The sequence below is a fragment of the Centroberyx affinis genome, unplaced genomic scaffold (assembly GCF_046629955.1).
Source record: "Centroberyx affinis isolate AG114_WGS23_722 - 3 ecotype Tasmania unplaced genomic scaffold, CSIRO-AGI_Caff_v1 ptg001694l_1, whole genome shotgun sequence".
Classification (NCBI taxonomy): domain Eukaryota; kingdom Metazoa; phylum Chordata; class Actinopteri; order Beryciformes; family Berycidae; genus Centroberyx; species Centroberyx affinis.
The window spans coordinates 1-113,548 of NW_027280110.1; the positions used below are offsets into that span (position 1 = coordinate 1).

Sequence of the window (113,548 nt, forward strand, 5' to 3'; positions counted from 1 at the left end):
CCAACTTCAGTCGTCACTGTTGCAAGAAGAACTGACATTATCTGAAAATAGGAGAGAAAACTAGCTCAAGGTTGTTTTTTTTTTAATGTTTTCTTTCCTTTTACGTTTGGAATAAAAGGTCTCAGCCTTGTGGCCTTGGTCAAGCGGTCCAGTTCTGAGGTTCTGGACAGAATGGGGAAAAAACACAGAACAACAAAAAGCCCTGCTGACGCTACCAGTTTGAATGTAAGATCACTGTGGTCAGTAAGTTGGTTAGTAATAGAGAGGGCCAGGCAAACAGCAGCATCAACAGCTTAGTGGTTAGACACACCATCCTGTAACTGGAAGCTCACAGGTTCGACCCTCACACCATTAGTTTTCAGTCATTTTTTTCCCTGCTTGCATTTTTTCAGTATTGTTTTTTTTCCTCAAGGTTTAAAATTACTAAAAAGCACAACTCAGAGCTGGAAGCTGTTGAGCAGATTTTGTGTGGGCTGATCAAGCAAAATTTACCCTTGGTTTTTTTTGCATCACTAACCTACTCTCTTTCAGAGTTTTATTCAATCTGTAGTATGTTTCACTGCAGCGCCTTGGAGAAGGCTTTTGACACAGAGTTTTGGTTCATGGCCAGTTAGTCAGCCAGTCAATTCATCACTGTCAGTCATTTCTGGTGATTAGCCTTTCAAAAATCTAACCACTACCTGCCCCCCTGCTCCTAAACACTTTTAAGAGACAAGGTGTGTCTGGCTGATGGGGGAATTTAGCCACTGAACTGCTGTTACATAATGATATGTCCCAGAATGTTAAGTGGGCCTAAATGACGATGGCTAGTTTGACATAAACACCTGACTGCGAATAAAGAAAAAGGATCAAACCAGACAAATGAGTAAGGTGAATGAAGACATTGAGATGCTAATCAGGGAAAGACAGAATTATCTACTCAAATTCTCACTTTCTCATTACTAAGCCTGTGGGCACTTAAAATGGAGATTGGGTTTTAAACGAGAGGGCACTTAGGAAATGGATAGGCCCCCCCAAAAGACAAAAAAGCACTGTTTTTCCCCCTTCAAAATAAACATTTTAGTATTCAAGTGGTACAATTTGAGCACTGAAAACAAGCCCCTGGGAGTGAAAGTCCCTTGGCAAAAGAAGACTGTTGAAAGTAAAAAATTCTCTTCTCAGCTTGTGTGTGTGCGTGTGTGTGTGTGTGTGTGTGTGTGTGTGTGTGCGTGTGTGTGTGTGCATGTGCGTGTGTGCGTGTGTGTGGCTGCGCTGTTTACTTCCAGCAGTACCACTGGAGATGAACCCTCTAGCCTAATGTTCCAGCAGGGAGCGTAAGCTTTGTGATCTAGCACTTATCCTTAGCTCCCCAAGGTGGTATCCACTGATTTGTAGACATTAATATTCTGTCTGACCACTCATAATATGCACCCACAGTAAATACATCAGCTGCATATCTCTAAAAACACCCCATCATCACTGGAAAATCATCAAACTGCTGAAATTCTGTTTCTTTTTATTGTGGGGGTCAGAGGGAATAGAGAAAACAAAACACTGGAGTGCAAACAGATTATTTTCAGCAGGTGAATTGAATAAAGCATGGCTTGTCATTGGGTAATTCCAGTTTCACTATTCACTAAACAGAGGCAAATATCAGAGGATTTCTGTAAATCTGAATTACCTTGAATTAATTAGATTGTCCAATGGAAATTAATTAAACTGTCCAGTAGAGGCAAATTTATTGCAATCTTTTGACAACAGAAACACTCCGAGAAAAAAAAGACAAGGAAAAAGCCTCATTTGTGTGGGACGGCCTAAATATTACAACCTAAATAAGCTTCAATATAAGACAAATTTTCAAACACAATCAGGTTTAGAAAATCAGGAGAAACTCCTAGTTCAGCATTATATTTGCTCAGCAGCATTATTGATGAGTCAGATCACAGACCAATTTTTTCAAAGCTAGCTAGTGTTTCTCGTTCAACAAACTACTTTGGCAGCTTCCAAAATTAAACGGGCTGCTCCACTTGCCATTGTGTGTGTGTGTGTATGTGTGTGTGTGTGTGTGTGTGTGTGTGTGTGTGTGTATGTGTCTGTGTTCACGCCACATGACCCTTGCTGACATATCATATGGTTCCCCTGCCATCCAACTAGGCTGTCACCATCTCCTCTTAATAACTCCACGGTCTAACTTATATAGGCTATTGCTCAATAGCTTATCACTGTGTCACAGGAGCACAGACGGCTGTACGTTAAGCTATTCCCCACTGCTTAACATTGTGTTCTAGAAATTTGTAACTCTAAAACCTTTGTAGATTATAAATCCTGGCATTCGTAGCATAGCAGAGTTCCAGAAGCACAGTTCTTGCTAAACTTGGTACAGGCGTAGTAGTAGGACACACCTAGATTAACATATTTGCCGCAGTTAGAACCAACAGACCTGCGCAAAATCAGGCTTTCCTTACTAAGGGACTACAGACCTAACTAACTAACTAACTAGACAGACAGACAGACAATTTTGGTGTGTCCAAGATGGTGTTAGATGGTTTCACTAAGAAACACAGGCTTTAGATTCAACCCCATCAATGGCCAAATCAAATCAAGCCTACCAGCCGAGACTTGCTGGTAGGCCAAGCCAAGCCAAACAGTGGCCAAAGACAAAGAGGTGTGACCTTATACAGATGGAACAGTCTGTGCTCACTTTTCACGTTTGCTATACTGGTGTTGCAGTGTTGCTCCACCTCCAGGAGATCCGGTTCAGAAAGTCTTGGAGTTCTAATGCTGGAAGATGCAGAGTTGCCGATGTCTGCGATGGTTACATCTACATCGTCATCTGATCTACAGGATGTGTTCTGCTTGGTTTGCAAGCAGAAACCACAAGAAAATGTGTGCTGAATCAAAACTTTTCGACTTGAAAAAGGGTTAGGGTTGCTGATTTTTGTCATTTTTTTCCTGCTCTGTCCAGGCATCCTGACATTGCAAAACCTTCTTGAAACACTGAATCAAAACAAACACACCCATTGGTATTGTCCTAGCAACAACAAGCCTAGGCCAAGCCTTGCTCCAACCCTGACAGCAATATACCTGACTCCCATTCTGCTGAGCATGAAAAAACAAGCCAAAATCCAGCTTAGCGCAGCTCATCTTTCGATCAATGCCAGCCTCTTTCAGAGTTTCAATTTCTCAACCAAAATGCGGCAAAACTGTGGCCAAATACACCATTACTCAGCGATGTCGTTTCCCGCCTCCCTTTCTCCATCTTCTCTTCTCTGCATCTCCCCTTCTGACTATCTCATTGTGCGTCTCTCTCTCCATTTCTCTCTCTCTACCTCTCACTATGTCTTTATCTTTCTTTCTGTAGCTTATTTGAGTCATCCCAGCTGAACGCACCACTCCACTGCTTTTAAACAATACTCTTTTGGGGCTGTTACCTGGCTTACCTCTGAGCAGTCTGCCGTGTGAGAGACAGAGAGACTGTGTGTGTGTGTGTGTGTGTGTGTGTGTGTGTGTGTGTGTGTGCGTCTGCGTATGTGTGAGATAATCCCCTCCATGAGGGTCTGTTCCCCTGTGTAAAGGCTGGAGGTGTCAGTTCCACAGTTACATCATCATGACCCCTCTCTCTCTCTCTCTCTCTCTCTCGCTCTCTCTCATCCCTCACTCTCTCCCCCTCCTATCCTTTCTTTCTCCCAATCTTTGTCTTTCTCCCTCTCTTCCCTTCGTTCTTTGCCAACTCTCTCCCTCCTTCTGGCTTGCTATCTCTCCCTCTACCTCTCTCCAACCCCCCACTTTCTCGTCCTCTCTCTTATGTAAGACACATGGATCAGTGCACAGATATTTTTTTCTTATTCAGAGATCTTTCTGTTTGCTCTTTCTTCTTTCTCTCTCTCTCTCTCTTTCTCCTTGTAATGTTATATTCTCTCTCCTCTGACTGCCCAGCCACAGAAAAAGGAATCAAAGGGAGGCAGAAGGACAGAGGAAGAAAAGGAGAGTTGCATGAAAGGAATTTGTAATGCAGCTCATTGTTGTACTGTGCTCGATTTCAATTCAATTACCTTTCTTCTACAAAGCAAAGCTCTTGTAGGAGAGGTGAGGGAAGTGGAAGATGGATACTATATTGGGGAAAACAAGCACAGATCCTGTACAGACCCACAGCACGTGTGTTCAGTTCAATTCAATTCACTGCACTGAAGCATTACGACACGATATCGGTTAAATAATTCCACTAACGTCACTTAAATACCAAAGGTAATAACGTTACCTAACGTTAAAGTTTATAGGGCAACGGAAGACGTGGATGTATGTAAATTAACAGCAGAGAGTGGGGCTCAGTGTGGGAGCAATGCTCGGCTAGCGTGCCATGTTTACCGGTTAAATTACCTATTCCACGTTCATCGGTTAAATTACCTATTCCTGCAACGTCACATACCACAGGTAATAATACCACAGGTTACCTACTGTTAAGGTTTGCAGGACAGCAGAAGATGTGGATGTCTGTAAATTGACGGCGAAGAGTGTGGTTCAAAGTGGGATTCAATCTGGCATTATCAGTATGAGACTCAATGTGGCATTCAGCCCATCGGCGAGAGGCCATCTCTTAGTCAAAAATGCCCCCTAGAGGCCATCTCATGAAGCGACATCTCACTAAGCGTTACCTGACTGACTGACTGACTGACCTGAATTTGCCTTGTGATGCCCTCGGCTGCATCATGGGAAAAATCTGAATATTAAAATATTATGTGTGAATTACAAAGACTCAAGATCACAAGGCAAGCAAGATTGGAGACACGTTTCCAGCAATAGCACAGTTAAGTCAATTAAGAAAAAAACACTAATAGATACAGATGAAGTAATAACAAAATTAAGTAATGAAATGAAATCAACAGCTGAGAGAGTTATTGAAGAGAAAAATGGTTTCTCTCACTCCTGCCGAGACTTTCACAATGACTGTCTGCAGCCTTTCACTTCATCCTTTAAACGTTATGTTTCATAATGTTCTGCCCTGCTTTATTGGACAATGTACATCGGAAAGTGACAGGGAAGATAGGAGAAAGGGGATGTGCGACATTGACATTAAGTACTTTCAGAATAGTTCTTGTGGCTTCTATGGGTTGTATGTTTCTATGGGTTAATTCACTGGGTTCAGGCCATTGTAAAGTTAAATGTTACCTAAGCCACTCTTGGTACTGTCGATGTAATGGTGTGGCCATATCTCTCAGCAACAGCCTTACTTAGTCTGCCAGTCTTGTTCTGTATGTTCTATGTAGGTGTAGGTCAATGTATAGCAAAACACAGCAAACTGCTGCACTGGACCAATTAACATTACCCTTGAGACAAATGTTTGATAAAAGCTCATTAAACTGGCTTTTGATTAAGTAGTACTTACTGGTTTTGTATGATATTGATTTTCTTCACATTGAACAAACAACTCAAGGGGGCAAAGTCCGCACTCAAAAAGAAGATGTTACGTTTCTTCTTAAAAATATTCAATTTGAGGAAGCGCTTTCTCTCCAGTAATACAATGTAGAGCAATAGCCGGAGGCATTTAACAGCACAGACTACAGCTGAATTGCAAGTTAACTCACTTCCTAGTTCTGCCTGAGATCTTGTCAACCTTAATATTTCCCTCGGCCTGGCTGGAATCACTGTGGTTTTCAGTCTGGTAGATGTTTATGTTCCTAGGCAGGAGATCTAGTCATGAACCACTTCAATGCACCCAAGCCCTCCAAGATTTACAAACCAGTATTACTGGAGTCCAACAATTTAATTTGGCCCGCAAAAGGTTTGGCTACAAGTCCAGACTGAAAGAAGCCTTTCTGACCAGCTTGAAAACCATTGTGTGGTAAACAGTGTGGTAATTCTTGTAATCTCTTTTCATAGTCTGAGGGTTTATTAAACCAACTGCTCATAGTGCCAAGACTCAAAACAAAATGAATGAATTATAACTTTTAAACCCCAATCCAAGGTTCTTTTGAGCATATCAAGCATGGGTACATAAAAGTCTCAAAATTGGGAAGTTAGTCACATATTTTTGAGATTCTTCACTCATCTACAAATTCACAGATGGTAATAAGCTCTTTTAGAACAAATTGGCCAACTTTATGCCAGTCTTTTCAGATGCAAACAAATCTTCAAAAAGCTTCAGAGCATTTCAGAATCATATACTATCAGTACAAAACTCTTTCAATTAGCTTGGGAACCGAAAAGTAGCAGTTCCATGTTTCAACAGTCAGCAGCGGGACATTATTTCAATTTACACTGAGGTGAAGGATCGGGTCTTTCACTGGTAAACCTCTTATTACGGCCTATTACGGTCCATTTCCTCATTGGTGCGGAAGGAGTTTTAAGCTGCTTCAAATCAGGCGTGAGTTACCTAAGTATTGCTAACAGTTTAGTGGTGTGCTATAGTTTCAGCTTTTACGTTTAAAAAAAGGACTTACTTAAGCATTACGTCTAGTTAGATAAGGGGATGGAGACAATATGAAAAGAACAGGGGGGGTACATGACCTAACATAGCATGCCGTTTTATCCAAAGTGCCTTACAGTACCATGAGCGCATATGTTTTCTCTATGGATGGAGCCATAGGGAATTTAACCCCCTAACCCTGTCAGAGTTGGTGCCACACTCTGCTGTCTGAGCTCCACAAAAGAGGAAGACAAAAGGAGGCATCGGTTGTTTGTTAATGAGAGGAAAAAGACCAAAAAAGAGGAAGAGGAAGAGGATTTTGATGCACTTTGGAATGAAACTTCTCAGCTCTCAGGTCAGGAATGTTGTTAGTGAATTCATGTATTCATAACTGTATTTTTTTGTATTATGTAAGCAGCCTTCAAATAGTTTGTGTATTTTGTTTTGTTATTTAATGTATTGTTTTCTTTACTGATATTTTTTGTGTTGTTGTTTTGTACTTTCTTGGTTGGTGAGTGGTTTGTATTTGTGTCTTGTGTGTTGATATATCATCACTTTCCAGGCATTTATTTTACTCACAGTAGTTCTCTAGACTACGGTTATGTGGGGGAAAAAAACAAAGAATAACTACAGAGTCCCAATTGGGGTGGTCGGGGTGGGCAAAAAAAAATAAAACAAACTTCACTGATCCCTTAAGGGGAACCATTACAGCGGCAGAGAACAGAGGTGTAGGCTGGAGAAAGTCAGAAAGGTAAAGATTTACCTTAATAAAGGAAAAAAATAAAGACTGAGCATCGCTATGATGCCAATAAAATATTTTGTCATGATAGCTAAAACAAAATTCACACTATGATCACTATTCACATACTCCTGTGTAAGAGCATATGCATAAAATGTGCAAATATGCTATATTGATAAAGGAGAGGAGATGGAGGGGGGGGGGCTACCTGCTCATTGATGGAGCTGTAGTCGTTGGTGGTGGAGACGTCGTCGTCCTCCGAGTCAAACAGGCCTTCCTGGTTGTCCAACAGCTCTGCCAGCACCCTGCTCACAGACTCCTGGTCCCGGAGGTCCTCCCCTTCTGTTGATAGACTGGAGATGGAAGAGGAGGGGTGTTGGCTGTGCAGTTTCCCACAGGATGTTAACAAATTAAAGTGGCTGATGAAACTCACATCTGTGTGTGCCTGTGTGTGTCTTTGCATGTGTTCCTCCATGTGTGTGTCTGTGGGTGTGTGTGTGTGTGTGTGTGTGTCCGCGTGTACACAAATGCATTCGTGCAAGTGGACTCCTCCCTTATCAGTACGAAGGAAGAGGAGCATGATCATACTGATGGTTATCAATCAGTGGCTACATCACTCAGGGTGTGTTATGAACTGTGGTGTCACGTGAATCGTCTGCAAAACCAATTTCTCCCTGTGAGACAATTACATTTTCTACAGCTACTACTGCTGCACCTACCACTACCACACCAACTACAGATATTACTAAAAAAAAACACACAAACATGTGATGATGTGGGTCAGTTTGCACTAGATAATTTCCTTCTGAAAGTAGGTGTACAGACATATAATATAATACATATAATTCTAGTTTGGACAGTGGCAGGATAATTACATACTAGTCTTGTAGATCCCCCCCACCCTCTCTTCCTCTACTCTCAGAATGAAGGATCCCAAGAAGCAGGATGACTTGTCCAGATCCAGGAAAATAGTAAGTGAATATCCTTCAAGTGGATAAAAACATGTGCTTGATTACCCTTTTCTCACAATGTCTGTGCTTCTGTCAGACCCATTATTTTGCAAGATACTGTGATTGTGATCATTAGTCACAATTGTGCATCCCCAGGCAGGGTGTGCTGCATCTTACTGGAAGATGTCTGGTCCGAAGACGGCGGCCAACGCCCCGATGTTCCAGCTCTCCTGCTGAAGCGAAGCCACGCTGGCCAGGAAGCGGCACAGGAAGCGCAGCAGGCCGTAGTTCAGCTGGGGAAGCTGCTGCAGCAGGTACTTCATGTTCCTACACAGCTCCTCTTCGTTACTGTAATCTGGAGATATTTAGGAGTAGACTACAGGTTATGGGGAAGTATCATTATTACAATTATAAATCATCATCAACATAGGTACACTTGATACTTCATGTTCCGAAAAAAGCTCCTTTTTTTTTTTTTTTACTGTAATCTGAAAATATTTAAAATTAGACTATACTGTGATTACAGTTATTATCATTATCACAATACTCATCATCCTTAACACAGATAAATGTGATACAGCTCCTCTTCATTACTGTAATCTGGAGAAGAGTGTATTGGTTTTGGTTACAAATGATTACGATCATTGTAACCACCATTAGCATCGCTACACTTCATAAACTACATGTTATATTTGATGTTCCTACAAAGTTCCTCTTCATTACTGTATTTGGAGATATTTTGGAGTAGACTATGGGTTATTATTCGAGGTGAATACCATCACCATCATCTGTATATTCAATACAAGTACAAGTCCTGCATGTTCCTACATGGTTACACCTTGAATTTCTTATCCGGAGAAGCACGCAGACACAGATTAGATAATGTACGATCCTCTGGGAGAGGTGAAATGAGGTGAAACAGGAGACGGCAGGAAGGAGGAAAACGTGCTAGAGAGACAATGCTTTACGTAGCTTCGTACAGCCCCATTATAAACAAGAAGACATCAGTTTATACATGGGCTATGACTCCATGACACAGGGAGTCCCCACCAATTCCCCCCACTGCTAATCTGGATGGCAGCGGCAGGACCAACCACCATGATGACAAGGAGATTAGTCTATATTATCTGTGGGAGAAATAGAGGCGAGCGAGGACAGGGCGAAGAGGAGAAACAGAAACAGAGCAGTGGAGGAAGTGGGAGAATTCCCCTTTAAAACCACAGGGTTTCTACACACTGTCCATTAAAAAACGCTGTATCATTTCCACACCTTAATATGTTGACTGAACAGTTTTTTTTCCCATATTTACCAGATAGCTTTTTTTCATACTTTCATAACTTTTTATTTTGTGTAAGTCGCATGATCAAATCTATCTTCCATAATTTTCTATCCTTTGCATATAGTTCTGAATTTGAAAAAATGTTTTGAATATACTAATTTAGAAGAGGATGGTTCTGAATGACAAGGGAACAATACTGACACAACCTCTGTGTTTGAGAAGAAGTAAGCGAAAGAATAGGAAGAGAAGAAGAAGACAGAATGAAGAAATAGAAGAAGAGAATGATTGAGGCCATTCGGGTTCTTGTAAGGTACAGCTACCACGAAACAAGGATGAAAGAACAAAAAAAAAAAGATGACATCCTTCCCCCCAACATGGCCAAATTCCTGCATGACCTACCCTCCAGACAGAGCAAGAAAACTGAAAACATGAAAAGAAAAGAGAGAAAATGAAAAAAAAAAAAACGATAAATACAGAAAGGCATGAAGAAAGAGGAAAAGCGGACAAGTGCGTGTCACACACCTTGGTGCAGCTGAAGTATGTGTCCCTGTATCGCCGTGGGGATGACGGGTTCAGGGAGCTCCTGCAGGAAGAGACGAAGCAAACTGACGGCCGAGGCCAAGTCCGCTTCCTTCTCTAGCTCCACCTCCTCGCCGCTGTCGTAGCGCTGCCGCAGCCAATCCACCCGCTCTGCGTTGCCATTGACCAGGAAGAGCCCCTCCAGGTCCAGATGACCTGAGAGGATAAATAAAAAACAACACACATGCCAGCATGCACAGACACACACACACACACACACACACACACACACACACACACACACACACACACACACACACATACAGAACAGAGATCAATAACAGCCCAAAAAATGTTTGATATTTTCTGAACAGGGTAAGTTTATCAAGCTAGAATCCTCAGTTTCTACCACCGTTTTCAACAGACTGTTCAAGGTAGTCAAAAATTATAAAAGCAATGGCCAGAAACAAGTTAAGTGTGATTATGGGACCAATTTGTTTATTTGGAATGACTCTTAGTACACTGGGAGTGTTGATGATTCCCCTCTGTGAGACAATAGTCCTGTTTCAAGAGTTTCTTGCCTGCAATTTAACCTCGAAACCACTCCGCAAGTGTAACAGATCTGTCATGGAAGGGAATTGCTACCCTTTTAATTAACTTAACAAGCCACATTGGTCGCACATGACGGAAGGTAAAGCATCCCAGAAGCGGCACTGCATCGTCATGTTACGCCATGGCCCAGTTGTTTTGGGCTGGTGGTGGTATGTTGCTGAACTGTAGTCTAGGCACTAATGTCAATTAAATTGAAACTGGATGAAAAGGGGAAATGTTTGCCTTTGTTTTATTCGTATAATTTGTGTGCAACATTAAGACTTTTTTATCAATGGCTATTGCCAAACAGTACAATAGATAGTATCTTTAGATAAGTTAAGAGCAGTGTATTTAGCCTATCATCAGTATTTTTCCCTTAAATTAGTTAAGTAAGTGATTTTGAGCTAGTAAATACATTTATCAAAATGTAAATGACTATAGGTTTAAAACATGACACTAGTTATAATGCATTTACTTACTCATCAATGCGATTCTGACAGATTTTGATGCTTATGCATCCCTGGCGAAACACAAACTAAACAAAAATGTTTGCAGTGTGGTTTTTGGAGTATAACCAGTCATTAATGAATCAAACAAATGGAATTTGTTAAAATGTTCTTGCATTGAACTGAGAGCCTTCTCCCAAGCATGACTCACCAGGATGTAACCTTATCACAGTAGCCTGTTTAATGAGCCATCCGTACTGGTGCTGTGAGGTTGTCAGTTTTGACACATTCTGTGGTTTGGTCTTGTATTGCACAGGCCAAGGCTTGAAATTAATAGGAGCCAAAAGCTGGTAAATGTTGGCTATTGGGTAAGTGGTACGTCTGGTAGGTATATCAGTTCTATTTGCAAGTGGCAGGTATCCAACCTGTGTAATGTGTGCAGTGCAATCAGTCTTTTCTAGTAGAAAAACTGTTCAGCAATTTCAGTGGCTGGAGAAACTCAGAAGTCACATGCCATGCTGGACGACATGTCTGAAAGACTTCTATGTGTGTGTGCATGTGGACTCCTCCTTTATCAGTATGAAAGAGGAGAGGAGTATGACTGTACTGATAGTTATCATTCCCAACTGTGACGACAACACTCAGTGTGTGATGAAAAGGAGAAACCGATTGCATCGGTCAGCTGCAGTTGGGGCTGGGATCAGTTCAGCATGCCGTTACATCTTCAAAATGTTCACCTTTTTTACATAATGTCCTATCTGTTCATCTTGTGCAGTGTCACGGTAGTGTTATGAACTGTGGTGTCACATGAATATGCTGCAAAACTGATTTCTCCCTGTGGGAAAATCAAGTTTCCTTCAGCTACTGCTACACCTAGAATGACAACACCTACTACTGGTAATAAATTGAGCTGATATGAGCGACTTTGCTCTAATTTCCTATTGAAAGCAGGTGTATAGCCATATAATTCTACAATTTTGACAGTGGCAGTATAATTACATAATTAAACCCTTATAACCTCTCTTCCTCTACTCTCAGATTAAAGAATCCCAAGGATAAAGAAGCAGGATGACCAGTCCAGATCTGGGCAAAATAACAACTGAATAAAAAATATGTGCTTGATTACAGTTAGCACACAATTTCTGTTCTTCAAACCTGTCAAGCCTTCATGTAACCCTGACTGGCAGGAAGAGGTTCAAACACCAGAAACCATTTAGCTAGCTTTGTCCCAATTTTGTCTCAGCCTGCAAACGCCAATGGTTTACCTTCCTGCTCCTTCTGCCACAGCCCTGACATCTCAGACAGGTGCTCTTAACCCTCCAAACACAATCTACCATGGCAGTCTTGTCATTGTGAAAATCATATAAATAATTTCATCTGTTTGAGATGCCAGGCTGTGGCACTTCAAACCTAAGAAATCGAGGGCTTGGAGCCAAAGGGGTGTAAGTGCGATTTTGGGTGAATATGAGTATTATATATCAATTGAAAGGTCTCAGTGAGATCTTTTCAGTGCCAAAAGGACACAACTGAAATCATGACCCATAAGTTTTAATTAAACAAAAACTGAAAGCCGTTAGAGTAAAAGTAGGGTTTTGTTTGGTGCCAAAAGGGTGTAACTGCACTTACGCCCTTTTGACACCAAGCAAAACTCCACTTTTGACACTGAACAAGCATTGTGGGTAGAGGAGTCTAACAGCACTTAGGTCAACTCAAAATGCATGCTGACATAAGTAATGCTAGCATGGCAGCATGATCACATCATTTTTAGTATCCTATTCATATCCTAATAAATATTCTCGGTCAATATTAGATGAATGTAAATATGTTAATATTCCCATGAAATACTTAGGCCTATAGATTCAAAATGTTATTTTATAATGTTAGGAGTGTGAACTGGTCAAGATGAGCTCTGATAGTAAGACTGCTGGTAGCTGAAATTCTCCCTCAGTGTTATGAGGAGTTTTACAGGTCTTTGAATGTGTCCCAGGACACATCAATAAGTTTTGTGTCCTGGGACACATACAAAATTGTATTGTACTAGCAAACGAAAAAAAAAGTAGTAGTTTAGAATCAAAATTAGTTTCTTGTGTCTATAGAGGTGTATTAAAAAGGTTTATTAAAAGTTTTTAACAAAAAAAAATGTATCAATCAATTTGATATGTTCCATGTAGCCTACAATTTTAAAGGCCTTGGTTGCTGTGCATTACTTCAAGATAAAGATATTCATTCTGATCTTGTTTTATATTTCAGTGTTGACTGAAGTGTAATTGCTAGATTTGTATTAAAATGAATGTGTTTTACAATTGTTTACTTACATACGCCCATATTCTGCATGGCTGTATTGGGACAATGTTTGTGCCAAAAAGGCGTATTTCACTTTCATTTTGCCATTTTTAAAAAAAGTTAACAAATATAATTCAACTTAAACTGTATTGCAGTATTGTTTTTATAGTAATGTTCAATCAGATAACACAAAAAGTTAAAATATTGTGCTTAGTATGTGGTAACGGCAGCTGATCCAAGTTTGATCAAAATTTGTTTTGGCTCTCCTGTAAAATCTACTATAACACACTTACGCCCCTTTGGCTCCAAGCCCTCGAAATGCTTCTATCCTACTATTTAGGTAGGTTTTGCCTCATGTTTTCAATACCCTGCTCTTTCTGACAACCCTGGCATCGCACACAAATTAAATCGGAGAGATTAAGGTCTTTTCATTGGTTGACTAACTTCTGGACTGGGTGCACCATTCTAATTAATATGCCAGCAGAGGCCCAGGGGGATTAAGTGACTTATTACATAACCTCATATGGTCGGGCAGCCCCCAAGTCACACAAACTGCCAACTCGCCTCACTGGTCACTTGAGGTGCCTTGAGGTGAAGCTTCATTCCAACAAGAGAAAAAAAATCTCCACTGACTTGGCAGGTTTTACAAGAAAATGTCTTTCCCTTGTGCCCGCAAGTGCTAACTGCACAACAGATGCTTCAGAGATGAAATGAGAAATGTCAGCTCCTCTATTGTTTAACCTATCACTGTAGTCATGACAGAAACTAATGCCTCAATATTTGTTGATGTTTCATGACCCTAGAGCCCATGAAACCGATTCAACCCCCTTGTATTATTTAAAAAACGTATGGCTGTTAATCTGAAAGTAAGGCTGGTTTTCTGAATTCCCACTCCCCACTTAATTTTTGGGAGATGTGAGGTTTTAATATTTACACAACATTACAAAGGGACATCTCACACACATACCAGTGTACTATCGACGTCCAATGTTAGCTTCAGATAAACACTCAAAGAAAACCAGACTGCTAACTCACTTGGTAAATCTGAAAATTCATTATATACTGATCTTATAGTTACTTTCCATGAGTCAATTATTAATTAAATCCATTCAATTACTTGAATTGAAGAAAAGGAGTGGCTCTACTTTGTAACATGTTATATTGTCCCTGCATTAACCTGATGAAGACAACAGCAGTCACAATGCATTAGTTTTAATCTCGCCATGTCCTAAGAAAGGCTTTTTAGATTTTGCATTAAAAGCAGAGTGCTTTGGACCTTCCTCTTTAGTGGCCACTCCTTTTCTTCAGCTGAGGTTGATCTCACCTGATTTTTCCACCTGCAGACATTAATTCTATAAATAACACCCAGGCAGGGCTTCAGTTTCCCTACATTTTCCATTCAATTACTTTTCAGCATTTCCTTTAGCCGACCTGCGCAGTGGGCAGGGTTGGCACTTTTAGAGCAGTCTAACTGGTTTTACTGCGACAAACACTGCAAACAGATTCTAAAAATGGATCTTTACATATTGTGCAATTTTACAAAACATGTTGCACAGACCATGAATCATGTCAGACTTAAACCAGTGACAAATCAGAGTGAGTGAACCTATACGTGTATCTGTTTGTCTTGCCCCTGGTTCTACATAACACCACTAGCGTTTATCCATTTACCAGCCAAATACCGGTAAATTCTGGCTGCGGCTGCTAAGTTTATCTGCTCTACCAGTCACTCACAACCATCACTTGGAGTTTCTTTTACATTCTAAAGGTAAAATTTGGTTGGTAAAATACTGAAAGTGGCTGTGGTGTCTCCACTTTTTAAGCTGCTATCCACTCATCCTTCCTTCTGTGAGTAAGGAACTGCTTCAGAAGGCTGGACTGCCAACCCGCTCTTAAAAAGAAGATGATCAGCGCTCGCGCTCTGAGAGGCTTGAAGAGAAATGTTCCAGGCTGGCATGGGAAAGGCTCCGCGCCAGGGCTTTGGCAGGTTCCTCTCTGCGCAGTTCCGCTCTTCTGTTTTCAGAAGTTGAGCTGAAGTTGACAGAACTATTATGTAACGAAGGAGGAAGCGGACCGTGGAACCGTCTGGCGGTGCATTCAGAGTTCATCTTATCACGAAAACTGCATCTCCACTAACGACATATTTTGGTTTATCGTGGTGCGAGAGCAGTCACGGCAGGTCAACACCAGGGCGTGTTCGGGAGAGCAAAACGTTACACAATGCAGTCAGATATAATTGAGCACTTAGACATATATACTTAGAAATGATAAGTGGTCTACAAATAGTGGAATTTAAAATATAACTGTAAGGTGCAATGCCAGTTGGTTGTTTAAAAAAGCATGTAACGGATACTGGAAAAAAATGTGACTACTTATTTTGGCTGATACAGGATAAAATCCAGAATTTTAGGCTGGTATCAGCTATTTTTTTCTGTCTGCCTTTTTTTAATCTGCAGTCTGTTGAGAAATGTAACCATGACTCTCAATGTTTGGTCAAATAGATAAAATTCCATGAAGGTGCAACACCCTGTGGCCTAGGGGTGAAAGTCACACTTCTCCAACCTTAGAACCAAGGAATAAAAACAAACTTCTGTCAAAACCTAAAAGCCTTGAAGATGTGATTTACCTATTGTGACACAGGATCAAATCCTAAACCTGCCAATACGCTTTTTATCTACTATCTGTTATGAGACGTTTTTACACTACAGAACTCGTTCTTCAAGGTCTGCCTCACTCACTGAACATGACTGTCACATGCTCAGTTACGGAGCGTAGAACTAAAATGCTGAGTTGAATAGGAAAGCTGAGTCTATCCATTACAGTTTTCAGATTTGATTGCCCCTCTTTTTAAACAAACTGCTGATGCAACAAAAAAGATGACAGCTAGATAAATTGCCTAAAGGCAATGGATAACAATCTCCTATAGGTGCATGATCACATGTTCACGCATTTGAACCATAAAATAAGAACATTGATTTGAATAGCAGCTGACGGACTGCATGATTAATGCTGAATAAACCATACAGATACAGACATGGATGTAAACACAGTGTTACTATTATCACATATAACAAATTGATGGCAAATATGAGACAACCTGAGCACTAAAGACCTGGGGCAAATGCAAATATTTAAGCTAACATGGCGTAATAACAAGAAAACACAAAAGGCGTGAGATCTGCTTTGATCAAATATAAAAGGGAGGATTCTGCTGGCCTAAGGCGACACGTACAATTCCATGGGAAATCACAAGAGGAGATTTTAAATGAGATGAGATTTAGCCTTCAAGGATTTCATAGAGCAAAACCGTTCCACATCTATTTTGTACACAAAGGGCTTTGGGCACTTTTATATGTAATGCTCAGTCACTTGGACCATGTTCAAAGGACAGAAACCATTTAATAAAAGATGCTTAGTCAAAGCATGAATGTGAAAACAAGCCCTATTTTTGAGAGAGGATTCAAATCAAAACGGTGCTCTGTTTCGCATTTGGTGAATTACTGTAAAATCAGAACAGAAACAGAAAGCCATTCACACCGGCTATAACACACTGCACAAGTGGTCACTGTAACATTTCATTTGACAGCGATACATTTAGTCAAATTCCTGCACAAAACCTCTTTAGAATATTTTCTCAAATACTGTACCAGAGAAACACAAATGATCATGAATCAGCACAACAATATAAAGCGATATTATTGCCAAACATTTTGCAAAATGGTTGTATTGGCCTATTATCAGCATTGGTGAATATCCAGATATTTTGAATTTGTAAATTATGATAAATAAAAAAAAAAAAAAAGATGTTAAATTAAATTGAAAAGATATTTGTTGCACAAATATAATTAAAAATATCCACCTGCCACCAGCCAAATGCTGGAATGTATTGTCTGACTTAAATGATTGTTGGTAACAATCATTTAAGTCTTATTCTGTAAATCTAGTTGGCTGGTAAAATAGTGATGAATGTGGCTGGTGGATTTTGGGATGCACCAGCCACTGTGGTCAATGACCAACAAAAAAATTCAGAAAAGTTTCCTGCCTTAGAGCATACTAATACAAAATGTCTAATATGTTGTATGATATGTATGTATGATATCCGAAACACCTGTCTCAGTCAGGTGCGTGTGTGTGTGTGTGTGTGAGTGTAAGTGTGTGTGTCCATCACTCACCGTGCTCCTCGATGTAGTCGACGATGTGTTTGACCAGTGCAGGAACCTCGTGGCCGCTGAGAGTGTGTGTGTGTGTCACCTCCTCCAAGGGAACGCCAAACACCCGTGTGGTGGTGGCCGAGCTCCCACCCTCGTTGCCTGGCAACGGAGACACGCTCTTCCTCATGGCCACCTCCTCCTCACCACAACCCCGCTGAGACCTCACGTCTTCAGAATGAAAGAAAGAAAGAAGGGGAGTAAACGGAGAAAGAGAGAGACAGAAGGAAGGAAGGATAGAAGATAAAATGGTTAGGATGATTTACTCAGATTCAGGCAGTGAAAGAGGAAGAAAAACAAAGAATCACCTCCTTAGTATAGGAGGCAGGTCAACACAAAACACAATGAAGCGTCTCCAATCATACTCTCACTGCAAGCCAAAGAGTGGAGAAAACTTCATCCCAGAACAAGAGAGACACAGAGAGACACAAGGAGGCAGACAGAGTGATAGAGACACACTGGCAAAGAGAGAGAGAGAGAGAGAGAGAGAGAGAGAGACAGAGAGGGAGAGGGAGAGAGAGATATGATAAGAGCTGGTCTCTTCCTCTGTCGTCCACAAACAAACAAAACAACCCTCAAGCATATAGGAGTGGCAGGTCTAGCCATTGTTACATAGCATTTTAGCATTTGACCCTCCCCTTCGGAGGAAGAGGGGGAGTGGGAGGAGGAGGAAGGACAGAATAGACTGCTACTGGCCTGCAAGTGCACTTACAGCTGACTCTGACTCTGAAGAAGAAGAGGAGGAGGAGAAAGAGGAGAGTAACTGTATTGTGCAGCTGGGATTGGGAATAGTCTACTGGCTCATACAGATATGATGGTTATATCATGGCCAGGAAGCTACACAACCCAAGGTACTACCCAAGTTCAGCATCCCTTTAAACTATGAGTTGGGGTCAGAAATGGGTACCAGCACTGTTTGTGATAGGTCCCAATGACAAGACAATACCAGTGCGTAATCATTAAACTAGGGGGTTGGTGAATAAAATAAATTTTGCAAAATTTGGGTTACAAGCTAAAAGAAGTTTAAGCACCCCTGGCCTTTGGTCAGTCATAGGAGGAACTGGAGAGATTTTAGGTCCTGGTTAAGGGACTGACGACTGTGTAGCAGTGAAGCAGGCATCCTGTCTATGCTAAATGAAAAGGTGGCTAGACTAAAACAGCAGGGTTTTCCTCTGTATAATATTCTTAGTTGGTTAAACAAAGTGTTTTCTGTGACCATCTCTATTAAAAAATGCGACATTAGGATGAGACTCAATGATTTAAATGAAATAATCTTACTGTACTTTCTGCATCTTAAATCGACATCTTGACTATTTTTAACTATTGTGGATGCTCTAAATGAAATGAAAATGTTTCAGAATTGGTGATACGTCAATATAATATAAACAAAAATCACAATAATCAATTATATAAAATTACTTGTGCAGCACCATATGAAATATCAGTTTCAATACTTTCTTACCTGCTCCTAAAGATTTATACATGCTTTAAGTCGTCACTCAATCCTCTGCGGATACCACCTACGGCTGACTCTAAAAACCAATGAAAATCAATAGAGGCTAACTCTAGCAAGGAAGAGTTTTTTAAGCATCATTTCTGCTCAAAGTTTGACCTTTATGACGGTCGGTTGGTGAGAAATCTGAATGCAAACAGCGGCAGATGGCGTCTAGTCTACTCATAGGGGAGGAGGGACATCGCCAAATGATTATCAACAAATGTGACTTGGGTTTTCTCCAATCAGAACAAACTAGCACCCGTCCAATATATACTGGTGTGCCAATATGTTCAGTCGATAGCCTTTTAGAGATATACAGGTATTGGTATTTGTTCCACCAATAACATCACAAAACTTGAGATTTTGGCACCTCTAAAATTTTTAAGATTTTCACATTTTACTTTACGCTGGACCTTTCAAAGGAACCAACAACTCTAAATAAAATCCCAAAACAGATGGATGTTTTCAGATGTTTTCTGGTAACAAATGTATTCTAGCAAGAGCCGGTGATCACAAATGATCTTGGGTAACAACAAAAAAGAAAAAACATTGAAACAATGACATGAAACAATGAAAACAATGAAAAAATGAATCATTATTAGGAGTTCAATCTGATATCTTAAATTGACTTCCCCAACTGTCGGTATCGGACACTAGACGGTGATCAGAATGATCAACTGAGATGATAACTGAGGTGTCGACATCCCAGATTCTTTGTTAAAAAAAAGTTAGACTAGGATCAGAATAACAGATGGCTGCATCAGGAGTTAGTAGAGCTAATAAGCTACTGGCCATAATATCAACAGCCTTCAGAAATAACAACACACTTACCACATATTGCTCAAATATAGGCAAAAACCTCCTTCTTCCCCCAGCTTGTCTTCCTCCCTTGTCTCTCTCTCTCAAGCTCTTACACACACACACACACACACACACACACACACACACACACACCTAACTACTCCAGAAATGTCATGGTAAGCCTGTTATATGGTGGTCAGACAGGATTTTTACCTCTGCCAAAAATGAAGCTTTTCTAACTTGAAAAGGTCAAGTGTTTTTTTTTTTGTCTTCTCACACACATGAAAACCAGTTTAAAACCAGTTGTGTAGAGCAATTCTAGATGTCCAAATAGTCTGATGGTCAACTTGTTATATAACATGAATGTCAGGCATTCGTATATATATGTGTATGTGTGTGTATATGAACAGGATTTTCTTGTTCAGGAAGTTCAAAACAAGTGTGTCCATTTCTTCTCTCCTGGTCAACAGTGAACTGGTGTATGTGTATGTATGTGTGTGAGAGAATGAGAGAAAGAGAAAGAGAGAGAGAGAGAGAGAGAGAAGGAAGGAGAGAGATTGTGTGTCTACATGCATGTGTATGTTAACTTGTGTGTGTGTGTGTGCGTGTGTGTGTGTGTTAGTATCTATTAACCCACACGTAGCAATGAAAGCGTGTATGTTAAGCGTTAACCCAATGTGGAGAAGGAAAAGTGTGTGTATGTGTGTGTGTGTGTATCTATTAACCCACACATAACAGTGAACTTATTTGTGTATGTTAATATGTGTTAACCCACCATGTCGCAATATAAGTGTACTGTATGTGTGTGTTGGTGTTTGTTAACCTACCATGTGTACTAGTGAAAGTGTGTGCGTGTGTTAACCCACGTTGTAGCAGCAAAAGTGTGTGTGTGTGTGTGTGTGTGTGTTAGTATCTATTAACCCACACATAACAGTGAACTAATTTGTGTATGTTAATGTGTGTTAACCCACCATGTAGCAATATAAGTGTACTGTGTGTGACTGTGTTGGTGTTTAACCCACCATGTGTAGCAGTGAAAGTGTGTATGTGTATATGTGTGCGTGTGTGTGTTTACCCACCGTGTAGCAGTGAAAGTGTGTCCTATCCTCTCCTCCCCTGGCCAGTGAACCAGTGAACCATCTATGGCTGCTTCAGGTTGTGGCAGAAGATGAGCCGGTAGTTCCTCATTGACGGACCGCTAATCCCTCTTGCAGGATTCCTTTCTAGCTACACTGAGGGGAGAGGGAGAGACAGATGAGGAGAGAGGGAGTAAGAGGAGAGGCAGGGAGAAAGAACGGGAGAGAGAGAGAGTAAAGAGAGGGGGAAAAGAGAGAGGGGAAAAAATGAGGGGGGAGAGAGATGGGGAGAGAGAGGGGACAGTTAAAACAGAAGGGTTAAAGTAATAATCCACAGTTTTGCCAATTGTTACACAATATAAAAAAAAAATCAAACAAAATTCCACCTACAGTCAGTTCATGAAAGCATTTGCTGCTCTAAACCCCTGGTGTCTGATAGGTCTTTCCCCGAGAAAAATCCGTTGCCACACAGTAAGTGATGAGGTTTACGTTTCCGGCAGCAGCAACAATAGTTTGTTAGGAATAAACAGAGAAAGAACCGGGCTGTTAGCATGAGCAGCAATAGCCACCACGGCTGAACAACGAAAAGAGCGCCACCTACAGAAACCCAAACTTCATCAACAGAAAATCCACGGAAAAAGACGTCACAGTACTGGACACACTGTTTGATTGACAGGTGATCTCTGGAAAGTGCAGTGCATACACGCTACAGCAATGACCACTTAATACCAAAAATAATACCATAATAAAAAAATGCAAGGATCTCACAGATTAGCCTACCACTTTAATACCATATGGTTGCAATTCAGTTAAAAGTTATGGTGATGTTGCCAAATTGCCACTTTCTAATAATGGCTACAGACAGTTTTTACTACGGCAAAATCGGGTGAAACCAAATGCAGTGCAACAAATGAAAACAAAATGCAATACAAGGCATTAATCCAATGAATTCAGATAAAAGGAATATTAGTGTGTGGGTTTTCATCTTTGTGTATGTGTATTCTTCAAAGAACTGTTACAAAGGGAAGCTAAAGTCACTTTCATTCTGTAGCTGAGGCTCTCCTTTCCTCTCCTCTCGTTTTGTGTTTTTGCTAAGAACTAAAGAAGCATAGACGTAATTTTCTCCTCTCTTTTCCTTTCCTCTATTTCCCTTTCCCTCTTTATCTCTCTATTTCTCTGTCCCTCTCCCTCTTCTTTCCATCTTTTTGTGCCCTCTCCCTCTCCTCTCCCCTTCTCTGTTTATTCTGTTTATTTCCCTCTCTATATACCGTCTCCTCTCCTCGTCCCTAATCCCATCCTCCTCGCTCTCCTCTCCTCTTCTAGCTTGAGGCTTGAGACGTCAGGCTGTCCGGGAGTCTGCTGGAGGCGAGGACAGAACGCAATAATTAAACTGACACAGACTGGGCTAGAAAGCTCTGTGTGTGTGTGTGTGTGTGTGTGTGTGTGACACGCACACACACGCGACATGTCCCCGCATGCCCATGTGTGGGTGGATGTGTGCAAACTGTCACTTTGAATCTGTATGTGTGCTTGGTGTGTGTGTGTGTGTGTGTGTGTGTGTGTGTGTGTGTGTATGCTGCATGCTTGTTAGTAAGTGCTGCCATTTTAGTATTTGTGTGTGTGTGTGTGTGTTACATGTGCCTGCATCCCTGTGTGTTGCTCCATGTGTGTGTATGTGTGTGTGTATCTGCGTTCGTGATGAGGCTGTCAGAGTGCAAACGAGGCTCTTGTTCAAAGCAAGCCAGTCATCTGAGACAGAGACAGCCTAACTACCCAGTGTGTACGTCTGTGAATGTGTGTGTGTGTGTGTGTGTGTGCACAAGAGATATAGTGTGTGCATGTGCCTGTGTGTATGAAAGAGAGAAAGAGAGTGCTTTGAGGCTGTTAGTGCAGAGTTAGGTGGTCCAGATAGAAACATGTGCATGTGGTAAAATATTAAAAATGCAGCTCTACATTTCTTTTTTTTAATAGAGCGTGAGAGAGAGGGAGAAAGAAACCGAGAAACAAAGACACTGAAAAAGAGAGGGAAGAGAAAAAGAGATGGAGAAAGTGAGAGGGAGGCAAAGAGAGGGTGCAATAAGGGAAAGAGAAATATGGAGACAAATTGAGCTGATGGTAGAATGTCAACTGACCAATCCACTTATGAATGGGAGTCGTAACTTTGCAGTTGAAAGGCGCAATACGCAACTCTTTCAAAGAAGTGTATTGAAATATTTAGGCAGCAAGAGTCTGAGGTTCTTCAAAGGCAAAGCAAAACACACAACAACTGTAGTAAGCTGGATTCGAACCTACAACATTGACAGAACTAGGTAGGCTCGTTAGCCCAGAGACCCAGATTTGATGTATTCAGCATCACTATTCCCCTGCTACACTTCCTACAGACTGGGGCTCTGCTTCCTAAAGCCCCAAGCATGCTTTATAATTTATCATCTCCATGAAAATTAAACTTCGTCCACCATCGTTAAACCTCTTTCTGCCACCTCTCTCTCTCCCTCACTTCGCTTCTCTTTTTCTCTTTCAATGCTTCTTTCTGGAACAACTGCCTCTCTCCATTCCTCGCTCCTCTGCTACATTCTGTCCCTTTCTCTTTTCTCCGCTTTCTCTTCCTCCCTTTCTCTTCTACCCTCTTGCCTCTTTTCCTTCCTTCCTTCCTTCCTTCCTTTCGTTCGTCCTTCCGCTGCGCGTTATGCAAGCCATCCGACCTACTTAGTCGGTCTGCATCACCTCCACGTCAGGGAGAGCGGAGGAGGAAGAGTTCCCGCCACTGCTTTCTTAAAGATTGGAAAATATCGCGGGGAATTTCCAAAACACCCCGATCTATCTTTCCATCACTCTGTCTGTCTGTGTCTCTCTTTTTTAACTGTCCCTGTCTGTATTTTTTCCGGTCTGTTCTGTTCTGTCTGTGTCTCTCTCACTCTAAAACCTGCTTGCTACCTTCATCAGGAGTCTGCAGAAGGTGCTTATTAACTCCTAATCAAAGGCCGTCACTCTGTCTGACTGTCCTACTGACCACTAATTAAACCGCACTAACTACAAAGCTTACATGAGGTTGTCTGTAAGGGCCTGACTTTCTGCATTCCCTACCTTTTATTTTCACCCTTCTTGCATAATGCTCCTTGTTTCATTCGAAGCCATCTATCCTTGTAGAAAGAGCTATAACAGTGAAATCATCGAGACCCTGATAGTACACAAAGCTTCTTCAAAAAATTTTCAATAAGCTAATGTGGCCAGGTAACAAATACAATTCTAGCCAATAAGCGTTATAAGGGTTTTGGCTGCTATTGCTTGGCAATAAAATCTAGTTCCATGGAGAAAATGCTGTAACCTTGAAAAAAATCCCAGCCCACACAGCGTTTCAACCTTATTAGGTACAAGGAAAGGGCTAAAGGCCAAGTCAATTACAATTCAACCACTCCAAAATGTAGCCTTAAATGCAGTAAATTTGTCAATGATAGAACATTCAATTCAAGTCCTGAGACAAGTTTCTGGTGGGATTTGATCCGAGTCTTAACCACTACACCATACACACCAATATGTCCCTTCCATAGCTACACACCATCCCCATCACCATCTCTGTACAGTCCTACAGTCCTACAAAGCCAAAGAGCAGTAATTTCTTGAGCACAGAAGCTGAGAAAAATGACTTCAGCATTTAAGCCCTGCCTCAACTAAACAGAAGTGGCCTGCATATCATTTAATAGCCATTATAGGTATAACTTTTGTTGATATCCAATCTAAACCCTGACCTTTACAACATAGGCTACTAAAAGTAGTTAATGTTTGTCTTTGCATGGCAGCATTAATTCAAAAAGTTTGCATGTTTCAGTTGTCAGTGGCAGCCATGTTTCCTTGGTAACCCTGCTCAGTGGCTGATGTTAAGTAACAGGTTATTCGATGCCAACTGTTCTTTACAAATTAGACACTTCATCGTGGAGAATTGTCACACATTTACAGCCAACAGTTTTTATAAGCTCTTTAACACAACATATGCCATTTAGTTGACGCATTTATCCAAGACACCTTGTGATACCACGCACGCATACATTTGTTAGAATGGATAGGCCCAAAGGGAACTGAACCCCTGCAGTGTTCGCACTATACTCTACCCACTGAGCTACACAGAACAACAAGATAATCGTTCAATCTTTTTGTCTTTCTAGAGAGGCGGCAGCAACATGGCGTCACTCTCCAGTCACACCACCGCAAAATTTTCTTTGCCTTCTGTTCATTTCAATTGAACAGTAAGCGACCTGGCTTCGCATTCAGTTGTGAAGCTACAATAACATTTTTGCTTGGTTTGCTTGGTGTAGACGTCAAATTTGTTCAACTTCGACCTGTGAATCTGCCTGACTCACTGATGCTCAACCAATAGGAAAGGAGTCGGCGGGACTGACTCCTTCTGCCATCGCGGAGGAAGCTCTCATTTTAGCAGTGTCAGGTTATCACAGCATTTTATCAGCATGATAGCCAAAGCTTTCTTTTGGCATCGCAACAACTTCAGCATCACAACATGGCTATCTAGCAATGAACGAAAGTCAAGGCTACCTCTACTGGTGAATAGATTTTGCTTGGCCAATCCTGGTGTGACAAGGCCCTTAGTCTTCCACTGTATCCTTCTATTATTAAAACCAGCTCCACCTCCCACATATAGAGGGTGCTTTGCTTTTTTTTTTTTTTTACTTTCTCACCTCCCAACCTCATTTTCCTCATATGCCCTTTTAGGGACTATTGCAGTAATCGCTTTGAGTGAAGCCAGGCAAGCTCTGTGTATTATTTTTTACATGGCCTTTTTGGGATAGGATTAATTCTTTTTCTGTGAAACGATGGATGTTACATCCAAATCCACCTCAGTTGTTTTACTCACTGCCCAAGAGACCCAAGCAGATATTAAACCCAAGCTATCATCTGCTGATATTTGCCTAGTGTACCATTTGCTTGTATCGGCATATCAGTTTTCCCTGCTTATTGAACTCTTAAGCAGCCCAGCTAGGATTCTTCTTCTGGCCAACACCAGAAATAAAGGGAACATATCCAATATACTTTTGTATTTGTTGCTGGCTGAATGACTCAGACTGGATTCCAAAGTTTTTACTTTACTTGGGATTATTGAAAGGGGGTTTCAATAGTCTTATGTTTGCTCATACAGGTTGCTGAGTGCTCTTAGGGCATTCTTCAACGTCTATCCCATCCAAAACCAACTGAACTGGCATCGCTGCGACCTAAGCCTCTTTAAAAGCCAGGGAAAATCCCACTATTGGATCTGGAATTCTTGTATTGGGTTAGGGCCCTCAATGCTGAACCAAACCAAACAGACCTGAACTGCAGACCAGACAGACAGACAGTTCATTGTCCTCAGTGTGGGCATGCACAATTATGGCTAAAATGATATGACAATGATAAATGTGATTATTTTGCTAGATATTATAACAATTATTAGTCTTGATGATAACGATTTGGGAAGCTAAATTGCTTTACTGCACTTTTCGCATCTTATATCAATATCTTGACAGTTTTCAGCGGACATGATATCATTCAATATCACCAAATTCTACAATTACGAATTGGGAAAGCTGAAGTTGCAATACACAATTAATTATGCATTCCTACCTCAGAGAGGATAATATTTTCAGTATAACCCTTAAAACTTAAATACAGCTCTGTCACAACTGCTTGTGACAAGACATTATGAACAGAACTGAACAAGGCACTGCTGTGGAAATTGGACAGTTCTAATAAAGGGTCCTTATTAGAACTGTCCAATTTCCACAGCAGTGCCGATTGGAGCTTAACAGGACTATTAATGTATCTGCAACTAAACACCATCTGATAAACTACCTCTGTAGGTAGCAACATACAAAGACAGACATATTACATAAATGTTTTAATGCAAAAACATCAGTGACAATAAACAGTGCATAAGCCCTGTATGGGCTCTGTAGTGGAAGCCAGGCTATTGTAAAACCCATGGCTACAGCTTGGTCCTGTAGCGGGGAAAAGGGAATGACATAGCTGATGCAACCCAGACTGCTTCTTTTTTCAAAAGGTTATTTTTAATGGCATCTCTGTGTCACTAGAGTAGACAGTGACAGGAAACAAACGGGACACGCAATCAAGCCTCTGACACTCAAACCCACAATGCCATGGGGACACTGCAGGTTCCCCAGCTTGTACCCCCAACTTTTACTTTTACATAATGCCATTAATATATACTATTTGGTGGAAGCTTTTATCCAAAGCGCCTTAAACTATAAGTGCACACATTTTAGAATGGGCGGCCCTGGTGAGAGGAGAACCCCTAACCCTGACAGAGTTAGTGCCAAACAGACAGAAAGACAGGCCGGGACACTGAGACCGGAGGACTTGGGAACTCAATGTTCCCAAATTGTTGCCCTGTCTGGGATGAAAACTGACCCTAAAAGGCCTCTGTAGCGGCGGATTTGGTCAGTAATGGAACGGTCTAGAATGGGTCTGTGTTTCTTTCTGTCCGTCGGTGTGTCTTAATCCCACATATTATGCGTGACAACCTTCTGCTCTACAATGAGGGACATTGTTAGAGGGGAAATAGAGGAGGCTGAGGGGAGAGAAAGAGAGAAAGAGAGAGAGAGAGAGAGAGAGAGAGAGAGAGAGAGAGAGAGAGAGAGAGAGAGAGAGAGAGAGAGAGGAAGACAAATTGAGTGTGAGTGGGAGAGAGAGAAAACCAGAGAACCAGAGGGGGAAAGGGGCCAATAGAGAACTTGAGAACAAGAAAGCGAGAGATGGAGACGGGGAGGGACAACTCAAGAACAAGAGAGCAAAGAGAGACTTGGACTATGTTCACACTGCAGCTTAAAGTGTCCCAGTTCAGATTTTTCTCCCTCACGTGTGATACAGATCTGATGTTTTCTAATCAGTATCAACAGGAAAAAGCTGCATGGAGTCACATTTTTTCATTTTCAATCTGGACCACATGGACATGTGGTAAAATAAATTGAACGTATGTGACGTCTTTTGATATTGCGACTCTGCACACACCTGTCTATTTGACATTTCTGTCAGTTCATATTGATATCAGATATGGGCTACGTCCTAGGAGAGATATGAATGGTCATCCAAAAAGAATATCTGATATGAGCAGCAATTGAGAACTGAGCATGAAGACCTGCACTGTGAACTTACACTTTGAGAACTGAAGAGCGAGAGAGGAAGGAGATAAGAGAGAAATAAAAAACCTGAAGAACATGAGAGCAGAAAGGAAAAGAAGAGGAATGAAAAAAAAGAGAGAAAGATAAAAAAAAAAAAAAGACAACACGACTGAACAGTGTGGAAATAGACCCACTAGGCAATCTGTAACAGTCTTGTTTCACAGCCATGAGTTTTGAATAATAGGCCTACCGCAGTGGCAGGCAGCAGTATATTTTAATGAACCTATTACCACATTTCAGTTCAATTCTAAAACCTGCACAATAGTCTGTAAGGTAGCCTAGCAATTACAGAGACCATCCCTTAACAAAAAGGTTACAGGTTCGATACCTGCAACCACGTGTCCTGTGGAAGTGTATTTTAGGAAGACACTGAACCCTGCTACCTGCTGACTCACTTTAAGTCACTCTGGAACTTAATACCTAAAAATGTAGAAACAGTGGAAAAAATGGAAACCACAAAGCAGGAGGGGAAAACTGGACCATCCCTGATGTGTTAAATAATTGAAACAACCAACACAGAGGCGATCACAAATACCCAGTACATCAACAAATGGAACAGTACATTCATATTTAATAAAGACAATTTTACTTGCATCACGTATGAGAACAAAAACCCTGTCGTGATTAATCTGCGATCTGACAAAATAAATTGCCTCGGCTCTATCAAAACAAAGTGCATGACCAAAAAGATGTAAAATATTCACAAGAGGTTATGAATAAATTAGCAAATTTCCTCTTACTTGCATCATGTTATGAAATCCTTAGAGTTTAAAACTTCTCCATTAAACAAAAAAAAGAGATTTAGGCTGTCAAACTATGCACTCTGTCTTTCCTCACTGCCCGTTTGAACATGTGGGGGTTAAACAACAGCAGAGAAGGAAGCAGGAAGTGATGAGGAGAAAGGCAGGACAGCAGGAATAATCTTCAGAAATTTTAAATGGATGGGATTTGTGTGCGTCAAAGACATAAAAAAAACTCTGAGGGGGAAAAAAAAATTTGAAAAAAAGAAGAAGGAAAAGAAGGAATCCTTATTAAATGAATAGGAGTTGTGTGTTCAAAAGCAAAAATGACAAAAAAAACAACATTTCTTTGCGCACCTGCAGATGTCTAGGCTAGCGAGTCGAGCTTGTTTTAAGTGTCAGCTCTTGAACTCTTGGGAGTCAAATGAGCAGGGAAACACCTCTGAGCTACAGGCAGGACCTCGGTGAACTCTGCTCTCTGGCCTCAATCACCGCAAAAACCGCCAGAGAGGGAATGAATTCCTGGCATTTCTGCATGTTTGTGTATAGTGTGTGAGGCAATTGGATCCATTCTTCATACACAGATCCCATGACCCTGACGCATCGCCTTACTTCCTTGTACTTGCAAGCATGTGCATGACCTCTCACACCCAAATGCACACACAAAAAACAAAAGCGCTGGATTGTATGCACCTGCACACGAGCACGGAGACAAATGTGCGGGCACACACATACACAAACACACACACACACCTGTCTCTCATCCACATCAGAACAGCATGTGACTGAGATCCTTATCTGTTCTGTCACAAATGGAATGAAAAATTACGAGTTACAATATACAACCAGAGACCTTGAACCAGTGTCCAAAATTACATTTAGTCTCACCTAATTTAAAAAAATTACCTACCAAGAAAAATGTTTACCCACAAAATTAATTAATATACATTTTTCACAGAGATATGTAACCTTACCCATTTACAATGCATTTCTTGTACAGGATCAGGTATTGTGTGCATAGATTTCAAGTTTAAATTTAAAAATGGCTGATTCTCTTATAAAATGGATGTTTTTGTCTTATTTTTTTCTTTTTAGTGGCCTCACACCTGCTGTGTGTCGCCACATAGGAATAATGTTAAGTTTCAACTAACATTAGGCTACTTAACCATCCAGGAAGTTTTGATGCTGCCACTTTTCATGGAGCAGTGTAACAGGCAGCCAATCAACAGCCTGTTTGATACAGAGCCATTGTTTTACTTCGATTTGATTGGCTCATGGTCAGAGAGAGTGTACAGTGGTCAGCAAAAACAAATGCATGAAGCTGGCGATTCTCGCCGCTGTAGTTTTCAAACAATCAAAATTTAAAGCTGCCAAGTGAACTACAATGACCATAATTCATTGCAGCTATGACGCAGCACATTTGTGCATTTGTCCTTCAAGGCGTGGTATGTCTGTGTGCGACACAAATTGAATGGAGAGACAGTTTGAAACATAGCCTTAATAATAAGATGGAGGTATAACAGTCAGTTAATGTTGCAATGCAATTAGGTTATTCAAGACTGAGAGACTTTAGTGCCTGAAAAAATATGAGTTACTGGGCTTGCTAAATGAAACGTCAATAACAAGTCATCAATAGTAAACCGACAACACTGAATTCTATATTAAATGATAGCCAATTATCTTCTCAGATGGGGTTCCTGAGGACAAAGTCTCATTAAATGGGAATCTGTGTACTAAAGTGTAAAGTGTATCTATTTGGGTGTTCTTGACCAGTAGACAAATGTTTGGGAACCCCTGTTACAACACAGACACATTAACAAGTCTTGAGGTCAGGTGTTGTAAATCTTGACCTAAAACTTGTTTGTGCACATACCATGCTGTCTGTCACTAGCCACTCAGCCTTACTGACTGACTTGTGCCTGTAAGCCAGAGGTGAGGGTTGATGTTAACCCTGACTCTGAGGTCAACAATGTGTAGCAAAGAGGCAAAACATTGGGAGTTAAATGGTCTTTTAAATTCGGAGCCAATAAACACCCAAGATTCGGTGACAGCCTCTTCTTCGGTCTCATATCTGTCAACAGCAAATAGAAAGACGGTCTTTGCCTCAGTGTCCCAATACTTATCCTACCGACTAGGGCTGAACAATTAATCAAAATTTTATCGAAATTGCAATATGGCCTACTGCAATTTTCAAATCGCAGGAGGCGCAATATTTGTTAAAGGCAAAATGTGTGTCAAAATACCATTTTAAATTAGAGCTGCAACGATTAATCGATTAGTTGTCAACTATTAAATTAATCGCCAACTATTTTGATAATCGATTAATCGGTTTGAGTAATTTTTTAAGAAAAATAAGTCAAAATTCTCTGATTCCAGCTTCTTAAATGTGAATATTTTCTGGTTTCTTTCCTCCTCTATGACAGTAAACTGAATATCTTTGGGTTGTGGACAAAACAAGACATTTGAGGACGTCATCTTGGGCTTTGGGAAACACTGATCGACATTTTTCACCATTTTCTGACATTTTATAGACCAAACAACTAATCGATTAATCGAAAAATAATCGACAGATTAATCGACAATGAAAATAATCGTTAGTTGCAGCCCTATTTTAAATTAAATATTGTCGTGCTGCAGAGATGTCCTGCCCTACACATCATATTCTACAGACTTAAGAAAACATCTTTGTTTAATACAGATCCCTGCAAAAATCACACCATAATCATTTTAATACGTTTTTCAATGAAAATGAGAATAATGATGTAAAAATTATCATTCCCTCTAATATTGCAAATCATATCGCAATTGCAATATCAGTCAAAATAATCGCAATTAGATATTTTTTCAAAATCATTCAGCCCTTCTACCGACTCTATTTTACCCTATTTGTCCATCTCTCTACACAGTTCTTTGTATGTATACCTATTAATCAGTTTCTCTACCTAGGCTATTTATTTGAGTGCCTCTTTACCTATTTGACTATCGGCTTATTTGTCTATCTGGGTGCGAATTTGCCTGCCCGTTTGTCTGTATGTTTAGCCTACCTTTTTCATCCATTTTGACTTGTCTGTACACACTATCTATCAGGCTGTCTATTTGTCCGTCTGTCTGTCTTCACTGTCTGCACAATGACCTCGGTTACATCTGACCTCATTAGTGCCGTGTCATTTGCTGCTAATCAGTTGCCTTTGCTATCTCAAACAAACCCACTTCTAATGGGCCTAATGAACACAGTGTATGGCCACGGGAGACAGAGAGGGAAATACTGGGTCAGGGTTTGTTTAAAGTTGAGAAAGCGTGGCTCTGTGTCTTGCAAGCAGACATCAGTAGGTCACGGCAGGCTGGGAGAGGCAGAGAAATGGAGAGAGGGATAGGGAAGACATGGTATAGACATGGAGAAAGAAGAGCGTCTGAAAGGGAGCGGTAGAGGGAGAGGAAGAGATTAAAAGAGAGAAAGCAGTGGGGAGTGACATAAAGAGCAAGATGAGAGCAAGAAAGACAGAGACAGATAGAAAGAGAAGAGGCAGCAAAGTCAGTCTTGCCCTTGAATCAGTAGCAGTAGCAGCAGCAGCAGCACACTGCCCTAGCCTAGTTCGGCTGCTCCTCCCAGGCCGCCCTGTCAGTGATAAATTAATAAGCACACATCTTCGGGGGACTTGTGTTTTATGAGGCCTTGTTATCTCCCGCCCTAGCCGAGCGAGCGGGGCCTTCCCTTCGTTTATTCTGAAGATAGAGGAAAAATCCAATGAAAATAAGGATCCTTTTTAAGGAATTTCTTTCATATTGCACTGTGTTAAATGGAGAGAGACAGAAAAAAAGAGAGTGAGAAAGAGGGGATGACAAGACAAAGACTGTGACCTGGATGCAAATGATGAATGAGCATGATGAATAAAACTGCTTGAGGGGCTGAGCAGACTAAAGCTTGTGCCGTGTGCTGATGAACGTTGTGGGTTCCAATCCAACCTACGACCGCTATCACGTCCTTATTTCTCTCTTTCTTTAAATCGTTATTTATCCAGAGATGGCATTCACACAGTTCCACACATTCACACCTGCAAGCTGCATTTGGGGGTTAAATGCCACTAAGCACCTTCACTGAAGCAGCTGGGCTTAACAGTAGCTGTTGAAGGAGGGGATACTTGCCCTGAACTGGTGATTCTGATTATTGTCGCCTGCTCCCATCTTTCCTTCCAAGTACTCTCCACTATGCTGTCTAGTAAGGCAGATATGACATACAAATGCTCTTAGAAGCAATAATAAAATAAGAACCATTGTTTGCTGGCCTGAGGGCCTGTGACACTGCAAAAGGCTTCGACGCCTACAGTGGAAACACAAGTATAGCTAACAACTGTGGGAGTGGAAGCAAAGCAGCATTTGTTTTTCTGGCATTTGCATACAATTTGCCTGTCTTTCTTCTATCTGGGTGAACGGTCACGTAGGCTCCTCCATTGCTTGTGGCTTTTACACTAAAGAAATTCAACTTATAACATCCCTACTACCATCTCACAAAGAAATCCATGACTTAGGTGCTATAGCAACAAAGCAGGGTTTTCTCTGCCTATTGTACTCAATCCAACTTAATTTTGTTCTGAATACCCAAAGAAAATTTTTCAATCAAAACTTCTTGCATTATACCTCTGATCGGGTACCAGTTGTGCAATTTCTTTGCATATGGGTTCCACAATTTTACTTTTAATCCCTAAATGATGTTTGGTCTTGTGAGTAATCAAACCCATGTCTTTGCGTAAATACCACTTCATTAGAAGAGTTACCATCTAAAACTCGGCAAACCATCTAAGAAATGGGGAATTTGGAGAAGGGATTGAAATGCTTTCTGTGCAGCTGTGCTATCGTCATGTGTCCTTCTTAATAAAACATTTTGGAAGGTTTTTACTGGTATGATTTAGAATACTTTATTGAGCTGGAGCTTGTACAGACAATGCTCAACATTTCTCTAACCACTAGCTGCCCAAAATGGAGCAGCAAAACTGATATAGTCAAATTCATGCAGTGATGCTGTGATTCCACTGGAATTTTTGTGGGGACAGTTCCAGGTTTTAGAGCCAATGTTCATTTCTGGTACCTGATGTGGCTTATAAATGCCTGTTATTTGATATACTGTATATATGACATTATATCATTCTGTGAAGAGTTCCTTTCCAAAGCATTACATAACCATTTGGAAAAAAGGAAAAAAAAGGAAAAAAATATCATCATCTCCGTAAAATACAGAGGATCCAGTCTGTAAAATTGCATTCCAGCACAGGTGTGGCATGCACCGATTTATTCTATGCATGTGTAAACTAGTTTTTGTCATGAAAATAAATTGTCAGTAAATCAAAGTTCCAACGAAAATGTATGTTGTAATGCTACAATCTGTAATTGCATGTATTCAGATTAATCAGTTTAACATGTAATCGCACATTAGAACCGTGAGATCATTGCATACGAACATAGTTAACACCAACATAAATGCATCATGGATTAAGCTAAGTGTGATCCCAACCACAGCAGAGCTTGCCGGAGTCACTGGGCCCAGCCCTGTCTGGGACATTCAGCTTCATTGATTTAGTATTGACTATATCACCTCTCTCTCGCTCTGTCTGACACTAATGGAAATTTCCAGACCACTGCACACTAAAATACCAACCAATACGCTTTTGCCTTTGCTGCGTTAAATGAGATCTCTCTCCCTCTGTTGTTTGCTTTATATTCGGTACTCTCCTGACAGCTCTATGAAAGCAGTGGTGGTGCAATAAGGAAATGAGACTACAGTACAAGCAAATCAATGAGGAAATCCCACGCTCGTGGTTAAATATCATCCAATAAACAATCCTTGCTTTATTACACCAGGACTGAATGAGACTCATTTAACACCTGAGCAAGTTGCTTACATAGGGCAGTACATGTCTCGTAATTTTCATGTGTGTGTGTGTGTGTGTGTGTACACACAATAGATCAAAACACCAGCTGTGAGACAATACGCTGACAACTGAGTAGGCAGAAGAGCATGCAAACAGTGACAAAGCAAACTGACGGTGCAGTTCTAGGGTTTGGCTCACAGAGTATACAGGAAGTAACAGCTTAAAGTTTTTATTCGTTTTTTTATTCTTTATTTGTTCACATTAACTTACATTTTTGTTTATTTTGTAAAGCCCTCTGCAGCACTATTTTTGTAAGTGCTCTATGAATATGACAGATTATTATTATTATTAGGATAAGATAAGATAAGATGAGATGAGATGAGATAAGATAAGATAAGATAAGATAAGATAAGATAAGATAAGATAAGATAAGATAAGATAAGATAAGATAGCACTTTATAGATCCCCTTGGGGAAATTCAGGAATTATTATTGATGTAAGCCTTAAGGGCAAACAAAGGCAACTTTTTGAGGCCACAGAGATGGGCAGTATTGCATTCACCTAAAACAGGGACAGACAAATGGGCTAAAATCAATGCGGATTTGCTGCTCAATTGTTGCTCTCTCAAAGACTGCGTTTGTACTCAACAGTTCCCAAAATGCACAGCCATCAGTCCATTGTGCATTTGGATTGCTAATTTCCTCTTAAAAAAATACAATTAACCTGTGACACTACATCTGAAGTAAGGGCATTTTCAAGGTCTCAATCGCTAACCAACCGCTAAGTTTCAAGAGAAGGATGTCCAGGCACTTGCAGATAAAACAGTTATTTATTGAGGCCTGTGTTAGCTGCAACATGTAGGTCATTTGTCTCAACTAATGGATGTTTTACACGCAAGTCAAAGTGCCTTGGTATCCTTTTGAAATTCAGTTCTACCCATGATAGCCAAAGACCACAAATTAACTATAACTCCTAGAGAAGTGCTCTTTGATCTTGATTTATCCATGTTTATTATTATCATTATGTTTATCATTATTTGTTTGACCTGACCGAAACGGCTCCAGAGCAGTGTTGGCTACTTAAGATCACTGGGTCTACTGCCAGAAAATGGACTTTACTCTCCACACCAAGCCAAGCTAAGCAACGCCATTGCCAAAGCCAAGCCAAAAAGGGCAAACTGAGGTCAAGGTCAATCTAACGTGACTGAGATCTTCCTGAGAACAGACTTTTCTCTCGATATGCACCGATAGTGTCTGTAGTATCGGAATCTGTGCCGATCCAGCTCCAATACTCATATCGGCAAATTAAGCTGTTGTGTTCAGATACTGATACTTTAATGAACAGCCCTTTTGGCGCAATAAAATACTTTTTCAGCGAGATGAGAAATATCTGCATTGTGGAGATTCTTTGTGTCAAGCAGCCTGAGATGGTAACAGTCTGCCTTCAAAATAAAAGTGTAAAACATGTCACTCAGTTTTGGAGAAAAGAATGATTAAGTACAGTTTGGAAACAACAATTATATTTTACTATTTTATTTTTTAGTATAGTATTCATTGCTCATGCAAGGCCTATGTATGACCCTTTGCTTCCATTTAAAACAGAAACTTACCATGAATATTAAAAAAAAGCAGACTTTGCAATCTACATATTGCATTCTCTAATATTGCAATATCAACACAAATACAATATATCGTTCAGCCCTAGATTTAAAGCTCCATTTTTGCTGCTCCGTTTTTGCTTTGCTGTCTGTGCAGACAGCAAAGGAAAATCCACTTCAGCTAGGCTATATCTATGTTCCAAGTTGGGTGTGGGAAGAGATATTTTTCATGTATGTAGAAATACAGAGAGAGAAAGAAACAGTGAAAGAGGCAGAGAGGGAAGCACACAAACTGAAGAAGAGAGGGGAATAAGTTAATACAGCGAGAGAGAAAGTCAGAGTGTCAGAGAGACCAAGATGCAAAGGAGAGAGAGCCCTCAGGTCTCATATCAGTCTTAAAATATCCTCAAACGGAAGGATGCAGTCAGCAGGTGAAAGCAATGCAAAGATACACTAACAGGGGGTAGAAAATGGGGCCAAAGGTTACCGATGTAGGCTACAACTGTCTGTCTTCCTTTATCTTTATCTTTTAGCACAGTGCTATCCATCTCTGGTGGCTTGACACTTTCATCAGTTGCTGTGAGGTGAGGCTGTCCGCCTCCTTAACACTCTAAACTTAGCAGTGCAGGCCGCTCGGTCGGTTTAAATAACTGTGCAATAAGGCAGATGTTTTTTTTATTATGCACTTACGCACTTGAAGCACTTTATCTAGTGGGTCATTTGTTGTTGCTGCTAATTCCCCTGCATGTGCTAGTGTTTTACCCATGGTGTTCTTAGGTGTTGGAGTTTATTTTATTCTACCCATTTGTTTTATGCTTTTATGATTATTTTATGGCTTGGATGTTATCTATCTGGTTTATACTTTCTTTTTGAATGTATTATGTGTTTTATAAGTGACTGGTTCTATGTGTTTGTCTGTGTTTAGGCTAAGTGAGCTCACTAAGACAAATTCCAATCAACTCTGTTGATACAGCAATAAAGTATTGAATCTGAATCTGACAGCGCTGGGCTCTAAAACCTGCTGAGTACATGTTCTCTTCCAGATTACTTCAACCCAACCAGCTGCTTAGCAGGGGATTTCTCCATCTGTCCTGGATCCTCAACCTGTGGCCCAAGTTTCTACCTCCCTCTGTGTATGTGTGTGTGTGTGTGTGTGTGTGTGTTGTGCAGTGTAGTCCTCAGCCTAAGAGAATGTCAGTTTATACAACAACATACAACAGGTGTATAGAGAAACAATTGCTCCTTTCTGATGTCTAGCATAAAACCGAGACGTAAAAACAAGCCCTAACACACCCATTTATTATTATTGTAGATTAGGAATGGGAATGATTACTTTTAATGACTAGATGTAAATGTCTGGATGATATAGGCCTATTAGGCAACAATAGAAATATCAGTCAACTACACTAGATTTAACAAAAACAACTCTTCAAATCATATTTCTTGGATTTATTAAACCTGGGGAATTTTTTAAGACACTTGTTGCCCGGGCTGCACAGTGGTTACAGTTTCTTGGTATAGCCTACACAAAAAAAAGAAGTATCAATTCCAGCATCAACACTGAAACTAGTGGAAATTCCCTTCCCTTTTCAAGGCAGTTTTTGGTTTCAAATAAATAATCTGGATCTAGGGCTCTCATTTATAAAAGGTTCTTACACACATATGTTGTGCTTACAACCAAATCCAAACCAAAGTTGTGATTTATAAAACAACAAAAAAATCTTAGTGCCAAAATGAGCAGATTACACTGATTTTGTCCACATTTCTGTGATGTAGCAAACGTTGTAGTCCTAATGGTAATTTTCATCTGTTCTTAATTTCACTTTTAATAACATCACTTAAAGTGAACATATATCTGAATGTTGGATTAAGTCAAATAATACTTTTATAAATGAGGCACCAGGATCTTAAGAAAACCTTGTCCTCATGTACAGGCTAGATCTGATATTCTTATAGGAATATGAAAACACACATATACCAGAGGTTTTTTTCCAAGAACCCTTGGTTATTCCAGCCGCCTGAGGGCCCGTCTCCATTTACACAATCTTTGGGCCGGGTCAGTGCCACACTGTGTGAAACTGCAGATGCTCCTGTCCTATTATTCTGCCTTCAGCCCATTTTGGCTTAATGTACAGTGCAAGATTATGCTGAGTTTCCATAACTGCTTGTTAGATACTGAGATATATCCTTCTCTAGTCCACAGCACTGAATTACTGTCCATTTGCACTGCTTCATCACTTGCAATCATTGCGGTTTATGAATGTCAGCTTATTCTACCGGTCTTTGCAAATCACTCTGGATAACAGCAACAGCTAAACGGCTAATTATAAATTAGGCTATATCTTTAACCGATTATGCACAATAGTTGCCGTCCAAGTAAAGTTTTCTGACAATGGGGTTCCCTGAGGAAAAACAAGGCTATGAAACAATTTTTTCACCCCTGAGCTCCCATACAGGTGTGAGTACGAGCAAACTGGGGCTAAATCTGGTGAAAATCTGGCAGTGTGGATGCAGCTTTAGAGAGATTTGGACCACATTTGGTTTAGCTTGGCCCCTGTCCACATAGTCTAGAACAACCACACACTGACCTAGCAACAACAATCCCACACTGTAGGAGGCTGGGTGGTTATGACACTGCTGTGACTGCTGTGTGTGCGTTTGTGTGCGTGTTTTCCTTCCATATAAAAGCCATGGGTCGTCTTGTGGAGGTAGTCTTATCTCACATTGCAGGAAGCTGAAGAGTTTTGACACTGTTGGTATTCGTATGCGTGTGATCCTTCGCTAAGAAGGCTACAGATTTAGCTTAATTTCACTACGGGAGAATAGACACAAATTAAGAGAATGCCTCCAGTTTCTCACCGACCTTGTGATAGATTAATATTTTCACTAAGCGATCTCAACATTCAGTATCACACTTTTTAAGACGAGTGATACTAACTTGATATTTAAGTTCTATAACAGTGTTCTTTAACTAGGATTTGGGACCCAAAATGGGTGGCGGATCTGTATCCAGTGGATACCCAAATGACAGGAGTAGCATTTACATTTCATTAGTCTGAGTATATGTTAGCGAGACTAGTTTTCTTATTTGCACCCCAGGCTCTAGAAGTCTTAATAAGCCTTGTTTCATTGTGTAGGCTGTACCAGGACAATGATATTACACCAGTTCAAAGGTTATTGTTGCCCATTCAGCAACAGTTAAACTAACATCCATTTTTCCAACATCAGCACCACTGCAAAGATGACCTTTACCCCCTGTCTGTCTATATATTTGCTGTCTCTTACACAATAACCTAGCTTAATGCTGACTAGTTAACCTTTATTGAGCTGTACAACAGATTTTACATAAAGCCTTAAGATAAGAGCTTACATCATCTGTATTAAAACGGAATGAATTCAAACAGTTTTAGTTATTGCTGTTGCTATGGCATTGCATTTGGTACAGTGTAGATATATGGGAGTTTATAGACTAATGCTTATAGCACACCATATGGAGAGACCGATCTGTCCTATTTTAGGGCAATGGCCGGATCCGATTATGCAATATGCAAAGGATTTCAGAAAGCCCAGAAATGAAAGTCAGACCGGCTAAGAGAAGCAACACCACGTAACATCCTCATTCATACCGCAAATCGCAAGAATACATCCTCAGTAAAACACCGATGCTAAATCTGTATCCATAGTCAGTGTAAGTAGACGGAAATCTTGCCAGCAGGACAGGCAAAAACATTATTTATGGCAAATACTGAACAACAGCAAACTAGAACATTCCAGTACAGTTTGAAGTGACCGAGCAGAGGCAGCACCCTCCTTGCAACAGAAACGAAACTACCGGCTACAGTTCAAATGATTCTGAACTCCAGACCAGAGACTCGAAACACATGTTGCATTAGTCTGTATTGTGCACAATTACAAAAAAAAAAAAAAAAAACACGAAGGTGTTTTTTTTTCATACTTACATCCTTGTTGCAACAGCAAGGACATAAAGCATAACTATTGGCTACTAGAGATACATATGAACGTGTGCAAAACGGAAACAGAAGATATTCTTCTGTTTTTGCATCTAAACCCACAAATATTGATTTTTATTTTCTAGCTCTTATTTTTCTGTCTTCGAGTAGCCTGCTCTGCCTGCGGAGGAAGCACAGATGTGATGGAGCTGCCAGCCCTCGCTTGCTAGCTACCGTTACCGTTAGCCCCAAGTTGAGACGAAAACAATGAACACCGCTGAAACCTTTAACCGTTTCACACACACCGTGCATTCAAATATCAACTTATAAATGCAGGCACAATTTCTGCTAACGAATAAATAAAGTAATAATTGACCATAATGCATAAAACAAATAATACAGAACGTTAGCTGCCGTTAGCTTAGCCGGCTAACGTTAGCTGGTAAGATGAGTGAACCATCTAAGGGGGCTGTTAGCAAAGCAAGCTAATCAGCCGCTCCAAGGTAGCTTACCAGGTCAAAACAAACAGGAACGGAGAGCAAGATGCATCAATTTCTTGTTTTGTTTCTGTAGATGACGTCGGGAGAGACGGCAACTTCGATGAGATCAAAGCAGAAGCTGGCAAAATAACGTGAAGATCATCGCAAGATATTCGAAAATAATGTGGTTCCTGTTTCGCTCGGACTCGGATGCCGTTTGCAGGTCGTTGCTTAGCGAGTACGTCTCACACACCCACAAGAGATGGAGCTGCCAAATACTGACCCCGCCTCTCTCCCTCCGAGTACAGCGAGAGACCTGCCAGATACTGACCCCGCCTCTCTCTCTCTCAAAATAGAGACAGGGCACACAGCATGCTACAAACTCAGGAATAATTGATTTATTTCATTTATTTCTGATTCAAACGTTTTTCGTGTCTATATAGACAATAAAAATATCATGTGAATTAGTGTCTATTACCTAAGTTCTGTTGTTTGATTTCTTCAATTTGTACCGCTTCAACTCGTCTAGTCACTGTATTTTTTTTTACTTTTATATCTTAATTATGTAGCCTACTTCTAAGGTAAATGCAATGTATTCATTGCTTTCGATGTACTGAATTGGTTCTCTTCAATTTATGCCAATGAAGCTTATTTGAATTTAAATGAAGTGAATTGAATTGTCAGAGAGGTTGGTACTTGTTATACTCTATAATATATAATACTGTTAGTATTAGCATAATATCATTATCATTATTACTACTATTATTGTTATTATTATTATTGTTATTGTTATTGTTATTGTTATTGTTATTGTTATTGTTATTATATAACTCGGCCATACTTTGGTCACTTTTTATACTGGCCATATACAACTTCAATCATTTGTCCATTAAGATATAGATAGATATGTTGAGATTTGAAGAAAATACAGCCATTTGAACTTGAGTTGTGTTGTGACTCCAATAATGCCTTACTTTATTCTGTATTCAGTCCAGTAACTCAGACATAGATTGGTAACTTTATTTTCTAATTTGGCACATAGACGTCCTGATGACTCATAACCTGGACACAACGAATGGTACTGATTGGCCCACAGGGGCGCTATAATAAAGCCTCATCATCAATGTCCATCTAACACTTCACTTGTTTTTCTTGTCTTAGATAGATAGATAGATAGATAGATAGATAGATAGATAGATAGTGGATCATGTTGTATCCAAAGGTTTTTCAAGACACACTTGACATTCATTAACATATTGAGGTAGGCCTACTGTGAATGGGAAATTTTACCCACAGGCCTAAAAATAATGCACTTCATGAATCATAGTCCTTATATATGCATTAGTATATTGTTATACTGAAGTAGCTCAGCACCACAGTCATTACCAGGCCTCAGTGCCACCTGGCACCACAATATTGACAGTACAGTGATTTTGTGTATGTATTTGCAGTCATTCATTAATTTCAGTGGGAACATGAGTCAGTGACAATATGCCAGTGATGCTGTGAGCTATGAATCTTTTACTCCAGAGTGATGCTGCTGGATCATTCTCTGATGCTGCTGCATTTTGTTGATATTACCAATTTGCTTTGAAATTGGCCTGTCATACCAACTCCCTTTTGGGTATTTTTTTTCCCTATGTTACCTAAATTTTGTTCCATCTATTTTCCTTCTGTTTATTTATTTAAATTTAAATTTAAATCACATTTTGTACTCTCCATGAAGCACATTGCATTGCAATGAAATGCATGAAATGTGCCATATAAATAAAGTTTGATTTGATTTTGATTTATCATCTTTTGCATCACCTATTTCAAAGGGTGGGTATTTGAAGTAGCTGATACATCACGCACAGGATCAAGTGTGTCTGTGTGTCTGTGTGTGTGTGTGTGTGGGTGTATAAGCCCCATAATTTAAATATTTTCAGGAAAACTATCCCTCTATTCTTCTCTCTGTCTCCAAGCATTGTGTTATCTTCCAATTAAATGCCTAATAAAAAACAGTGGGTATATAGCGCCATCTCATGGACTGATTGCCTCACAGCACTCTGATTTGAAAGAAAGAAGAAAGGAGGGAAAAATAAATAGGTTTATCTATCTATCTATCTATCTATCTATCTATCTCTTTTTCTTGTTTGCCTTTGTACACACAGCACATCTGCAAAATGCATCGTTGTCCCCTTGTTTAAATAAAGTTAATCAAATTAGTTCATTTACACTGACAAAACCTGCAAAGCAGAGTTGTTCTAGACACTTTATTGCTGTGTTTATTGTTTTACACTCAATGGAATGTTTAACTGTGTGTTTGGTGGGCCGGTCCAAACACTCACCCTCCAAATATCTGTTACCAAACCAAGATTTAAATAGCAAAACAACTATAACTCAGTAATACAATATACATTACACTAGAAAGTCGTAAGATGAATTCATTCTCACTAACATATAGGCTATATTGGTCTATTTACAAAATGCTTATTTATATATTTATATATAAGATATAAAACAAGAGTAATGCACATTCTTCAAAAAGTAAAGAAAATGTGGTGTTTTGTATATATATATAGATATATTTGTGTGTGAATTCTGTTTGGTGGCAAAAAAAAAAAAAAAAAACACCCAACGGTCATTATTACAATGTGTATCCACAGCGTACAAAATAATAACTTTGACAATTATTTGACAATATTGTTCAGGTGATATACTGTATAGGAGAGCTAACATCATGAAACTGCTGTGTATCGTCAACCACATAGGAAATGAACTGATAGATATGGTGATCATCTTCGGTACAAATTAAATGCCTGCCATATATCTTTAATAATGAGCATTGTTTTGCATGTGAGTAAGATTCATAATGTTTGAATTTTCAGTCAAATTGTTCCTTTTCAATGCTAACAAATCTGCTTTCTCAGTCTTGTGCACCAAACCAAAACTCATCTCCATAACAACGTTATCAGACTGTCCGTGGCAACCATTTTAAGGATGCTATCATGGTTCAATATGTTGGTTCTTCAGGCAGTTCGTATGAGATATTGCTTCATTGCGTTACCTTTTCGCATGTATTTGAAGAGCTGAAGCTAAAATCTTTCAATCAATGAAAATATACTACAGGTTTTCCTTTGTTGATGCAAGCTGTAGACAATTTTACTTTGTGAATTTCATGTTTGGAAAAACCTCCAATCCACAGACTGTATGTAGGAATGGCACAAATGAAACTATTTTCTATCCTTCCTTTCTATCCTTCCTTCCTGAACTATCCCCTGCAGTTTAAAATGAGATAATATTTTATGTGGTGAGTTGTGAGCTTGTTTGAACAGTATAGTGTTTGTTTGACACATCTGGCTAGCACGTGTACAGCAAACACACACACACACACACACACACACACACACACACACACACACGCATGCACACGCACGCATGCACGCGCACACACACTCACACACAGTGGTAGATCTCCTCTATCTGATTGAAACAATAACAAGAACCATATAACCTCTGTATTATACACAACAAGATACTGACTGACTCTCTCCTACAAATACAGAGAATCAAATTCATCAGGAATTGTATCACTGCATTTCAGCCACTACCTCTTAAACACCGGTAATCAGATCTTAGATGTTGGCATTGTACAAATATCAAATATCATAACTGTCATAATGATTACAGAGTAGTGAAAACCTTAAAACTGAAAAATCCACACTTGTTTTTTTTTTTTTAAAGGAAAGTTTGCCCATTGCTTTTTTGCCCAAAATTACACATTTGCTTCTTTGCTTTGAAAGAAGCATAAAGACCATAGCAAACTGCAAATTCCCTTTAAATTTAAATTGAACAAACCTACAACTGTTTGAACACAGAGACCGTGGCGTCTCCTCCACTATTTGACAAGTAACTACAGTTGTAACGATTGGAGCGGTGAGTGACAGTAACTAGCTTGATGGTCATCTAAAAAAAAGCCCACCAGCTTATATGAACTATAGATATCTCTTAATGTGCTTGACAGATCTCAGGCAGAAGAGGAAGAAGTACTGTTTGATTGTAGATTACGTCTTGTACTTCACAGAAAACAGTCCTGGTGGTATTGTCGTTGTTTTTTTTTTGTCTCGCTTGATCCACATGTGCTGGGTAGCCGAGGTTTTAGGCTTCGTACACCCTGCGGAATAAAGAACAGGAGCGTTAATTCCTCTGTAATTTCAAACATTCATGCCATCTCTGGAAAAAAATAATTTATTTGGTGTAGTTTTGTGTTATACTTTTCTGTGAACAACCTATGCCTCCATTCCCTAGTCCCATCCTGGCTTTTTTAGTCTGGGGGTAAATAGAGAGCAAAGGTTTCTTGTATTTCATTTGGAGGCCTTGTGGCTATAAGTGGAGGGTCGTAGGTTTGATCACCTGTGACCTCAACTGTCCCTATGGAAGTGTACTTGAGCAAAACACTGAATCCCTACCACCTCCAGAGGGGTTTTGTGTGTGGCTGACCTCTGACCTCTCTGTGTCCAAAAGAGGGATTTACCCCACTGGAATCAATAAAGCATCACATAAAAAGCCACTTGATACAGCCGACAATTCAGAGTCAGTGATAACAGAGGTTGGTTCTGTTGTAACCGCAGCGCCCCAAATTTGTGGGGTGCTCTCATGTGCTTTCATGTTTGTTAATATTGTGTGTGATGTAATGCCCCCTGCTGGTCAGACTGGACACCAGCTACCACTGTTTAGAGTCAAATTATTTACCAACTAATTTGTCATGAACAGAGCTAGGGGTAACTCATTACTTTGCAATCTGTTACTTTGAAATGCATCAGAGAACTAGATTACTTTTGTGTAGTAACTTGTAAAGTGTTAGTTTTTCAATTCTTGTAATCCATTATTAGTTACTTTTTTCCAAAATAGAATACTGTTACTTTTATTTTTCTTTCATATTGTTTCATTTTTGCTAGTGCAAAAAAAAGTAGAAGAAAAAGTGAATATCCCACAGCATCATGAAGAAAACATGTTGCTAACTGAAAAATTGCAATCTAAGTCTGCTTGATAGTCAAGTGGGTAACAAAGTAACAATTACCTTTTAAATAAAGTTTTGTTTAGAAGAATGGAAGGATTTTAGAGGGAGAAAAATATACAGTAAAAAGCTGGGTCCTGGTGGCTTAATATGGAAAGAGGGGAAGTTGTGTGTGTGTGTGTGTGTGTGTGTGGGAGGGGGGGGAGGGGGGTAAAGGATATGGACAAAGACAATACATACAGAGAGTAAACAGGAATTATGAGCCTTTTAGCTCTGTGCATGATTGCATGTGTCTGGATCCATTATACACAAACTCATCATTCAATAATTATGATTTCTGCTATCTGTAGAATGGATAATAATGGTTCGCTTGTTTTGCACAGTGCATGCCAACTTGAATGCCCACCCCAGTCATGAATATTTATGAGAATACTTGTACACCAAGGAAACTCATTCACTCTTTCAGCCCTAGCAGACATAGCATGCGTCCCCACCAGGCGCCATAAAGTCAGAAATTTTGTCTCTCGCTGTCTTGGATACTTTCTTGTTTACGTGCATTTTCACTGACAGTCCCTGTCAAAACAGCCTGTTTCAATAAACGTTTAGAGTACAGTATAGAGTTTCATTACAAAAATGTTGTTATCTGAAATTCATCACACAATATTTTAAAAACATAAACAATTCTGTTCTCAAAAAACAAACTATTATGTAAGCAAATCTTACGATGACTCCTAACATCAATACTAACCCATAATGTGTTTAACTTTCATGCCAGCAGTCAATGTATGAGTGTGAGTCATGTGTTTTTTGAAATGGTGGATATCTCATTTTGGAACAAAACCCAAATCAAAATAAGCTATTTTCTGTTTTTTGCTGTGGGATTGTCTTACCTGTGCTTGTCCTTCCAGATGCGGAACCATTTGACGAGGTTCTTGGTGCTCTGAAGCTTGGGATGGAGACAGTACTCCTGCCCTTTGAACCGAGCCACATTCTCCATCGTCACACTGAGGGGGAGCAGAGACACAAAGAGAGATGTTACAAAATAACGATTCTAACATTATTAATAAAACATTTTAAAGGAATAGTTCACCCCCATTGAAATTCGTAGGACCACCAATCACACAACAACTTCACCCCTGTCGCTTGGCTACAAAACACTTGGATATGGATATGGATTATGGAAATTTAATGGGTACTTTCTGTTTTTTTGGAGCTGTAAATAGATGGTCTTGTTAATGTCAATAGTTTAGGAGAAGACTGACTTGGTAAGTCACTGTGTGTTTGGTGAGCCTACGAACTTCGATAATAACTGAATTTCCATTTTGGGGTGAAGTATTCCTTTGAAGCCAAACCATCTAAATGCCAATCTGAGTCATTTATAGAGTCTGGCCAAGCTGAGGCTGCCCTCCATAACATTGCCATGGTGAAATACTCTTACATTCAAAAGATCAGCTTGCACAGGATCGCCAGTCACTTAGCAGTGGCCATGGAGCAATATTGTGAAGCTGCCACTGAAAACTGCAACGTCCAAGCTCTTTGAATCAATGGGTTCTGCCTGTAACCATGTGAAGCAAGCCGCACCAACCCACCGCCGCTCAAGGCAACGGTGGAGACAGTCTGCCTGCATGTGGCATATTCAGGCCAAGCAAGAGAAATGTGGGAAAAACACCCGCCACGCCATGGGGCCTTGCCATCCAACGAAACACTCAATGGCTCGCCAAAACATGAATGTTAAATGAGTTGACTAGACAAGAAAAGACTTGACTCCCCAAAAAAGATGCATTCAGTGCCAGTTAGTAGGATTGGATGAAAGAGTTTTGCGTCCATTTTCCTGTCCATTCAGTTGTCAGCTTGTTTGGGTCTTGAGAGTTTAGCTGGACACTTCTGCATTCTTTGTGATGCAAGAATTGTGCCCTGAGTGTGTGTGTTTGAGAGAAAGAGAACATGAAAATGAGTGTGTATGTGTGTGTGTGTGTGTGTGTGTGTGTGTGTGTGTGTGTGTGTGTGTGTTTGTGTGTGTGCATGCCCGTGGCCTCATGTCTGCAAGAGTATAATAAACGCACTCTGAATGTTTACCCATAGATGCTCGGCAAGGGTGAAATTTAACCTAATTAGTGTGTTAATTTGAGCTTTAGTTTCTTCTCATTATCATTCACCTGGGTACTGATGCACAGCCACAGGCTGTAGCAGCTAATCTAGTTAGCGAGGCATTTCGTAAGGACAGCGAGAGAAAGAGAGAAAAAGAGATTGAGAGAGAGTAATGGAGAAAGAGGAGGAGACGAGAGAAAGGGGGTGAAAGAGAGAGAGAGAGAGAGAGAGAGAGAGAGAGAGAGAGAGAGAGAGTAAAGAAAGAAGTACACAAGAGCAGGAGAGAGAAAAGAAAAACAAAAGAAGGCAAGGAAGTGTAAGAGGAACATGAAGAGAATAGAAAGACAGAGAAGAAATACAAAGGTAGAGAGAAAACGATACAGAAAGTAAGTGGAAAATAGAAAGAATGAGAATCAGAAAGAGAAGGAAAGAGAAAAAATGAAGGGAACAGAGAGATAGGCTCCCAGTGTGTGTGTGTGTGTGTGTGTGTGTGTGTGTTTAGGAGTGGCCCCTCTGAATGCTAAACTGCGCGCCGTAAGCCAACCGGCCACAACAAAGGCCAGAGGGGGCTCTCTCTCATTTCTCTCCCGCTCTCTTTCTTTCTCTGCTTTCCGGAGCCTGCTGAGGCTCATTTTTCACTGGGAACCAGTGGCTGGTGGCCACCAGCTCATGCTAATAGACTTAGCCTTAAATAACGGCTGGTTAGCTCACACACACACACACACACACACACACACACACACATGCACACACACACACACACACACACACACACACACACACACACACACACACACACACACAGAAACAGCTCTTTGAGTTGATACAGACCAAATCACACTTGTTGAGACTTAACTTCACTTTGACACAGACTTTTCCCATCCTAAATATGCAAGAGTGCCATGCAGTGTGTCACTTCTGGCTACTTCTGGTTACTTTCAAAAAGTAATCTATTACTTTCACAATGTAATTGGTTACTTATTACCAAGCAGCTGCTTGAAATAATCTAACCTATGGGATGACACCTATGCAATAAAATAGTCTTTTTATTAGTCTCAACTGCATTTGGATCACTTATAATCAATTGGCTATACAGTTAAATTTTTTTAACTACATGAAAATATGATTGAAGTTCCCTTCAGGGGCAGATTATAGACACATTTTGAAATAATGGTAGACACTTTTTAAAGCGGAATAAATTGTAATAGAGTAATAAAAGTAAACCTATTTTTTCTATTGGAAATATGTTTACAGTATTGTAAACATGTTTTTTACTGCTAGTATTCTTACAGGCACACACTCCTGTACTCTTGGAACATTTAATCCATATTGTGCACACACACAGATTTTTTTTTCTCAATGGCTGTTGCAATGACCCAGATTTTGTTTTCTGTGTAATATTCTGATTGGCCAGCAGGTGGCAGCAGAGTTTGTTGTTTTTTATGAAAGGAAGGAGTTTCTGCCCTGAACACAGAAATGACTCCAGAGACGGTGACATAACATTAGCATCTGTTGGACAGTGTGTCCTTTGATGTAGGCTTGACGTGAAAATACAAATGAAATTCACACAGAAGTCACATCTCTTGTTTCTAGAGACCTGTTCACAAATTATGACTGAACTGTCCCACATCATAATCAAAATAATATGGTTTCTTTTTCTTTTCGGGTGGATGGGCTGATTCAGGTCTATTTGGATCTTTGTAGAAGGAGAAGCCTAGTTATCATCAGGGAAGTCTATGTTGCATTCCAAGACGGGTCAAATTGAACATAATAGCTGTCTGTCTGCTAGGGCCGTGATTTAATGGGTCAAAGGTCAAATGGCTGAGAGACTGGATGGAAGGATCAAATAGACAGTGTATGATTCCCACACCAAGATAAAACCTGATAGAGACAGTTGATGAGGCTGTAGGTTGGGGCGTTACAAACCCAAAACAGAGAAATCAGCTTTCGAGATGTCAGGTGTACAAGCAATGTTTTCAGGCTTTAATGTATGTAATGACTTAAAAATGATGCATCATATGTAATGCATGTACTGTATGTATCTGTTGTGTTCTATCCATACATATATAGATATATATGCAGTCTATGTGTGTGTTATTTGTGTTAATGATGTAATAATGTAGCAATAATGCTTTGATATATCAATAAAAGTCTGAAAAATGAGCTCAACTCTTATTAGATGGTCAAGTAGAAAGTCCTGGAAAGTTCTGGAAAGTCTGTTGGTTGCTCCGTGATTAAAAGCAACTGTCACAGTTGCGACATATTTCCCCCTAGGCTTCACTAGGTGCTTCGTTTCTCCCTACCTTCCTTCCAAATAGATCAATCCTACCCGCTGATTGCGAGGTATAATTAAATCATCACAACATCATCACATCGTAAATCATCTTAAGCGCTTAAGTTTCGACGACAGGATGTTTTGATAGCTCCTCTGTAGCTGCCAAATAGTTTTGTGGTGTTTTGGAGTGCGGTCACAGCACATTACAGTTGTATATCTGGGAGGTAAGCAGGTACAAACACTGCTGAGATTATGACCTGGTTGTGCACGCATACACACACACTCACACACTGTACACACACTGTACACACACTGTACACACAGGAACAAGGAAGAAGAAGAAGATGAAGAGAGAAGAGGAAGGAGAGAGAGAGAGAGAGAGAAAGAAGGAGGTGGACGAGAGAGAAGAAGTGGGAGGCAGGGAGAGAGAAAAAGGAGAGAAGAAGAAGAAAAAGAAGAGAGGAATAAACAGGACAGAACTGAATGCAGGCCAGTGAGAAAGGACAGAGTTACAGCGATACGAGGAAAGAAATTTAGAGATGAATGAAGAGAGAGAGGGACAGCGAGAGAGAGAAAGAGAGAGAGAGAGAGAGAGAGAGAGAGAGAGAGAGAGTTAAACTATTGACTCACAATATCATCTTCTCTTGGCAGAAGGGGTGTTTGGGTTTGATCTCCAGCTTCTGAACATCCTTGTATCGGATCTTCGGTCCTTTTCTGGTGCACCTGCACTTGTAGGCTGTTGACAAATTTACCACACGTGTTAGCCCGACTTTGAACTGACTCATTCTAGATTACTATAACAGTCACATACTGAGCTTGTAACACTGGGGTATTAAAAAGGCATGTCAACGTAATAGAAATCGATTATGTGGGAAATGTGTCACAGATTATTAAGGTTAGTCTCACAATCACTTCCAGCTAAGAAACCGACATGGACATTGTCTTGATGGAAAAGTTAATCTTGTGTGGTTTGACAGTAAATTGTCTCTCACTGGTGATTAACTCCCCAATATATTCTCAAATTACACACTGACAAGTTTATCACTGTCACAATTCAACACTGACAGCTCAGTGTCAAAGCTTCAAATAACTAGAGCGTCACACTCTTTACACACAGTGTTTCTACAGGTTAACTCCTTCATTCATGCACTCATCACCCTACAATACAGTACAGTTTTAAAGCATTCCCTAGGTATGAATTAATTGCTATTTTGTTGGTACCCTGCAGAAAACGTGTATTTCCAAAACCTTTCAGGAATGAGAAAAACTGGCTTTGTTTTCCCCTTAGCATCCATGTGTTTTTGCTATATTTTAAACAGCATTATCTCCTTCACATCAACAACTTGAGTTGATTTACTGTTGTATCTAATGCAGCTTGGATTATTTGTGAATTCAAATTTGGAAGTGAGAACCTGTAGCTTCCACTGTACTGGCACAAATCCACTTTTTATGCACTTGCTATTTTTTGCTGCAGCGCTACTCCTCCAAAAACAAATTGTTTAAAACATCTAAATACAGATCTAGGCAGTGGTTTAGTTGCACATACAGATACACATCTATCTATACGTGTATTATCTTCTCTGGGTCCAGTTTTCTTGCTGTTGTGATGTTTCACTGCTGAGGAAACGCAGAGGAAACCAGGTTTGGTGGTTTGGTGGTTTGGTGGGTGGGTGGTACATGTGTTTCTGATGGGAGGTGGTGACCTAGATAGTCCAAGGCTTCGTTCATCCATCACCTGCTATCTGTCCTCACCACCGCTCATTAAATCTGCCACCGGCCACACAGCGCTGGCCAGCACAGACACACTGGAGAACAAAGGCCAATAAAACCAGGGAGACGCCGAGGTTAAGCTATCCACGCATGATGTCAGGACTCTGTGTTGGGAGTTTGGGTGGGTGGGGGGTGAGGGTGACACCTACAGCACTTAACACAGTCTACTGGGAGGGACGGGTGCCCTTGCTAAAGTCGGTTCCTGTTTACTCATGTACATCCTATAACTTTTTATAGAACCAATACAGGAATGAACACATTGTAAAAGGGGATTTTGCATCATATCCATGCACAAGATCTTATGAATAGCCTTTGTGCAAAATATAATGTGCTGAATGTAATTGTTGAATCTGTGTTTACCAGAGGGAAAGAGGGGGAGGTTAAGTATCGGTTTTCTCTCTTTACACCCAAAACTATGATTCTATGTGAACCCACTTCAGCAAAATATGCTTCTCAAAGAGCTGACTAAGGCTCATCCCCCCTGGCCCATTCAAATATATATATATCTTTTCCTAATAAGATGACACCTGTAGAGATACTAGATTGTCTCCCACAGCACTGAATATAGGCTATTTAGCATAGATTTAAGAGAGATAGGGTGTTTCTTTCCCCTCTAAATGTTTTCCCCTTCAAATCTGTTGTTCACAAAGGAGGGGTGGCATTTTATTCCATCCTCTTTCACTCCTCTCCACACATCCCCCCCTCTCCAAATGGTCCCATGAATATTGGCTTTTAAATATTTGAGCTACATATGGTGCGGAAGACTAACAGCCAGAAGGGGTAAGAGGCGTTTAGGGGTAAAAATGGGGTTATACATATCTACAGATCTCATGATGAGATCTACTAAACTAAAACCTACTGAAAAGTGCATGAATAAAATATGGTTTTGACTGAATATTGAACTGATTGCTGAATGGAAGGTTTTAGTGGCCAAATTGACAGTAAAATGTGTGCAGCAGGTGGCAAATTGGTGATATCAACAGGAAGTCATCTTTTGTAACAGGTTACATAAAATAGAAATGCCATACAGCAAACAATAAACAAAGTTAATTTTTCATAACCTGTGCTGGAAGTTGAGGATCTTTGGCACCAGCCATATTCAACTCGATTCAAACTCTGGATAGGGAGAATAATTTTGCACTAGACTGGACTGAATGGCTGGTAAAATCTCCTTTCCATACCTTTACACACACACATTACCATCACCATAACTACAGAGCAAACACGGCAAACTTTCAAATCAAAAGTTAAAACAATAAACCAATGAAAAGCTGTTTAGTTTACCTTCTGCGCTCAGGACGTATAAGGCCACCACTAACAAAAGTAGCACTGCTGTGCACCGATGCATTTCTTCACAAGTAAAAAAACAACAACAACAATAAATAGATCTTTTTAAAACAAGCTCCTCAAAATTCGACCTCCCAAACGGATTCTCCGAGTATAAAAAACACCCTTTATAAAAAAATATTCTCAAAGTGCAAATAATATCCACTTGCAATGAATGTTAGATTAGAAAAATGAAGGATGAGGGAGCGCTGAAGGTTTTTCTGCCCTTTGGAGTCCTTTGGAGCGCTGGTTGTGCAACTCCGTCTGTGCGTCCTGAGCGCTTGGATGAGCCTCCAGTCACTTGTTTAGCTCTCTCTCTCTCTCTCTCTCTCTCTCTCCCTCTTTCTCTTTCTCTCTCTCCCTCTCTCTCTTGCTGTGGAGGGGCAGGCAGCAGCAGCTCTCTTAAAAAGCAGCCCGCTGTCCCCTTCTCATTAATATGCACGGCCAGACAGCGAATCAAACACTTGTGGCCTGCGAGAGAGAAGTGGAGAACATGGGAAGGGAGGGAGGGAGAGGAGAGGGATGGAAAAACACAAAACAGACAGACACGGGGAGAGAGAGAGAAGGGGGGGGGGGGGGGGGGATTTGTCCGATGGAAACTTAGATGAAGATGAGCATGCCCTAACGCAAAATCACTACCATTCCTATAGTATTCCTATGATATTCTTGTAGGGACTTATAGTGAGTCTATGGTATTCAGTAGTGAGTTATTATGCATGACAATTCAGACGAACAGTAATACCTAAAAAAGAAAGATGGATGAATAGGAAAAACTTGAAGTTCGTTATGGTCTTCCCTTCCATTCCTCTCTCCTTTTCTGAGATCATCTAAAGATATTATGAAATGTTTTTGTTGTTTTTTTTTGGGTTTTTTTTTACTGTCTGTTACCAAACGTGCTGCTGCAGCCTTGCCCAGGTCCCTCCCACCGTCTTGGATGTGCTGCCTTGTTGAACAGGCAGGACAGTGAAGGTGATGGTTCAATCAATTTTGTGATACAAGAAATGCATCATTGAACACAGTAGGCTACATTGAACAACAGTCATTTCTGTGCGGCAAGCCAATGAGTAAAGGCCAGAGTCTGTATCTGGATTGATGTCCTTTTTTCCGCCTCTGTGAAACATTTTGCAATAAATATGTCTGTTGGCAGCACTTAAAAAAATCCAGAACTTGTTCACCTCCAAGAAAACAGATGCAGGGCCACGAGAATTTGATAAAACTCCTGAAAACCCAGAGTCTGGAGTCAATTATTTCAACCAGAAGGTTGGTTTGAAGCACTGGGTCTCAACCTGGGGACTGGGGGGTGAAGTTGTTTATAAAATGTGATAATAATTTTTCTGGTGTTAAAATGCTAATTGCTTAACGGCAAATTAAGAGTTTCATTCCAAAATGTTACAAAATGACTGCTGACATGAAAGTAAGGCACTGAAGTTATCATAAGATCTCTGCTTATAATTTTTTCCGTTAGCCAAATCTTTCCAACATGGGTATATAATGTTTTGGGATGAAACCCTTCACCTATTTTAAAGCCTCCAGGCTAGTGGATTTAATTGTTTTCAACATTTAAACATTTTCTCATGACCCAAACCCTACTTTGGTAGGATATCATGCAGGGCCAGCCTACGAAAATATATGTTTTTGGCATTTCTGCTGCATTTAATCCGTTGGATCCCAATCCAAACATGGATCTAGACTTCTTCTAATGACAATCAGCAGCATTAACATAATCTTTTTGTGTCACTGTCCACCATTTTCTGTTTTGTATGTGCCTCATGTGTGCACCCATCATATTTTAAACAAAACAGGTGTATTAGGACAACATCTGTGTTTCAGTCCAATCAAATTCAATCCAATCCGATTAAATTCAGTTGAGTTCAGTTCAGTTTATTTCAGTTTTGATTCAGTTCAATTCTGTCATGTCATGTGGAAAGTCAGTGTCTCTAAATGTCATGGTTAATAAGGTTCTATTCTACTCTATTCTATTCTATTCTATTCTATTCTGCCGATGAATAAATGCAGCCATTGTGTCTGGGGACGCCATCAGGCTGAACCTTTGGCCTGTAAGAGATAGCCCTGAGAAGAGGGTCTGACCCCTCCCACCTGGGACGCACTGACCACAGGATTAAACAGCCTTCATCACCATCTTGCATCATCAGGGATTTGTGTGTGTGTGTGTGTGTGTGTGTGTGTGTGTGCTCTGTGTTTGCTTACTCTGCTCTCTTTCAGTGAGTGTAACTGTTTGTGCACTCTCTCTCATGCTGTGTGTATATGTGTGTGTGTGTGTGTATTTATGTTTGTGTGTGTGTTTGTGTTTGTGTTCACCTCCCTGCCCTGAACACTGAGGCAATCAGCTCTTGTCATCACTCAAACCAGCGGCCATGAAATGTCTGTCTGCACCATGGGCCTGTGTGTGTGTGTGTGTGTGTGTGTGTGTGTGTGTGTGTGTGTGTGTGTGTGCACGCAATTGCCTGCATGTCCATCTGTGCCTCTGTGCTTGTGTGTATCTGTGTGCTTGTGTGTGTGTGTGTGTGTACCTGTGTGAGTGAGACCACGTTCATATAATGCCTCCAGTGTGCAGATGTGTTTGGTTACAAGTGTGTGTGTGTGGGTGTCTGTGTGTGTGTGTGTGTGTGTGTGTGTGTGTGTGTGTGTGTGTGTGAGTGTGTGTAGCCTGAAAGGTGAACAAATCAACTGTGAAGCTACCTTAATGTCACCTTAGGGTAAGATATGTAACAGACTCTGTTGGATTCAGCAGCTGGTTTCAAACATCAAGAAAAGAAAACCCTCCCGCTCCCTTGATCCTGCGGTCATGAAACATTTTTTTACTTGTAGGAGATGATGCCAGCTATCATTTACACTGAACTATGACAGATTTGGATGTACATGACTCCTGCAGGACATCGATGTTGCGTAAATCCATCCAGAGTGATTCTTTCTGATCTCAGGATAAAAGACATCGATGATCTGTCGGCTACTCTCTGTTTCTTTACCAGTTTTGGTCTTCAGCTCAAATTACCGATAATCAGGTGGACATCTGTTGTCTCGATCCATTAGATTCACATGAGCTTCACTGATGACGAAAGAAAGAAGAAAATCAAGGCAGAAAATGAGAGTAAAAAAAAAATTTCAGCTGAAAGGAATCTGCATTAAAATGATGCCTTAATCAGTTAAAATTGATGTTGATTGATGTTTATTCAATAGCTCTAAAATAAAGATCCACTCTGTAAAAGCTTTACACACAATACCACAAAATACCAAAATTTGCTTTCATTTAGTAGTATAAATCATTTTCTAGGCGTCACATTGTGTTTCAAATAGTCAATATGTCATTTTGGACACCAAACACTTCATATTCTGACTCTTAGCAGAACAGATTGATTTTTTCCTTTACTTCTTCAAGTACAAAGACAGCTTGTTTTGTGAAGGGAGTCGTCAGCGAGTCAGACTCCTCGCAAATTCTCTCCTCTTGACTCAATTCCAGCCAATCTTACATTTACCAGTTACACAAACCTGGACTGCTTGCTAGATTGTAAACTCCATTTGTCTCTGTGACCTAACCTGCACTGTGTCTAATGGCTTTTAGTGGACTTGGCAACAGAGTAACTGCAGCCCTAATTCATAGGGAAAGTGTAAAGTTTACTCCAAAGTCAAACATGGTGGTGGGGCGAGGAGGGGGTGTTATTCTAGATTGGGATGATATGTGGTACATGTGTGGGAAGAGAGAGAGAAAGAGGGAGACAGGGAAACAGAGAGAGAGAGAGAGAGAGAGAGAGAGAGAGAGAGAGAGAGAATGTTGTGAGTGATGTGGGTTGGTGGCCAGACTGGGTGTCTGGATATTTAAATATGGGCTGCAGTCTGTAACCAAAACACGCAATAAAGCCTGTCCACTTCTCAAGTTGATTGTACTCATCAGGGCTTAAACTGCTTCGACCCAGTTGTTTCCTGAGAGGCAGAGAGGACCTTTACTTATTCAATCAAAGATTTTCTCTTTCGCTTTACTGAAGAGGATAAACATGTTGGGAGGGATTTTTCCATCGGTCTTTCGCTTGTTCCGCCATCTGCCGTCGGCAGAAACGCTGAAAGCTTTAGCTCCGTTTGCTCTTCCTGTTTTGTGCCGTAAAGCAATCCAGCAGATTTCCTATCAAATCCGATCAGGTGTCTCACAATGTAAAATGCAGTATAGAGGCTGCCGATCTTCACTGTGATGGTGATGGTCTTGTTTGTTTACGGTAATTATACTAAAGTCTCAAAACGCTACACATCATACCTTTGAATTGCAAATTGCACTGAACACGTCAGAAAGCCTATCGCTGGACGCTTCATAGTTTGAAGACTTTGTAACAAAATGAGACATTCACTGTCACTGAAAAAAGTGATGCTTACTTTTATAAAATGATTGTCAATGCCAGATATTACCGCTCTTTTTAAGGGACAGTAGGGTAACTTAAGTCCTTGTTTGAAAAAGTGAAAAACACTTTTACAAAAATAATCCTCTATATTTTGATTATTGAATGATGAACTTCACATAATGATTTGACTCCAAAAGAGGATATATAGTGTCTTGGAAATTAACGCTTCATATGCTCTAGTGCAGATTTGCAACATATTTAAAATTGATACTAATTAAAAAAAAAAAAAATAGTAATGTATATTTTTAAATAGCACTCTTCCAAACAGTCTGACAAAGTGCTTAACAAAGAAATGAAACAGTTATGAGTAAGCAAATAAGATAATTAAAAAATTATCAGGCATGAATTAAAAACAGAGTTTCAAAAGAATAAAGCAAGAAATAATGATTAAGAAAAAATAGGTGAAACCATAGTGTTTTAAGGAGTGACTAAGACTAATTTTCCATCTTAAGCTCCTCAGGTTGGATGTTACAATGCTATGGGTCCTGGATGGTAGCTCTGATACGGCAGCAGTGCTCCAAACAGAGCAGTTAGTTACCATCGTTTGTGTCCCGGCAACAAGTTCAGTTCACTTGTTGGACTTTCTCTCTGTTTTGTCCTTTAAGTTGGGATAACAACAGTTCTGAGAAAAGGACAGTTCCAATAAAAGATGGATTTCCTCAGTCTGGGGGCATCGTGACCTGGACTGGCTCTCACAGGCTCCGGGCCCACACCTGTCACCACTGTGTGTGTGCTGCGTATGCCGTGTGTGTGTGTGTGTGTGTGTGTGTGTGTGTGTGTACTTGTTTTGTTAATCTTGTGAGAATCAGTCTGAGTTTTAAACATTCGGATTGAGGGCATTTTTGCAAAGTGAGGTCATTTTGGCTGGTCCTCACTTCTTCAAGGGGCTACTTTAAGGTTCCAATTTAGTGTTAAGATTAGAATTAGGATTAATATTAGGATTAGGTTAGAGCAAAAACAAAAAGGGTTAAAGTTAGGGTTAGGGGTGAGGGAATGAATGTAGACGACTTGCTTCACAAAATAAAATATCTGTGTATGTGATGTAGCGAGTGAAACTGGGGATTTAGTTCCAAAATAAAAAAAAGTGACACCTGCTCTTACAAAATGATTGGCAGCACAACATTAAAACAAATGATGGTACTTTTTAGAGGACAGTAAGTAACTTGTAGTAATATGTCATTGGTGGACAAAATAATACACCTTTACGGACAGGTTACTCCACGTTTTAGAGATATTAAATGATGAACTTCAGGTAATGTTGGATATAATGTGTGATTGTGTGACTGTGTATGTGTGCGTGCATGTGCATGTGCGTGTGTGTGAATGTTTGTCTATCAAACATTCACACACACATTGGGACTGTTTTGGATGACATGGACAATTCAAATAAAGCTTGAAGAGAGTGTGAGATTTTAATTTTATGACATTAAAGCATGGAGTGTTTAGGGTGCATCAGTATATGAATGAAATAGAGTGTAGAAGAATTTGTACTTATTCATGTTTACAATTTGTTTTATTACTGTATGTAACAGTATACAAATAATAGCGTACCCATGAAGGTGTCCTTTTTCTGTGATTATGGGTACAGATGTGACTAGGTCTGAGGTGCAGCTGAGCTTACCCCAAGCATTAGCATTAGCATTATTGTCTAAAATAATTAAATTTGTGTTGGATTCACAGCACAAGTTTGCATGTCACAAACACTGTTCAGAGAAATGATTCTGTGAAATAATGCCTATAGTTTCAGGTTGATGTTGCTGCATTTTTGGAAATCCAAAGTTTCTTTCCAAATTGCGATATCTGCCATTTAAAAAGTCTGTTTCTTCCAGAATGACAGCTGGCATGAAACTAAAACTCAGTAGGGAATTTTTTTTGTAGTTCTTAGCTATCTTGAAATCTTTACCAACAAACTATTTCAAGATGAAAATTTCAGGTATCAGTTTGTTCTCAACATGGATTTGTTTTGAAATCAAACTCTTATGGGTTTGATTAAGTCATACACATATTGAATAGGTTTTAAATGTGTTTAAAGAGCCCTGGTTTCAAGGAACCTGCTCAGCCCATAAAAAACACCAATCTGTGACACACAGACAGAGAGACATAAAGGCATCTTGGGAATTTATATACAGACAGGTCAGCTGGCAAACAGACATGCAGACAGACAGGTAGGCAGGTGTTTAGGTGTTGGAAGGTAATTGCAGGTTATAATGATGGTGTTCAGGCAATGACTGGCAGAGTAACGAAGAGACAGACAGACAGCAGGGCATGTAGTGACACTGCATGCAGACACAAAGACAGGTGTGCAGATGCTGGAAGGTAATTGCTAGTAATAATGTGATGCTATAGGCAGTGGCTACGTTTACAGGCACACAGTAACCCAGCTATTGGCCATACTCTGGTTAAGACAGAAAGGCAGACAGACAGATGGGAAGGCAGTGCAGAGAAGGAGCATACAGACAGAGAGGCAGGCAGGTGCAAGAAGCTAATTTCTCCCAGGTGATTGAGGTGGGGTGGAGGGTGAGGCCGACTGCCCCGGGCGTAGCTGTAACCGCTGTCATGTTCACACCACCTTCCTTTCGTGAGTTTACAGCCATCACGCTAAACGGTGGTGGCAGGACGGCCTTGAGGTGAGAGGCGGACTGGAGGTGCAAAGGTCCGTGACTGCGCTCATTCCCTTCGCCAAAGGGCCCATCAGCAAAGGAACTAAATTTACAACAGATGCTACAGATGCTTTGCACAGGTTTAGAAGAGCTGTCTTCCTTGTGTCTATTTGCACCACACATCACAACATTTAATGGTTTGGGTAAGTTTAGTTAAATGTGCGGCAGGTAACATTTCCTATAGATCCCTGCCATGAATAAACCAGTTAACAGAATATTCCTGTCCACCTGCCAGCAAAAAAGTAGGAAAAAGATGTAGCAACCAGCTCAACTTTTTGACTGAGCAGTAGGTTTCTTCTAATACAGGAGAAAGAAATGATGATACAAACAGCAGTAGTAATAGTAAATACTACTTTCCACCATGTTTTTTGTACTAGCAATACCACTAGTGTGAGATAGAGGATACCAATTGTCTCGACCATGGTCTCATCTTTTTTACAGTACTTATACCAAGTGACAGTGATACATTGACCATACCATAATTAATGCTACTATAAATTCTTATTATAGTACAGGTTTGTGGTACAGGATTGTACTGAATCGGTTTGTGTATACAAGTGGCATATTTTCACCCGTGTCACCTGTACCACTGCAGTAGAAACTGTTACATTAACTGTTACATTACATTACTGTACTGATCCTTTTAAGGTGCAATCAATACATTTTTACTGACCCATAGCACAAAATGACCATAATATATCTGGGTTGTTGATCAATACCAGTGACTCAATGATGTGAAGAAGTGCTTCCGTCTTTAAAAACTCCCCACCCGTCCCCGTCTCCCTCACCTACTCACATTTTAATACTTCGTAACCAGTGTTTTTACAACAATATGTTAAGGTGTTCCAATGTTGAAAATCCTGTCACTATGTCAATTTGAAAATCCTGCAAGGGGAACTGGGATAATCACATAGCATTCATTTCAGTTATTGCTTGATATAGTATATACACTTTCAAACAGTTTGATTGTTTACCTTAGCCTGGCTACAATCAAATATGGGTGGGGTTTGTATTATTGGGACAATATGATTGACACTATTGTGCCAGATGAGATACAATTATCACACAAAACTAACAAAATCCACTTAAAATAGGATTTCTAGCCAGGCCATGCAGAGAAAAACACGGAAACAGCTTTCAGCGAATACTATCAGTCAGGTACCCAACAGTATTCATTCCCTATGCCAAAGTGTGAACAAGTCACCTAACCACAACTGATAAGAAAGGCTACAATTACACTGGCACAAAAGATCTTTTGAATGTTAACTCTTTGTGGCACTAAGGTGATCTTTTCATGGCTTTGTGAACAGGAGAAACCATGGAGTTCCCCTTGTTTAAACCAAACCACGGCTGATGAATACCACCATCTTATTATCTTATTGTTGATATTATTATTAAGTAAGATAAGTCACGGCTTTAGTTCCTGAAATTTGAAATGACTTAAGTTTAGTGAAATCTTATTGATTACTGTTGTGGAAAAAATGCATCTGAATGAGAGAACCATACACAGACTTCACATGCAAATTAAAACACTTTATTTTGTGATGATTCAGAGAGCGCTGCCTTCACATTGGGAAGAGGAGGAAGCCGCTGAAGGTGTTACGGCTCTTAGTAGTCTCATAGATTCCACCAGGTGAGATGAGACGCATGTAGACCACATCCCCTTTCTGCAGCTGTAAAACCATCCCGTTAGACACATGAACATATCCCAGCCCGTCATTAACATCGGAGGCATACATCAGCCTCCTGCTGTTGTGTTGCAACTCCACAGCCACCCAGTTGGAAGTACGGTGTTCAAAGGCAGTGAATCTAAAGTAGTAGACTCCACTGACTGGTGCTGTGAAGATTCCTGTGTGGAGAAACAAGGAGGTTACCAGTTTAATTGTGTTTCCAATCAACCATGAGATGACATAACTGTACACTCTGATGTGATGGGCAGTACCTGTAGTTGGGTTGTAGGCCTCGCCAGCATTAGAGAGGACAATACTGTAGACCAGTGTAGTGTCAGAATTGAAAGGCCCCAGATATCCTTCAGGCAAAGCAGCAGAGAAGGCCACCTTTGGTCTCACTCTGGCTTCCAAGGCAGATAGTTTGGCCGTTTGGGTGGACAGTTGAGCTTCTTGTGCCTCTACTTTGCTCTTCTGAAGCTGCAGTTCAGTTTTTGTGACTGTGAGCTCCTCCCCGAGAGCGACCACCTCCTTCTCGCTAGCCATCATTCTGCTCTCCAGTTCCTCCACCTGGGTTTCGCTGGCGCTCAGTCTTGCACCTGCGGCAGAGAGTTCGGTTGTTTGCACTGCGTTTACGAGCTCCAACTCTTGGACTTGCTTCTGGGTGATCTTCAACTCCGCTTTCTGTTCATCCATCTTCTCCTCCATGTTCCTCAGCTCCACTCTCTGCTCCGTCACGATGGCTCCCAGATTGTGCACCACGTCTCTCAGCGCCTTCAGCTCATCCCAGATGTCAGGAGGGGTGTTGACGGAGGTGGAGGTGGTCTGATATGTTGTCTCTGTGGCTTTATCCTCAGTCTGAACCTCTCTCGTCCTGCTCTCTCCACCGAGGCAGAACAGCAACAGCAGTAGAACTACAGCAGCCTTCATTCTGAAAGCAAACGTATTCAGAAATGATTTTGTCTATGAGGCTCGGAGCCCTTTTTGTAGACATCAGTATGAGAATGTAACATGTGTTGCAGGAGCACAACATCAAGGACTCTGATAAGGCTAACATTGTATGATGACCTCAGCATTATTTTATCTGAGGTTATTTTGCAGCCTGAACTCAGAATTTTTAAAAGTTATACATTTTATATGTAGGCCTATATGTTTTATTTAACTTTCAGTTAACTTAAAATGCAGGTCAAGTTGATTCCAAACAATAAAAATGTAAACAAACCTATGACTCAATACAGTTCAAATCCATGTCTTTCTGTCAACTTCTTTGATTATAAAGGAGTTGCATGTGCTATCTAAAAGTATCAAAACGCACGGTCGCCAGCTAAATCCACACAACCCATATTAGAAAACCGAGCCTCTAAACGAGCCGTTTGTACTTCTGTAACTTTGTGGCGTCACAAAGGTTCGCTCATTATCATTTTTTGTAAGAAATAATAGACTAACAAAGTGATTTTTATCAAAGCAGTTGAGTGGTTGTCATTATTTATTTACCGGAGAGTTTTCCCTACCTGTAGCTGCCGGCGCTGTGGTGTCTCATGTTTCACTCTTGAAACCAATCAGAACAGAGGGTCGTTAATATTAATGAGCCTTAAAGACACAGCAACAGAAACAGCGACAGAGTTTTTTTGGTACATGACACCGCACAAACAGCTTTTAATGGACCTCAAGACATAAAATAAAACACTAGAAAGTGTAGAATATGGGACCTTTAAATTAGAGAGTCACGGGAATATACACACACACTAATACACATGCATTGAAAATTGGATTGCATTGAGACTCTGCAGACACACTCCACAGCAAAAACATTATCAAAAACAAGATAAGCAGATGGTCATTTCCCAGTAAGACTGATAGTGACTGTTAACTGACTGCCTGAATAACTGAATAGTGAGGAGTGGGGGGTGGCGTGGAGTGGTGGTTGTGGAATGGTTGGCTATTTACAGGCTGGCCTAGTGGTTAGAAAGATAATTTGTGTGTTTATGTGCTATTGGATATATCGGAAAAACGACTTTCCTACTTGGAAATTTCACATGAATGCTCTCCAAAGTTGGATGATTAAGTCGGAAACTCAGAAGTCGGAAATATTTCCATAAATATTCCTAAATTATGACACAATGTATGGGGCCGATTGTAAAGTGGCGCACGCTGAAATTAACAGCAAGATTTCGCCACATTTAGCTCCAAACAACGTTTAAAAAAGTGGTGTGAATTTTTTAAAGTCACCTTTTACCAGATTTACAGCAATATTTGTGAACTTTGTCATATTTACACCTTGTTGTTAACAAGATTTGTTTGAATGAAGTTTGCTAAATTAGCTTGTTAAGCTGCGGGAAGTCCATGTTTGTTTATTGTATGTCTTCCGGCTTTGATTTTTCGACAAAATAGCACATGAATGCAACGCTGTTTAGCAGCTGACTTGGAAGTCCCGAATGTCCGACCTTCCCATCAGCACATGAATGTATCAGGTTAACCTGGTTCAAGTGCCATTATTTCAGGGTTTATTTAGGGCTATTTAAAGGAAAATTTCGTCCTCAGATGCTCTAACTGTCATATATCAACAATCTATGATGTTTAATGTATTCCAGGAGTTATTTTGTGATGAAGTGTTGTGATTTACCTTTTTGTTGTAACATCAGAACGCTTAACAGAGCATTCTTTATGCAAATCATGTATTTTTTGCTGCTTTGCCTTTTATAATGTTACACTGTTTCAATGACTTAACATAGCTAGACAGCATTAATCGAGAAATAATCAGAAAAAAATTAAACAAAAATGCCTTCAGCTCTTACCATCAACCCCAGTGATAGATGCAACCATTCTCCAAGCATCGTGTTTGAGACGTTTATTCCTGTGGTCTTTCAAATAAAAGTTTTGGAAAACTGGGAAGCTTTGACTGGCTGTAACAATCTCTTCCATTTTAGATTTTCCAGGAAGAACTACTGTTCACAAAACAAAATCGCATTCATAGAGAAACAAGGAAACACAGATATCTGATTGGCTGTTGTCAGCCGATGTCCATGAAAAGTTCAGCCGTGGACAACTTTTCCACTTTTTCACACATCGGCCGAGTTTCCCTGGCCTTATGCTGCGTTCAACATCAATCATGTTTCATCTTTTAATAAAAATCAATCAATCATCTTTTAATAAAAAAAGTAATACACTCTGTGAGCGTTTGACACTTCAAACAGACAATTAAGAGAGTAAGCTCCTACTGTCTTCCTAGGGCGTCTCAGCACTGAATGAAGCATTTCCCTACTTGCTTCTTTTAAGATGGGATGTTTTTAAAATTCCCTTTTTTTAATTTTGTTTTATTGGTTTTATATGTGCAAATAAATGAACTAAACTGAAGAAGCTATACAATGTATGGTCTTGCTTAACTCATTCAAAAATAATCTGAAAGTCAAAACTGATTCTAGATCAGTAATTATGCTCTGGCAGTCTTGATATAAACAGGATTATATTTCAAATATGCTCCTCATACCTCATACATCATAATCACTTTCAAAATAACTTATTTGAAATAATGCTCAAGTAGACTAAAACTTCAAAAAACAATCTTTCCTTATTCACGTCGAATGTTATATGCAGATTAAACGTGTGCAGTGACAGAATTACCTGCTGTGACCTGCAAAGAGCAGACAAGACAAACACACCATCCATTCACCAGAAGGAGAGCTAGCTTGTTTGGATTTGCGTGGCTTCTGAAACAGAAACTTTTCATAAACTTAACCTAGTCTCCAGTAAATAGTTTACTAGATAGAGAGAGACTAAATAGAGGGAGAGAGAGAGAGAGAGAGAGAGAGAGCACAAACAGAGGCAGGGGAGAGGCAGAGGGACAAATAGTGGTGGAGAGGGAGAGAGAGGTTTTGGTTGCTAATATGTGTGTGAGTGAGAATGTGACCAAGAGAAAAAAAAAGGAAAGAAATACTGCGTGACAAAGAGAGTGAATGTGTGTGTTTGTGTGTGTGTGTGTGTGTGTGTGTGTGTGTAAGAGCAGAGAGCCCTATTTGAAATCCCTTTCATTCAACTGCTCCCAGCATGTCAGTTGACACATAAACAGACGGGCCATTAGCGCATAGCAGAGAGACTCACTGTTGATCTGTTCTGCTATCTATCTCTCTAGAGCAGTATGTGCATACATATAACATGTCTGGTCTTGTAAAAAAACCCACACAGGGCTGAGGGACCTTACTATAGGGAACTACAGGATTTGGGGAGCATAGGGTCTAAATTTAGCAAAAATATCAGTGTGTTAAGAGATTATAGCGCAAAAGGGAACATGGGGCCAAGGGTACATAGGGGCTAAAACCGCTGAAAATTGGGCTGACTGAAAATACTTTATGGGGTGTTTGAATGGAAGGTCTAAAAGTGGTTTTAAAAAATTATGTACCAATAGGGCAAAGGCAAAAAAAAAATCATACTGCAGGAACAAGAACAAGTAGGAAACAAGAGGATTGCTTCTCTTGACAAGGTTTTTCATCATTGAGATTTTTCATCTCAATGATACTCAGTGTAGTTAAAGATACACAGGGTGTAAAATTGGTCAAAAAAGTAACGTGAACACAAGGATGAGCTCACACTAGACTGAAGGAATATAGGAATATAGGGCTGAGGTCTTAAGTCGGCAAATGTTGTGCAAAGATATCAAAGATGGAAGGAACCTATAGGGAGTAAAACTGGTTAAATAGACATGAGCAATAAGGCAGAGGGAAGGCAAGGCCACAGAAACTTAGGATGAAATATCGCCGGATGTTAAAAAGTGGTAAAATAAATAGTTGTGAGAATACAGAGCTGAGGCACAGGCACAGTGGGGAAACATCAGACTGAGAGAACAGACGCCTGGACACCTGCTTCAAATATAGCCACTGCCATTTTAATCCTTAGTTCCTTCTGTGATTTATATAGCTTTGGCAAAGTGTGAGAAAAACAGAAGAATAGAAATGTGAATAATAATAAAGTGAGAATTCTAAAATAATGACTGACTGAATGAATTAATCAAGCAATTAAATAATTAACTGATTACACAAATAAATCATGTTATGCATCTTTGAATGAACAACTCTGATCGCTAACTAACACTTATGTATAAAGTGTATAAAAGAGTGTATAGATGTGTGTTGTGGGGATGCAGGACTGTCATAACACTGCTGACAGGGACGCTAGGTCAACAGGAAACCAACCAAACCATGCACCGACTCGAACGGGAAATTCAGCGTGAAGGCAGCATGTGTGTGTGTTCAGTCCCAGGACATGTCCTATTTTGAGGTATTTTATGGCGCTGTGCTGGGCTTATGTTGACGTTATGTAATTTATACACCATATTAAGGCCGTTTCTAAAAACCGACTGCTAGACTCCACATTCCTCTCACATCTAGGTTATGTTGGACACAGCTGACCCGAGTGCGGAAATTCCCAGAATAGAATAGAATAGAATAGAATAGTATAGAGAGAAACATAAAATAGAATGGAGCAAAGGAAAACATAAAAGAATAGGAACTGAACCAAATAGGGAACTTAGGGGAAAAAACAATAAAAACAAAAACAAACAAACAAACAAACATAATAGAATAGGAACTGAACCAAATAGGGAACTTAGGGGAAAAAACAAAAACCAAAAACAAACAAACAAACAAACAGAATAGACTAGAACTAAAGAGTTGGCTTGATGCTGCAGAACATTTTTTAGTAAAATGGTTTGCATTTCCCCTGAGGACTGACATTTTTTTTAAAATAAATTGTAATTACTAAAATAAATAAAAGAATAAATGAATGAATACCTATGAATGAATAAATAGATAAATAAATAATTACACAATAGCAATAACAACAACAACAATAATAATATAGATAAACAGATAGACAACAAACAAGTCGCTATTATTCTATCTGACCTGCAGTCTACATGTGAGTTTTAGCACAGTGTGTGTTTGCACAAAGTTGACGTGTGTTTGCACACAAAGTCGACAGCTGCCAACGAGTTTGAGTGTGTGTTTCTCAATATTCATATTTGACTGTCAGCAGATGTAGGATAACATTTTTAAGCAGGGAGGGTGCACACACACTCACACACACATGCACACACATACACACACACACACACACACACACACACGCAAGAACATATGGAGGAGTATCTCTCTGCAATATTTTTCAGAATGATCTGGTGTTATCTAGCCCAGTCAGTCCTTCATAAACCCCAGGCGCTTTTATTTCATCTCTTGGCTTGCAGCTGATTTGGAATTTGTTCAGTCTTGATGTGTTCCAGGTCTCTTCTAGGACTCGTAACATTCCAGAAGGACTTCCAAAGAAAAACCTCCCCCAAATATAATCCACCGAAAAAAAAAACGGAATTACTACTGAGCTGAGCTGGACTGAGTTCAGCGAACTGAGGTGAATCTAAATAAACTGAGCTGAGCCGAGCTGAACAGCACCGACGTGACCTGAAGGCCTCATCTACACCTGGTAATAAAATGCGATCTTTATCTGATCTATATCTTATGTGGATAAGGAAAAACAAGTTCATGCAAGGTGCAAATGCACACCGCATGCATTGCGATTGGAATGTGATCAGATGGGTCTCTGAGTCCGCAGGTGGTCCGGGTTAGGATCTCAGCTGGGTGGAAATGCAATCCATACAGCGAGTTTGAGTTTGTGAGAAAGTACCGCCCGCTGTGTAGAAACGTCATGACTCACTCTGAAGCAATCTACTCAGCTTCACTATCCGCTCCCATCCATATAGTGATGGAGTCAGCGTTCACAGCAGCTGCAAACACTATTGCAGCTGCACTTTCTGTTGCCTCCTACTAAAGAGTCATAATGCATGACCTCCAATGAAAAGTAAGTAAAGGCTGTACAGCATAATGACCCTACACCTGCCATGTTTCTTTTTTTGACAATGCTACACACACACACACACACACACCTACACACACACACACACACACACACACACACACACATACAGAAACAGTGACGTGTACAGACTCTGAAAGGGTCAGGGGCGCAATTCTCAAAAAGGGAAACTTTGAATCTAGTCTTGAGCCTTTGTCACTCGTCAATCTTCCTCTATCCCATGTTTTCTGTCTCTTTCCACTGTGTAATAAAGCACAAAAAATAATCGTTCAAAGGGCATTTCCTCAAAAATGCCGGGGGGTGGTCGGGATCCTGGGACTTGATGCTTGTAAAATTGTAGAAAATCTGCTTTTAAAAAATATCAGTATAAAAAGTATCAAATAGGACTCTACCAAAGTAGTTTCTTTGTTTAGCAAGATAGTTTCCTTTTCCATTTCCCAAAAACAATGAAAAAATATGTTTCCAAGATTAAAAAAAGCACTCAGTCTGTATTATTATTTTTGAATTATGTCACTTGATTTGTACAATAAATTACATTTCCACCACCATCTATCTATCTATCTATCTATCTATCTATCTATCTATCTATCTATCTATCTATCTATTCCCTGCCTCACCAAACTATTACCTAAACTGTAATCCATTCTCTCCCATTTTCTCCAACTCTATCCTTGAGTGAAAGACCCATATATGCAAAATACTAGTTGAGTACATCTTAAATACTTGTAAAAACCCAATGTGCTCGGTTTATCTCATCCTGTAAAGCAGGATTCCACATTTGAAGCTTGTAAAAAATCTGTCAGGAACATTCAAGTGCACCTCAAGATGTCCAAATATTTTAAGCCGTTCTCTGTTCTACTTTGCACAGATCTTCTCTTCAATGGAAGAGAGACAGAGAGATAACGAGAGACAGAAAGGGAGAGAGATGTATACATGCAGAGAAATGGATAGAAACAGATAGAAAGACAGATAGAGAGACAGACAGGCAGACGGACAGACAGTCAAACAGATCAAATAACCTAAAGGGAAAAACAGTAGGAGGGAAGAGAGAGAGAGAGATTGGGGGGGAGTGGAAAGTAAAAATGTAAATGGAGGAAACCAGAGTGGAAGCAGCCAGCAGTAATCCAGATTGCATGTGTCATGAGATTAACAATGCTCATTCATGGGAAAAAAAAGAACCCACACACACACACACACACACACACAAATGTCTGTCGGAGTGTGCCTGATGCTGCTCAGAACATTGCAGCCCAACTCCACTCCAAATAAACAGCAGTTAGAGTCTAATGCTAATGGTGCGAGACAGAGAAAGCTGCAATTAGGCTAATGTTCTCTCGAACGATGGAATCTAAACACCGAAAAACTTCCTCTGTTGGGATGGGATCTAAAACAGCATGTCCCTGATTGGGCCCCAGAGGACCAGGACTTTCCAGCTTGTTTCCTTTTAATCTGTCCTGTTTCGGGATCAGCTCTGCAGGCTCGCTTCGTAAAGGAACACTGTGACATTTTAAAGGGGCATTAAGTAATCTATGACCTGTATCGACCTTCTATTGGCAACTGGCAACAACATCAGCGGAGCTCGTCTCCTCCTACCCAAGTCTGTGTTTGTGTAAAGGACTTAGATTGAAGATGAGATTTGTTCCACCAGATGACTGAATATAGTTTTTTACATCATATTACTTTGAAAAGTCCTAGATATGTAGTTTTCCTCAAGATATTAAATTTATACTTCTACATTTAGACTTGAGACTTCACATTGATGACATGGACTTGACTTGGACTTGACTTGGTAATCTACATTGAGATTTATGCCTCAAGACTTGAGACTGACTTGGGACTCGAACAAAGTTGACTTGGTCACACTACTGCCTTTAATTGACACAAACAAGTCACAAGTCACATTTTCACAGCAGAGACGAGCCAGCTAGCTAATTAGAGCAGAGATCCAACAGATCGATAATATATCACAATGCAAAATGCTGTAATAATAATAAAACTGCTTTGTCGTTCACCTTTTTGGCCCGAGAATGAGGCTTTTTATCTGTCGTAGTTTGAATGTTTTGCGTTGAGACTCGTTGAGTCACTGGTATTGATCAACAATCCGATCACCCCCCCCCCTCCACAGATATATGATGGTCATTTTTTCAATTTTAGTCTGCCAATTTCCTTCACTAGGCACTTCTGACATTGCAGTTAAAAGTTTCTAGATTTGTCCTCAGCTACCCCTTAAAAAGGGTAATAGCATTGTTAGCATCTCGCATTGAAACCAATGAGTACTGCTAGCCACAAGCTATTGAGTTATTTTTTCAGGTGGACTGCAGGATTATGCAGTGAATAGGGAAACCATCTTTCTCCCAGAGGATCTGGGTTCAAGCCCCTGTGTTCGCAAGCATCTGCCTTTCTGAAAACTCTGTTATGTAGCTGATCCTGACCTCTAATCTGTGGGCTGAACAGAGAATTTCCCTACGGCAAACAATAAAGTATCACATTATTATAATTAGTTTTTTTTCCCGTTAACCGAATTTCAAATGCAGAAACTTCTTCAACACAATATGATAAGTGCCTGGCAAAGAAAAACAGCGGACTGAAACTCAGCATGTCCTGGTTTACCCTTAACACGAGGATGCTCAATGTTCCAGTAACTTTAAATGGAGTTAAGTTGGCTTTGGTTCATTATGAGCAATGGATAATGATGATGTCTGTTCTGGTAAATGCCTTTGGAAAACTTCATTTTATTCTATTCTGTTGCCCTGCACTGCTCTATTTCTCTCCTCTCCTCTCTTCTCTTCTCTCCTCTCTTCTCCTCTCCTCTCTTTTCTTCTCTTCTCCTGCTCTTCTCTTCTCCTCCCTCTCTTCTCTTCTCTTCCCTCATGTCTCTTTCATTCTCTCTCTTCTCTTCCCTCTCTTCTCTTCTCTTCTCTTCTTTTCCCTCTCGTCTCTTCTCCTCCCTCTCGTCTCTTCTCTTCTTCTCTTCTCTCCTCTCCTCTCCCTTCTCCTCTCTTGTATCCTTCATTTCCTGCTCTTCTTACCCCTAAGGTCCCCTTCAATCTCTTGATAACAGGGAAAAAGGCAGATGCAGCTTCTATGCTTGAGAAATTTGGCTGCTCTCATCACTGGAATTTACCATTATCCTCTCATATTTCCTACCACCTAAATTATTCCCCTCACTCAATACTCAAAGCCAACTCAAATACACTGCTATCTTCTTTTTTCATCTTCAGGTTTTTTTCCACCACGTGTGTCTGGCTGTGTCCCTCTTTGGCACCAAGCGTGTTTAAATTATGATTCACAATAACAGAGCGATTATTGCTGATTAGAAACTAATTTTGCTGTAACGGAAACCATATGCAATCAAACAAGATGGTTTGATTTTCTCCCTGTGAGTCAGCGACTAATAACCCGGAGGGAGGGCTTGTCACACAGTGAGCCGTCAAAACAGCAGCTGTGTCAATGTCCCTGATGATGGATGATGAGGAAAATTCACATTTTATCCCTGAGACCTTGGACAGTTTTGTCTAGTGTTGTACGAGGATAAAAACATGGAGCGGTCTCTCAAACCTCTATCATGCCACCAACAGACACTTTCTGCTGAATAATAAGCTAACTTTATTATTTTCAATTCAACATCTATTGAAAATGGGTATTAAAGCGATCGTGATTATATTTCTGAACTCTTCAAGAATCTAAGTGAATTTACTAAATCGTACATATCTTAAAAATCCATTTTGGAAAAAAAAATCTAATTTTACATCATTAAATATCCCTAAAATAGTTGTCATAGGTTGGTAAGACTTGGTGAGTCATGCACTCGGCATGTTTATAATGTCTTGGAAATGTGACATGGAAAATTACACTTTTGTATCCACCTAAAAGGAGCAGTTCACCTGACAGTGTCTTACGTTCAGTGTAAAAATCTTACTTTTCTTGAAGGACAACTTCAGTTATCTTCAGGGGTTAAAGTGGGATTTGGCAGGTGGGGGAACCCTGTTTCGGAGGGGGGTTCAGAAAAAAATAGCAATTTAAAACACATTTCCTGCATTTCTGTGGGGGGTAGATACATAATTGGTGGGGGGGTCAGAAAAAAATAGTAATTTAAAACAAATTTCCTGTATTTCTACACCACCTAGGCTAACCTCTTGGATTAAGTCAAGAAACAGCAACCCTGTATAATGTTAACCAAAAATGTAAAATTATGTTATATTACTAGATTTCAGCATTGAGGTGCTTATATTCATGATTTTGCATAGGCATACTAACCTAAAAAACCTATTATTGGGATCGTGAGAAAGTTTCAGAGCGACAGACACAGAGCGTCCCCGTAACCATAGCAACTCCTGCCTGCGTGCGCACGGCGCGAGAGGAGAGGAAGAGACGCAGAAGAGCCGCTGACTGAGATTACTCTGAGCAGCATGCATGGGAATAAATTACAATATAATACATTTGTGTATATTTCTCGCTATTCAGATGGTCTGAATAACTCGCTGCTGCACGGTGCTGCTCTGTCTCGTCTGTCCTGCTGTCAGTGTCCCTTTTTCGCGTCGCGACGTTATCAGTTATGAATTTGTTTTTCACTGCGTGAGAAAATGGACTTGTGGCGTGAGATCGTGTGAAAAATGTCAATTGCGTGAGTCTCTCGGTCAATGCGTGAAAGTTGGCAGACCTGTGAACTCGCTTGACATTATTATGTATGAAACTGCCAATCAGATTTATTTACTTATTAATCGAAGGTGCCGGAACGCCGTTCCGGATCGTTCCGGCCCACTTTAACCCCTGGTTATCTTCAATCTGGGCCTTATTTTCCTACTTTTTGCCATCATGCCGATCAATTCAGATTTTTTTCATGATGTATTTATTTGTGTTTTTCAAAGAAGTCAGGCTACTCCAGCGGCTTCTAAGCTGCACTGAACACAGCAGTCAAAGCATAAGTTTGTCGGTGTGTTTGAAGTGTAATTATGGAACATATTTGTAAGGAAACCCCTGTATCGCCTAAAGTCTCCTCGCTGTCACTCAGTGACTTAACCTAAAACCCTCAACATTCCTGACTGCTCTTACCTGTACACAGTTCACTTAGCGGAGAGCTTAGAGCTTATGATCTTAAGCTGGGAAAACAGGTGTCATCTTTTAAATTACATCTCTAACCACTTTTGTTTGTACAGAATTTGTATATTATATATTTTCCTGTCTTATTCTTGCTGTATTTGCCTTTTTATTCTTCTGTTACCCCGAATTAGATTTGCCATCTTTATTGTTTACCAATTGAATTTCATTTATTATTGTATTATTGCCTGTAAAGCACTCTGTAATTTTATTTTGAGCAGGGCTATACAAGTAAACTTATTATTTGATTATTAGCAGAGAGTGTGCCACATACAGACATATGGTGCACATACTCAAACACATATGCACACATATACACACATAAACACATATAAACATTTGACACACACACACACACACACACACACACAGGACCTCCCTGACCTTGACAAACAAACAGGAGCGCTTCGAGCCGCCTGTCAGTCAACTCGGGGTCTTAGTGCCTCCCACTCAACACCATTATCTTCATCAAAGGCAGTGATGAGGCCCCAGACAGTGTGAGCAAACGCCTAGGAATTATAATTATCTTTTAACACAGATTCTGACAGGGCATTCAGTCTTGACATAAGCACAAGATGCTCACTTAAATCTGTGAATTACAGTAACCTCAAAACAAAATTCACGTTACTCCTATGATCTTGGGCTACTGTTGTACTTTTATGTTGTACTTTTCTTTCCTAAAGATCTGAAGGTCTAAACCTGACTATATTTGTCTCTTTTTTTTTTTTTTTAGATCTGTGTGTCTCACATTCTCCTGTTCTTCCTCCCATCCCTTCTACATTGCTCACATCATCATTTGAAAACCTCGTGCCTCCACTTTTGGTGATTTTCATGTTTTACCTTTAGGATGACATGCTCCTCTATGGGTTGAGAAAATTCTACGACCCCTTGGGCTGATGAAACCCTTTCAAACCCCACTGGGTAAACTCCGAAAAATGCATCGTGGTCAATCTGAAAACAAGGTTGTTTTTCTTAGTTCCTGAAATGTGGGAGATACAAGGTTTTCACTTGACCGCGGAAATATGCGCACTGTGACTGGATAGCGTCCAGGCTATGTGGAATGCTGATTATACGGAGAGATTTCCCCCCATCCCGCTCAGGAGCCAGTAAGATGCTCCCACAGGAATGGCGGGGTTAGTAACGGAGAGTGCAGTGCAGTGAAAGAATGAAAATATGCTAGTGGGGTACACAGCTGCTTGTTCTGCTCGTAGATTCCCATCAAGCATTTCTGATAATTCCCACAAACTGCTTCATCAAAAAATGTAACTGGTTACTGTGCTCAGTCCTGTGGTAACCAGCAAGTTAGAGGTGTTTTCAAAAACTTTTCAAGCAGTAAACATGCGGATTGCATCCCCACTATAACCAAAATCACTGAAAACAGCATCGTCTTTACTGCTGTATTGAATGTGTGTATGAGCAATGATATGTACAGTCTAATGTACATTGTATACCTTGCAGTCCCTTTGCACTGTATGTGAGCTCATGTTCATGTATCATGTGTGTCAGTATGTAATGTGAAACTCTGAAGGTTTTCAGTATGTTTCTATAATAATGTCACCAGGACAAATTACTGTATTTACTGTACTTGATGATTAAATAGATTCTAATATATTCTAAGATTCTTAGTTTGTCACTGAACAAAACCTAAATGTCTAGTTTGTTAGCCTGTCATGATGTTAGGCATGGCAACGTGTACAATTATAGCTGTCTACACTGTCAATAGACCATAAAATGATTAGAATTAATAACTTTTAAATGCTAACAGCTTTTAAGATGTTTTAGTTAATTGTATCTGTATCCGAAAGTTTGGCCTTGGTATCTATGTTCTCTTACGCCTTCTTCCTTGGGCAAGAGACAACATTTTTTATCCTCCTGATTCAAAGTTATAATTTTTGTTGATACAGTCTAAGAACTAATTTGGTGGTACAGCAACAACATTGACAGATTTGTTTTGAGTCCAGGCTGTAGATTTAAAGACAAGATATAGGTCAGCGAGCGTCACGAGACGAGGCGCCCACCCGAGGAAACGTGACCAGACTCCTGAATAGTTAATGTGACACGTAAAAGGATAGCGCTGTGATCTCACACACAGAGGGCCACTTACTCTGGAGCTGGAGGATATACATCTTAGAGGGAAACTCTGGCCTGGCATAGATGAGGACATAGAAGCTGACTGAATAGAAAGAGTCCTCCCTGATGTATTGCAGGTCTATAAATTCAGTCTTCTGTGGAAAGAAGGATTTTCCCTTAATTATCAGAGGAGGACTAGAGGCTGAGAACTTCAGTATTTCACAAGAAAAAGCAAAAATGTGAGAAAAATCTGAAAAAAATAGACATGATAATAAATTTGTATAGTAGAAATCTGTTTTTTTCCTGTCCCATAAATCACCCCATCTCGTCACCCCCTTGGGGGGTCCCAAGCCCTAGGTTGAATACCATGGTTTTACAGGACCAACATGGCCATGGTAGCCTTTCAAACCACCAGCACTTTTCAGCCAAATGTTCAGGCTTCACCATCGTATCAAATCAGACCAATGTGCTGAACCACAGTCTCACAAATTTTTGCGAAATGAGCACAAACTCAGATTATGTATTGTGGACACGAATAATGTGAAGATTAGCTTCCTCCGCCACAAAAGGATTATGTGACAATACCATGAATTGAACACACCATTTTCACGTGTTTGTCACGTGTAAATGTCAGCTAATGGTTATGTTTAGACACATTGGTTATGGTTAAGGTTAAGGTTAGGCATCTAAAACAACTTGGTTAAAATTTTGGTCATGGTTAAATAAGAAAAAGCCTTTTCTCACAGTAGAAAAGTTGATGTTGAAAGCAAATGTATACATCCATCACAAAATTTCATGAGACCAGGCTGCCAATTCTGCTTCATGCTGTTATCAAGCTTTGTATGGAAGCCATGTTAAATGTACCAGAGAAAACTATCCATTGAAAACTGTTGGATTTGAATGGGAATGCCCGTTCTTGGCATTTGAGTTCTGTGGCCCTGGGACGTCCGGCGGCTTTGCATTCAGATTATGGTCATTAGCTATTGATGAGGCTGGTTAATTATTTACCTGTTTTTCCTCATTACTCCAACCACAGTGACCTTAAGGTATATGAGTCACGCATCAGAGATAAGGTCACTCAGGATGTTGCTTTTTTTAGGGTTACACACACACACACAGCTAACTCTAATCTAACTACTCACACGTAAGCAGACACGCATGGCAGGAAAAAGCATTGGTGCGAGTACACACATGTAAACACACACATACATGCACATACACACTGACACCTGAGTCTCCCTGTTATTGTGATTGGCCATAGCTTGAGGCTTCTCAGTTCACAGTGACAGGTAGTCACAACTTTAACAACAGAGAGCGGAGCCAGCGAGGAGAGCCAGCAAATCCTGTTGGAGATCAGTAACGGTGAGAGAGAAAGAGTCAAAAACTTTGTATGAAAACACAGTATGAAACAGCAACATCTCAGGATAGTCTACAACATTCAGTCCTAGAACAGTTTTAGGATGTGTTTTGTTCTCTAGCTGTCAGTCTTCGTTACCTAGCAGAGGAATTACTGGTGACTTCTATTGCTGGAGATTGGCAATGAGGAGAAAGAATGATTATTGCCAGATCAATATTGGCTGATTTCAGAGATGTAGATCAAGAGCATTTTTGATTGAATGAGATTTGTTTTCTTGCGCTCAGACCAAACTTTGGTAACAGCTGAGTCAATTGGGCTGAGTATTATTTCTCTTACTTTCAGTTAAAATTGTAATCATTAATGTAATCCACAGGAAAAAAACAAAACAACAAAAGTTCACACTAAAATTCAAACGTAAAACAGTTTAATTATTGTTCCCATTGCAGTATGTAGACCCATTATCTGCCATTACTTTAAGAGGTGTGACATTAATGTTGTGACCATCATCTCTCAATCAACAAGGCCTTTTCCCAAGTGATGAATAGCTTTGTATTTGTAATTTTATTGCTGTGTATTTTAAGACAATTGTAATGTATCACATCCACCATTTCTGTAACCTTTCTGTACATTAAGTCAAGTCAAGTTACTTTGGATAGCCCTTAATGACAGTTACATTCTCAAAGAGCTTCACAACACCCACATTATGAAACAAATGAAAATGACTGAAAATGAAAACAACACCCCACAACCTTTGATACTCAATGAGAACAAAGAAAATCTCCCATGAAAAGCTCAATAGATAAAAAAAAGGGAGAAACCCTGGGAAGGTGCTCACCAAGAGGGATCCCCTTCCAGGCTGCATGGGTGCCGCCCAGCCGCAGCCACAGCCTGACATGAAAAGAGATAGGAGACGCACCCAAACACACGAACTCATTCACTTATTCCCACTCTCATAAACAGACACCAGCATGAATGAACAGGCGCACACAGACCGGGAAAACAGGAAACACAAACTAATCTCCATCTCTGGGAACCTGAGCTAGCACTAACTAACTAGTCTAACCTTACTCCAAGAAGAGGCCGAGTCACTCCCAGTAATTGTGCAAAGCTAAGGCTGACCAAATGACAGTGGAAAATAAATAGGTTTTAAGCCTGGATTTAAAGACATCCATATACTAATCGCAGCAGGGAGACTGTTCCAAAGAAATGGTTTTATTTTTGACTGCTGGGATAGGTAAGTAGCAAGCATCGTCAAATTTTCTTGTAATAGTTGAGGGCCTTAGGGATATTTTCGTGCAAATCAGTCTAAAAGCACCAAATATGGCCCAGATGTAGCCCAGGGCATGCTCTAATGATTTAGCGAGAGCGCCCGAGTCGGCGACCCCCGGGGTCTGTTGAACCAGATGAGCTACAAATGCAAACTTGGTGTCTATTCTATGTTTTTTGACCATTAGAAACACGTTGGAATGCTTATCTTTACGATTGGGTGTGTCTGGACCCCTAATTTGCATATTTCCAAGATGGCGGCTACCCAAAAATGAGTTTTACCATAACTTTTGACTCTTTTGGCAAACTTGGTGTCTATTTTATGCTTTTTGAGCATTAGAAACACATTGGAATACTCAAATTTATGATTTAATCTATGTACAAGTGAGTAGTACTTATGTCCATGGGGGGGTAAGTTGGATGTGCTCAGTCCTTTTGGTTTACCAGGGTGACTGCTTTTGGTGACGAGTGGTTTTTGTTTACTCACCCTCGACTATAAAAAGTAAACCAAAGAACAGGACGTTGCAGTAATCAAGTCTTGACGATATACACTAAATGCATGTATTAAGGTTTCTGCGTCTGCTGTTGTTAATATAAGTTAAATTTTACCAATTGCAATTATCGTAATCTCAATATTTAAATTTGTTACCCCCCCGATCTTGTTTATAACTCAGTTTTAAAATTTGTAAATGATATGTAATATTTTCTTTGGTATAAGTAAAAATTAAACCTAAGATTATGTGCTAGTAGGCCATCAGTGCTGAACTGCAGGCTGAGGATGTTATGAGACAGAAAATAATTCACACACTCTCACCTTCCACTGACCCAGAGCTAGGAGCTGAATTTGAATATCATACACACACACACACACACACACACATACACACACGTGTGTGTTTGGAACTTTGTTTTCACAACAAGCCTCATGCCACTTGCGGTGTTGAGATTTCTACACCAGCATAAAAACACAGTCACCTTCAATCTTGGCTACCATGGCTGGAGTGTTTGTGTGTGTGTGTGTGTGTGTGTGTGTGTGTGTGTGTGTGTGTGTGTCCACTGGCAGACAAACTCGACCAGCATCCAAGCAACTGCTATTGACCTGTGGTGGAAACTATTTGTGAATGAGACACAGGGTCCTAAGACACACACATACACATGCACACGCACACACACACACACACACACACACATTCACAGATACACACTACCATGGGTACACCCACACTTCAAACACACACACACACACACACACACACACAGACACACAGACACACACACACCTAATGACTGCTTTGTATCCATATTGTGGTAAGTGCACACAAACTCACACGCACGCACACACACATACACACACATTCACACATGCGCACGCGCACACACACACACACACACACACACACAGAGCCTTGTCCTGAGACAGCCCTCTCAGTAGGGAATTGGACATTTTCTTGCTGTCCATAAAGGCTGCTTTGTATCCTGATTATCTGGTAAACACACACACACATACCTAATGACTGCTTTGTGTCTGCATTATATGGCAAGTACACACACACACACACACACACAAACACACACATACTGTAGATAACAGCTGCTCTGTACCCACATTATCTAGCTGTTAGGTGCAGGCTACTTGAGATTGCAGACACGAGCCAGGCAGATGCCCACTGGCCTAATAACACTGATGGCAGCCTCTCTCTCTCTCTCTCTCTCTCTCTCTCTCTCTCGCTCTCTCTCTCTCTCTCTCTCCTGTACACACACAACTATTTAAGGCCAAGTGCAGTAACTATGCAAGTAGTGAAAGTTTCCTTTTCATTACTCAACATTTGACCCTCTAAAACTCAGTGTACAGCATGGTGACCCACCCAACTTAATGAAACAAGTAGAAACAGGACAGTGGCAACATAATGAACACATTTAATAAAAATAGAAAAACAAAAGGATGAAGTGAATGAGAAACGAAACAATAACATGAGAAGTAACTTGTGAATTTCACAGCATTACGGCAAGGTGCATCAGAGTTCAGAAGAAGAAGTCTTACCATTTATTTTCTTTCTTTCTTGTTCTTTTGCTTTTTCCCCTTTCTATCTGTAATTGTTTTTCTCCCTTGCTCTCCCCTTCCCTTTCTTTTTCTCTAAGACACAGACACACACACACACACACATACACAGACAGACACGCATGCACATCACAGATAAGAGATTAACTATTTCTAAATAAGATTGGAGAGATAAGAATGAGAAGACGTGATGTCTTGATGTTGTTGCTCCATTGTTGAGCTGCAGGTTCAGGCAATGTGTGCGTGACTCATACAGGATATAAAAGAACGTAGGCAGCATTGGTTGCAACAAAACCCAAGGAATGAAACACGGCATTGTGCATTAGATGCACAAGATAAGAGCGTCAACAACAATGCAACAGTTTTGGGCACCACTGACGCTCATAATCACGTTTGTTCATGAGTCATGACAACGCAAAGAAGAACACAAAAAAGATTGAAGAAAGGGAAAGAGCACAAAAGATTCATCCACTGTGTTGAGTCACCGCTCAGTTTCTTCTCATTTAGGATAGCTATGATGACCGAATATGAATCTGTATTAAATCTGAGTCATTCGGACTCTTTCATGTGGCTACTGGCTGGGTTTTGGGGTTGGATGGGGAACAATTTGACATTAAACAAAGAACCCTTTTCTTTCCCCAGCGGCGGCTATATAAGAGCGATTGACGTACTTCAGAATGCGTCCGCGCCCACTCAGCATGCATATTTGTTCATGACACACTTTCAGTCCGATCACTGTGTCCGATCGCCATCTTATCTTCGTCATCAACATCGCAACGTATTTGCATATAGACAGTGATGGAATTCAGTGAGGGAAGGAACTTGAGGAAGTCAGCCCACATGAGCATGTGGTTTTGACTAAAACAGAAAAAAAAACCACACTGTAGAGGAAACTTTCACATTTGAGATCATGCTAGGGTGGGATGTGCAATACCAGATATGGACAAGATTCAACCGACTTAGGCCATGGGATCAGGGTGAAAATCCTGGAAACCGGGAAAGAGGTGTATCTCTGAATCCAAATGTAAAAAAACAAACCTCTGCAGTTCACTTGGGGTAGATCTGTGCGTAATATGGTGCGCACAGATCAGGGCCTTGCAGGGCTTTTATGCTTGGGCATGTTACGTTTAATTATATAATTGCTATACAAGATGACAGTGTTGCTTCGAGCCGATCAGATATGAACCAATAAACAGACAGACGCAGAACAAGCCTGGAACCCGATGCCAACGTTAGAGCTGCCTTGCGAAATGGATACTGATTTGGCTGTGTGGTAGGAAGAACAAGATGATGAAGAAGAGGAGCCTCTCTGTCTATAATGCTCCGATGTTGTTCCCTGCTAGAACAACAAATGCGCAACATGGATGAAGAGGATGATTTTAAGAAGAGAGAGGCATTTTAAGTATTTTAAAATGTCTCCGAATCGATTTGATGATCTGTTGCATTGCCACATATTCCACATCCCTCCACCCACAGTTCTCCGATTATCACATCCCAGAGGTTGGCAGTCACACTCCTTGCCTCCAGGAGCTCCAAGATGGGTTCAACCACAGTGTCATGCACCCTAACAGAAATGTATCCGCTTCCCAGCCCCAGAGCCTATGAAATGTCCGGAACAGTGTCGGTGTGATCGATGGCAAGCACATCCAGATAAAGGCCCGTTCCAGTGGAGGCAGTGACTTTTACATCCACTCGATTGTTCTCTTGGCAACGTGTGATGCCCGCTACCCGCTTCATAATGGTGGATGTGGGATCCTATACGGTCAAGAGAGCAATGGAGGCAATATTCCAGGAGAGCCAACATATAAAAACTGGCCTTTCCTCCCAATGTAAATTTCCCTGGAACATCAATCATCAATCAAGATCCAATCAAAGACGCTGCCCTTCCACTGCACTGTAAAACCCCATGAAGCCCTTTCAATATACACCTGTATTCACACCACATTCATCAACTCATTTGGTAGAGAATGCCCAGTAAATGGTGTGTGTGTGTGTGTTTGGGTGGGTGCGGGGTAGACAGAGAGTTGATTGGGTGTTGCACTGAATATTACCTCATCTAATACACATCCATCCATTAGATACATGTCACCTCATTTCACCGACAACCACAGCTGCATCTGGGGAGACGCAGCAAGGTGAGTGGAGACAGCAGGTAGCGGCTCGATCCGTCCGGGGCCAGTGTACCGTGCGAGGGCATCACAGGCTGCTGCTGGAGCCAGACGGGACCTGATGTGCTTCTCCCCGTCACCTCAGGGTGCTGTGGCATGGCGGGATTCACTGATGAGGAGTGGCCTACTTCACTGAAGATGATCCGGTCACCTCACACACACACACACACACACAGAGAGGATTTTACCTCTTACATAAGATTTTTTACATATGATGGAACAAAATTAAAAACATTCTGATTTTGTCTCTGTTTTCATTTTGTTACATGCATATGGAGCAATGTTGTTCTCCTTTGAGATATTTTGTTTTCTTTCTTCATGTGCTGTAAGTGAAAAGACATGAAATTACAGCAGGCCCTTTGTAGCTATGTATTTCTGCAGTTCTCTGATTTATTGATTAGTGTGGTTTAAGAGACTGGGCTCAATTATATTTACATCAGCCCTATTAAATGAATGTAAATGAATGTAAATAAAAACTGAACAACAGTTGCTGAATCAAGTCTACTTTAAGTAACCCAAAGATCTAATCTTGACTATCTTATGAAAGGGATTTTTATTTTCTTTTTACAAAATCAAGTACAAAAAATTGGCAAGGAGTACTAAGTGTACACCTACAGTTTAGAAAAGGGGGAAGAGGAAAAATAGGAAGAGGAAAGTAAAACTTGGTAACAAAGTCTAATGAATGGTCTGAGGTGCATGCTGTTTCTTCTCTGCACTGTTCACTCATCAAATAAGAAAGGAATGCCAAGAAAGAATAAAAATTACAAACATGATTGAAGGGAACTGACATCCTGGAGTCATTTTATGCCCTGAGGGGAGAGTGAATGAGGGATTTGTGAGCATACATTCCCAGAGAGATTTCCCTAACAGTGATTCCCAGATACCGGAGTCTTCTCCCACGGTAATCCTCTTAGCGATGGAATCTGAAGCTTCATTTCCTAACGAAGAATCAGGAAAAACCTGCTGAGGTTCAACAAAACTAGTCACATTTTTTTTTGTATATATTTTAATATAGGCACCTGGCAATGATAAAAAATACAAATAATAATAAATCTTAATGACATTCACATAAAAAAACAACTTAAATTTCATATTTATTTACTTTGGTAACACTTTAGACTATGCTACTTTCTGTCAATTTGATTATACTCACACAGCAACAAAATGCAACAAAGTATGACTCTGTTGGATCTTTTGCTTTCAAAAGTAATAAAACCAGTCCTCCCTCTTTCTTGCACCAATATTTTCTATTTAACTACTTAATTGATCAAAGATTGTATTTTGTTACTATCTAATTACTATGACATTACAAGGACTGGGGCTTTTCAAAGATGATTCTGGTGGTGTTTTGCTTTATTAGTTGGTATACAGCGGATAAAGACAAGAAAAAAAAAAGGAGAAAGACAGAGAGAGGGTGATATAAGATGTGAGAGGCATGTGAGACAGACTCAAACCCACAGCATTGCTTATACTGTACTTATGCTATGCTTCAAAGGATTGCCAGAATTTTCTATGTGGTTTTAAGCTATGACTGTGAAGAGGCTGTTGCTGGGGGGGTTAAACATGCTGCGTCACATGTAATATTGTGTGCCGATTCTGCATTCATTATCCGCCAAGGAACAGAATATTGAGAACATGTCATGACTGACAATAATTGTCTTTGGATGGTAGAAATCCTCTTCGTCACGGGAGTCAGACCTTAGTTATGAGAGCCAAGGGGGAACCTTTTCTTCATAGAAAGGGAGGAGAAATAGCGGCAGGCTTGATTTTAGAGTCGCAAATCTGGGATTAGAAGGTTGTTGATTTTAAACCATGTACTGTCTGCAGTCCCACTGTAACTCTTTGGTTTTCTTTAATGACACGTCGGTAAAAAGGTGTAAATGAAAATTATCTCAAGTCATTCCTTTATTGTACAGTTTTAATACTACTTTGGCCATTGCTCTAGCACTGACTTGTTTACTCTTTGCTGGCCGGCAGCAGTATGAAGGTATTATTGGAGCAAAACAACTGAGCACCTGTGACAGTGGAATTTGTAGTTGTAGAAAATAGTCACACATGTGTATCAGTACATTTGAAGTCACAGAGAAAAATGCTTTAGGAGGATTAGGACGATCAAGCTGCAATGGGTGTTGATATTAAGTATTGATAACAAATGGAACATTAAAAAAAAGGGAGTTAAAGCATCACTAGTAGTCATGATCATGCTTGGCTTAAAATCCTTTTAATCATCCTGGTTTGCATGCTAATTGACTTTCTCTCTGGAGTCAACAGGTTTGCATAATTTTAATTGGAAAGGCTGGCACTGTCTGCATATCATGGTCCAGTGTTCTGATTTAAAATTCATTAAAAAATATGAATTCATTGAAAAATGAATTTTGATATGAAATGTGGTATAATATTCTTATCCTGAGCCATGGTACAGTTGTGAACAAATTAATGAGACTTTTTTTTTTTACATGTCCCCAGATGTCGGAGGGACAGTCCGAGTGAAGGTATGAGCCAACAGTGTGCAACACCAAGCCGAGGTGTTTGTTTTGCCACGGAAAATATCCAGCCCCAGCAGTCAGGGTGTCTGTGAGGAAACATGTCACTACAGAGATTATGATAGTGATTAAGTGATTTTCACTTCACAGAAACGCACTGTTTGCTTTTTGTAAGTGGAGATTCCTGGATGTGTGTCCCCAGTGTCAGGGAATAGCAGAAAAGAACTTACATAAAGCCACTTAGTAGGAAGCAACCCATGTAAGACTAAATATACTGTAGATTACAGTCATAATAATTCATAATAGTCATTCATAATAATTTAAAATATATATATATACATTTAAGTGGATTTATTGGTATGAGCCTGCTTAAAATGTTAGCTTCTCTATTTTGACTGACTGTGTGCGGTATCAGAGGCTCTGATTACATTGATTTTCATACAACTGCAAAGTTTTGAGCAGTCAAATCATGCATTTTTTGCTGCTTTGGCATTGCCTTTCATAACGTTTTAATGAGTTAACATAGCTAGCTAGCTAACAAGCGCTAATTGGGTAGCATTAATTGAAAATAAACAGAAAAAAACCCCAAAAATTACTTCAGAGCTTACTACCAATCCCAACAATGGATGCAGCCGTTCTCCAAGCATCGTGTTTGAGACGTCTGTATTCTTTCAATAAAAGTAAAAAAAAAAATTTGAATGGTTGCAATCAACTTCTTGTCCATTTTGCACTTGACAGACATAACTGTTGTTCAGGAAACAAAATCACATCGGCAGGGAAACAAGGAAGTGTGTAAATGTGAGTTTCCCTGGTTGCTCAGCTCTTTAGGAAATTAATGACTTCCAGTGACTTGTTGTTCATGTTGCTCACAGTGTGAATGCCAGGTGAGACATTTTAACGTTTACCTAGACCACATGTGAGCTACTTTCATGTATGGTTTTAGACCTGAGTGACTTTTTATAGACAGGGGAAAATGCTGGCACATTAACAAAATGACACAGTGAGAGTGTCAAAAAAATGTATAAAGTGATATATTACAACATATTATTACTGTAAAAGCCTATAAATGCATTCAAAGAGTTAAGGAGATAGTTGGTGTTTTATTAGATAAGGGAGATTCCTATCACAACAACCTATGAGTGTCCTAGTGAGAGAAGGACACAGATTTAATGACTACATGGAGGAAGAACGCAGGACGACATAGAAAACTACACAGAGTACAGCCTGTATTCAAACGACAACCCATCATTAAAGTATTTTCAAAGGCATTCAAAGACTGCAGGAGAGTGTTGTCAGTTTTATTTTACTGAAAATGCTGCCGTGAGTCCCTGCAATCAAATGAAATCCAACAAGTGATCAGAACTCTCCACCCTCCAGAGTAAATGCAGTTTGCCTTTTGGTCACCGTCAGAAAGTCGTTACATGTCGCTGTCTTCTCCATCTTTCCTAAAAGCTATAATTTCATGAGACTATGAACGCTTCAAAGGAACTGCTGTTGAAATGCCCTTGTTATGACCGTCACATGGCATGCATACACAAAGTTTAAAGCTACACCAGGCAGGATTTGTAAGAGAAAAAAAACATGCGTCTTACAGCCTAAATCAGGAAGTGGGGTTGCAACAAAGAAGAGCGTCAAAATCTTAATCAAAACTTAAGAGTGAAATACAAAACTTTTTCCTAAACAGCAGTGAGCGAGCGCTTTGTCCAGAGAAAACTGGACTCCAGCTGTGTATGAAAGGACGGGAAGACAGAAAATTAGGACAAGAATAACAAAGGAAAAGTACAATAATATATATATGTATGACTATGAAAACACACAAGCATGTTACAGGACAACACAGAATGAGGCAAAAGCAAACAGCAGGGAGAACCAACCAACAAAAATATGTATCCAGAAGATATACAGTATTTTCTCTATGTGGTTGGACTCTAGTAATTTTTTTTTATTTTTTATGATTTTCCTCTTTGACAGTACACAGTGGAGAAAGGCACCGACAACTTTTCTATTATTAAAATGTCAGTCTTAGTTTGGATAATGCTAGTTGCGTAACATCACTGCTAAAATGCATAGAGCAATGGAATGAAGGATCTACCGGGGACACACGGATGATTTTGGCGTCTATGTTCTCATCACTGAAAAGGTAAAGTGACCAACAGACCAGTCTTCCAAAAACTCCTTTAAGATAAATTAACAGTGTTTACTAAACCGTTGGTATTGTGTAACCGCATCTTTCGGTTGATCACCAGACTAAACTCTATAAAGTTCAGGCTGCCGACGCGACCGGGAGCCGCCGAAGGTTTAACATCCTGGCCTTTCATCTGCAAATAACAGTCTATACTTAGAGAGAAAGTGTGTTTGCATTTATGAGTGTGTGTGTGTGCTTGTTTTTTGTTCATGAGTGTATGTGTGTGTGTTAGACAGTACGTGTGTGAGCATGTATTTATGGATGTATGTTTACAATACTGTTTATTCGTTTAGCTGAGACTGTCATCCAGTATGACTCCGAACTGCCAATCTTACAAGCAAAAAACCGTGTGTGTGTGTGTGTGTGTGTTTGTTCCTGCCAGTGTTTATCGGCCAATCAAATCATCCTTAACAAAAAACACACGTTTCAGGAGTTAATTAGCTAGTGCGCTTTTACCGAAGGTGCTTCACCTGAAAAAACCCCCCAGAAAAAGGCTTATATAAGAGCACATATTTCTGACACACACATGCACACAAAGTAGTAAAGTAAACCTTCTTATTTACCACCACATCGCTGGGCATATGTAAGCACTAAATATCTTGCATAAATTGTTATTGTTGCTGTTTTTGTCATTGCGGGCGTTGCTGCTGTTATGGTTGTTGCTGTTTTTGTTAGGGTTAGAGTTAGGGTTGCAGACATTGTTGTTGCTGTTGTTGCTGTTGTTTTTGCCGCAGGTGGTTATGGTAGTGGTTGTCCAAATTTTTTTTTTTTTCATTTATTTTTTCAATTTGACAAGAGAAGGGAGAGCATCGACTTGTGTGAGGGTATTTTTTCTTTCTGTGTGTGCGAGAGAAAAAAACAGAGACAAAGAAAAAGGGCAACAGTAAACGTCCCAAACGAAGGATAGATCACCTTGTTTTGACTTGTAATTATAGGGTCCCTCCTGGCCTAATCAGCGTAATTTTGAAAACGCTGGTGTGCAGTGGTGAGATGCATAATTTCCCGTAAGTTTAGTCAAAATACAATCAGTGGTTTTCTGACATATTGCGCATGACACATGGACGAATAAACACACTAAGTACCATCTAAATCTAATCAGTGCTGTCTGAAATATGTGTGATGGATGATCAAATGAATGAACAAATGAATAGGTGACACCCCCCCTTTCATCATGGGAAAGTGTGTTTTCATGTGTATTTTGCAGCATCTCTCCCATTTCCACCCAGCGGAGCTCTAGAAAGTAGAGCAGGACTCTCTCGCTTCCTCTTTCCCCCGCTCTCTCTCTCTTCCTTTCTCTTACACTTTCTCGCCTTTTCTCTCTTTCTTTCTCTTTCTCTCAGACACACACATGCACACACACACAGTTCCAACTCACGTGCGCTCACATTCATCAGCTTGTCTTCCGTCCCGAGAGAACCCGGCTTAGCGTGCTCATGCGGCCCTCATGCACACACACACACACACACACACACACACACACACACACACACACGGGCCAATGCAGAGCTTATAGATTATTGCCTGCAAGCGTGTTTATCATCTGTGTGCACACCCCACGCAGTGTCACGTGCACTCTTCTGAACATGTCCTCTCCTGTACCCCCCCCCCCCCCTCCTTATCTCCCTCTGGGAGTCTTGGCATCACCACAATATTCCCTATCCCTTTTCCTCTAACCCTTCATAATTTTCTTCTGTTGTTTTCCTATCCCCTCTTGGCCAGCTCAGACATTCATAGCTCCTCTCTCCCTCCTCTTCTCATTCTATCTTCTCCTCTCTTCTTCTCCTCTCACCTCCTCACATCTCATATGAGGACGTTTGGACAATAATCCACCGTGGAAGTGCACCTTGCCTTCCTAAAGAGCCGGCTAAAGACATTGTGGCATTCGTTTCAGCATGGGGGACTTATTGTTTTTGTTTTGCTGGGATTTTGTGGCATTTCCTTTCTTTATTGGTTTGTGTGGTTCGTTTTGTCCGTAGGGCTGTTTCAGAACCAGTTGTTTGTCAACACAATAAAGATACCTTGTGTTGTGGTGGCAGGCACTGGGAACAATCAGGAAAGTATATTCACAAACAGTTTAAAAGGTTTTAGTGTCCCATGGAGAACAGCACTATTTCCCCTTTTCATGAGAATTCTTTAATTATATTTATTATTTTGGATAACATATTTCAGATGTATTTATACTTCAAGAGAGAACACCTGTAGAACAGCTGGGCTCCATGTGTTCGTCAGTGCTGGTGGAGTGTGTGAAACAGTCTGTGAGGATGCACACACAGGATCAACCCCAGTGAAACACTAGATGGCACTGACATTGGACAGGCAAGCATGTGTATATTTATTGCTCAATGCCACTCCAATAACATGCACCTAAAAAGAGTAGCGTACTTGTTAAACTGTTTTTGTACTTGCAGGTTTGAACGAACACAGGTGCACACAGTCCCCACAAATACATACAGTACATCCAGATGGAAAAGTCTTTGACATACAGGTGACCATTTTAGATGTCACTCTTGTGAGGCTGTCTTCACTCTTTAAAGGTGAACAGTGGAACATGACTCCTCAACAAAAATGTACTCCAGCTCATTCCTTAATGGTTTAGTCACTGGACTGGACTTACTGGACTTGACTGAAGTTGTACAGAAGTATGAAGAACGCACCTGCAGGAATTATGGCTTTTATACCATGGTTACCAACACGTGTGAAAGGTTTTCTTCAAAAGTAACCTCAATGGGCAGAGCCAAAGAGCCACAATTTTTCAGATTGCAAGTTATCTGTCAAACATGAATGGCAAAGAAGGAACAATAAATATAAATAGAACTTTTCTGTCCATTTTAATTCATAAATTCATAAATTCAGACCATGGCTCTTATCTTGGAAGGGCAGCAGGCAGCTAACTAGCATACCTCAATAACTACTGTACAGGCTAGCATACAGGGCTATACAAATAAACGTGCCCTGACTAGGCGACCATGCTAGCTAGCTCACTTTAACAACATAGTATGGCTAGATTGTCTTTAGTCTTTAGATTGTTTAGTTAGTAGCAAGAGTAAGCAAACTAGATCCCTTGTTAACACAATTGGTATAGCAACCAATTGGAAATACTAGCATGGTCAGAACACATCATTGACCAGTCAGATTACTCTTTGAAACTCCTTGTTGTATCACACCCAGTACAACAGGGAGCTCCCATATCTGTCCATTATTCAAAGACAAAGCTCTGAGGAGTGTCTTGGTGACACAGTGCTTTGAATCCATTGTCTGGACTTGATATTGAGAATTAATGTTAGAGATATCTATACTGAGCAGTTAAGTCATCTGGCAACAAAGGCCGCTCTGAGCTTTCCATCTTGCCTGAATCTGTTTCACATTGCTGAGGGATCAAAACACTGAAAAGGGGAACTAAAATTTAATTTGATGTTATTCTCATGGCTTCTTGCAGTTCTTCTGAACTCCATGTAATACATCACTCAGACATCATTCAAAAAACCAACAGGATGAAATATCACCCATCTGTTCCAAGGCTGCACTGGTTTCTGGTTGTCAGGGTCTGTGAGGGGTATATGGGTGGTTCAGTGGGCTGAAGTGAATGACGTACTTGTGGTTTTGAATCCAGGCTGTGACCTTTGTTACATGTCATCCTCTCTCTCTCTCTCTCTCGCTCTCTCTCTCTCTCTCCCATGTCTCCTATGCATTTCTGCTATATGCTGTCCTATAAAGCAGAAAATAATCTGCTTGAAAAGAAAGGGACAGAGCTGTGACTCATGTTCTGGTTAGTCAGCTGTGTGAAGTGTTTGATGTGATAACCGCCTTTCAGTAGCTACATGGGCTGGCTGCACTGCATACACGTGCATGCATGCATCTACTGTATGTAGTGAAGCATACACACATGTACACACATGCATGCTCTCTCTCTCGCCCACACACACCTGGGATTATGAGTTGGCGCAGGCAGAAATGATTGACCTGCACACACATGTTAACAGAGTGGGAATCTATTTCACTACTGTCATGTCAAAGTTTGGTTGACCAAGACAAAAGCCACGAAGCTGGATATCTCATGTCTTTCATGCGAATGTATAAAAGTGATGAGAAAGTGAATTAATTCAAAGAGAACACAGAGAGAATCAATTACAATACTGTCACGGCCTGTCATGTCAAGTTTGGCTGATTGTACTGGAAGCATTGCAGCTGCATACCTTCACGTCTTTTAGACTTGATGGAGGTGATATGTAAATTGAACAAAATCCTTATTTAGCCTCAAAGGCCATCCTGAGCTTTCATCTGAAAGGCCAATTTCAAATGCTTTCCTGATTCCATTTCTCATTACTTGAGGGGAAAATCCTCTAAATGTAAGAAGTAACACATTATTCTTGTGGCATAGGACACCTCAATCAGTGCTAGTGTCAATGAACAGTCAGTCAGTGTTTATGAACATGAGCAACTCTTGCCCGAAGCTAAAAACCTGTGAACTGAGACTCTGATCTGAGAACTGTAAGCAGGTGTAATGGTTAGAGATTCTGTTGTGTAACTAAAAGGTCACCGGTTTGATTATTGCAAGAGCCAGTGTGTCCATCAACAGGCATGCATTCTGTTTTGCTTTACATAAAAGAGACATAAAAAATGGCAGTAAACAGGGCAATGTAAAAGGCAGTTAAAAACACACACACAAAAAAAAAAATCTGTCCATCCATTCGTCAAACATGGAATCTCAAGTGATATCTCATGCACCACTGGTCTGATTTTGATTAAACTTGGAGGGATGATGCATTTTGGCACTGTGTTGTGGCATTTAAAAAAATACCCTAATTGGCCTGATGGGCCGGTATAATTAAGGTGATATACGTATATGTAATGAAAGGCTCAGTTAAAGGCATACCATGTACCCAAGATATCCTGAGTTTAAATTTAGCTTAGGAGCCTAATCGCATGTCCGTCCCCTCTCTCTCTCTCTTCCATCTTTCCTGATGCTGCCAAATATAGTCATAAAAAAGAACAAAAAACCCCCCAAAAAATCAGAGTTCTGGCCATGGCTGCATTGCTTGCATATCCTGTATCACTGCCTGTCTCTGCTTTCACATTAAAATGAGCCTCATCAGTTCTGAACCAGAGAAATGTATCCTTGCTTGCAGAAAAATCCCCCTGGATACTGTTAAAATCACCTTTTCCATCTCCATAACATATCACTTTCAGTGGTGTTCCCCTAAGATTTACTGGGTCAGTGCCAGGAATTCAGCGTCAAAGGATGTAGGTGCAAGTTAAAGCACAGCACTAGAACCACAAATGCTATGGTTTCCCAAGTTTCATTATGAATTCCACTTCTGATGCATTTTACTATTATTAAATATCATCACAGTATGCAATCACACACACACACTCCCCACTCCACACTCCCCATTTATACCAAATCAGAATCAAAGTCAACTCCTCACCTCACCCTCGTCACTTTCCATACAATAGCAAAAAACAAACCCTGGGTCTATTTTTTATTTTTATTTACTCAGGGGTAGACTGATAGGGAGCATTTACTTTACACACCCAAGCACACACACACACACACACACGCACCATTTTTATCTATCAAGGGTGTGTTGACTGAGAACACTTGATTTTTATCAGTAACGCCCTGATATAGTATCAGATATAGTATCGCCCTGATAAGTCAATACTGTACACACATTAATAGTCTTCTACTATTGGCCACCAAGCAGCTCCACTTAAGCAGTTGGGGGTTTAATGCCTTGCTCAAGGGGCCTTGCCAGCAGCTGTTGAGGGAAGAGAGAGTTTAATTCCTCAGCCCAGATTTTCCAAGGTTGTCCTGTTATGTTGTCATACTCACATCCTATTAAATTCTGTATAATTTCTAATGATAGGCAGCTAGAGAATGATGATTGGTTGTGTTCTACTGTTTCTGGTATGTTTTGCTCCGTCTCTGCACTCTATGTGATGTCTGGTTGTTCTTGTATCATGTGTGTTAATATATACTGTATTACTCTGAGGTATCACAACTCTCTGAACCAACAACACCAAAACAATAAACTGTACATTTATTGTACTTGCCAAAAAAAAAAAAAGATTCTGATTCTGATCTCCTCTCTCTTTTCTTCCATTTCTATATTCACTGTAGAGTATTATTTAAAAGTGCTACATGTAGCCTCAAAATTAAGACCGCGTTTCCCATAAACCCTTTTGCTACTTGGCCCCCCTCTCCCTCCCCAGCATTGCGCGATTTGTCATGAAGTGCAAGAAGAAGGATAACAGCTGACAGCAGCCCTTCATAACATAACAGCCAATATGCATTCAGATGCAATATGCTAACGTGAATTTGAGTTCAGTTAGTAGAAATGTTTGAGTAAAAAGTTCCAATCCAGCAGATCTCCTGCTAAACCTGACCCAGTGGCACACGATGTAAAATGCAGAGGCTGCTAATCTCCTCCACAATGGTAATTATACCAACGTCTCAAAATGACTGTGGTAATGATTTATTGATGTTAAAATGCTGCACAAAGCACCTTTAGAAAGAAAGAAAAAGATAGAAAGAAAGATAACATCAAAAGGACTGTTTGCTGTGGCTCCATGAGCATTTGGGCAAGGGCCGGTTGCTGCCTGCCTTCAGTTGTACAACACAGACTGGAATGCCTTACAAGAACATTATTAGAGAGAGAGACTCCTTTGACTTTTCACTGTTCTTTTGTAATGGAACCTCTCACTTGAAAACCACAAAAGGAAAAAAAACCTCAACACACCTTGAATAAATCACCTCCTCTGACATCTGCACACCCACACATGCCTCCGTCCTGTACACACACTCAACAACACAGTCACCTCAATGTCATAGGAAACACATCAACACACAGTGTCCCCTATGTGCCCTCACAGCATCAAAACAGCCTGGAACATCACTTATATTCTGTAACACCAGCCTGGAACAGTTGTCATTATTTATTACTGTAAAATAGCAGGCCAAAATGTGTTTGCCAGGCCTTATGGGTGAATGGGAGAAAGAAGGTGCGGGGAAGTTCACCTATTGACCCAGTGTTGATTTTCTGGCACACAGGATGGAATATGGTCACTATATGCCAGTCAATAATGATAATGATAACTACCTAAAGTAGTTGATAATAATAGTTGCAAGGGTGTTACCAGGTCGCTAGCTGATTACCAGTGGTTGCTGGTGTGTTACTAGGTGGTTGCTAGATGATTACTAATGGTTGCTCGTGTGTTACTAGGTGGTTGCTAGGTGATTTCTAGTGGTTACTAGGGTGTTAGTAGGTGGTTGCTAGGTGTTTTCTAGTGGTTGCTAGGGTGTTACTGGGTGGTTGGGAGGTGATTTCTAGTGTCTTTTTTATTTGTATAGCATTTACTAAGTTATAACTTGACAAAGGAGTAAATCAAAACAAAAAAAAAGTAATGCAAGTAAAGCAAGAACATACACAGACAGGTTCTTCCAGTCTAGTCCACAGTGATACTGTGGGATTTAAACATGTGGTGTTTTGATGTGGCTGTATGTGCTGCTGGTGAGTGGGTGGGCTGAATTTATATATACTGTGAATTTACACCCTGTGTCCCCTGAGGACCTTGTTGGTTTTTATCTAGCAGCACTAAACAGTTGCCGGTCATGCCTCTTGTGGTTACAAAGCAAAAACTGAAAACACGTTTGCAGCATGGTGCACTTTCTCCAACTGCTGAAATATTTTGTACTTCTGGTGCTTGGTGGTCTGAGTGCTGAAAGCATGCTTAGCTCTGAGGGCTGTTGGGTAAACACAAGCGACCGTCCATTCCCTTCAAAACAATGGGAAAAACAAGCCAGTGCTGTGAGGAGATGTAACTTTTCATAGATAATAGTTAAGGCTTGGTGCATTGCAAGTATAAAACTATCACAGACTGGTAGAGAGAGAGAGTGCATATGACAGACAAAGAAAATGGTAAATTGAGCTGGATAGACAGAGATACGGAAAGACAGAGAGAGAGAGAGACGGACAATTATGTTCTGATTGATGATGATTTTGTAGTACAGTTTTTAAACCAAATCATGTATCATCTCACTATGGCTTGAATGACACAAACTGTTGTTTGTTTGTTTTTTGAAAATGTACATTTTGTATACCACTTTAGCAACATTGTTTCTGATAGACAGTCATGCCAACAAAGTAACTGAATTGAATTGACAGAGAAACAAGCAGATGGAGAGGTAGAGACAGGTAGGGGATAGGTAGGGCTATAAATAAATGAACTTGACCTGACTGGACTGAGACAAAGAGAAAAATATAAATGTAGAAATGTACACAGAGAGATACAGAGACAGAGGTACTAGGTGGAGACTGAGGCAGAACCATTGAGAAAATTGAAGGAAGGGAGAGACGGAGAAATGGTAGTTATGCAACATATTGTGCAAGCAGACCATGCAGAACATATTACTAGACAGTCAAGTCATGTCAAGTCACATTTATCTGGAAAGCAAACAGGTTCATCACAAAGTGATTTACAGAGAAGCAAAGTGCATACATACAGATAAAATATGAGGCCAGAGGTGAGTATGAGTATGTGTGTGTGTGTGTGTGTGTGTGTGTGTGTGTGTGTGTGTGAATCTTTTCAAACTATTCCAGCATGGGCCTATGAGTTTAAGTTGTGGTTCACCCAAATAATATAATGCTGCTTTCGGATAAAAGCCACATAACTCTCAATTTTGGTGGTTTTCTTTTTCTTCCTTGGAAGAAGTAAATATCAACTTTCTCTTTCAAGGAACAGAAGGTTGACATGCTCATTTATATGTTGATTGTCATGACCCTTGGGCTTTTGAAACCTGTTAAAGACTCCTTGCATGGTTTTAAAAATACATAAGTGTCAGCAGGGAAATAATCATTCATTTCTTAATTTGCTGAGAAAAAAAATCACTTTTTGCAGATAAGTGTTGAAAAATGCCAGCCAAAATGAAAAGAAAATCAGGTTATTTTTTTTTATATTTAATTTTAATTTGCAATGATACCTTAAACAGATGTACCGTGGTTTCTTTAATTTTTACAAGAACAGACACAATGTTGTTTCAGGGCATTTTTAACCAATTCAACTTGAGCTATTTTCCAGTTAGGATTAGGGTTAGTTGTGGTAAAACGTTTGGAAGTCGCGGTTCAAACCTTGCCAAACAGGCTGGAGTCATCAACGTTCCTCCAGATAAGAGGATCGCATTCCTATTTGATTAAAAGTGAATTTTTTGGACTCTTGGAGCATGTTTGCCTGAAGCCTACTCAGCCACCATACCAATAATCAGTAGCGAGATGTTTCTTACGGTAAATAAGAGTAGAAATAAACAGCTGCAGAACATTTTCCTCTGTTCACTCTGTCAAGCATCTGATAAAATAACCTTGGACTGCTGTGAAATGAATGAAAACAAGTCTGATAAGCAAGAAAAGGAGGAGAGGTTCACTTGATGAGGCCAGACAGAAGCTCTGCAATTCATCATTCTTTATTGAAGGCGGTGGTATGATCATAAAAACTATCTCTGTTTACCCTTTTCCTAGTGGGTGGTTTTTTTAAAAACCAAGTGACACCCTGACAATTTGAATTTCAGTCTGTTATTTTCCTTTTCCGGCTTCTGCCAGACAGACAGAAAGTCCTAGAGGAAAGCCACGTACACAGATTACACATGCAGAATAAACATTGCAAATGAGGCGCATGTGGTGTTCTTTTCTGAAAACCACACATTTAGCCCTTAATACAAGCTTATGAGTCTGACCTATCAGGGAACGAATGGAAAGTTCTCAGAGGAGCCAGGACAGAAGTTCTGTAATTCATCAGCTAACTTCAAAAGGCAGCGGTTTGGTTATAAAAACCTTCTCCTCTTACCTTTTCCTCTACTTCCTGGGAAAGTGTTAAAAGCCTGACCTTTTCCTGAAGTGAATGAAAACAACCTGGAGAAGTCAGAGAGAGGAGAAACAACTCATTAGCAAGTCTTTAAAAAGAAACCTTGTTGTTGCTTCCACATTTACATCTACAGTGCAAGGAATAAGTCTTGATTTGGTGCCACTCTTCCCTCTCCGGATAGTGACAGCAGTCTGCCTGTTATGGGACACATGACAAAATACTTGGAAGAGCCAAGACAGTAGTTTTGTAATTCATTATCTAACTTCAAAGGTGATCGTTTGGTTCGACACTAACTCTCTCTCCTGCTGGGTAACGGTTATAAACCTGAGCTTTTCATTAAAACCATTTGAAAAAAAAAACAAAAAAGGTGATCTTTCTTCATTTGTTGTTGCTGTTTGTTCGTTCTTTCTTTCTTTTCCTTTTAATTGTTGTTTTTTTGTTTTGTTTGTTTCTTTCCTTCTTTCTTTCTTTCAATCTTTCTATAAGTGTCTTTAATAATCTCTAATCTATAAACTCACCTGCACAAATTTGTAATTTGCATCTCTTTTTTTCTGTGTTTTATTACTTTGCAAGTAAACCAGAAAAAGTAATGCTAGCCTCACATCCTGACAGCCGTTAATCAAGGACAGTTGGGACAATTGCTCAATATTTAAAACCACAGATGAAATACCTCCTCTAAAATGTTATTATGTCAAGTAAATTGCTTAAAGACCCCAGCAAATAACTTCAGTAACTTTCCACAGTGAGTTTTACTTGCATGCCAGCAAAATGGTGGATAACTTGAACTGTAATGAAACCTGTCAGGGACAGATTGAGAAGTGAGGCTCTGGTGGGACCCAGACTCCACCCAAACTGGGTGCTGAGATGAAAAAGTTCCCCTTCACTAAACCAACCTTGTGTTTTGTTTTCTCACATTTGAAATGCATTCAAAAGCTATTTAGCCCCAGTCTGGTGAAAAGGTCATATCACTTTTATCCAACCTTTCCACTGGGACTTCAGCCAACAAACCAGAAACACACACACACACACACACACACACACACACACACACACACACACACACCACGGCCCTCCATCATTAACGGGAAACTGAACAGTGGTTCTGAGCTTTTGGGGCCACTGGCACACATTAAAAGTAATGTATTCCAGTTTCACAGTGCAAACACATGCTCACGCACACACACACACACACACACACACCTACACACACACACACACACACACACACACACAGATAACAATACAATGGCTCTTGTCTGGACTGTGCCACACAGCGCTGTAATTAGGTTTGTTTTTTACTAATAGTCAAACTGTAACATGATACACACACATGCTTCTGTGATTAAAGACCGAGCCGATGGCAAACCAAGAAAAACAGTGTGAGGGAACAGAGAAGCAAAGAAACTGCACTCGCTGCCATATCTGATATACATGGTTTAGAAAGAAAAACCTTAAGTGAGAGACCATTTGATACCAGTCAGTTACAGGGAAAAAAAGCAGCTGTACTTTTACGGTAGACATTTTAATTAGGAAGTGGTACTGAGTGTAACATGAGGAAACATGAACAGGAATATAAAGCCGCTATTGAGATGCTGGAATGCGAAGATGGATTTTTCTTTTCATAAAACAGAATATGGGCACATAAATGCGAGCGAGGGTAAAGACACACACAAACCCTAACCCTACACACACTAACCCTAACCCTAACCTACACACACACAAGAAAGAGAGACTCAAAGAGACAAAGACAGACGGTTTGTGCGTACTTGTTTGTGTGTGTGTGTGTGTGTGTGTGTGTGTGAGAGAGAGAGAGAGAAACTGGTAGAGTGGTGGCAGGGCCAGATGGCAGGGCCCTGGGGTGGAGAGAGAGAGTGAGAGAGAGAGAGCGAGAGAGAGAGAGAGAGATCTGTCATTGCACTTCATGCTGTTAACTTCTGTTATCACTCTTCATGGCTCTTATAGAGATGCTCCTCCCACACATCTAAGAAACGGTCTTGTCTTTAGTCCTAGTTTCGACTCCAAAGCACTACAAGTTGTACTGTAGCTTGAGAGTCAGCTTTTTGGCTTTGTTAGCTAACTAGGTAACTAGCCACCAGGATAATTTAGCACAGAAACTAATGTAACATGAGACTACTAGCCAGGTCTATTATGTCACCTGAAAGCCTCCTATAGGATGGCATTTGATTTTCAGTTCCAGGGGTTAAAAAAACAACACAAAAAACAATCATCCTACAAACTATCCTCCTTCTAATATAGAAGAACCCAAAGGAAAAGGAGAATTCACTCTCATTGCCCTTTCCCCTTCTCTAATTTTACTGTCAGACAGAAAAAGACCATGAAAAGTATTGAAAAGACGCCATGAATGAAACTACTAATTAGTGGGTGTTTTGGCACATACTGTTTATTAATCTCCACGGGGAATTGGAAAATGTAATTTTCTAATAGTTTATTGGGAAAAAAGGTTATAGTAGGCACATAATTCCTTATAATTGCAAATTGTGAAAAGGTCAAGATTCTACACTGTGATCCAAGTAATCAAGCACACTTCAGAAAAATACTTTCCATAAAATAAAATGACTCATAATCCTGCGGCGCATGAATTGAGCCAACCATCGAAACCAATAGCTTTTGTGTGGTTAATATGTGGTTTGCTGAAATGTAGCATGTTGATTTTTCACCTATTACATGCACTTGCCAAAACAGTAGGTATTAACAGTATGGTTAGTGTTCCCTTTTAGGATTGTGTTTGCTTTTTATGGCGAGTGTCTTGTCCAACGGCACTTTGACAGTTATGGAATCTGTCAAAAGGGATCGAACTTGTGAACTTGTTCCAGTTTTGTGACAGTCTATCTAACCATGACCCAGCAATCAAATCATTCAGGTTTTCATATTTGCAGCATGTGTCAGAAACTAGAATCTACCTTTGGGCTAACACAGTCTTGTCAGGCTCTCCTAACCACAACTCTTAGTGTGTGTGTGTGTGTTAGTGTGTGCACACATCCATGCTCGTGTGTGTGCATGCATGCATGCTTATGTAACATGTGTCTGTGTGTGTGTGTGCCTTCCTTTGTGCCTGCCCATGTGTGTGCAGCAGATTATCCGTCACAGAGAAAAGCTAAACGGCAGTTCAGTTCCTCACAACCTCCTGAGGCTTTCCTTGGAAACTGATATGCAGTTAATACAGATGAATGGCTTTTACAAATGGCCTTACAACACGCAGAAGACAGAAGACAGCTGCATGTCAGGACAGACAGAAACATGTCACATCTGATCTGAGCAGCAGACAATAGAGAAGGAAATCAAGAGGAAGTCTGGGTTGAATGGTAGTTTAGGGCGCGTTCACACCAAATATGTTTGCAGCGGTTCACTGGGACTCAGGAGCGTTAACTCATTCAGTTCGGTTTGTTTGGGCAGGTGACAACAAGGCCATGTGAACTCCGGTGGCACCAAATAACTGCATTGAAACCGCCTGAAAAGCTGGAAATAGCAAGCAGTTACCTGGAGTCTCGACTGACGTTCATATTCATGCATATTCAGTAAATTACGGCAAAGTGCAGAGAAGTCCATCATGCTTAGCCAAAGTTATAGGCGCTGGAATCAGATTTGTTTTGACTCCCTCCACTGCCAAAATCGTTAACTTTGCGGGATGACAAGTTACCAGAAGTGTCCAATAAACTTTGTTTACAAGCCTTGGTTTGCTTTTAATTGGGCAATATGAATCTAAATGGACCAAATACAAAAATGCAACAAACATTTCCACTATGGTATGCTACGTCTGGTATGGTAAGCTATGGCTTTCAAATACTTAGCAGAGTGTTTTGTTTATTCACCTTTTAGTGCCAGGTTTAGATATTCTGGATCATTTGGTTCAGTTGGGTAAGACCAGAGTTTGACCGGGCTGCCCTGCTAGCACGACAGCAATGCCCTCTCTGGAACTTGCTGGTAGCAGAAGTGTAAATCTCTTGTGTTACGTAACCATGGCGATATACCCACATTTCTGTGAATCTCCTGCCACAGCAATAGCCATGAATTGGAATAGAGATAATACATGGGTCAGGTAGTATATATTGATTACAACATCTGTTTGTGTTGTTTTACACTTTATCTTGTGAATGTTTGTCACATGTAGCATTTTTTTCTAGCACTCATTTATCGTCGGGTGCATGAGAACTGGAAAGAATATAATTCATTTGTCAAACATATTTTATGATGACATGGCAAACTTCTCCTTCATGCCACTGCACTGGAAGCTATGCAGCCAAGTGCAACCAACTATGAAACCTCCTGACATTTTTCATTATTATTTACATTTTATTAATTTTTTTCTCAAGAGATGAGGCCAGAATGCTGAACTATAAGAACTACATGTCAGAGTGTTTTTCAGAGGATTATCAAAGCAAGAGAATGACTATGCAAAGTACAGTTAAGTCTGTAATATTATTCCACAGAGCAACTGATTTACAGCAAGTAGATAAAATAGCACACAATGCATAACGATATAATGATATAGCAACACAGCATTAAACACAACATTAAACTGCAACCATAAAATAACGCAGTAACAGCTTACGTTAAAGTGCTTGAGCGCCAGTGCAGTTTATTCTTATAGTTTATCTATTTAACAGCTTGACGGCTGACAGGGAAAGTTTGTGTTGTGAGAACTCGCACCAAGCTAGTAGTTTTCCGTTGGTATGCCTACTTTGACCTCAGCTGTGTGTGTGTGTGCGTGTGTGTGACCAATTGCCACACCTCAAAATCTAGGATGACAAACCTGACGACACTAGATTTTTCTTTCCCATTAAGTAATCATGAAACCACAAGACTATTCTTTTTCCACACACAGGCAGGTACATGTGAGTGCACACATGCACGCACCCACACGCTTGTGCATGAACAACCCATTCATTTGTGTTTACCAACTTCTAAATTGTATTATTCCTATGAGCCTTTCAGCAAAACACCTTGTAATCTGCATGTTAATGACTGTAATTTGAACAAACATGAAGCCCCGGTTCTTTGAAAGCTAGCAGGAAGGTGTTTATCTCGTTTTAAGACATAAACATGGCTAATGACAAGCTAGCCACTAGCTCACTGACTCCACATTAACTGTGTTTACCACTCAATTTTCAAGTTTCCCCTCCTAAATTTACTGTAGGGTACAGAATAAAATCTAAACTTAAAAAAGTCATACCTCCATCTAAATGGAGCTACCTGGAGGTGCTATGGAGATGTTATTACGATCATAAATGCTTCTGATGGCTCAGATGTCATATTTCCAAACTTTCTGAGAAAATCGTCTTTGAACTTTGAGAGTGAGGAGTTGTCTTGACTTTCCCCTGGAAAGGAAGTAAGAACTCCACCTGTTCCCAGTGAGACGAATCGGGGCATACGATTGGCTGCGGTGTCATGGTTGCCCTGAGTAACCAAGGGGACAGTTGACAGATGACAGCGGCTAATTGGAAAACTAATGAGGTCCAAAAACCCAGCCTGGACTCTGGTGGTGTGTGTGTGTGTGTGGGTGTATGTGTGAGAGAATAATGAGGTCCAGAAAGAAGGACAGAGGGAGAGGTCAGCCTTGTCAAGAGCAGATGCTCAAAAAACAAACGAAAACCCTGTCAAAGAACAACCACTACTACTTCTATAAAACAGAAACATTAAGAAATAAGTTGAAATTCACACCACTTTGCAATACACATGGCTAATTACTTAATTAATTATACTTACAGGATACAGCCATCAAGTTTTCAATTTTTACCATTTTATAGTTAATTGACAGCAGTTACAGTCAAATATGTTGACTGACGACACTAATGGTACGACAGGTCAGGAAAAACACAACATACACTGCAAAAAATGTCCATCTTAACAAGTCCTCATATTCACTCAAGATCTTAAATTTCTTAAAATGGGCTGAGATAATTTTAGTTACAGTTCCAACTGTTTTGAAACATTTCTTGACACTCTTGACAATATATTGAAATACGACAGAAATTAAAATTACTTGACTGATATCAATTTGTCAATTTGTGTGTGTGTGTGTGTGTGTGTATCACCTGTCAGGTGAGATAGTCTGCCAAGCAGCGAGACACCTGGCTGATTAAATAACCAATTTGATACAGTCATCATTCTTATCACTGCCAACTGCCACTATGTGTAACTGTGGGTGGATGTGTGTGTGTGTGTGTGTGTGTGTGTGTGTGAGAGAGAGAGAGAGATTTAAGGGCTTATTGGTTGGACCGCTCTATAAATGGCTTTGGCAGCACTGATTAATGCTAAAAGACATTGTTATTTACAGCCTGGGGGAGTAGTAGTGGGAGAGACCTATACTGTGTAGCTCAATGGGTATTCAATGAACAAATAATGTCAAGTTTAAGTCAACTTTGAACATTATTTGTCCTGATGGGCAACTGGTTTTGCGGCAAGTACTAAAAAAATATGACTAAAAGCATAAGACTAACAATTAAATAACAAAATAACAAATTTCCCTAGATGTCATTAAACTAGAGTTTAAGTACATTTTGCAGCACTTCAGACTGACAGATATTAGTCTGAATGGCTATTTCGCTACCACTCCATTATTCAGCTTGAGATTGCCTCCTAATTAGCAGTTTTCTGTGTGTGGGGGTTGATTTTCCCTGAACCAATCACTAGTGCCTGACGTATCCGGCTGCTCTGACATTACTTCAGTCGACACTGATGCTGCAGACAGGCAGCCTCTAAGCTACATCCATGGTTAGCCAGCGTGTTTACCAACTTTACAAAGAATGTTGGTTGATTTTGACAAAAATTGTCAATTTTGCAAAGACAATATGTTGGTTAAAGCGGTGATTTCAACAAATCTATTCTGCTGAAAACCGTTGCATGAACGGTTGACACTTTAGCCCCGCCTGCAAAGGTGCTGATTGGCTCAATTGTTTCTCCGAGTGAGAACAAGCCGTTGACTAGAGCAACACCAGACTCTCTGAATCGCTCGGCAAAATCTGAAAAGTGGGTGGGACGCGATTCAGGAGTCTGGAACCAGGCTACAACAATACAGTAAAATTGTTTTCAAATGCACCTAAAGCTAATAGCAATGGGGAAAAAAGGACAGCAACTTGGATCCCTGACATCTCTGGATATATTTTTTTTTCTGTATTGTTTTTTCTGCATAAGGTTAAAAAAAGAATTGCCTGCAGTGCTAATGTGGGACAGAGGCAGGATGAATACATGAAGCCGGTCTTTTCCAGTGACAGCCACTGCATGCCTATAATTTATCTGAGCTGGCTATATGAACTGTCTGTGGTTTATTTGAATCACTTTAACTGTCTGTACGCCAGCAGCAGATGTATATGTTCTTGGCCTTGACCTCGAGGTGAGAGGGGATGACAGAAAGAGAGAGAGACACAGTCCAACAGTGACAGGGAGAGAGAGAGAGAGGGGGGGGGGGGGGGTTCATTGGGGAAAATGGAGAGATGAAGCGGAGAGAGATGTGAACCTGACCTTGACACTAACATGCCTGCTGACCAGTAGTAATTTAGATTTATTCTCAGCAGCCAACCTGCGACAGGGAGTCAAACAAATAATAAAAAGAGAGCATCTTTTTATCCTGAATCTCACACACGCATACAAACACACTCTCACACACAAACTCAGTTATTCAGTCACTCATACACACACACACACACACACACACACATGCACACATGCAGAGAGTTATCCGAGGGCCATCAAAAGCCACTTGCCTCTTAAAAGAGGAGATTAAACCACCGCAGAGAGGGGATTATAGAAAACACAAAAAGCACTGTTGAGAGAGAGAGAGCGAGAGAGAGAGAGAGAGAGAGAGATGATGGAGAGAAATGAAATGGAGAGAAGGGGAGGAAGATGGGTGGATAGAAAAAGAGAGAAAAAGGGGAATCAGGGCAAAAGAGAGAGAGGATAAGATAGAAAGTGATGGAGAGAAAGAGAGAGAGAATGGGGAAGATATCTCCCTCGCTCTCACTCTGAGAGAGAGGGAGAGAGAGAGAAAGAGGTAGAGAGAAAATCACATGCACAAGAGAGATAGAGGGAAGGGAGAAAGGAAGGGCAGAGAGGATTTAGATGATAGGGGTCTGAGGAAACACAGTCATGGACGTTATTACGGGCATTATAATGGTGATGGAGGGAGAGGGTGAGAAAAAAAGGAGAAAAAGAATGAAGGGACCCATCATGGGAAAATAGGTTTAAACACTGCATGAAGGATATTGCTACTGTCGTAACTGGAGCCTTCAGACAAAGAGCCATGTGAGGGGATTCATTTTAAAACGTGATCCATAATACATTTTGGAAGAATAAAAATGTTACCCGATTGCTAAAAACTCAAAAATGCAGATGATTACCCCTCTATCAAATGTTGCTTTTTTTTTTTTTAAGTAAGAATCTTAAGAAAGCTAAAAACTTGAACGATATTCCATAATGAATTAGATTTTGTAGTCTGCTGTTATTTTTGCACACTGCAAAAAATATCTATCTGGTATTGAGTCTTAAAACCTTATTTTTCTTGGAACAACTGGAAACATGTCAGTGAGGTGATTGATTTATCTCTGAGAGTGTAAAAATCAACATTATACCAGCGTTTATGTAAGTCAACACCCATCACGGTTAATTGAAGGCATTTTATAGCTCTGAACACCCTCCTGAGAGCCATATCAGCTCTGTGAGTGAACAAACAATGCTCCAATCAGCACTTCAAATCCCTGCAACTGAAAAATCAATACTTATTAACACCGGGCAATTTGCTTTGCACTCTAACAACCAATCTTTCCTCTAAAATCCAAGCTAGGTTTCTCTCTGAAATCCAAGCTAGGTTTCATAGGCACTCATCTAAACTGCACAAGGAATAGTTACATGAGAACCTGTGTATTATCTGTGAATGTTTTTTTTTTTTTTTGTGCCACAAAGGCCAATAAGGTTAATATACGTGTCTGTTATACCTGACAGTATCTGAAGTATGCTGATAATGCACACCCCACGCATCTGGTACGCCAAGCACTTTAATACACACGCTAAGAATTCTTTATCTTGAATTATTTCTTCAAGAGGTACCTCAGGTCAACCTCTCCCCACTGAGTCATATCTCCTTTTCCATATCTTCCTCCTCTGCTTGCTGTAGCATGCGTTTATCTTTAAGTATAAAAACTCCCTTCTATATCTCTCCTTAGCTCATAATTTTCACATTTCTTTCCCTTCACTTCACTGTGGCTTTGTACGGAGCCCGGGAGTGGCCATTGGGAGAGAAAAAAAGTTATATCAAGTCCACGATTTACTGTAACGTGCGCACGTTTTAGTCCATTCGTGTGCACGAGATACAATTCGTTCCCTCAATTTCGTTAAACTGTGCAATTTAGGAAAAAATGCAACTTAAAAGGTCCCTTTTAGGTATTGCAGATAGGCCTAGTAAGGATTTGGTATGTTAATATCCATTGTGTGTTTACACTGAATTGGCATATCCCCCAAATATTGCAACATATTTAGCCACTTAACCTTCAGGTCATGTAAACACAATCAGGTGGCTGCAACACACCCAGGACAGCGCCACATTTAAACATAATCACCAATATGTGCACTGACTCTTTATAAGCTCATGAAGAGGGCATGTATTCTATATCGAGAGCACAATATCACTATTTCAAGGGCACGTTTTGGCAATTCGTGCGCATGTAAAGAGGAAATCGAGGGAACGAACTGCATCTCGTGCGTACAAATAAACCAAAACGAGGGCTCGTTTCAACCAGATCGAGGGAACGAATTGTATCTCGTGCGCACGAAAAAGAGAAAACGAGAGCGTTACAGTAAATCGTGGCCACGACATAAATAATTTTTCTCCCAATGGCCACTCCCGGGCTCCGTAGCTTTGACCCTTGCACTCCTTACCACTGGTCGCTTATACTGTTGGTGTTCTAGGATTTGAAGCTTATTCTTCTGCTCATTGTAAGTCACTCAGGATAAGAGTGTCTAAATGCCAACTGCAAAATGTAAACTATAAAATGTATTCTGCAAATACTGTTTGACATTACTCTTTGGTCTGGTCATTACATCTGCAATTTTAAGTCATATTAGCCTACTTTCCACTGCTCACTGGATCCTATGCAGTTTGAAACTTCCATCACCAACAGCCATCATCCTCCATCCAAAGCCATGCATTTTTAATTTGATGGCATTCTTGAGTGAAGTAACACTTGAATTTGTGCGCTCAACGCAGATAGGACTTTTGCTTATTGAAACATCTTTTCAGGGCAAGACACCAGGGGAAAAGCAAGGTGAAGGTGTTTATTTCTGCCTAAAACAAGTTAAATAAAATTAACTATGCTATGTAGCCAGCAAACGTTAGCTAGCACACAAGTCGTGACCAAAGAATATGTAGCTGGCGATGTCTAACTGATCTCTATGGCTGTGACCATACCAGCTAACGTTAGTAACTACTAGCTAACAGCTAACTTGTTTACATAGTCAGAAAACTATCCAGAAGTCAGTAGCATTGTTTTTTTTCCTTAGACTGTCTTATAAGGTAAATTATGCCCTCCATATGTAGTTTCTATGGGCTATTTGAAACATTGTTCATGTTCCCATCTTCTCCCATGGACATCTTGAATTTTAGGCTGTTAACATAAATGCCATTTTGTCCAAAGTGCCCTTCAGTATCATGAGAGAATACATTTTAAGCATGGGTGGCCCCAGTGGGAAACGAATCCTCAACTCTGGCAGTGTTCCTGCCATGCTCTTCATGCTCTATTGACCTATAGCCTACAGGACTTTTCTTCACCAGAAAAGGTGAAAAACCTTGACTGGGATTTCTCAATTTGCTGTTTTTACAAAGACAAGAGTGAGAACTAGTTTTTCTAAAAGATTTTTATAAAACTGGCATTTAGAGAGAGCCATAGTTGCTAAGGGTTGAGCGATCTAGGATAGGTTAGGATAGGGCCGAAAAGACCAGTACAAAATCTACATTTGTCCCAAAAAATGTTTTGCTAGCATTGTTAGCATTTCCCATTAAAAAAAAAAATCTCTGCTAGCCATAAGCTACCAGACCTAACACTCACATTTTGAGAAAAATCTTCATTTGTTCTTCAGCCTCCCAAAGATTTTGTAGCTAGCATTGTCAACATTTTGAGGAAAATGTACTGCCTTCTTTTAAATAACTTATAAAGACACACTTTTATAGACTTTATTTCTTGTCATGTTTTTAATCTTGTGTTCTTTTCCTTTGTTTTCTATTACTGTTTGTGTTTTGTGCCTTGTGTCTCTTGCTCTCTGTAAAATACTTTGTAAACTCTGAATTCTCTATAAATAACATTGTTGATTTTATTTTATTTTATGTTACTTATTTATTTTTTTGTCCTTCAACTTCCCAAAAATCGTCTTTTTGGCATTGCTAACACTTCCCATTGAAATCAGTGGGTACTGCTAGCCACACGCTAGTTCGGTAGCCCTAGTTCTCTGAAACATTATTGTTCATATTTTTTGGCCAGGACAGTAAATGGTGGACATGAGGGCTGCTACATGGAGCGACGATGAATGTTTGCTGTTCATTTTACTGTTAACGAGTTGGCTTATTGGGATAATGAGATTACTAACAACCAGCTGAGACCCTGGTGCCCATCCAGGAGCTCTCTCTCTTTCTACCACTCTATTTTCCTCTTTCTCTCACTCTCGTTTCTCGCTCTCCTCTATCTTTCTCTTTTTTCTCTTTTCTTTCTCATTTTCTTACTATCTTGCTCTTTCTGTTCTGTCAGCACAGTTGGTAATTGTATTAATCACCACAATCATTGTTTGCTCTCTTCTCTCTCTCTCTCTCTCTCTCACACACACACACACAACCACAAAATATAATCAACATGAACTCTCAATTTGATAAAATAATGCTTGACATAGTAACTATAGTTCATTTGTATTCTAGATAGACTGTATTCTATTGCGTTGTGTTAATCAATTAAGATGTACCTACTTCATTCACCCCTGTAGATATCATGAACCACATTAAACCAGCCATTAAATGGGACTCATTATAGTCTCTATGGGGCATTTGACCTCCATAATACCCTGTCTCAAGGTTGAGTTTTTTTTCCCCCTTTGGTACAAGGATAATCTTCTCTCCTTCAGTCTGTCTCCCTGTCTCTCTCTCTCTTTCTGTCTCTCTTCTCTTGAAAACGGATAAATGGAAAAAAAAAACCAAATAAAAAATCATGACAATGGTAAAATATCTCTCTTCTTCTCTATGTGTCTCTGTTTAATGTTCCTGCTACAATATACCCACAGTATTTTGTGGAAACAGTTGCTGCAATAGAAGTACCCGATTCTGCATCCATTCTGCATTATTACTACAGCTGGAGCCACAGTAGAAGCCCCACAACACCCTACATTGGTACTACATACAGCATTAGGAATAGGACGATACGCTTATCTCACAATACGATTCGATACACGATATGAGTTTCACAAGTCAATACAACCAAGATACGATGTAATAAATAAAACTTAATTGACAACAAAGTCTGACTGTCCAGAATTATGTTTATTTCCGAGCCACACATGTTTCTAGCGATGGCATTAGCTTGCTAGAATGTAGCAAGCTAATGCCAAAGAACAATTTAAAAATGTCATTAGTAAGTGCATTATCACATTTTTGTATTGCAATACATTGAACTTCAAAATATTGTCCCATCCCTAGTAGTCATGGTGACAGTCTATCCTGCATTAGCGCTCTAGGTCTTTCTTTACACAGCTGACCTGGCTAAAAATACCGTAGCAGAGCTGGGATAGAAACAAACTACTACTATTAATAATAATAACAATAATAATAATAAGGATATATTTAATATTATTATATTAATTTGTATGGCACATTTATAAAACACAGGTGAGTGAATATAAACAAAAAAGTAAAAAATCAACAGCAAAACTAAGCATAATGCAATGAAGGCAAAGCAATATGGACAAAACACAAAAAGGGAGATCAAGGAAAATGTATATCTGTAAAAGTGAGTTTTAACAAGTGATTTAAAAGATGCTGATTTAGCCAGCCGAAGCTCCTCAGGCAGGTCGTTCCAGTAGTTATACTGCTACTGCTAAAAACTTTTCTTTTTTTTTTTTTGGTTGAATCAGTACATTAAAAGGCTTTCTACTGCAGCGGCGTTTGATCTGTGGGAATCCGACCAACTAATCCATCACGTGTGTCAGAGTTGTGCAGCGTTTTGTCGCTGTCAGCATGACTTGCCCTGAATGCAAAAAAACACTTCAAAACACTGCGTTAGCTATTGAAGCTCATTGCGTCGCTGGCACTAAATGTATGTGTGCTTGTGCCTACACTTGTGTGTGCAGTGTGTGTGTATGTGTGTGTGTATGTGTGTGTGTGTGTGTGTGTGTGTGTGTGTGTGTTGCAGCATATAGGACAGTGGTACCATGGAGAGAGGAAGGGAGTTGGTAATTTGAAGCTTTGATGAGTGTGAAGCTGTTCCCTGCATGGTGTGTGTGTGTGTGTGTGTGTGTGTGTGTGTGTGTGTGTGTGTGTGTGTTAAGCCCTGGGTTCATGCAGAGTGTCATACAGAGCGTGGGACTGCGTTCTATATGACAATAACATCAAAACCACTCTGGCTTATTCATTCATTTCACACACACAGTTGACACACATGCAAACACACACTCATTTCCCCTTCATTCTCCACATATCCTTTATTCTGCTCTTTGTAGTCTCTCTCTCTCTCTCTCCTCTCTCTCTGATACACACACACACACACACACACACTCTCTCTCTCTCTCGCTCTCTCTCTCTCCTCTCTTTCCACTCATTCTCTTTTATATGACTTGACTCTGCGTGTGTGGCTGTCAAAGCATTCCTCTATGCTTTAGTCTGTGACAGGGACTTGTTTGGTAAATGATGAATGACGTCCAGCCCCTTTTCTTGTATGGATTAAGTTAATTTCACAAGAACCAACATGGAACACTGAGAACAACAGGGTCACATGCAAATAATTATCTTTTCTAGTGTAAGGAATATGTTTTGTGTAATTTCTCCTTTATTAGAGAGTGGAGACTAGAGAGTGACAGAGAAGTGAGAAGAAAGGCAGGAGAGGAAGGGGATGACATGGCCTGGGAGCTGGATTTGAACCTATGATGTTGCATGCTATATCCATTAAGACCAGAATACATATTTCAAAAAGGTTGTGTGGTAACTGTCACTATGTTTTGGTTAGTTTTGGTTGAAGTGAAAACCTACAAACTACCAACAATGTGTAAATTTGATATAACAGTGCCATCTAATCTAACCTTAAAGGGGCAATGATTATGATTTTTACTGTTCCATAGCACAAAATGACCATAATATATCTGTTGGCGGTTGATTGGGTTGTTGATCAATACTACTGACTCAACGATTACCTGGCTTTCTAAACTCATTTTCTGGCTCGTACTCTCTCTTTTGGAACAAAAACTCCCTGGCCGTTGGAATTTGTCTTCAATACTCTTGTCTATTTGAAACAAACTAAATAAGTAATTGAGCACTGGAAGACTGGATGATGTTTCCTTTGTTTACAGTAATTATACCAAGGCATCACAATTAAATTGACAATTATACATTGATGGTTAAAAATGCTACACATAGTACATTTAAATTAGTTGTTGCAGTGGCTCACTTTGGTCGATTCTAATAAATGTTTGTCAAAATCAGGAAAAGCAATTGACTAAAGTAAATTAACACAAAATTACATACAGTATCTATTGTTTACAAAATGAATTATAGATACATATTGCCAAATTCACCTGATTTTCTTTCCTGATGATTGACGTCCAAGGATGTTTTCCATTCTGCTAGAGAGCGAGAGAGAGAGAGTGGGGAGTTGGTTAGTTTAGTGTCATGAGTACGATCTCTCAGAGTGTGCTGGCCTGCATTAGTACATGCTCCTGTGATCCGGGTGTGTGTGTGTGTGTGTGTGTGAGAGAGAGAGGGAGAGAGAGAGAGATAGAGAGAGAGAGAGAGAGAGATTAGAGAGAGAGAGAGAGAGAGAGAGAGAGAGAGAGAGAGAGAGAGAGAGAGAGAGAGAATGTGACACTGATGGTGTCCAGGGCCGGAGAGGCTGCCAAGACATCTTGACTGGTGAGAACAGATGGCAGCCCACTGTGTGTGTGTGTGTTTGCAAGTGTGAGAGGGTGAATGTATGTATAAGTGAAAGTGTTTCTATCAATGTTGTTCCTATACACACACACACACACACACACACACACACATACACACACATGCTAACCCTGCTGGGAGCAGCTTCACACTCGTTAAAGCCTGAAATTACTGCTGCCTCTCCATGATCCTTCTGTCCTCTACGCTCTAACACACACGCACGCACGCACGCACGCACGCACGCACGCACGCAGGCACACACACACACACACACACACACACACACACACACACACACACACACACACACGATGCCTTGAGAGCACAGAGAACTCAGGACTTCCAAACTGTCATGCTACTGGGAGCAACAAATTCTGGGTCAGACTGGAGGATAAGTGACCTCAGTTAAAAGATCAAAACCACAAAACTGATCCACACACTATTCCAGATACTCGCTAATATCCCAGTTCAGCTCTTTCTCTGTTTATATCCTGATCATACAGTCCAAATATGTATTAACATGAGAATTAACTTTACTGTAATGTATTTTAATGTGATACTTTATTGATCCTATAGGGAAATTCTGTGTCTTGCTCAAGGACACTTCAGCAGCTGGCCACCAAGGGGGATTGAACCTGTGTCCTCTGATTGAAGGATGGGTCTCTTTAACCAGCAGGCCGACCTGTCGCCCCGAGAAGAGAGGGGATAAAGGGGATGAGGTGCACACACTGGGTGCTGGAGTCCAGACTTGGTCTCAAGTTTGAACAGGAGTCCATGCTACAACACTAACCATGAGTAAAACAGAGTAAAACATTAAAGTGTCTGTGTAGTTTCTGGTCCAATGCTGGCCTCTATCGTTCAGCGTTGTCATTACAACAACACTCTTCCCTCCGCAGAGTGAGACCATCACCAGCATGGTCCACAGGTTGGACTGTTTCATTTTTTTGTTTGATGGACGCTTGCCGTGATTAGGATACTGACATTACCATGATTCCTGTTGTCAGTGGATTTTTGGAACATATCGAAGGTAAGGAGGCGCTATTTTATTTGTGAAGTAACATTAACACCACAATATGTGCGCATAAATGGGCCGGTCCGTTAAAATTATATACATGCCGAATTTACCTACCGATTAGTAATAAAGTCTCAAATTATATTTTCTAATGTGTGCTTTTGCCAATAAAGCAAGGCTAAAACAAATTGACAGATTTTTGAACAGACCTTGGTGTGGTAGGAGGGCCTTCAAACAACAACAAAA

The 113,548-nt window shown here is 40.2% G+C and overlaps 3 protein-coding genes across 3 annotated transcripts; all 3 read right to left on the reverse strand.

The window, feature by feature from the left end:
- Nucleotides 1–7,329: 7,329 nt before the first annotated feature.
- LOC139651638 (protein FAM13B-like) lies at nucleotides 7,330–40,788 on the reverse strand (the record flags this gene model as incomplete). Its single annotated transcript, XM_071528641.1, has 6 exons — nucleotides 40,614–40,788; nucleotides 20,773–20,920; nucleotides 17,362–17,568; nucleotides 9,873–10,085; nucleotides 8,249–8,426; nucleotides 7,330–7,474 (listed from the first exon to the last, which is right to left on the reverse strand). Coding segments are annotated over exons 3-6 (702 nt in total), but the record flags the coding sequence as incomplete, so codon positions are not given.
- Nucleotides 40,789–43,124: 2,336 nt separating this feature from the next.
- On the reverse strand, nucleotides 43,125–53,400 carry cxcl14 (chemokine (C-X-C motif) ligand 14). Its single transcript, XM_071528642.1, has 4 exons — nucleotides 52,997–53,400; nucleotides 50,573–50,678; nucleotides 46,470–46,583; nucleotides 43,125–44,736 (listed from the first exon to the last, which is right to left on the reverse strand). The coding sequence occupies exons 1-4, from the start codon at nucleotides 53,058–53,060 to the stop codon at nucleotides 44,721–44,723; spliced, it is 300 nt and encodes a 99-aa protein (XP_071384743.1). The 5' UTR covers nucleotides 53,061–53,400; the 3' UTR covers nucleotides 43,125–44,720.
- Nucleotides 53,401–61,669: 8,269 nt separating this feature from the next.
- On the reverse strand, nucleotides 61,670–62,701 carry LOC139651637 (uncharacterized). The gene is made up of 2 exons (XM_071528640.1): nucleotides 62,047–62,701; nucleotides 61,670–61,953 (listed from the first exon to the last, which is right to left on the reverse strand). The coding sequence occupies exons 1-2, from the start codon at nucleotides 62,699–62,701 to the stop codon at nucleotides 61,670–61,672; spliced, it is 939 nt and encodes a 312-aa protein (XP_071384741.1).
- Between the last annotated feature and the right edge of the window lie 50,847 nt (nucleotides 62,702–113,548).

Excerpts from the sequence above, each read along its gene's own strand:
- LOC139651637 (XM_071528640.1), bottom strand. The coding sequence starts at position 62,701 with ATGAAGGCTGCTGTAGTTCTACTGCTGTTGCTGTTCTGCCTCGGTGGA. Across the intron at positions 61,954-62,046 it reads GGCCTACAACCCAACTACAG|GAATCTTCACAGCACCAGTC; the intron begins GTACTGCCCATC and ends TTCTCCACACAG.
- cxcl14 (XM_071528642.1), bottom strand. The coding sequence starts at position 53,060 with ATGCATCGGTGCACAGCAGTGCTACTTTTGTTAGTGGTGGCCTTATAC. Across the intron at positions 50,679-52,996 it reads ATACGTCCTGAGCGCAGAAG|CCTACAAGTGCAGGTGCACC; the intron begins GTAAACTAAACA and ends ATTTGTCAACAG. Across the intron at positions 46,584-50,572 it reads TGCCAAGAGAAGATGATATT|TGTGACGATGGAGAATGTGG; the intron begins GTGAGTCAATAG and ends GCTCCCCCTCAG.